Source organism: Adiantum capillus-veneris, chromosome 1 (genome assembly GCF_014529385.1).
Source record: "Adiantum capillus-veneris isolate H3 chromosome 1, ASM1452938v2, whole genome shotgun sequence".
In the NCBI taxonomy this organism is placed as follows: Eukaryota; Viridiplantae; Streptophyta; class Polypodiopsida; order Polypodiales; family Pteridaceae; genus Adiantum; species Adiantum capillus-veneris.
In genome coordinates, this window is record NC_140931.1 from 89526502 (window position 1) to 89670680 (window position 144179).

General features: G+C 44.0%; 1 protein-coding gene across 2 annotated transcripts; it reads right to left on the minus strand.

Moving 5' to 3' along the window:
* Positions 1-16996: 16996 nt before the first annotated feature.
* LOC147465161 (uncharacterized) lies at positions 16997-115478 on the minus strand. 2 transcript variants are annotated; one of them, XM_086518563.1, is made up of 6 exons: positions 115299-115478; positions 41452-41680; positions 19220-19300; positions 17775-17834; positions 17625-17687; positions 16997-17398 (listed from the first exon to the last, which is right to left on the minus strand). In XM_086518563.1, the coding sequence occupies exons 1-6, from the start codon at positions 115364-115366 to the stop codon at positions 17342-17344; spliced, it is 558 nt and encodes a 185-aa protein (XP_086374689.1). In that variant the 5' UTR covers positions 115367-115478; the 3' UTR covers positions 16997-17341. The 2 variants fall into 2 exon arrangements, with proteins under 2 accessions (XP_086374689.1, XP_086374682.1); XM_086518556.1 differs by having other exon boundaries at positions 41452-41684; positions 115299-115477.
* Positions 115479-144179: the final 28701 nt, after the last annotated feature.

Here is a 144179-nt window from a genome sequence, read left to right on the forward strand (position 1 = left end):
AATGACTTCCTTTCCATTCTCTCTTAGCAGCACTTCTTTTAAAGCCAAGCTTTTTGACAAACCTATCTTTTGGCATACATGCCCTTGGTGATTGCTTTAGGTCATATAAAACCTTTTTCAGCTTGCAAACCTTCCCTTTTAAATGAGGCGACTCAAACCCTAGTGGCTGCTATAAACCTCCTCCTTGAGAAGTCCATTTAAAAAGGCGAATACTACATCCATTTGGAAAACAGCCCTAGTGGATGCTCTACATAAACCTCCTCCTTGAGAACTCCATTCAAAAAGAAGGAAAATACATCTATTTGGAAAACAATCCACAAAAAAATAACATCAATAGTACGTACAAGTCATTTGAGCTATGGGAGCAAAGGTTTCACTCACATCGAACCCTTTAATTTGAGAAAAAACTTGTGCTACTAACCTTGCTTTGTACTTTTCCAATGAGCCATTAGCCTTGTGTTTGACTTTGTAAACCCACTTGGTGCAGATGACCTTCTTCTTTGGTGGTCGATCCACTATTTTCCATGTGTTATTCGTTGTTGTAATGTCATACTTTGATAGAATTGCTTCTTTCCACTTTGGATCAGCCCCTTGGCCTCTTTGAAAGAGACTAGATCCTTTATAGAGCCCACAATTTCAGTCTCATTAGAGCTATGTTGACGATGTGTTTGGAGGCTCTTCTTTGGTCCTCTATTCCCTTTGACATTTGCAAACCACCCTTCTTCATGAGATTTCGATCATCAAAGAGCTATTGAGCCCACTTTGGTAGTGGCTTCTCTTGTGATGCTACAATAGGTTAGTTTTGATTGAGTTGTAATCATCGAAAAAATCCTTCTCCTAAATTTTTACATGACTTTGATTTGGAACAAGTTGATTTATTTCTTTGTTTGGTAAGAGAGTGGACAAACCTATTTTCTCCATCAAATGTGGCCCTTCTTCAAATACCACATCGTGACTAGAGAGTATTGTCTTTTCCTTTGGATCATAAAGTCTGTATGCCTTAGAATCTTCACTATATCTTAGAAATACACGCTTCTTGCTTTTGGCTTCTAACTTAGTTCTTTGGGAATCGGAGCATGTGCATAACAAAAACACCCAAAATTTAAGAAATACAAGACCAAAGGTTTCTTACCAGAATGGGCTTCTTGAGGTGTTTTTCCTTTCAAAGCCTTTGTGTAGCTTCGATCAAGGATATAAACTATTGTACTTATTGCTTCAACCCAAAAAAAAAAAAGGAATATCCTTGGCTTTGAGCATACATCATGTCATCTCTACCACAGTCCAATTGCGATGTTCCACCACTCCATTCTGTTGTGGTGTGTAAGCAGTACTTGATGTCATGCTCATTGCATTATTTGTTGAATTCTTTTGAAACGAATTCTCCTCCTCTATCTATGCAAAGTTTCTTGACCTTCTTTCCTATTTCATTTTCTACAAGCTTGTGTCACACTTTAAATTTTCCAAAAGCTTCATACTTCTCATGAATGAAATACACCCACATCTTTCTAATAAAGTCGTCGACTAATAGCAAAAAATAAAAAGGTCCACCCAAAGTAGACGAAGACATTTTACCACAGGGATCTACATGTACCAAATCTAGAGGATATTGAGCTTCATTATTACTCTCTAGTGGAAATGCCTTTCTTCATTGCTTACCCATCACGCCAGCCTCACATAATTCATGCATTAAAAGACTTGAGGCATGTGTGCCACCATCGCAGATCTCTGTATCTCTTTCAGCACACAAATACTTAGGTGACCAAATCTCTCATGCCATAATTGAGTTATACCTTTTTTGTAGTTAATGTAAGTATAGAAAGCTTGTAAAGTGAAAGATCCTAGATTTATGGGTTTCTTTTAAAATTTGGAAAAATGATTTTCTTAAATTTTTGGTTTAGATTGGCCGTTCAACAATTTTTTGAGGTTTTAAAATGAAAACCAAGGTAGTTTTCATGTCCCAATAGGTCAGACAGATTTTTGTTTTAGTTTTGGAAAATTTAGGTTTTTTTAGTTTTTTTTAATCTTTTTTTAGTTTTTCCTTGCTTTTGTGCTTTTTAGTGCTGTTTTGCAAAACATGGGGCCAGATCCTTTATCTACATTTCTTGAAAATGCTATGGCTCAATTTTCTAAAAATCTACTTTCAAGCGCTTTTATGCTATTTTTAGCTTTTCATGCTTTTTAGTGCTTTTTGACGAAAAGTGAGTTTTTTTTTCTAATTCGGGTGGAAAAGGAGAAGCCGTGGTTTAATTTTAGAAAATTTTGCTTTTTTTTATTTTTTACGCTATTGTTAGCTTTTTTGGACGTTTTTGAAAAGCAATGTGCCTTTTAAAATGACCTAAACATTTTAAAAAAATACTTTTGTCACCGTTTGGGAATAAAACGATCGTAAAAGATGAAGAAACAAAATTAAACAAAAATTATTTTTATAGAAAGCAGCACCATAAATACACTCAGATAGTACATGGAAGTCATAATGAAGCCAGAGTATCACGTGCAGCATAGTTCAGTTACTGTCACATTAGTTGTTGGATACCGTTTCAATTGATCAATTTGCATCAAAAATTTAAGGGAAAGGGGTGAGTGTTGACTCCCAAAAGCAAAGCCTTGTTTTAGCAAAGTTCCCAAAAGCATGGGGCTATGGGTGTGCAAGATTCCAAAGATAGTGGTTCTCTTCTTATTGATACCTTTTGAACCACGGTCCTGTTGTCATAGATGACGGGGGTGTGCAAGATTCCAAAGAGAGTGGTTCTCTTCTTATTGATGCCTTTGACTTAGAGCTCGCTCTTAGATAAGGATGGCTTCCCTAGCTAACATCACACTCCATAAGATAGAAAATTATGTTGAGCATGGCTTTCATTGTAACTTCTTTGTTTTTGTAATATATATACACTCACTATTGTGAGTTTGGGGGAAAAAAAAAGATAGCAAATTATATTGAGCTCTCATGCCTAAAAGCACATTGTATACATAGGAGCTATTTAACTCAATTGGGTACCATAGAGGTGGGTCAGAGTCTACCAAATTATTATTTGTTTGAACTTGAAATTCATGTGTAACTCCAGGATTAGCCTCTCATTGGCACCTAATACGTTGTTGACGCTCTCACGCCTTAGTTTGGGCTTGTATCTTTTTCAATTCTGCTTGTGCCTTGGCTGCCTTCTTTCAATGGATGTCATGTAGTTCCTCTTGGCTTAAACCCTTTTGCAAAAAGTGGTGCATCCTTAAATAAGGTGGGCCACCAATAGCCTGATTGTAACACCTTTCTAATAGTTAGTTCTCCTGAAGAAGATCCTCTAGCTATGGCCATATGAGCTTCTTGCAATATGTACAAATACTCATCCTCACGAGCACATCATCTAAGAATCTTGTCTTTCCCTAGCTTGTAGAGAGTTTTAACAATTAGACAATAAGGTTCGCATTCCTTAAGTAGCTTTTGAGCTACATCTTTACAAAGTTCCTTGGGTGGAAAACCATAAGCTAAAAAGTTTACAATCTTCTCACTCCACTCGGGCATGGTCTAGATTATGAACATGAAAGTATTGGGCAATTCATCATCAACTCCAGTAGGGGCTTCACCATTGGGTATGCAAGACAAATGATCATCCATGACATGTCTTTTGCTAGGTCTCACCACAATGATGAAATCAAACTCGAGAAGAATTAATAAATATCGTGTGATTCTTCCAGTGGAGCATGGTTTGTTTACTAGGTACAATAACGCTTGATGATCTACATAAAGACAAACTTGTTAGCAAGAAGATAATGGCAAAATTTCTTTTTTGCATGAATCATGGCTAAACCTTTTCGCTCTATAGTGGTGTAGTTCCTTTGAGCATCATTTAATTTGCGACTGGCAAAGCTAATAGGATAGTCCAATTTATATTCTCCTAAATGAGTTAGAACACACCCCCTTAAATTCAATGAGAGGCTTGTTGAAGGGACGAGCTATCTCAAAAAAAATTAGAATAAACCATCGATAATAATTGGCATGACCCATGAATCTTTGAACTCCCTTATAGTTGGTGGGTGGTGGTTATTCTAGAACTACTTTAATTTTTTCTTCATCTATCGAGATACCATTCTTGTACTCTAAATGTCCTAAAATAACTCCAAGCTTGAACTCACAAAACTCCCTTAAATACTCTTAGAAAGCATTTTTTATTAATTTTTGCAATGTATCAAGGACCTTGGTTAGGCCAAAAGCCATCACGTGAAATGTGGACACTCCAAATTCTGTTATAAAGGTAGTTTTAGCTTGGTCCTCTAGTGCAATCGTGATTCGATTATAACCCGAGTACCCATCTAGAAGTCTATAAGCCTCCTTGATTTCTAATCTTTCAAGAAAATGTTTTGAATATGGTAATGGTTGATGGTCTCTCCTAGTGTCTCATTAACCGTTTTGAGGTCCATGCACACTCTGAGTTTTGCATTCTTTTTTGGCACGATGATTATTGGAGACACCCATTTAGAGTGCTTAATAGTGTACATAAATCCACATTTGATAGTTTTTTGAGCTCTTCTTGAATAATCTTCGCGTACTTAGGATTCATCAGGTAGGGTTTTTATTGTACGGGCTTTGCAATGCTAATCATAGAAATCGTATTTTGGACCACCAAAGGTGAAACACCCTTCATATCGTGGTATTTCCAGGCAAATATATCTTTAAATTCCTTGTGAAGTTCCTTAATTACAAATTTCATGCTCTCTGTGAGAACTTCGGCAATGAAAACAGGTTTGAACTCCTCACCTAGGTTTGCTAACTCTATTTTCTCAACTATCACCTGGCCATCATAGACTCCATTACTTCCATCGGTAGGAGTTCTTTGGCCTTTTGTGTACATAACCTTACGATCCCCTATGGTATAATATTTGAAATACTCAAGTGCATAGTGTAAGTTTGTGGGATCTTGTTGTGTTGGACTATGCTTTTTCTTTCGCTCCCTTTTGTTGTTTAGCTAGCTCTTGGTTTTGGCGTCTCCTTGCAGTACGACTCAATTTTTGCTTCTCTATGATCTCTAATTGTGCAGTGTTGTGGATTGCACACCACATGACACTCTGATATATTCACCCATATTCTCTAACAACTTTCTATGACCATCACATGCCCCCACATAACGAAGCCATTCCGTGGTGGATTTCTTTTCATTCATTCAAGCATGCGCATTTTATCAATATCTCTACCTCTTAAATCTTTTACTCCTCTTATCTATTTTTTATTACGTGTTGTATCCAGTGCATAATTATTGGATAAATTGCTACTTGTGTCCTCTTCCCTCCAAGACAGATTGTCATATAGAGTACTACTAGGCTCTGAATGGTTCGTTTCCATATCTGAGCCAATATTTGGTCCAGATCCTTCATCAAGCTTGGAGTTAATTTCAATTGATGATTCAAAATCCAAATCACATGGGCTAAAGTCTTTTGAGACACTACTAGTATCTACACATAGTCATCCAAGTTTGAGACCTTAGTTTAGAAACACTTACCACTACCCTCTTGTACAAACAAAAAAAACATGAAAACCTATACATTGTACAAAGATAATAAAGAGGCATGCTACAAGTGCTCAATGCCACAAGAATAAGGCTGAAAACATCCAGGTTTGAGTTGTGCAAAGGGTAGATTTATAGTGTAAAGTATAAGAACTATGTCCCAACAAGGTAGGACCAAAAGCAAATGGACAATTACACGGTAACACCACTTTGACTCTAGGAATCATTTTTTAAATCAAGCTCTATGTTCCTCCAAATCGAGCTCTACGTTCCTTCAAAGATGATGCCAAAAAAAAAATCCAAATATGGTCAAAATTTAGAATTACCTGAGGCCTTTATTTTTCCTTTAAAGCCCTAGGTATAAAAGTGAGTTTTAACTCATTTTGAGGAGTCATTATTTGAGTTGAGTAATATAAGGTGTGCTTTGGTTAAAGTATTCTAATTAATATTTATTGGATCCAATGTGTTTTGTTGCAATTTTGAAGTCAAAGTGATAATCTCCTACTATCGCTCTAGGGTTTTACATTTATTGCACGATATAGGTTGTGTTAGATGGGGTGTCTACACATGTAAATCTCTTGTTTGAGTATTTTAAAGTGTGTTTATCTACTCAATTTTTATTGAAAGAGGTTAGGGAGGTACTCCTAAGCTAAAGCATGCCCTCTGTGTCAATTTTTAGGACCTCATAGAGACAAGGGTTGTGATTCTTGAGAGCCTTAGAATCATGTTTTTTGGACCCAACATGTTGTTTTAAAGTACCATACTACTCTCCTTTACTTTCATAACAATTTAAGCTCCTTTTCTCATCAAGATGGCCAATCCACTTAGTAATTGGTGTAATTCAGAAGTCTGCCTATTGCCAACAAATAATGTCAATGTATCCCTTTTTTAGCTATTGTGCATTTTGTATATCCCACAAGATAGTAACAACAACATGTAATTGAAAGTGGGGAGTGTTTCTAAATTCTCCTTTCTATTCTCCCAATTCTTGTTAAAAATTATCAATGTCAATATTAAGTTGAAAACACACAAATGATGTACGAAGTTAAATTATGCATTGGTGATGATCTTCAAATGCTATGATCTTCTCAAATCTGCAAGTCAATTTCTCATCAAACTAATTTCAAGGAGCTAATAGGTTTTTTTCTCAAAATTCCCCATGGATTCTCAAGCCAAAAGTACCCCCAAAAGAAGAAGATGACCAACGATGAATCTAGTGCCTTGATCACTACATAAAAACCCACTTAAAAGAGGATTTATGTCCTAGGTAGCTTTTATGGCAATGCTATAGTACATAAAGACTATAAAAGAGGTAACAAGAATACAACATAACTTGGAGAGATCTTTGGCATGCACATAGACCTAGCCCTCAGGGAATCCTCGTCGTAGAATGAGCATGAGAGGTGACATAACCTAGCTGCTCCAAAAGGTTGCAACATTGTCCTTTCTTGAAAATAGTGATTCTTTTTAAGATATTTTTACCACTTTTCCTATAAATAAGGGTTCACTACTACTATTTAGACTCTTTAGCTGATGTAATTATTTTTTCACTCTTAAGGTGATATTTGTATACCTATCTATGATTCTATTTAACATATATGGCAAGGGATATTCAATGTCAATGAAACATTTGTTGAACCTAGACCTGATTTATGTTCATGCCTGAGGTGATCTTCGTATACCTATCTATGATTCTATTTAACATATATAGCAAGGGCTATTTAATGTCAATGAAACATTTGTTGAACCTAGGCATGATATATGTTCATTTGAGTTTTGGTTCAATGTCTATAGCAAGGCTCTTTTCTGCAATAGCTATTAAGTCTTCATATTAGCATTATTTTCAATAAGTAAATCAAGATTAATAAGGTCACCTTTGGGTAGTTTTTGCCTATTATTTCTTTTCAGTATTAGCTATTTAAACACTTCTCCTCTTATATTTTAGTTCTGCTATGAGCATTAAAAGCTCAATTTGGTTTATAAGTAATTGAAGGCTACAATGCTTAACAAATTAGTTTGTAGTCTAAGTACCTCTCCTCACCCATAGAAGGATGGTCTTTTTGGCGTGCTCAAAGGGAAACAGCTATAGACTTTGTTTTCTTTTTTCTAATGAAAATAGGTGTCCCTTTTTTTCCTTGGCTGAAAATTGTCTATGGTTGCAACCCTTTTTTGATCGGTTGATTCCATAATGGGCACTAATTACACAAAAAAAGTGTATGCATAATCATCACAACCCATGAGCTTGTCTTGAACCATGATCTATAGCTTATAATGAAATTTTAAGGTGGTGGATGAAAGATCCGCATCATTTACATCTAGTGTAATTTTTTTCCTTCTATACAAATAGTTGTGAGTACGTTGGGTACTAAAGCAGTCCGCAACGCATGTAGAGTGTGGGGAGGAGAATCAAGAGATACACGTTGTAGGTGGAGCTACTCACCACAATGATAGAGAGCCCTTTATTCTTCTATCTAGTAAAGAATACGATGTGTATACAAATGATGGATGGTCGGACCCCCTTTGGCGAATCAGGCCGGGGTAAGAGGCACACCACCTTTACACCAACAATATTCCACTTCAAGACAAGTGTGTCGATAAGAAATACTACTATAGGGCATAGTAGTATGTATGTGAGGTAGAGGGAGGAATCTTGTCTCAATCTATATCCACTAGCTCTTTGAAAGTTAACGCATGCCGCCATATAGGCTCTAGCTATGTGCAAAAGCTTATATCCCTGCTCAAATCAGCACACGCAATCTGCAGGTATCCTCTAATGACCTGCACTGCTCCATGATGCATCATGATAGTGTCAGCCATTGCACGACTAACAAGCCCAACTGCAAATGGTCCCACTATAGCTCTTGTATCGGGTCTCGGCACTGAGAGGTTGTACTTGAGAGTTCCAAAGGCTGATGACAAGCATAATCTCTACCAGCATATCAATGGAAATCACATCAATGCTATGTACATTGACCTATGTCAATCTATTCGCATCAAGTATATTAATGCTCATTGCATCACCACTAGAACGACTCATGTATACGCATCAATCATGACTCTAAGGTAGTTGTCACTCCCTCATCATCCATAGGAATGGTATCCACATGTTATGGCATCACTATATCAGCCTGTAGCATGAGAGGTCAAAAAACTCCATATCGTCCATCTTCGTGGTAGGAGGCATCTTTGTTCAAAGAGGATCAAGTTGCTATGGCTCGCTAGAGCATTGCCGCTCTAGCTTTGTAGCAACAGACATGTCATGCACAACAATCTGGAGATCCGCAAAAGAGACTCATCCCATCTCTCTTTGAAATGTCTTCAACACAATCGAGACTCTGTCGTGTCATACCTTAAATGCATGCATAGGGTAGGCCAAGCCAATCCTGGCTCCTCTCACAATGACTAGAAAACCGCAATACATATAGAACAAGTGCTCTCTAAGAAGTACTTAACATCCATTGTCTCTCAACCTTCTAACTGATATCAAACTCTATCTCAGTTAAGAAATGTATCTCACAAGATGAAGTGTGTACGATGTGCCACTTGGCAATTCCAAACATACGTCTTCTATGTCAGATGTTGAACCATCAGTGGTCGCACACAACTGCGAATCCCACTAGAAAAACTACTAAACCACTCACGACATGGGGTGATGTGGAAAGCAGTGTTGCGATCTTAGTAACCATTGTGGAGAAAATGTGCTATCCATAGACATATCTACAAGAGATATACTCGAGGTAAGTGTGATATCATCGTGACTGGCATATACCGCCACTACCACTGTCTCTCTTATATGTATCAAAACCAAATCTGCATCTCGCATACATCTCCTCTGATGTCTCATGCATCTGAAGCAACATCATCTAATATGCCTTGAGTGACCACAATGCCAACATCTCAAGTGTCGACACAAATGAGACAGTTGTCTGACATGAGGAGTCCTCTTGACTCAAAATTGTCACACCCATAAGTGAATGTCAAAGTGAGAGGCCATCTCGACAAAAAATTACTATACCTTAAGTGTTCCCCTTAATGAGGATGAAACTTTCATACTGATGTCTCATGCATCTGAAGCAACATCATCTAATATGCCTTGTGTGACCACAATGCCAACATCTCAAGTGTCGACACAAATGAGACTATTGTCTGACATGAGGAGTCCTCTTGACTCAAAATTGTCACACCCATAAGTGAATGTCAAAGTGAGAGGCCAACTCGACAAAAAATTACTATACCTTTAAGTGTTCCCCTTAATGAGAATGAAACTTTCATACGTTTTTACATTCCCTCTCTTTCTGCAAAATGGTTTTAGGCATGATACCTCATTTGGCAAGAGAAAAAATAGCTTGACAAGAAACAGGGTGATGAAATAACTTGTCAAGCTATGGATACAATCCACACTCAAAAAAGGCAACCTGTGAGCAAAATGCATGGAATCTTGCAGACTATCTTGTCGTTGAAAAGCACGTCGATTGAAAATCAAACACATAGAACAACCAACCACCTATAGCCACAAAAGGCATACATCCTTCTGAGCTTTGTACCCAAAAAAAAGTACAATCTAGTGCACAAATCCCTGTGATATCCAAAATATAACTATGGTCGTAAATTTCTGGGAGTCAAAGCCGCTCACAAGGAAGATCTCTCCAAAGAATCCATTGGAGAATATTGTGTCATTGATGTGTGTGTCGATAAAGGGAATCAAGTTGATGTCGGGTGTCGTTGAGGAGACTACGGTGAAGCCGAGCCGTTCTGGATGTGTGCTCTCATTTCGTCTCCTAGGATGTCAAAGCTGGGATGTCGAAGAAAAACCGCTATGGATAAGTGTGGGAAGAGAGCCGATGATGAGGCTATAGCAGAGGAAGGAAAACCCATGGCAAAGAAGAGTGTCGTCTGTAAGAATCTTTCTCAATTGGGATGTTCTAGCTCTCCGATGCCAAGGGCTGAGATCAAGAGCTGCACCGGAGGAGAGTCAAATCCACTCTTTTTTGGCTCATAATGTAGGAGGCTACTGCAGGGAGAAGATGCCAAGGGTACAAGCGCGAGGAGCATCGGATGCTACCTCTATGCCACTATAGTGTCGAATCAAAGAAATGCTAGAGGAGAGCTAAAGTTCTCTCTCTTCCTCCCTTGCTATGCCAATGCCGCCTTCCATCATCGAACGGAAGTGCCGAATCTCCAGGACGATATCGAAGAATTGCCGCCGATGGTGCAATCTGAAAGTTGCTTGCCGAGAAAGTCGGATCCTCTCTCTCTCTCTCTCTCTCTCTCTCTCTCTCTCTCTCTCTCTCTCTCTCTCTCTCTCTCTCTCTCTCTCTCTCTCTCTCTCTCTCTCTCTCTCTCTCTCTCTCTGGGGAAGAGAGAGAGAGAGAGAATCCGACTCGAGAGATGCGATCAACGGCGGATTAAACCTCGGTCGTTAATCCCTTGACTTTGCCAGTGTCACATATAGTTTAGGCTCGCGAGCTCCGCCTTTTGCTTCAAGCTTGCCTTGCTTTCCCAAACAGAAACCACTGCTGCCTTGCCTTTTGAATTTGGTAGTTTTCAATCGATGTCAGTCTCAGAGGGTGTATGTGTGTGCGCGTGCAAAAATGCATAATCCTGCTCTTCTTCTTCTTCGTATTATTAGCGCAACAGAAGGCTGTTAGCACTGCCATTGCGTTAATAATTTCAGCCATATTATTGTATTACCACTAGTTTGGTGCCAAAACAGGACACTTTCAGTGTCCTTTTTTAACAAATTTAGATTAAATGCTATGTGCATCACACAATGTATTTAAGAAAACCCTCTTGATATGCGTAAATATGTTAGCTAGAGGTTATTCTAAAAATAAAACCTTGCATTTTAGAAGCTATCATGATCAAGAACTAAACTTATCAAGTGGACCCCCGTAAGACTATGATCAATGATTTGAAAATTGACTTTAACACTAGGTTGGTAATGGGACACTTTTATGTCCTATTAAGTGACCATTTTTCTTGAATTATGTCAAGAGTTTCAAAATGGATTTTGAGGTGTTATCTATCTAGAAAGTTGTCTCATGAGCTGAAAAAAACTCGACATTTTTTTGGAATATCAATTCCATCTTTAACATTGTCCTTGCACAACATTTCACAACCTAAACTGTGTGAAAAAACGGGTCCAGTTTTTTGCTTTTTTTAACTTTTTGCAACTATACCACTCTAGAATTCATGTTTGTGAGGTCTATAATGCTAGAGAACTATCTTTAGTAGTCCTCAACATGTCCTGATGCTTCTAGGGAGAAATAAATATTAAAGTTGTAAGTTATGACCAAATTACAAAAATTGTCAAATCCTGTTTTTTAGCCAATTTTAGCTCTTCTATGATTTTTTTGGTGGATTTCATGATATCCAAATGCATTTTTGATTTTGTATGTCTCATATTGTAACATAAAGCTAACATTCCTTGAGTTTTGGGGCACCTAATACCGTATTTTTCATAGTACACAACGATGGTTGATTTTTTCAATTATAGAAGAAAACGAAACATTCTAGTATATCAAGTATAGCTTTTTCAATATTGTTAGTTTCTTGTGACAACTACATGCATTTTGTAGGTAGTAACCATATCTAATCATAAGGATCAAATTTGGCTAGATATTGAATAGTTTCTATGGGATTCTACAACTCATAATGTTGAACCCAGTTTTTTCATGTTTGCTGTATTTAACACTTCATCTTTGTCCCCAAGATTCCCCTTGGTAAGAGATGTATTATTCTTTTGACATGCTCCTTGGCTCCTTATGAACACAAAGGACAATAGGGAACTAAAAAAACATGCATATATTATTTGTATTGAGCGTGGCTATAGAAACTTTGATGATATGTTTGCAGAATGGTAAGAATTCAACTTTTTTGTACCTATTTATTTTGGCAAAACAAAAAATAGTGAGTGAGAAGCAATCATATGTTCTGATCACCAACCCATTGAAGTTAACTAGGGAATTTATCTCAAGTCTTACAAAAATCCCTAATCTTATTTTTATGCAACAAAACGTAAGAAATGACTGTTTTGATGAAAATGCACCAGTCCATCAACTTTGTAGGCTTGGTGTGACCAAAAGATGAGAAATTTTACAAGTTTCTTATTTTTTCCATGTGTAGTAGGCCTTGAACTATAACCTCATGAAAGGATTTTACAAAATGAGTGGATCTACTATGGTTTTGGAGGTTTTTTTCAAAACCCTGAAAGGACACTTTTATGTCCTGTTAGGTTACCAACCTAGTGTTAAAAGCTCAAGAAAAAATAAAGAGCTGGCTTTGTAGAAAAATTTACATGAATTTTTCATAATTATGCTATAAATAATTGCAAGTTTCATGTGCAAAAATTTTTACTTGAGAGTATATAAAATAATGGAAAGTTCTATGTGTTTGCAATGGCCATTTTAAGCATATCATTGTATACAAACAAAAATATGTTTTTAAGCTTTGGTAAACAACAATTATTGGATCATTTCAAATATTCAAAACTCCGCATGAGAAGATATTGATTATTACATTCTTGAATCATAATCATTGAAAAGATCAAATAACTTCAAAAAATTTACGTAGATCAAACAAATATGTCAAAGTACGTGGTACGAACACCAATGTAAAACCTTGGTTTCAATGTTATTGTGGAAGACTCAAGATTTTCAAGAGTTTTTGCACAATAAAAAATTCAAGATAGAGTTCAAGCAATGAGGTTTAATTGAGTTAGGGAGCCAAAAAAATATGTATGTTCTTGGTTTCAACATATGAAGTCATTTGTAGTTGTCAAACTACACTAGAATAGTCCCAATTCCATGAGTGGGCCTTTGGAAGGACAAAATTATGCTCTTAGTTAGCACGTGCTCAAAGATAAAATTATGTATGTAACTTGTAAGTGTCTTGGGAAACTAGTTCTTGAAGGGCACTCCATTGTTTTCTAAAACTAAGTACCAACACTAGGATTTTACAAACATAAAAAAGGTAATCTCTACAAAAAGATATAGTAATTTTATGATTTTTTTCAAGAAAAACAGCTGAAAATTTTACTAAAATTTACGACTTAGAACTTACCATAATTCTCTCCATAGTGCTTGTATTTTGATAGGGAGAAAAATTCAATGTTTTCTTTCCCTCATAACCAATCTATGGTAGAAGCAAAATTATTTCTAGCTTGACAAATAAATTGCCAAGACTTTCGTAGGAAAACAAGACACTTTAGTGTCTAGACACTTAAGTGTCCAATTATAGGACTAGTGTTAACGCCAAATAGCTTCCTTTGCTCGCTTTTGTGGCTCCAACCCCCCATTCTCTTGCAGCCAGATTCTCGTTCAATGCTCTTTTCCAATGTGTGTGTGTACACAACCACACACAGAATGTTGTTTCTCGTTTTCGATTTGCTATAGAGAATCGAGTCTCCCTTGCTTTCTTGTTGCCAAGATTTGGGACCTTACCTTCCACTCTTGTTGAAACCACATACTTAACAATGTCAACAAAAGTCTTTGGGTGCCAAAGATAGGAACTGGTGCATAATTTTCAATTTTTTGTGAGCATCGCTTGAAATTTCTCATTGAAACATTCAATCAAGCCTCATTCATAGCATGTTGGTGGATGCATGTCTTAAGAGAAAATGGTATTCAAAAGAGCTACGCTTTTTTTTCACCATCAGTGCAAGGAAGGTAGTAGGGAGAATACACATATCATATGAGCTACGCTTTTCGGACAACATTATTTAACACGTGACTTAACTCTCAACACAAGTAGCAAGGAGGAACTTTCTCAAGTGGATTAAACACATAATAGATTGCATTGGAGTTTGAATGGATTAGAGGAAAAAACGAAAGAAAAAAAGCTCATAAGAATAAACTTGAGACAAATGATAATCTACCCCACATGAGATAATTCACATGTTTATTTCCAAAAAATGTTTCATAAAGAAGGTGAATGTCTTTAAATCCACTGAAATGGCTATGTTGAGAGTCTTTGGCTTGGCAAATCCGCCGCTAGCTAAAACAATGATAACATCACAAGGGCTTGCCTCCTATAAGATATAACAAAAGAAAAAAAAAAGTGACTTGTTGGGGTAAAGGCGGTGTGCTTTTTACCCCAACTGGATACGCTAGAGGTGTCCAATCGCCCATCATCTGTACACACACATTGTTCTTTACTAGATAGAAGAAGAAGAGGCTCTTTCACATTGTGGTGAGTAGCTCCACCTACCACGTATGTCTCTTGCTTCTCCTCCCTTGCACTTCGCATGCACAACACACCGCTTTCCCACTTAATATGGAAGAATTACAACATTTATCCTTTCTTTAAGCTTCATTTCGTGCTTACTCCTTGTGAAAGCTCCATTATACAAGAGATGTCTGCTTGGAGGCTACACAAATCCATTACAGGGTATGACACCTTAAGAAGCCTACTTGGGTAACATGCTTGCACTTCAAGACTTTTGAGTGTTACCAATTGCTCAACAATCCTTGTTTCCACAATACAATCACATACACTGTAGAGGACCATGTGAAACAACTATCCTAAGCTTGAGCTAGGTGTGAAAACGGACCGTCTACGCTACTTCAACTATCAATGCAATTGCACCTTGAAGGATGAGATAAATGCTCTCAAGTTTTAAGAATCAATACTCCATATCAGTGAGTTTAGTATTTGTTAGTATTTCCATTGGAGAAAGTGAGGAAAAAGCGCACTTTTGCACCCAAGGTAATCCTATTGGCCTTTATTCAAAGATATGAAAATACCATTTCATTCAACCATCTTGTTTTATAGTGATGGCTCTTTATTTTCATGCATACATACTCATGCCACTTTTAAATATCATTCTTGTGCATTTGAATGATATGTTGCCTACCAAATAAGCATTGGACTTTGAAAATTTTATGTTCAAAGCTAAGGGGAGAGAAAGTTCTATAAAGGTGCTACCACACGTAAGAACATAGCAAAGCTATAAAATAAGCTATAACACTTTTTTTCGTAAATACAAAATTTTGAAATCCTGTTTTTCTCTATGGAAGTGAGATTTGAATCGTCATCATCTTTTACCAAAACATGCAAATAATGAATGAACTTCGGTGGTTTTCAAAAGGGCAAGCTTCTAACTAGGAAAGATGTAAGAATGACTTCGAGGACAATGCTTACAAGCATTCTTTGTAAAAGTAGCCTTGAGTCTTCAAATGATAAGAGGACAACTATCCTCATTGTATTCCTCTTATTTGCATTTTCTATAATCACAACACTGGTAAAAGGCCCCCTTTTTTTTTGCCGACGGTGTCATAACCCAATGCTTAAGGTGGATGTGTGGATGCATAAATACCTAGGTTCCATACCCAACTGTATCTTTCAAATTTCATATGTACCTCAATAAAGGGCATTTTTTTGACCCGAATGCAAGAATGGGCAAGAGCCATGAACAAATTTGTAGGGTGCAAATGTATGTTTCCACATCATTTATATACACTGAATAGCATGTAGATAAAAACCCATTGACATGGATAGGTCATAATAATTTCCTACAATTTAGTGACCTATCAACCCAAAATGCCACTGAACCACTTAATGTCAACTTCCAATTTTCAATAAACAAGATTTAACCACAATCTAGAGTTTGAGATACTGAAGTTTGAAAAAGGCTCACTCTTATTGCCAGTATTGCTTGGCAAAGCCCAAAGTACAATCCAAATTGGTTTTTATACATGCTGATGAAGTAGGCCTGCTAACAAAAAATTACTCACATGCTTGTTTTGATACACGTGTATGTCAAGGATGAGACAAGATAAGCAACAAAGCCGCATGGGCTGGACCCCATTGTATATAGTTTGGAGTCACTAATCATGCAATGGAAGTATCATAGCCTCTCCCCAGCTTCTAAAATCTCCTTTGTGGTCATGGTGGAGGAAATCTTTAACAAGGAGAAGTTTGAGCCAGATACCAACGACATGATTCCCGCAATCATGATTCATGACCACAACGAGGCTCATGTATGATGTCATGAAAGAAGTGGCCAATAGCCCACTGTATGGAGGAGTGAGGTTGTTCGAAGTGAAGACACTCCTGGTGCTCTTGAGCACCCCAAAGTAAATTTTGGGTGAAGTGTCAATAGCGTCACTGAGCTTTTTGAGTGCCTTTTGAATGCCTACTTTAAAATATCCATATTCTTCAAAGAAAAATTTTCCAAATACCACTGTAAACTGTGTACGTTCCCAAAATGCCCCTCAAATTTTCAAAAATTTCCAATATGTCCCTCATATTTGACCAAAAATTCCCAAAATGCCCTTCAATTTCTCCAAAATTCCCCTCAATACTCGCAAACATCTTTAAAGACGATTTTTTTTGCAACTTTTCATAGGAAGATTGGTTCTCCCTCAATGAAGATGATAGAACTAGAATTTTGGATGGTATTGTGGGATCTCGAAGATTAAACCGTTTATCATTTTTAAGCACAGATGCCTCTCCTTGTGAGCTCATCGGTGGATAGTTCTGTCCAAGGCACTTGAAGATAGAAGTCCAGTTTCAAAAAGATTAGACTATGCAAAAATTGGGGCAAAGCCATCCCAGCATGATACAAGGGTTCATTGGGAATTCTTGAAATTTGAGGGTATTTTGGGAATTTGCACAAATTATAGGTAATTTTCCCTTCTTGAAAATGGGATCAACTCTTCTCCCTCGCTGTTAATATACACATTCAAACTTACAGTGAATAAATCTTTCAGTATTTTGTCTGCTCCTAGATGGGCAAACAGTAAAGTGGGCGCAGACCTTGCTCCTTTCAACTCTTGGCATATACCTTGCTTCTTGATCAATTATTGGCATAGACCTTGCTTGACAGTTGCATTTCCAATGGTGCCTCATTATGTGATACTCAATCCAGCCTCAGCAATTACACAATGTTCGAGATTATCCAAGTTCTGCAATAAGATGTAATAAAATGAAAAAAATTGCATAACACAACCTTCGGCTCAGCGCTACTTCTCTGTTCCTTTGTGGTTGGGAAATAACAAGAGAATTCTGTAGCAATTTGCTGACATTAAAAAGAAAACCAGGATATAGTTTCCTTTATGAATGTGCACCATAAACCCTGCATTCCTTGAAGTGCAAACTCCATTATTCATGATAACATCACAAAAGACTTACAGCTATGAGAGTTTGTATCCGGTTTGTCTGGCCCTTTCTGTGTGGCCGAACACTCTCGTCCCCCTTAAACAAACCGAACTATAAATGAAAATCCTGAGGAAATCGAGCAAAAAGTCTACATGCATTATAGGAAATAACGCCACAATATACCGGAATGCCATCAATTTCCAATTGCAAAAGAATAAGCTCCTCCAAAAGCCGCACTTGTTCCTGGAATAAGTCAAGCAAACAATAGATACGTGGCCAAAAACAATTGCTGAGCCGCTGCCCTAAGAAGAACCCAGCAACTAACGTATGTACCAAGACTTGGATTATACATTTTAAGTTAACATATACATGATATTGAAAGGTGAAACACAGGCATCTGCATGGAGTAATTCCAAAAAACCTGACAGGGAAGCAAGAGGCTTAAACTTTGGCGCCAGGCCCTTGAATCTTCAGCCTTTGCCCGTCAAGCATGTAAAAATAGAGGCCTGAAGGACCCAGATTTGCCCAAACAACGGCCAGTCAGTCAACGGTCAAACTGACTGGACGCCTAATGTTCTAGTTTGGGTGTCCGTACGGGACTGGACGGGTGTGAACCTTTCAACTAAACTGAGGTACAGCTAGAAGGAACATGCATAGGCACAAGAACCACACTCAGTGAGAAGCTCCTTCTTACAGCCAGGATTTCACTTTTATACTCCAGTGCCCAATGAAAATAGGGGCAGGAGTAGAACCCATGGTCATGGGCCTTTTGGCATTTTAAGAATGATTGACCCCAGGACACAATGCACTAACTATTAAGAGAGTGATCCTTTTAACATTGTAGCATTCAATGGGGGGGCTTAATTTTGACCTTCGCAAAACAAAGGTCTTGGGTTGATACCTGCTAGAGAGTAGTATGATAGATTTGTTTTCATACGCCAATGTTTGCTGAACCATAGGTTTGCATACATGGGGTATGCTTGAGTTTGCTTTTATGAAGAATACTCCAACCTGGGAATTAAGAGTCAGGCTTTATTTTGCCCCTAAGTGAAAGGAATACTAATACTAGAGTTGGTTTTCCTTTTTCATAGCGCAAGTAATAATGCTCATTTCACGAATTTGAGCCTCAACTAACAAAGTTATACAGTGCCACTGCTGCCCTCCAACAGCTTCTACTTCCTCATCCACTGGCCCGCTACTCTCATGTCCCTTACGAGAGTCTCTTTATGACACCTAAGCTCTAATATAAAGAGCCCAAGGCACCTCGGATCCTCAAAGCACAAATCCGACACAACGGTCCAAAACCTTCACAAACAAGGCAATGTACCTTGATCTCACTATACAGCAGCAAATATACTGCTCCTCTGACTCTACCTCCTGATGACACATCTGGCATACGCAATCTTCTTGTGATATACCCCCATATCTCAACTGTTAACACCTCCTTAGACAACCGGCAGACTAAGAGACTGCATTTGCACCAATACTTACAATATTTAATGTCGTAAGACTTTCAAAATAAATTTAAAGCAGTTGAGGGACTTTACTATGAAAGCATGGACATGCGTGGCTTGCCTTCACAATACTCAATGCTGACAACTGTGTGATTAAGATAGTTGGAAAAATACCTTGTCTTCAGAAGGGCTCATAACCTTGGCTATTGAAACTTGTCCGAGAAGTGACTCTGCCTCCTCCTCTAGCTTGTCGACCTACAAAAGCATTTCATAGTAACCAAAAGCAGATAGATAACAAAAGTATATAAACCAGAACATATAGCAGTTAGATTGAAAGCCTTCGCCAAACATCAGAATAACAACATAAATAACCTACATTACATGACAAGCCTGAGGAAATATGTGTGTATGTGTTGTGAAACCAGATAACTCTACTTGTCGAGTTGATCTTGAAAAGCCTAAACACACCCCTGAAACTCCCAAGTTGGATTGCCATTCTCAATGACTTCCTTCATCGACTGCACCATATCGAAACGATGAAACCAATAGATATGAGGTGTAAGAGACTCTCTAAAAGTCCGGTCCATGTGAGAGATGCAGCATTTTCTGAGTGCCTCCTCCCCTCGCTGCAAAATGGTGGAAATCCTGATTTTTTTACGTACAAGAAAGGTTATATTAGGTGTCTCCAAACCCTTAATCTAGCATGTATCGAATAAATATTAAATCTTACTCTTCCGACGACAGAGAAGTCCTTGCAAGCTCCATTATTTTCTTAATGGTGAATTTGTTGGCTTTGTCATGCCATTTGTTGTAGCGCACCCATAGGTTGAGCCATGACATGCCATAATCATATGCCCTTCTCGTGAAAACATTTTCCACATCGAAAGAATCTTCTTTTTCCGACGATTGTACTCATCCCGCTTCTCAACGTACTCACGACTCTCTTCATGTGTGATGTCTTTCGTTCTTGCATGGTAGGCTTTCATAAACTCATCCTCTAAACTAGAAATTCAAACAGAATCGATAGGGAGCACTCTCACATTTGTTCTTTTCATGGCACGTGGTTTAAGGGATAGCATATTTTCCATACTAGCTGTGCAACAAATCCGCACCAAATTCGATCCATTAGTAACTTGGCTATTGTTCTTCATATGCTTTTGGGCACATTCACCTAATTCGGGCTCTAAACGTGACAAGATGGAGATGGGATCCACAAGTCCTAAGTGTTGCATAATAAATATATCGTGGGAGGGTGTGCTAGGGATGCTAACCTCAATAGCCGTTAAGTACAAGCAAGTATGACAATGCTAAGGAGAACGGCTAAATTGTCACAAGTTCACAACCAACTTGTTTACTCCTCGTAGAACCACCAACAGATCGGCCTCCTCCTAAGGATCAAACTTTATGACTCGACAATGAACATATAGAATTTCCTCCTTGGTATATACGTTGTTGAGCGAGTCCATCCAAGTTTTCACTCGATGGTTGCTGTCCCATACTACAAAGTAATTGTCTACCATGTGTGCCAGCTTTTAGTAGGTGTGAAGCATCTCGTCATACTTGATGCCAACTTCTTTTAGAGCCAACATTAAATGAGAATACCTTTGCTCGAAGGGTGAGTGGCTCGGTATGCACTCCGAGACTATAAACTCTCCCAAGCTTGGTTGATAACCAGAGCTTGTGTCGATTACTCCCATTGAGAAGAGAGAGCTTTGCAAGAAGAGAGGTTGATTCAATCATTGAGTCCAACTTTCTACCTAATTGGTTGGAAGATCGCTGCATCGACAAAGATGTAGGACTCCGCCCTTTGCCAATATGCAGGTTAAGAGTAACTATGATCAAATTTGATTGAATCCAACTTTCTACCTGATTGGTTGGAAGATCACTACATCGACAAAGATGTAAGACTCCAACCTTTGCCAATATGCAGGTTAAAGGTAAATCCCATATTCCACACTCATGATGATCAAATTGATCTTCTCCGATAAAGCTTTATCCATAGCTATGGTAGCTTGGGAGAGTTTAGTCTCGGAGTGCATACTAGGCCAACCACTCTGCATGCAAAGCTACTCCCAATATATGCCGGCTCTAAGAGAAGTCGGCATCAAATATGAGAAAATGCTCAGCAGTCACCAAAAAGTGGGCAAACATGGCGGATATTTTACTTTGTAGTAAAGAACAGCAACCATCGAATGAAGGCTTAAATTGCATTGCTCAACGACGCATACACCGAGGAGGAGGAGATCCCTTACGTGGCGTTTTCAAGTCATAAAGTTTGACCCTTCAGTGATGCCTGATCTGTTGGTGATCCTACGAGCAATAATAAGTAAATTGTTTTTAACTAGCCGTACAGTTTTAGAATTACAATGATTAGTTAAACATTCTCCTTAATGTTGTCTATCACAAGTGTGATGATGTGGCACACGACCCCTGTGGACCTCTATGGCCCACTAAAGGGGCCAGACAATGTACCAATTAAGGAAGGCATCAAAATTGCATAGCTAATGCTGAGATGGCAGGCAATGTAAACTCCACCGCGAATCACGCTACACATAGGGCAGCCCCACTCCGGTTGCTTCTCCCTTCAGATCAGCCTTCCTGCCAGTAGGAGATCACGCCAGAGCCTCGGTTCCACAAGAGGCTAGGGCAGCCCATGACGAGACCGTGACAGTGGTCTAGTGTGCGGGAGCAGTTGGCAGTGTCAATAGCAGTCGCAGTTGTGTGTCCTTGGGTCTATCCATTGGGCATGTCAGTTCTATGTCGGACAACCCTTGGTCACTTGTATGAGTAGATTGTTATCAGCATAGAAAGCCTTTCCCAAATCTCTCTCTTTCTCATTTTCAAATGCCCTGTCTCTCCTTACCTCGATGATCTCTCTTCTCCACAGGTGTGCCTTGCTCATGTGTTTGGCATTGCAAGTGTTCTAGATCAGAGTCGAGGTTACCACAGGATCACAAGCCAATTTTTGTCTTCATTGCATCTTCCGCTCCCACCTTTGACATGGTATCGGATCCCTATGATGATATGACCACCTGAGTGCTCGGATGTGGCTGATCTGGTACGGTTTTGGACATGATTGAGAGAGAAGAAGCTTGCTGTCTGGTTTTCTCCAAGTTTGCGGTAGATTTGGGTATGTGGAGGCCTTGGATCCTCGTCTATGACTTCCCCGCATTTACCCTTGATTACCCAGACCTCTCTTCACCACGGGGGAACCCGATGGAGGTTTCAGGATGTGTAGCAGTGTTGGATTGCTTTGATTTCCCAGATGGAATCATGTTACAGTACCTTCCCACAAGGGGAGCAAGCATGCGGTTGTTGGATCCAGAGAGAGGAGCTATTCTTTTCCAGCCTCTTCTTCAGAGAGAAGTGTTTGGACAGCAACAGAATCTTCTTCCTCACTTCTGGAGGAGTTTTTTATCGTTGTATTTTCTTCGAGGAGATGGATTGGCCCTCAAGCTGCCAACAGAGGAGAATCCGTGAGACCCTACCTATCCGATGGGTAGCAGGTTGATGATTCAGTTACACTTTTGTACCAAATTGTGGATTGAGGATGACAGAGGGGGATCTCTTCCCTTCTTGAAGCAGAGGATGTTCCTTGATTTTTCATTTTCCATCTAAGGATGGAAGTTCCAATTCCGGCTTTAGTAGACTCTTGTTTATCTAGTATGCAGCAGGTTAGGTGCATGTTCCAGTGCATGTGTTGGAGTTGGCTTCAACAGGCAAAGGGGGATACTTTTATCTCCAGAACCACTTCTTGTTTGATCATCCGACTTCCCTGGATGAGGTTTTAGAGGTGGAGCATGTGGTGCCAGACCCTTAGCTAACAATGACAACAATTCGAGGAGGTTTTGTTGGAGTGTGGACTTCTACTATCTCCATGTTCTCTCCTTCCCCAGTGGTAGTGTGGCCCTACAGACTTGGTCACTTCATTGCCCTCTTGCAAGCTTGTCAATACCAATTATGGGACACTTTACGACTTCTTGTGAGCTTGTCATTACCAGTTGTGGGACAGCTTATGACTTCTTGTGAGCTTGTCAGCACCAATTTCGGGATAGGTTTGCAACCTTCTATGGGCAGTTTCTCTTGATGATCGACAACAGAATTGTGGAGATCCTTTGGATGACAGGTTTGCATGTAGTGTCGACAATTGGTGGGGACATTTAGTTCCTACTCCCGCAATCAGCAACATTTGGATGCCTCTTCCAATAGATCTCTTTGGAGAGCTCCAACCTTGGGGGCAGCCCTTTTTCTTCAGGTGTGCTGGCTACGATTGGCTAGTATAGCAGGTTCTTCCCTCGCAGTCTTTTGCCCGAGATTTTAAGGAAGCAAGTTACAACAGTGGGAGTATATGTGCTCTTCCGAGTCTGTATGCAGTTTGGCATTTTGTATTGGGTTGTACCTACAAGGTTGATCTTGGCAGATGCAAAGATTTGGCAAACATTTGGTTTGATCTCAGGGAGTTTGCTTGAGTAGCTAGATCTTCTTGGACCCCGACGGCTTCTTTGGCAAACATGATCCTCATGTGACGACCTTTCAGGTCTTCCTATTCTAAGGAGTCCGAGTTTACCGATGGTGTGATCCTCTTTGAGTCTCGAGTTCCATGAGATTCAGGATTTGCTATCCACTTACAGAGAAAGCAGTTTTACTCCAGGTTGTCTCAGATTTCTTTCTGGTGGTACTTATTCTCTTTTCTTAGGATTGAGCGGGAGGGGGACTTCCTATCTTTGGAGTTTTCAACTTTAGCTCTTGAACTTTCAATGATAATGTTTGCTCTGTTCCGACGTGGGTTGAGTCAATTGTTACATCAGAGCGTACTTTTGATGATACTTCTCTGTCAGAGGGGCTTCCAGGTTATTATCTTTGGTCGATTTCCGATGCTCCATTCAGCTGAGTACCACGCATGGTGTCCTCCAGTCCTTGGTTTCCCTTACCCATTTTTTGCGGTTTTGGATGGTGTGCTTTAGCCCACAGTGCAATTACTATCTAGGCGGATGTTTTCCTTAGTCATTTCGGTGGTTGCCTTGTCTTTCGGATTAATGGTGTGACGATTGCTCCTCCCAGTGCATCTGAGCAATAGTTCCTATGCCTCATCTTCCAAATTGATCCCTGGAGACTGTACAATTCAACACAAAAAGAAAACATCTTTGTCGCAGACGAATTTGTGCGCGATATTGATATCGCCTATCAACAAGTAAAACAAGCAATTCTTCGCACTCGAGAGCAGCGGAAGAAAGCAGAGAGTCTATCTTCCGCTAATTGGTCACCTCAATCTTGAAAAAGGACAGTATGTCCTACTTAAGTTTGAGAAAGCTAGATTGAAAAAGCGGGTCGGAAAAGGAAAAGTTGTTAAAATTTCTTATAGATTTTACGGCCCTTTCAAAATTACAGATAAAGTCAATGAAGTGACTTTTAGATTGGATTTGCCTTCTCATTGGCGCATCCATAATGGTTTTCATGTAAGTCTCATCCGACCATATGTTGCTTCTCCTCCCAAAGGAGATCTTTCAACCAAAACAAATAATACACCACTCCGAGTGACAACTAAAGTCCGGGAGACTACATCGATAGTATTTAGTCAAGCTTAAAAATTACACCCCTTTAGACGCAAAGTGGATGACTAAGTCAGATTTCAAAGATTACCCAGATATCTTACACAGTTATGTTACCGCTCTACAATTGAAATCAACAGTTTAGAACCAAGAGGGATGTACCTATGTCATTTTTTGTAAACAATTAATTTATTTACTAACAAATAAGTATTTAAATAGTTGTGTGCACACCAGAATAGAACTAGTAATTCTAGGGCCTTAGGTGCATCCTAACGTGGGCAACAGCACCTCAGGGAGACCTTAGCAGAAAAATACCCTGAAGCCCTAGTAATTGGGAGATCGAGTCTTCAAAAGGGGTAGACAGTAGCCTTAGATTTTAGACTCAAAAAATTACGCGCGTCCATGCGAGGACAAGAATGAGATGGGGTTCTTAGAACAGAGATCCTAAGGTCGGGATTATTTTTTTAATAAGGAATTAGGATAAGCTAATTAAACTAAGTTTAATTATTCGTGCCCGCACCAAATGGTCGGACAAGTGCGAACAGGTGATGTAGGAGTAATGCCGGTATAACCTTATGCCAAGAAGCATCTGATGTTTTCATAAGTAGCTATCATGTGATCAATTGTGAGTTAATTGCACATTTAATAATGGCCTAGTGAACTTTTAAAGCTAAAAGTTAAATGGTTTTTAAGTTATAAAGTGTGTCACTTGCCATACTTACCCATGCAAACTCTCTCTCTCTCTCTCTCTCTCTCTCTCTCTCTCTCTCTCTCTCTCATCTCCTAGCGCCCCCTCTTCTGGCTCAAGTCTATTTAAGAACAACCCCTCTCTCACTGCGAGGTTGGTAGTGCACCCACCCCCCAATTGAGAGCGTGCTCTACGCCATTGAAGCTTGAGGATCAACCCTTGTGGTGTATGTGGAGACTTTGAGCTCCCATCACCTAGAACAAGGTTTCTCTTTATCATAGGCAGCTGTGGGAGAAGTTTGGTCGCGAGAAGTGGAAGGAGACTCTCCTTCTCTCGCGATTAGCTGCTGTAAATTCTCTATTTTCAATCCCTACACACCTCTATTAGCGTGAATTTTAGCAGAGCATTCATAGAATCCCATCCTTCTCTACCTAACCTACGCATCACCAAGTTTGGTTCAATTCCATCATGAAAAAGGCCTCCATTTCGGCATTGGAACATGCACAGGTAACAATTTCAAATTATGTGCAGAAAATTACAGCAAGCATATGTGTGCGTTTTGCATGTTTCTCCCCTGTGTTTATTGCAAGAATGACTAAGTATGAAGGTGACCAATTAGCAGAAGACAGACTCTCTTCTTTGAGAGCTTCTGAAGAGGTTTGTGGAAGATAGAGCCTCGCCTACGAGAGCTTCCAAAATCTCACAAAAGAGGGGAAAAATCCTCTTAGCAGTTAGAGAGTAGTTCTCTCACTCTCTCATTCAGAAGCAGAAAAAGGACAAGAAAGAATGGAGGACGGACGTTTGCCCCGTTCCTATGCTTGTAAAGATTCTCCCTTAGTAATAAAGATATTCTCGTTATGGGGGGGGGGGGGACCAGCCCATCTTCTGGTCCCCAATGATGTGTCAATCTTTCTCTCTCTTTCCCCAATTCTCTCGAGTATATGAATTGCATTTATAAGTTAGTTTATGCTTCCGCCTTTTGTGACACTGATCCCATATCAACTTCGCATCGTTCATCAATCGTATATGGCTAATGACCAATGGTGTACTGTTGAGGATAATGAAGGACTGAATCCGAGCATTGACACGCTCCCATAACTTCGCTCCCTTTGGGTCCTTTGACTTTTGAAGGTTTCTCAAGACAAAGCCTCCAAGCTCGTAAGAGTCAAAGACCGCCATCATGGTGGCTTTCCAAATGGCATAGTTGTCTCCATTCAATTGTTGATCGGAGGGAAAGGTAGAGAGTGTAGGTATCACCTACGCTACAGTAGAACTGAGACAAATCTCCCCATTCTTCGTTGACGGTGGTCTCACCACCGCCAATCCCATCCTCATGGTTTACTTCATCACCATGAGCTGAATTGGTTTCAGAATCATCACTCCTCTCCATGGTGTTGGAAATCTAGGCATGTGATAAGGCTAGTTCGAGGTAGAAGGTAAAATCTGAAAATCTATCCACTCGAGCCGAAATCAGCCCAGAAAGAGTGAAAAACCCAGAAAAAACAGCAAACCGTCTCTTTTCGTCGCGAAACATCAACACCACAAACTCACACAAATCACCAATCTGATTCGAGAGCACACCGTGGCTATGGTACCATGTCAAAGGTGCAGAGTAAAAAAGTGAATCGGGTGATGAACATGTCTGCAACTGCGAGCAAACCCCCTCTCCGTGACGGGTAGCTAATAGATCTCGTATCTATCGCGATGGATCTCCTCGTCGTCAAGCTCCTAGCGCGTACCGCCCACCGAATGGGCACCGGAACTCGTCGCACACGATGCAACACCGAGAGGGTGTGTACACCGCAAGAGAGAGGGAGCGCTAGGCTCAGGGAGAGAGATCGCAAGTGGAAAAACGCCAGAGAGGGGAGATCGATGTGGTGAGAGAAAACGCTAGAGAGAGGTGAAACGCATTCACATAGAAAACGCTAGCAAGCATAAAATGCTAGAGAGAGATAACTGCCTATTAGGTGCAACGGAATGAATGTTGTATTTTCTCAAGATTAGTGATCTTTATTGCTCAAGGGTCCTTTTAGTTCTTAGGGAAGGAGAGAGCCTTCCGTCTTATGGCGAGTGCTATGATCACGAACAAAGTGAGTGGATTGTGCGTGCAAGTGAATGAGACTGAGAGAAGGAGAGCGAAGAGATATGACACCCGAAAGGTTGTAAAACCCTCCTCCGAAGGCCCCACTCTCGTCGGCGAGAGTGGTCTACTTTGATTGCACAAAGGTGTACAATGCGAATGCAATGGACTGATGCAACTTGGACTATGCCGATGACGACAACGGTGGTGACGACGGCGACTTCGTGGCTGAAAACTGTGATCTTCTATGGGCTGAATTCGATGGCTGTTTCGAGGCTGAAAATGACTGTTTTCTTGCTGTGGTTATGGCTGAAAATGCGGAAGCATCTGCAACCAACTTGGGGGCTGATCTGCTTCTGTGTCTAGGCTGAAAACTGATGAACTTGGCTGCGTTTTTCTTGAGGCTGAAACTGTTGACAAAACGCTAAAGCTGCAGGTCTATGGCTGGTGGTTTTGCAATGAAAAACGCTGCTGAAGATGTAGCATTTTTGCCATGAAAACACTGGGCTGAATGGTGCTATGGTGATCATGCAAGGAGTTGAATGCTAGGGATCTGATGTTGCCCGCGGTTACTGCAAGAGGACATGCCGGCTGAGGTCTTTATCCAAAACGCTAGGCTCTGATGGTGTAGCTGATGATGCAAAGCCAAAACGCCAGAGGTTCTGGGGGGTACTGCTGAGAAGTTGCCTGTTGAGCGGGAAGCTCCTGCTGCCTCTTCTGCCAAAAAGTGCTAACTTGGGTTTGCTTATATATTAACTTAGCAAAATTGCCCTACCTACTTTTGTTGGAAAGTCACTTAAAAATAATAAGTGAAAAAACCAAAAATAGGGTAAATAGGCTAAATGCACTGGAAAATCCCCTAACTGATGCTAATGGATTCTGATGGGAATTCCGATGATCATGCTGTGTGCAACCGGAGGATATGCATCTATGCCAAGTGACTGGGCTTGCACGGTCTACGAATAGACTCACAAAAGTGTCAGATCACTGCTAATCTAAACTTGAAAGAACTGACTGAACCCTGTTGTGGTGTAGCTTGTCCACGGACACATAGGGTTGGGATGTGTCACGTGACATCCCCTCCTTTTCAAAGTGAGGTACTAGTACCGAACTGTATGGCGTCCAGGGAGATCGCCAACAGTATCCGGAATCCTGGAAGGGGCTCTTCGCCGGCCCACTCCGCTGTGTGGATCGTGCGGTACTTGCACTTCATAAAGGTCTGTAAAGCTTGCTTCTTTGGGCCGTGCCGAAAGCGACACATAGTCTTCTGTGGCTCCTTTGATGCTTCAACTTCGTCTAAAGTCCTGCTTCTTTCGTCTTCAAGAATCTCCATGGCTGAAAATTCCTAAAACCATCTCCAACACAAAACCATGAACATATCCATTCCATGTAAAGTGAAGGAAAAAAATCTTGTCTTCTCTAAAGACTGTGTATGCAATGTAGATGAACAAATAGACGGAGTGACAACCCGTTCATCAAACACATGTAAACAATGAGGTCGAATCTTTTCTGTTTGATCAAAATCAATCAACTGTGGCAAATCACAATGGAAATGCCCATGCTTGGTGCTCATACTATCATGTGCTCATTCAGAAACTGTGTCATGCAAAGGAAGAGACATGGAATGTGACTTCCTGACATACAAACTTTCCAGCTTTTCACTGAAAAATCCGCATACATTCGTGCTCATCCATGAGAGAAACGTGCTCAACATACAATATGTCATGCCTAGTAAAAGGGATCACATAAGGATGTTGACTAAAATACAGGAAACCTTCACGAATGAAACACTCGAACAATACGTGCGCATCAATCATGCGAACACATAATACTTCCTGTGATGGTTCTTTGGACCAAGGCTCGAGAGCCAAGATTGGTTCATCCTGAATGATCGAATCGTCCTGTGGGGGTTCTTTGGACCTAGACTCGAAAGCCAAGATCAGATCTTCGTGATTGATCGTATCTACAACGAGGTTAGCTTCGCTAGAAAAAGCATCCACTAACACATCATCCTTGTGAACAATCACATCATCTTCATGCAATTCATCACATCTTGATCATGCAAATCATCATGCTTGTCATTGTCATCCAAATCATCATGCTTATCTTTGTCATCCAAATCATCATGCTTGTCATTCAAATCATTGCGCTTATCATTGTCAATCAAAACATCATGCAAGTCATTGTCAATCAAATCATCATCATGCTTCACACAATCATGCAAATCCTGTGAGTCATGCTTTGGAGAAGAAGAGACTGAGAGAGTCTCCGTCTCCTGAATCTCTTGCATCTGTGTCGGCACCAGATACAAGAGTCGCAAGAACTCTTGCATGTGTCGGTCGCACCGTTCTTGTCTTGCCTTTCTTTCGGCTTCTCTTTTTGCTTTTTCTTCTGCGTGTAAGTGTCGTAGATAGGGAAGGGTCGGAAAAACCTCCTGGTTGGGAAAATTCTTCTTCGCCTCTCTCATGCTCATCACCTCCAAGCGAAGTATCCATTCCGCTTCGAGTGATGATCATTCTGAAGTCGTGGGTTCTTGTGGGTTCTTGGGGGTCTTGGGTTCTTAAGTTCGCGAGGAACTTGGGTTCTTGAGGGTTTCAGTCTTGAGGGTCTTGGGTTCTTTGGGTTCTTGAGTTTTTCTTTCGCTTGCAAACCGCGTTGCGAAGGATCTTCTCTTCACCCGAGTTCTACTCCTTTCTGCGGGCGCACCCCTTAGCGGCCTTGCGCTCACACCAAGGTTGCTTTTTCCCACCTCACGTCGATTGGTCGGCCACTAAGTGCACGGTCCGCTCTCAATGAGTGAAAAGAGACACAAGGGGAGGCTAGACAAGCCCTTCTTTCCTGGGATTCCTGTCACTCTTCAACAAAACACGATTAGGAATCGCCACGCCCAAGCGAACTTGGGGGCTGATCTGCTTCTGTGTCTAGGCTGAAAACTGATTAACTTGGCTGCGTTTTTCTTGAGGCTGAAACTGTTGACAAAACGCTGATGCTGCAGGTCTATGGCTGGCGTTTTTGCAATGAAAAAAGTTGCTGAAGATGTAGCGTTTTTTCCATGAAAACGTTGGGCTGAATGGTGCTATGGCGATCATGCAAGGAGTTGAATGCTAGGGATCTGATGTTTCCCGCGGTAACTGCAAGAGGACACGCCGGCTGAGGTCTTTATCCAAAACGCTAGGCTCTGATGGTGTAGGTGATGATGCAAAGCCAAAACGCCAGAGGTTCTGCAGGGTACTGTTGAGAAGTTGCCTATTGAGCGGGAAGCTCCTGCTGCCTCTTCTGCCAAAAAGTGCTAACTTGGATTTGCTTATATATTAACTTAGCAAAATTGCCCTACGTACTTTTGTTGGAAAGTCACTTAAAAATAATAAGTGAAAATAACCAAAAATAGGAAAATAGGCTAAATGCACTGGAAAATTCCCCTAACTAATGCTAATGGATTCTGAGGGGAATTCCGATGATCATGCTGTGTGCAACCGGAGGATATGCATCCATGCTAAGTGACTGGGCATGCACGGTCTACGAATAGACTCACAAAAGTGCCAGATCACTGCTAATCTAAACTTGATTGAACTGACTGAACCCTGCTGTGGTGTAGCTTGTCCACGGACACATAGGGTTGGGATGTGTCACGTGACACTGCCCCGAACGCTGGATCTCTTCACTGAATAACATGCCAAAAGTACTTGGGGGGGGAGGGGGGGGGAGGCTGCCTATGTAGGGAAACTGGAAGTTTTCCCTACCTCAGCCAAAAACCCCACAATCCCAATAAATGGCTAAATATGCTAATAAATATGTAAACTCGTTGAGAGTGTTTCAACACCTGGGACACATATTTAGTAGCAGAACTGCAAAAGACTCGAGACTCTCACCTCCGGATACGAACGGGGGTCCCACCTTATGTCAGCCTACCGGGTGAGCAACACGGTGAAGTGCACCGCCATGAACAAGTGCGGTCGGGCATAGCCACAAAACAGCCCCCACTCCCTAATCCGCTCCTAGGAGATACTGGAGCTACCACCGAATAGGAATCTAAACTCTAATAGGCCCGTCGAGAGGAACTCCTATTGCAAGTGGTCTTCGCTCCTAGGAGATATTGGAGCTACCATCAGAAAGGAATCTAAACTCTAATAGACCCGTCGAGAGGAACTCCTCTTGCAAGTGGTCTTGGCTTCTTTATGGCTCATGCCCCATAACACAAAGTGATGAAGACGAGAGCGCTCGATGCGCGATAGACAAAGGGCGGGAGCGGCTAATAAGTCTGGGGCAGGGACACGAAGATTCCCTACAAAGCTTCTTTGATATAAGTCTAGGGCAAGGACACGAAGATTTCTTTGATAAAAAAAATTATGTAAAATCTCAAAGGTCGTCTTGCTCTGTCTGCTCTTGGAGGACCGGTATGCTTTCAGAAAAGCACATGCCTGAAGCTTTGAACATTGTAATGGGAGTGCCAACAGAAAAAGAACAAACAAGAAAAACTTTTAGCACTTCAAATAACCGAACTGAGAGAGAGAGAGAGTGAACAAAACACAAGACGGGGAGTGGCAGAGTTCCCCACCCCAAGAGAGCACTGGCCCCAACCCTGGCGCCCCTTTCGGTAGTTCTTTATATTGCTTGAACTCACTACAATGCCGGTACTCATGCTCTGCACCTTCACTCGGAAGAGTGCCAAAGTATCAGCCTTGAACATATTTAAAGGCCCTTGGCCCTCTAAAAGCAGTTTACATGAAATGCATTAACCCCAAAAGCTTCTGGTCCAAAAGCATCTGACCCAAAGGCTGCAACGTAAAAGTCGGAAATCCGTACAACTGCAACGCCAACAGTCAGCACAGAACACGGGCGTCCATACAGCTTGTCAACGTAATTTTCGGGACTACCGTACAATCATGTCACGTCATCAATTCTCCATGCAATTTGGTTTATGAGGTTGCTAGTCCTGCTTTATTTAATTAATGCCTCTAGGCACTTGGGCCTCCATCCGATGGGGTCCCATAAGTTGGTGAGAACTTCTTTAAAAATTAAGCCACTCAGCAAGACTTTGGCTTGACACGCCAGCAGTTGTGCAGACTTTTCGGTCTGATCTTCCTGAAGTTTAAGTGGATCAGCTGCCTGGCCACTTTGGGTTGCGGTTTCTTATTCTTTTCTTCAGACAAGTGACCATCGATCTTTGGCAAGACTAGACATTTGCAGGCCTATTGGCACTCCTTCGCAACTGCTGGATCTATCGCACGAGTAGTTCCTACACTCAGTTCAGGACCTATCTCTTAGAGAACTACCTTTCCTTTGCAGAGATGGAAAACAACAATTTTCTACACTCCTTCTGACGGTGAACTATGGAGATTTCTTGGTGGTTAGTATTCTCGAGACTACTGCTACCCTTGTGGAGTATAGTCCTTCAGCGGACATAGCTACAGACATCTTCATTGTCGGTATGTAACGACCCACCGGTTGGATAATTCAATCTTGCACTTAAACTGAATAGAACAATCAACACTTTGCACTCATAGATGATCAGGAAGAGGCGGAGTTCCCAACTCAACAAACAAGAACTGAACTAAAGAATAACAATTTGCACTTGAAGATGAAACAGAAGAGGTGGAGTTTCTCTTTTGAGAGAGTTGGCCTCAAGTTGAGCGCCCTTGGTGGTATTTCTTTATAAATTGATCAGAAAAGTTTACAACTGAGTGCACCAATGCATTGAATCTCAGTTACAACTAAGGCAACGCCTGGTTGTTATAGGTATTAGGCACTTGGCCAAAAACACTTTAAAAACAATGCTCCCAAAAACATCTGCTTGTAGTTTCTGTTCCAAAATTTTATAAGGCAACTGCTATTTATAACTAGCACCCCAAAAGCTACTCCATTGTAATAATTTACCACGTCAGCAATCTATCCGGAATTCGGTGAGTTGCTGCGGAAATTCCGATAGGTCTCTCGACTGCAGCTGCTTTGGACAGCTGCTTCTGTACCAATGTACTCTTATCATTGTGTCACACGTGTGCGCGGGTCCAACAGACCACTACCACATCGAAACATTGTCACACGGCCTCACATCTATGGCTTCTGGTGGTTTGTTTAACTTCCAAAGCTGGCAGTGATTGTGAACTAGGTGCTTCTTGCTGACGGCTTGGTATACTACATGCTGCTGGACACTGCATCCAGGGGTGTTATCTCGATTGAGAAGCCTGGTCCGCAATTTCTTGTGGGATGGATCCAACGATGTAGGGACACTTGCCTCACGTTGCATGACATACGGTTTTTATGCCCAGAGATTATGGAGACTTGGGTATCAGTGGCCTAGAGTTGCAGAGCAGCGCATTGCTTTTCAAGCTCATTGTATGGGGCCTCTTTCCTAAAGACAAGCCTTGGAGGCAATTCTCATATTTTGCCTTGTCAAACTCTGAGATTTGCCACAGAGGATATATCAATGCCAAACTGAGATCCCAAGCTGTGACATCCTAGCATGAACCTAGCAAAGTCAACCCGTCTGACACACCTTAGTGGCACTACAGTCCCCTTGTCACAGACAGCCAAAGCAACTGTTCATCTATTACGTTTCATCCCGCTAGGTCCCCCCCACAAGATTGGCATCCCAGCATCCCTAGACCTATGCCAAAATGTACCATGTTACTATGCTCAAGATACCCTTCAAATGGGATCGTTTTTTGGTTAAGTGGTAGCCGCAATTGGACCAAAGATGAGGGACATCTCAAAGGCTTTGGCAATCTACAATCCTTGCACAAGGTGATAACCTTTTGTATGCTAAGCATAGACACAGCATCACTTTGATTACAGATAGTGTAGGTAGAAGCCTCCATTGATAGCAAGATGAGCTTCCAATTATTGTTTCTATTCTGTTTAAGTGTTTTCCATGCTGATCATCATGGTGTCATGGTTATTCTTGTCATTCTCTTTCTTTGTTGTTCATCCATGTCTCTATGTTGAGCAGTGCAAGAGTTGTAGTTGCTCTACCACCAATTTAGAAGCATTAGATTTTCAGGAGCAGAATAATTATATAATAAAGATGCCAAATTATGAACCTTATGCAATTTACAAATGCCATCAACATGGTAATTCTTTGAATGAGAGTAGGTTGACCTCAGAGTGTATCTAATATGCCCAGGAGTCAGCATCAAGGTGCAAAACGACACTGTCGATAAAAGCTCTTGGGAGTCATTAGCCTGTTATGTTTTTCTCTTTTTCTTCTTTTTTTTTTTCCGAGGAAAAGATCCTTCTATTAGTTAATGAAAACTGCCCATAGGGCTACAACCACCTCTGCACGAGAAGGCTACAACAAGCATGATGGGGAGACTCTCCCAATGAAAAAACAGCATATATACAATGAGGCTAAATCAAGAGATGGGAGGAGGGAAGAGCCACACAGGTGGACGGTAGTGCCACCTGAGCACACCCTGGACAATGGTGTAGAAAGGCCCAGGGCGCCAGAGTCAGAGGAAAGCCTTGCGGCGCTCCCGCATGCGGTCGGAGCTGCCCTGTAGTCCCTCAAGCTGTCCTCTAAGAGTATGGATCAGCTCTAGCCAAAAGTCACGAACAGTCTCTGCTGGTGGCACAGGGCGAGCCTCAAAGATGCGGAAACAGCGGGCCAGCCAGATGAACCACAATGTCAAGCCACTGATGAGCTCCCAACACTCCTTTCTCTCACTGCACCACTCCTGTGGAGTAAGCTCCGTAGCAGGCTGGAGTGTAGGTCGCCCCCCCTGTATCACTATCATCCTGCTGGTGGAAGATAGCTCAAACTGAAGTGCCGGGCCCGTGAGAGTGGACCAAGCCGCTGCCCCCCGAGTGTACTGTCGAGCCGTGGAGAGAGTAGGCATCAACCGGAAGAACTCGTAGCCACACCTGCTGAGCCGAGGGACAGTCCCAAAGACAGTGACGCTGACTCTCCACCAACTGGTCACAGGCTGTACATGCGGCCGAGAGACCACTATGCACTAGCCAGCTCCCTACTGCTGTAGCTCTGTGTGCGACCAGCCACTGGAACAAGGTGACGCGCCTCGGCTGTCTGGAGTCCCACAGCCTCTCCCAAAAGGCTGCTAAGAACTCGACTGTGAGACCCTCCTCTTGCCAATGACGTGTTGCAGGCGGGCGGGCCTCTCTCTGAGCTGCAAGTATATGACGTCCAAGCCGAACAGTGTACTGAAAGAAAGGGACTCCTGGGTGGTCTGCAAAAGAGAAGGAGTCCCTCCATAGCCACTCACCAGGATCCCACTGTACTCGTAGCCCATAGCCTCCAGTGTCCAGTCTCAAGAGCTGCTAGGTCAGGGTCTATGAGGCAAGTCCTCCCACAGATGCCCACTACTCGGATCCTCTGGAAACAGCACTCTGCTACCTGCGGGGCCTCCACTGTAACTCGCTACAATCGTCCCCCACCCTGAAGCTCGAAGAACAGGGCTGGGACAGTCTCTGAGCAGGCCCTGACAGAGATGAGAACCTCCAGTCGTGTGTAGGCTCCCATCCACCGGGGTGCTACTGGCTCGAGAGCCGTGAGCCACTCAGCTGGAACCGACTCTGAGATGTCCTGACACATGCTCTACACACCTCTCATGCCCTGTAGCTGGAAACCCTGCACCTCCTCTGACAAACCTGTGAACTCTAGCCAGTCACCTAGAGAGCGCGCTGGACCTGCTGCCATGGGACCCCAGGAAACATGAGGCCGACTACCAACCAAGTGGCCTCTCTGAGTGCTAACCATGGGGTTCCAGACGAGGGGTTGCCGTAAACGCTCCTCCGTGCACGTCGGCTGTCTCTGCTCCAGGCCACGCCATAAGAGCTCCCAAGATCGAAGCAAACTCACAACGAAGCGGTCCTCCAGTCTCCTGCTCAAGCCAACTCTACGCATCTCTGTAAAGATCCATCTGGTCAAAGGTTGCCAAGGGCCTCCTGACCGAGGCACCCTGGCACGAAGCCTCTGCAGCAAGAACTCCTTCCAGGGCTCCTCACCTGGAAGAAGTCCTATGACTATGAACTTCCCAAGAAGGGCTCTGCTCTGCTGTGCTAGATCAATGATCCCAAGCCCTCCCTGAGAACAAGAAAGCGTGATGAGCCACCTTGGCTCGGGCTATCTGAGTGTCACGTTCTGACCAAAGGAAGTTCCTGATCAGCCTCTCTACCTGGCTGATACAAGAACTCGAGAAGATCCAGCAGGAAGTGATGTACCACATAGTCGCCAACAACACCTGGTTGGCAACTACTACTCTGTCAGCCAGAGAAAGTCGTACTAAGCTCCAATGTAACAACTTTCTCTTGATGGACGGGAGAAGGGGAGCAATCTGCTGCTCGGGAGACAACCTGACAACCCAAGTACCAAGCTGCAGTCCCTGGGGGAATCCACCTGAAACCCTCTCCTGGCATCGAATCTGGCACAGGAGCACTACCAATCGAGAAAGCCACTGTCTTTCTCCAGCTGATCAGTGCGCCCGATGCACAACAGAAGGTCTCCAAAGCCTGCTCACGTCTGTGAAGATTGGCCTCTTGGCCATCTAAGTACAAGGCTGAGTCATCGGCAAACTCAACGTCCAGTAGCTCATCTCCCCGAATAGGGAGTGCTAAGCCCCGTAGACCAAGCTGCTGTGACACCAAAAATCTGCTCATCGCCTCCGCATAGAACGGAAAGAGAAAGGGGACAAGGGGACAGCCCTGTCTGACCGAGCGTGTAAGCATGAAGCGATCACCTCTACCTCCTGCCAAAAGCACCTGACTGTGAGCCTGTCTGTACAAGGCTAACACCCCTCTGATCCAAGCATCTGAGAAGCCCATCTTGCGTAGAGTGCCCTCTAGAAAGTCCCAGTCAACTCTGTCGTATGCCTTCTCAAAATCGAGAAGAAGAATCACAAGGTCCTCACCACAGAGTCGTGCCAGGGCAGAAGCCTCCCAGAAAGTAAAGATGTTGTCAAGGATACTACGTTCCTTGACAAAACCTGTCTGAGTCCCATGTATAAGGCTCTCTAAAAGTGGCTGAATCCTCAAACTTAGAGCCTTGGCAAGAATTTTGTAGGCTGAGTTGAGGATGGTGATGGGACACCACTATCGAATATCATCCAAGGAGCCACCCTCCTTGGGAATGAGGTAGATCAGGCCCTCACTCATGCTGTCAGGCATCACTCCTGTGTGCAGAATGTACTGAAAAGCACTACAGAGATCTGGGCCAAGCAGGTCCCAGTACTCCAAGAAAAATCTGAGAGTCAACCCATCCTCACCTGGACAGCTACCACGGGGGAGGGCCCTAAGAGCCGTGTGCAGCTCCTCAAGCTGAAGTGGCATCTCTAGCCTCTGACACATCTCCTCAGTCACAAGACATGGCATCTGTGCCCAAACCTGCTCCCTGCATGCATCCTGCCGCTCTGACTAGGGCTCAGCAGACAGTAACTCACGTTAGAAGTCGGTAGCAACTGCACGCATATCCTCGGGCTCACGAGCAACTGACCCATCGAGCCTCCTCAACTGACTAACCTTGGCATGCGAGTGCCAAGGTCCCACTGTCTCAAAAAAAGCACCAGTCACTCTGTCACCCACCTGAGTCCACTGAGATGCCTGTCGGTGGAAAGCAAACTCATGTCGCCTCTCCTCTGTGCTAGCAAGCTCCTGTCGAGGCTGTTGTAACTGCTCCTCCAACCATGGACTATCTGGATGCTGCTCCTGCATCCTCTGTAATGAAGCAATGCCCCGTCTGAGACGCTACTCCGCCTCTCTCGCTGAAGCCCGGCGAGCCAGAGACTCTTGAAGAAAAAAGTGGCTAATCTGAGCTAGGCTTGAGGCCACTTTGTCTGCAGGAGAATCCTGTCTGTCCATGCCCTCTGTCCAGAGAGCCTCTACCCTCTCTCTGAGTGCTGAGTCCAACAAGACTCTCTCTCGGATGCGGAGCATCGTGCTCCCACTCCTCTGCCTGTCTGCCACTGTGAGGATCACTGGTGCATGGTCCGAGAAGGAGGTCCGTGCCAAGATGCCCACTGATCCTCCCAAATCACTGAAGTGGTCACTCGTGTAGAAGCGATCTATCTGCGATAGATTCACTCCTCCCACTCTGCGGTCCGATCTAGAGAAGGCAAGACTGTTTGGGGTCCTCACAAAACCAGAGTGCTGCCATATATCCGAGAACCCTCAAAGTCATACACAACCTCTCCCAAGCTGCCAACTCGACTCCATGCACAGTAGCATGGCTGCCACCAATCCTGTCAGAAGGGTCCTCCAACATGTTGAAGTCCCCACCTATGCACCAATGATCTGCCTGCGGCAAAGACTCAACAATCAATGACCAAAACACTGCACGAGCACTCGCCACATTGGGCGCATAGATGTTTAGGAAACCCACAAGGCCACCCTGAACCTGCATAGTAATCCACTGAGCCCTGCCTGGCACAATAATCCCTCTGCACACAATGGCTTGCTGCAATGAGTCCGCAATAGTCATACATACCCCACCCTGGATGCCTCCAGGTCCAAAAGCAACTGACCAAAAGGTATCATAACGTCCACGCAAAATCTGACCACATCGCCGAATGCGGCTCTCACACAGATGGTGCTCCTGAAGCATAAGGAGATCAATCTCTCCTCCCACAAGGCAACGCTGAAGATCCTGACGCAATCGGCCCCGCTGACGCTGAAACTGGGGCCCACCTAGTCCCTGCACGTTCCATGAGACGATCCTCATGGGGAGCGAGAGAGAACAGATGCTGCCGCAACAGCTAGACGGGCTATCTTCGAGGCTGGCTTGGATGGGGAGTAATACGCATCCGAGCGTCCTCTAGATAGGCGTGACTGCAGTGAGTGCCTAGCCCAAGCCCAAGCAGAGCGAGCCGTGCATAAAGCAACCTCCTCTGTCCAGGAGTCCTCATGAATGTATACATAGCAAGGCAAACACTGCGTATCAGCAAAGAAGTACACCACAATGTGCCTACATCCTGCTGAGTCTGGGGGTGTCACCGCAAACTTGGCCAATGGCCACAAAGTCTACAGCATATCTGTAACTCCAAGTTCTCCCATGTGGTGAGAGAACTCTAGGATCTGTGTATGCAACCATCCCAACACTGAGTCGAGGGTCCACTCTGTCTCGGCCCAAAGGGGGAAGGAGAAACCAACTGCTGAATCCAAGGCCTCTGTCCCCCTAGCGGCAAGGAACAAAGCATGGACCCTGAAGCAGGCTGCCTCATGGTCTGCTGCGGAATTGCCGAGAAAACAAGTGAAGCCGTAGTCGAAGAAGTCCCAGCGACGCCGGATGTCAATGCTCGTTAGACCACGAGGGATAGCTGAAAGGGAAGATGTCTGAATCTGCAGAGGGGGCCGTAAGAAAGGCTTACCCTCTCTCGCTGGGCGACTCGTGGCAAAGGCGCTGCCAAGAGATCTCCTAGCCGCCGGAGAAGGCCCTGCCCCCTGGGTCGACTGTGGAACTGGAGTAGGAGGGGGGTGAGAAGGAGCTGGGGGGAGCGGTAGAGAAGAGGGGCGGGATGGGGCAACAGAGGTAGAGGGGCGAGGTGGAGAGGCGACGGGAGCAAAAGGCGGGGGGGAGGATGAGGAAGAGGGGGGAAACTCTGGGGGGGGGGGAGAGGCTGTCGAGGGTGAAGCGGAGGTGGGGGCTGGCGGAGGGATCTCCTCCTGCTCAAGAGGACCAAAGCGGTTCCCCGTGGGAACCCACTGCTGCTGAGTAGGCGCCTGAGGGCCACTCTGAGTGTCAGGCTGACGCTATGGCCCCTGTCGTCGTCGACCACGGGCCTGCTGCCATCCCTCCTCCGCTGGAACCCCAGGCTCGGAGGGTGGCTCGGCATGTGTGCGCTGTGTCGCTGACAATGGCTACGGGCTAGCCCTGGCAGGCTGGGGCTAGGGCTGTGGCTGTGGTGCAAGTCGCGGCCTCCTCTGTGGACAGGCCTTCGCTAGATGGCCCATCTGTCGACAAATGAAGCACTGGTTCGGGAGGCCCGAGTACTCCACACTCTGTCTAAACCAACCCCCACTCACCCGAGGCAAAAGGATAACCTTCGGGAGCGTGTAGGTATCTCTGACCAAAACTCGAACTGAGGGAAGGCCAGCCGCCTTGGCAGCTACTGATGCTGCCGTACGAGGTGTCTCCAAGACAGTCCCAATGGCGGAGCCGATCCTGGAGAGAAGTGGTAAGTACTCCCTCTGTAAACCCGGGAAGCAGATCGAGATGGGGATGTCTGCCTCCTCTACTAGAACATCCGAAGCCGGGTCAAAACCATGTCGCTACTGTCGAAAGTGGGCACGTGATGGTCGGATGGCCAGTGGACTCATAGCTATGACCTTGGACGCCATCTCGAAGGTCTCAAACTCGATCTAATAGTAAACCCGTCCGAGAATCTGGACATCCAAGATCTTGCCCACCTCTGCGAGAAGGCGGGCCTGGAGAAGGTCTCGCAGCTCTCCTCTGCTAGGTCGGGTGCCGAGAATCTTGCAGATCACCGAAGTCCCTGCAATCGCTCTACCTCTGCGGCAAGGCTCGCTTGCTCTGTCGGCGAGAGAGCAAGTCGAATGGTGGGCTCGGCGGGGTCGGGTGAGAGGGCTTCTGGTGAGTCCCTCTGTGGCGAAGCTGGAGCCTCCATCTGTGTCTACAGCTGTGGCGTAAGAAGAGGGCGACGGAAGGACGCTGCAATTAGGTGCGCAAAGCACTGTCCCAAGGATTGACTCAGTGCTGAAGGGGCCAATTGCAGGGAGCTAACGGGGTGAAGAAATAACAACACACGCGGGCGGGCGGAGGGGGGGGGGGAGGGGGTCAGCGGGCTGGGGTGGCTAAAGCGGGAGGGGATGGCGGGGGCGGCAGGGGCAGTGGTGGGCAGGCAGGCAGGCAGGGGCGGCAGGGCGGGCAAGCAGTGCGGGCGGGCAGGCAGTGGCGGCAGGGTGGGCAGGCAGTGGCGGGCAACGGGCAGGCAGGGCAGCGGGAGGGGAGGTAGCGGGCAGCGCTTGGGGGGGGGGGGGGGGGGGGGGGGGCGCGATGGCGCAGCCAATAATGGATGCTTCTCTTTTTCTTCTTCTTATCTTATTCTACAAAAACCTATCAATGTGCTATCCATGCAATACAAAAATAGCATCAGAAAAGATGTTAAGTAAAATCATGGTAAAATACCCTCGCTGCAAGTTTTAAAATTCTTCCAAGTGGAGTAAGATTTGCAGCTGAAGCCTCATTCCTCGGCGAGTGCAATCTTGCTTCAGCAGCCTTCAATCGTCGTAAACGTAACTCAGCCAAAGACATCGGTTGGGTGCTCGTTGACCTTGTCCCACTATCAAGCCCACTTTCTTCATTCTCCACGTTATCAGCTGCCCTTGAATATCTTTTCTTATCACCTCCTATACACCTGCCTACATCCAGATCAGTGTAGCTTACACAACAATTGATATAGATGATAAGCAAACAGCTTCTCTTGACAGCCCATTACTTTGGCAGTCAAATTGGTCAATGTATGAACTTAGTAAAAATTAGCATGCAAAGGCTATACACACCCACATGAATCAAATTTTGTAATGAAGCAAGATTCAAAACTCCTCCAAATGCTCAAATAAGTGCTCTCTCTTGAAAAGGTTAAAAAGGTCTCCATTTCACAAACTTTATGTAAGGGCTAAAACACTTGCACAAAACAAATAATTGAGAGACACAAACACACAAATAAGAAAGAAGAGATTCGTTCAAGTCAAGACTAATCAAAATTTGTCTTCATTTAAGAGTAAACATGAAGGTCAAGGCAAAGATCTGCTGTTTTCGTTAGTGATGCTAAGTTTACATCTGATTTGGGCTTGCACTCTACTTCGAGATTTTGATCTCTCGGATTCTACCATAAATGAGCAAGTTTCTACTCATCGCATGTGACTCGTACTTCATTGCAAGTGAAATATGGTTTGATATCACAGATGGATGAACTGTGTGGTTGAGCCAGATTCTGTAGAGGTTGAAAGAAGTGACACCAAAAAGTGGGACATATATGGCTGAACATGCAAAAACTGTCATCTCCGATGGACAGCAACAACCTTCAGTTCTAAAACCTCCAAGGGTAGCCCGTACACGGTGAACAACCTCAACCACACTGGAACAGTGGTCACCTAGGGCAACAGAAAGTATGGCAAGTGATAACCTACAAAAACGCAAGAGACAAAGAGATCTGGCTCGCGATAGAAAAATTGCTAGAGAGATTAAAACACTGGAGAGAGAGAGAGAGAGAGAGAGAGAGAGAGAGAGAGAGAGAGAGAGAGACCCAAAATGATAGCCAACACTCAAATGAGCAATAAAATGATACAAGTGGGGCACCTACTCCCACTATATACAGGAACAACTGGGCTGCCTAACCTCCCAAAATACCCCATGACCTAGAATATGGGGGCAAAAATGTGAAAATATATCGGATCAGCCTGTAGCTGGGAAACTAGTGGCACATGGTACATTGCACCAATACCCTAGACATGAGGCCACCAAAAGACAACCTCTATGGCACTGCAAACAATGCAAAATGGACAAAACAATGGCGAGAACTAAATGAGAAACAAACTCACATAGGCCCGGCACAACCACAAAACAGTCCCCCACTCCCTGTGATCAAACCCTAGGAGATACAAGGGCACTAGCAACTCCGCCAGGACCATCTAGAGAGGTGACAAACACTAACACTCAGCTCCAAGTCGGAGAACATACCTATGGAGAGTCACTGTTAGATATTGGCATGTGTGTCCAGTCAGCATACGGAACTCCTTTCCACTTCAACCCCTCCACCCCAAACATGGCGAGACCCCTCTGTCCTTGACTTGATTTCACCCCCATGAGCCTTGCCCTTTACCTTGGACCCTCAGTAGCCCTCCCTCTCAATGGTATGGAAAGCATATGGGTCCCCCATTCAGTCCCCTCTGCTTGCAAAATCCAATACTAACTTCAAGTCTTCAATGATACCAAAATTTAAAGTACGTCTCCAAAGTAAAACTCAAGGCTTTGATTTGAAGTGATCTGCACTTCCTCCAAAACAAACTCAAGGCATTGATTTGAAGTCGCTTAGACTTTTTAGTGATCGGAACAACACAGTAAACAGCACACGTGCGTATGATTGGTGGGATTGAGGAAGCTTCAATGAAGCAGCCAATCGTTGTGTGGCTGAGACAAAAGCCTTTTTCTTTCCAAGGGAAGAAGGTCACCTGTGAGGAGGGCCCGACAGAAGCAGAAGCTCTCTCTCTGCAAATCCAAGGCTACCAAATCAACAGACAAATACTTCCTAGCTTTTGCCTACACCTCGTCTGAACTCAGCCTAAGTGATGAAACAAACCCACACCCACATTTATGCAAAAAGGCCAGTGGGCACTCTCAATTCCTCCACTTAGTGTTGACTCTTGACACCCCAAAAATTGGGCACTCAAAAATCCTCCTCCCAAAATTTTAAGCAGCATTTAATGAGAAGAAAAGCGTACACACACAACCACAAACACAAACACACACACACACACACACACACACACTCTGAAGGGCTTCTCCATGCCTTGATCAATGTATAATGAGAGTGCTAATTAGCTAGTCGCTAGCATGGATCTTCAAATTCCTAGCCCCGGCATCTTTAATGCATCTTCTCTTCAATGGTTTGCACATACGTAACGACTAATTTCAATTCAAGATTGTTTGCAAGGCTTGATTCCACGATTGCCTATGAGTGACTTTGTTGTTAAGGAATCCAAATCCAAAAATTATTCAATGACCTTCAAAGCGTACGCACGCCATAGATGTACGCGTTCGCAACTCAAGCTTATTACTTTCAATAACTTGCATAGAGAGAAAAAAGTAAGTTTTTTTATGATTTTTCTCATCTTTGATTTCAATTTTGGTGCGATTTTTTATTCTCTAATAAAAATTTACTATTCTAAATTGTAGGTATTGGTGTATATATGACTTAAAATACTCATTAGAAGCAACACTACACCATCCAAATGAGCTTGAATGGGAAGACCGCATTGGATATTTGTCAAGCTCCACGCGCATGAGTACAAGGAAGAGGCGTGTCCCGTTCACAAAAGGTTTACTCTTGAAAAAGAAAGAGGCGTCTCCTGGTCACTAAAGACTTACGCTTGAAAGGCTGCCAGTGCAATTTTGCTTTTCAGCGATTAACCAAGGAGCCAGATGTGGGTGCGATATCTTATTTCCATCCCTATCACACCAATAAGGTATCTCATGGTTGTTCTCACCCTGATGCACCTTCAAAATTCTCCCCTTGGATTTTATTGCACAAAAAAAATATAGCTTTCAAGCCTGCTTTAGCATGGCTTTCCTCCCCAACAAGTCATGGAAAAGTTTTGTTTTGTTTTGTTTTAGGAGTCCGGGATGGGTATCCTTTGTCGTCTCCTCAAAACAAAGCCAAAAAATATACATACAAATTAAATACGAAAGGGAAAGAGACGACATAGGCTTCAAATTGCACCCATACTCCTAGGGCAGACGCTTTTGTCACTAGCTTCCCCTTGACTACTTGAGGACTCGTTTCCCCAAGAGGCCATGCTTATCTACTCTCTTAGAGCAAAGCCCATGAGAGACCCACATCGCTAAAAAGTAATGGATGTGACAATGACCAAGTACCTCAAATCACACGCCCAAGCACTGCGGGACTTGCTTCGACCTTCCCTTTGGAGTTTTCTCCGCCAAGTAGACTATTGCTCACCACGCTAAATTGCCCTTAAAACCTGAAAGTTTTCCCAAAGGAAATACCATACCCATCTGGAAGGGCGTTCGCTCACAGGTGGCGTCCGATGGGATTGGTGGTGCCTCCCTTCCACCTCCTAATCCCGTTTTGGCGAGGCTAGCCCCTTCGCGGGGTCAAGGTACATGAATGGCTCTGATCACTTGTCTGTCATCGCTTTGGGAGAATGACGTCATTTCCCTCAAGAGGGATTGGAATATAAATTTAAGCATAGGAAGGAAGAATTTATTTCTCCATCTGCCTATGCAAAGCACTCAAGTACTAGGGTAAAGCGTCACCAAAAAACTTCGTTACAAGGACGTGCGCTACAGTTCCATTCCTCCTCGAGTGCAGATCACGGCGTACCCATGATGGTATCTACTTCCCACGAACCTCCCCACCAAGGAGAATGACGATCATCTCGTCTTGGTCCAACGGCGAGTCGATATTGTTAAAGGTGGCGTTGAATTGGTTTAGCCATTGCCCCCTAGGACCATCAAGCACCAAGTAATTTGTGAGAGTGAGCGTGCGCGGAAGCATGAGAGAGAGAGAGAGAGAGAGAGAGAGAGAGAGAGAGAGAGAGAGAGAGAGTAGAACACAAACGATGCAGATGGGGAAGAGGGGGCGATCAGCCCCCCATGACTACCATGAGCAGAAGAGCCAATACACAATAACCAAATATGATGGAAGTGAGCACCCCCCCTGCCCCATAAATAGGTGCCCAAGGGGAGGTAGGGCAATGCCATATAAAATCCCCAACGACCCAACAAGAAAAGAAATATATATGAGGATGCCCAGACAAGGTGGGCGATGGGCGGGTGGCCAGCCCGGAGACATACTAAGTGAGTGTAAGAAACTCTAAAGGTAGCAATCCAAATGATCAGGAGTGAAGAAGAGCACATCCAAGCCAAGCTCCGGGTGACTCCGGATGTAGTTGCGTGATGATGCCTCATCTCCAAAAGAGTCCAAAGCATTGAAGTCCCACTCCAATCTGTAGATCCAAGCAATGAACCTGTCCAGGAAGAGATCCAAGATCCTCTCCCCCTAAGTCCATGTAGATGCTCCTCTGTAAGTAAGTGATCTGATGTGTCGAGGTCAAGTGGTAAGTGTCTGTCCACCCAAGATGGTGGTGTCTTCTCTGGGAATGTCGGAATCCCATATGCCATGAGCATGGCCATATCTCGTGTGAACTCCTCTAATGAGTGCATAGGTGTGTCCATAGCAAACCACAAGTCACCACCCCCTCTAGAGTGCACAACCGCCGAACGATGGCTGGAATGAATGGATCTCCCAAGGATCGTATGCCCGCAGCTGATCAAGCCGATGTCGAAGATACCGTGTACTGCATCAGTCACTGAGAGACCGCACGGACCACCATCGGATGGTGTCTTGGCAAGAGGTAACTTTATCCTCTGTGAAAAACACAAACTATGTATCTGGATTCTGCTGTCCACCCAAAAACACAACTGCGAGGTGATGAAAACGCTGCTGTCCAGCGATTTTCAGCGTGCTCGTACGCTCCCGGCAGGGTCCAGAGCGGTGTAGAGGGTGTAGGGAGGGCGAGGAATGAATGTCACAACCCCAGGTGGGCTGAAAAAAGAGAAGAACAGCAGTGGGTATGTGGCTGAAATCTGATGTTCTGAAGAGGAAGAGGACCAGCAAGGCACCGGATGCCGAGCCGGTGTGGAAAGGCAAGATCGGAATGGGCATAGCGCTCTCCTCTCCTCTGCTGCAAAAACGCTGCAGCCTGACAAAAAACGCCAGATCTGGTTGAAAAACGCAAATAGAGGAGAGGGGTTTTCCACGACTAAAAGGCCCAAATAGGCCAGCGCTAGCAGCCAGAATGCAAAACGCCAGGTATGAATGCAAAAACACAGGTTGAAGTGAGGTCCTTCATGGCAGAAAACCTGTTTCTTCGATTGCCTGGCTGATCTTCACAAAACGCTGGCTGATCTGATCTTGGGAGTACCTGATGCGGCTTGGATCATCGAGAGCCTGAAGCTGCTCATACCATGTGCGGAAGAGAGAGAGAGAGAGAGAGAGAGAGAGAGAGAGAGAGAGAGAGAGTAGAACACAAACGCTGCAGATGGGGAGGAGGGGGCGATCAGCCCCCCATGACTACCATGAGCATAAGAGCCAATACACAATAACCAAGATATGATGGAAGTGGGTACCCCCCTAGCCCCATAAATAGGTGCCCAAGGGGAGGTAAGGCAATGCCAGATAAAATCTCCCATGACCCAACAAGAAAAGAAATATATATGAGGGCACCCAGACAAGGTGGGCAGCCGGCCCAAAACTCGAGCGGCCAAACCAGGTACAACCTAGACTATGGGTGGCCAACCCAGAGACATACTAGTCGTACAAGTATGCCCTAGACCATGTGAAGCAACAGAGTGGTGTAAGTCTAACATAATCATCCTCAAATGGGAAAACGATCGACCCTCTAACTCGTAGCACAATGGACAGACACAGTGTCTACGCCTCCAACTATCTATCAAGTTGAGACCACCTATCCTCGCGAGAATCAACACTCTCATCACGCCTATCTACTACACAGATCCTATTGAGCTGAAGCAAGTATCCACCAGTCTATTCAAAGTTGGCCATCTTATAGGGTTCCAACCCAAGGCATGCGTGTGTCTTGTCCCACTTGTCCCATGCGTGGTAGCATACTTAGCTAAATTCAGCCGCAGGGATATATTTATTCATCCAATTCTTGGTTCGGGTCATCCAAGTCCATTTCTTGAACTACACGCACTACATACCCAAGAGGAAAAAGACCCTAATCACATCTTGTTGAGAGATATCTTCTTGTGCATACGGGATGTCATGAATATAGGGAGAAAACTATCGTCCAAGTCATGAAAAAGCATATGTAAGCACTACATACCCAAAAGGAACAAGACCCTAATTACATCTTGGTAAGAGATGTCTTCTTGTGCATACAGGATGTCATTCATTTTCATATAGGGAGCAAACTCTTTATTAAGCAATATCAAATGCATGATAGTGATGCCAAAAGTGTGCGGCATTGATGCCATGCAAATAAGCTAAACATATTCACATATCACTCTCAAGATGCAATACATGACCTAAAGTTCATGTTAGGAATTCAAACTCCATGGCAAAGAGACATTTAATACAAGTACAAGAATGGAAACCTTCTTGCAATGGATACAACCTTCGGCACAGATAAGTACAAGGTGAGTGTTTTTGGCCTTTTCATATTGTGTTTTATTGACTCTACAATGTAGTAGGCCATATTCTCAAGGCCAGTACTCTAATGTTGTAGTTTTGCCCCTACACTATATTGGTCTTTAATAGTCACCGCTGTCGGGGGATAATTATGCGAAAGGTGAGCCGGGAAGGCACCGGGCCCCTGGCTGTGAGAGGTGTGGGAAAAGAGATGCAGCAGGCACAATTAACAAGACAGAGCTCGAAACAAACGGTACTCTTAATTTCAGTTAAGCCACCGTAATCAACATTAAATAATCATTAATGGAGGCTTAATGCTCCTTACAAGTTGAAACCTGGCTTAATCCAGGTGCTAATCAAAGACCTGATGTGTCCCGCCGTCTGCTTCTTTTCGTTAAGGCACAAGAGTTTTCCTTCTAATAGCCGTCCGCCTTGGGTTCTGCTTCCCGATTCAAATGGTTAATGGTGGCTTAAAAGCTTTGGCCTGGATTAGGAAATTGGTTTAGAAACGGGATTAGAGATCAAGCTTAGCTTATGAGAGCAAGGGCTTTGGCTTCAAGAGATTAGGCTTGATTTCGAGAGCTTGACTCATGTCTTAGGATTAGAGGCTCAAGAGTTAGAGAGCTTATGAACGGCTAATGAGAGATTAGAGAAATCAAGAGGATCTGAATACCTTTGATTAGGCTTGGATGGCATATCTCCTTAAGAGTCGGTTAGTGGGAGCTTAAGGGATTAAGAGCTTGTGAGCTTAAGGCATAGAGATCCTGAGGAGGAGGAGAAGAACTTTCAAAGAGTAGGTCCCCCTTACGAGGAGGAGGTCTAGCTTATGAAGAGGAGAGAGCTCCGAGATTTTGAACCACACGTTTTCCCTACTTTTTGCATGGCCCTCCTCTTGCTTAAAAAAAACCGAGGCACCCATTAGCGATGTCGCTAATGGGTCCTCCCCCTATGACGTGGCAAGGCCGAAGTCGAGCAGCACCAAATGCGGCGCGGCCGGTGCCAAAAAGAAGCGCCTCTGCTAGCTAGGAATTTTCCCCTTCTTCGGCATCATCGTCCCATGCCCGAGCTGCTCAGCGCGAGCATCGCGAGCTCCTTCCCCGTCGATGGGCGCTGCTGCAGCTCACGCCATTCCCTCTTTTTCCCATGGCTTCACACTTTGTTTAAAAAAAAAAAAAAACCCTTCCTTTGCTTAAAACGGGCTGCCATCCACAATGGCCCTTGGTGGCCGGCCTTAATGGGCTTGCTAGGGCACCGAATTTGGTACACATGCCGGTCAAGCAACGCCTGCAAGTAGAAGGCATCACATTTGGCATTCAATCCGGCCAAGGCATTGCCAAGTAAGCATATTATCTGCACTCAATACACTCCACGAGACTTCACTTCGAACAATAATCTCACCAAGATCTTTTGTGCTTTCGTAACGGCACCACATTTTGTACACATATCGGGCAAAGCATTTCCAGGCACCGCATTGCCAAGCACAATAACTGGTTTTTAATGACAATATCATCATGAATTATATTGCTCATTTTAGTGTTGCAGACCTTGCTGCAAGCCATTAAGATGCAAAAAAAAACTCTCGACTTCGTATCTACTTAGGCCATAGCTGTGTTGGAAATTTCCTCCAGTAAATAATTCTTGTTAGGCTCAACATACCAACCAAACTATTGCTGTATGACGTCCCGAAACTTGGTCAATGTCAAAAATTCCCAGATAGCACTTTAACCGAGCCAACCAGGGCGGTTCGAGCCCGGCCCCCAGTGATACTTATGTTGGCCATATCTTGCCAGCTGAAACCCCGATTGACGAACTGAAAAGACCGACATGCTCCTGAAAGTGAGCACTTCGGACTCATGCATTCCTATCACTTTTTACCTTTTATCAGCAGGTGCTCAATCCGGTACAGATCTATTACTGACTCAACTTAAAACTGTCATAACTTCTTACCCGTAGCTCCGATTGACGAGCCGTAAAGACAGGCATGTAGAGCTTTTTGAGTACTTCAACTTGGATTAATAAAATCCCAGCTATGCTCACTTCAAGAATACTCAATGTTTAGCATTACCAAGACATCTTCTGACCCTTAGAGCCACATCTGGCACACTTTCAGCTTAAAAAACTGGCTTGTTAGCAAGCCCTTATAACTGCTGATTAATCCTGTAAGCTTCAAATCAACCTGATTGGCTTTCCTTTGCTCATTTTCTTGTCATAGGAGCGGAGCGGCACGACACCGCAATGGTGTTCCCATTGCAAGGATCTTGACTTCATCGGCCACGTTTGAAAACAATTATTCATGGCTCACAGGCTTTAGAAATTATAAGTTGGATCACTTTTAAGTCTTGGGAGCTTGGAGATTCATGGTTGACGACGCCAAAACTGAGGTAGAGGCTTTAGAATATCGCCAATCTACGATGTATTATGTAGATGTAGGCGGCCACAATGACAAAAGATTCTCACATGCGTAATCTTTTTGAAGGACTGTATATCGCATACCTATTTTTCTATGTCTATGACATCTCAGGAGGCGCTAGCTAAAGCATCTAATCAAGAAAGTGAAGGATTGGCTAATAAAGGCAGACATGTTCCGTGCGTTAGGAATGATCATGAATATGCATGGTTAATCTATTTCATCACAAGATGCCACAAAAGACGCTATGAAGCTTATGTTGGAGTCCTTCTACTCAAAGTACGATGACGCGAAGGAGTTCATTCTATACTTCAAAATGTATTGGGAGTCAAAGATGGGTAAACAAAAAACTTTCCCTTATTGGTTATTCTCGTAGTTTGGTTGCATCTCTCTAATAGAGTTTATGAATTTGTGCATAGGCATGTGATTACCTGCAACTCGCAATTTTTCACATGTAGGGCAAGACACGAATGGTGCAATTGAGACATATCATGGACATCTCAAGTACAAGTTTTTGGAATCATCAAAAGAGGCTAATGGCTCACAGAGTTGATTGGCTTCTACACAAGCTAACTACATCACTAACGCCAAAATATTACTTCATGTAGCAAGTGAAAGACAATGGCTTGCAGCACAACAATGAAATAGAGAATGTCATTGAGAACTCTTACCAACGAGCATTAGGCATTCATGATGGTAATACCAAGAATATAGATTTCTTCTTCACGCATTGCATTAGTGCAAAGTATTTCCACGCAAGGACACTTCCATACGGTGTTCAATGTAGATTGTGATTTGGCATGTTGCACTTGTAGGAGGCCTTAATAGGAAAATGTATGCAAGCATCAAATTAAGGTAATACTTATGAAAGGAGATTCCCATGCGTCACTAACAGCACAATGTTTGCTCATGTATAGCACTTCGGACATTGCCTCAAGGCATAGAGCAAACGGGCCATACTAACAAGGACAGATAGTGGTCAGATGCATTGAGTCCTGCCATGGACTCTGATGTCTTGGAAGCGGAGCTTGGCATGTTGGAATCATCCACATGCATGACAAGCATTCAACCACTTCTAAGGCGTTGATCATCCTCGTGGGAGAAAACAAGGTGCTCATAAAGGAGGGATGCGAAAGACAAAGTAGACATTAGGTCATGTGAACTTACTCAAGGCACGTGAAGAGAGAGACCGGGAAGCAAGTGCTCTCTTCATCCAAAAGGAGGATGGTTTCAAAACACACTCTGGCACGCTGGGCCTTTCATTGAGACGAAGTGTAGAAAAAAGCACCAAGAGTCCACTATTCAACCCTTCATAAAGCCCGAAAAGCAACGCAAGGACTCATAAAGTCAAAGCTAGATAGAAAAGCCAAGAAACACACCACAAATGTAGAGTCAACTTGAGGTGCCTTACAGATATACTTATTCAAGCAGCCAACTTACTTCATGAAAACATTTTCTGTTATCTTTTGTATATTTAAAGTCAATTTGCTAACCAATCCGTACATCGTTTAGTGTGTGCAAGAAAGGGCCGGGGGGGGGGGGGGGGGGGGGGGGAAGAGAGAGAGAGAGAGATGATATTATCATCAACAACGACAACATTGAAATGTAGAACTGTTTTGAGAACCATACATACACATTAAAGAGCTACAATGCCGTTGTTTTTTTAAGAACATAAAATAAACAATGATGATAGCAAAGACGAACAATGACGAGACACTTTAAGCTACATTGCATTGATTCGTTTGAGTCTACTAAATCTCTTGCAAGCCATTGTGCTGTTGGTTTTTTGAACTATATAGTGTCACCCCTTGGAGGCTTGGAGTTGTAACGCCCCGTGCATTCACCGCTTCTTGATGGGTTGGAGAATCTACACCTGCCACTTAGTCGAAGTCCTCCTTGGTAGTAACTTGCTCTGGTAACATACCACCCTCACCCACCGTGTTCATGGGAAGAGGCTTGCCTATGTCGCCCTCAGCACACACACCTTTTGTTAGACTTACACCACTCTGCTCCTTCACAGGTCTAGGGCATGCATGTACGGCTAGTGTGCCTGCGGGCTGGCCACCCTTTGCATATTTTCTCTGCATTGTCCGGCCACCCGCTCCGGGCAAGCCGCCCACCTTTGTCCGGGCGCCCTCTCATATTTCATTTATTTCTTATTGGGTCGTGGGAAATTTTCCAGGAATTGTCCTACCTTCCCTTGGGCACCTATTTATGGGGCCAAGGGGGTACCCATTGCCATCATCTGGCATTGTACGGGTCTTTTGTTCGTAGTCATGGGGGGCTGATCGCCTTGAAACCGGCTTATTCAATCCAAAAAGGGCGGTAGCCTTTAAACTTAAACCTTATTTGCTTTCACCCATTTGTCGTCCACTTTACCTGTACTTTCAAGACACAACAAAGGGGAGAGGGATACAGGCTGCTAGATTACACCTGTATGAGTAGACCGACACCAGATTGGCCCCTAACTTAGGCGCCCCTTTCGGTATTTCTTTATTGTTCAAAAGAGGGAATAAACGTTGTGGTTCCCTACAAGCTGCCCCGCACAAACTTGGCTGAATTTCAACTGTTCCGGCCCGATTTCGGCAGCATAACTATACTAGGACCCTTCACAGTCAGTATTCCCAAGCATTGACCGACTTTCCCGACGCATACGGGCACTTTGCAAAACCTGGCAAGAATCTGCAGCACGCTGAATTCTCTGTTTTCAGCCCCGAAAATGTGCCAGATCACCTGTACAGCGGTCCCCTCGCGTCCCCAAACCTCCTGGGGGTATTAGGGACCGTTTAGGGCCAAAACCCTAAACCTGCAAAAATACACAGCAGGCTGTAATTTACTGTTTCGGGCTCCTTTTCGCGTGCCGGTCGCATCCGTAGCAAGTCCTCGAGCTCCCGCACCTGTAGGGCTACTTGCCCTTTGAATCGGACGAGATTTCTGGCGTGAAACCTCTCCGAATTCACCTGTACCTACGGGGGATTAGCCGCTAGCTAATCCAGTACCTGTGCAAGAGGCTCTTGCCTCGGCAATCGCGCATGAACCCACACAACTGTACATTGGTCAATTGAAAAGCCCACTAGAGGGACATAACATACTGCCATAGGGGAGAGAGAGGGCAGTGCATAGCGTGCAGGGCATCACTCTTGGCACTGCACTGTACATAGGAGGGAAAGCAAGCACTCCATAGCTCTTAACCTGTGACAAAACTGAAAAATGAGCCTTCTTCCTCCTAAATTCAGTGCCACTTCTTGTTGCATGAGGAAAGTGCACCAGAAGGTGCCACTTGGCACACTTACAAGCATTTTCCCGTTTCGGGGTTGCCGCCTAAAAATCTCCCAACCAGTTGCCCAGTTGACTTCACAGCAGAGTAAGAAAATGTTCCCCTTGTCATTCCGGAGGTAATGACGCAAACACATTTTCAGGTCCCAAAATAGCAATTCCCTAAATTTTAGGAGATACTGCCATTGTATCTTTCTAGGTTATCCGACCCCCTTTGTACACTGCAGCCACACCCAAAACTGAAATGTAGTCTCTGTAGCAAAGGATTCCACTTTGGCTAGTCAATGACCCCACTTTGGCTAACCATAGTCTTTGTCCAACCTTAGTGCTCTCTTGCCCTCAGGCCTGGACTCCCTCTAGACAGTTCCACACTAGCTATGCAACGCAGGGTAGTTAGATTTTCCGAGGGGTGTTTCCAAAAAGTGAAAGTAATAGATAATAAGAAAGAAATCAACAAAAAAGATAGATAGTAGTCACACGTTGGTGACATACCCCCCCTCTTGAAATCTCAAACGTCCTCGTTTGCATCTATGTCGTACATGCTCAGAGTCAACACTGATGTATTCAACACCTGTCGACACATGTACGACACATACATGCTCATTGTCAACCCTGGTGTATTCAACACCTCGTCGACACATGTATTGCCTGCGTGTGAACCATGTCCCAATGACATAGTGGTAGCTTCGCACTCTGCCATTGCTTTGAATCACTAACTTTCCAATGACAAAATGGTAGCTACACATTTTGCCACTGTCTTATAGTACACGTTGGATCCCATAACACTTTTGAGCATACGCAAACCGACAGTTTAAGAATGCAGTTACACATGTACCCTTTAATAGAAGCAATTACTGTATCCTTGACAAACTGACAAGAAATACTCACTTCTATAGCACTAATCAAACTTTTGGACATTCCATAAGAGCAATTGCCAAACTGACAATCTATACAGCTCTATCATTCATGTAACAGGTATTTCATTTGAGCTCAATTTAAATACCGTGTACATCATTTGTTTCAGAAGCCATTGTCACACTGACATTCCATGTAGCTTTGAAACTCAAGGGGTCAAGGTAGGTTGCAAATCAAAGGCTTCAAGATAAAGTGATAACACAGTTGGTGACTCTGCAAGTTCACCTTGTTCCATCCACTTAGCATCCATTGGTGGATAGTTTCTGAACTTTACCAAGTAACGCCTAGCAACCTTGCCTTTCACTTTCCTTTCTTTGTGTGCCAAAATCTGTTCGGGGACCAAGATCTCGTCAAGTTCCTCAACTTCCGGCTGAGCTTCAACTGGCATATCTTCTGGCACATCACCCACATAGGGTCTGAGAAGACTCACATGAAACGCATTGTGAATCTTCCAACTGTCAGGCAATTTCAGCCTAAATGCAACATCACTGATTATGTCGCACACTTGAAAAGGCCCATAGTAACGCATGCTGAGCTTTGGAAACAGTCTTTCCTTGCCCTTCATCTTCTTTAACCTTGCCTTTTCAAAGCGTAAAAGCACCCAATCACCAAGTGAATATACCACTTCACGACGGTGACGATCAGTTGCTTTCTTTTGCTTTGCCTGAGTCTTTTCTAAGGCCACTTTGACCTTCTTGTACATTTCATCCATGTCCTGAACATACTTATCCGCTTCAAATATCTTGTCCTTTGTATGCAGTATGGGAGGAACTTTCTTGCCACCTTCAACTATCTCAAAAGGTGCCTTGCCAGTTGATGAATGCACTGTATTATTGTATGCATACTCCACCAATGGCAAATACTGCTCCCACTTTCCTTTATGCTCTGACACATAGCACTTAAGCAGATCTAGGACAGTAGAATTTGCCTCTTCTGATTGCCCATCTGTTTGAGGATGAAATGACGATGAGAATTTGAGCGTTGTGCCCATATTCTCAAACAACCCTCTCTAGAACAAACTTGTCATGCGTGGATCACGGTCGCTAACAATCGATTGTGGCATGCCATGATACTTGAAAGTATTGCTCATAAACAAGCGTGCCATCTGATCTGGTTTTATCTTCTTCCTGATAGGAATAAAATGAGCCTGTTTGCTGAATCTGCAAATAATGGTCCAAATACCATCGTTTCCTGTCTGCGTTCTCGGAAGATCAAAGATAAAATCCATAGCAATACTTTCCCATGGTTTATCTGGAATAGGTAGTGGTTGCAATAACCCTGGTGCCTTTTGCCTGTCAAACTTGACCTTTTGGCAAATTAGGCATTCTCGCACAAAGGCATCCACATCTCTTCTCAATGTAGGCCAATAGAAGAATGTCTTGACCGCTTTAACTGTAGCATCGATACCAGATGCCCTGCATACGGTGGAACATGACTCTCTTCTATAACTTTGTGTCGCAATGGCTTTGTGACACACAATCTGCCATGCATCATCATGAACCCGTCTTTAAGAAGATAGTGTTCATGACGTTGTCCATCCATTAGTTGCTCGAAGACCCTTGCAAAATCTTCATCATTTGCATACTGTTCTCTCATATCATCAAGTTCGTGATGATAAGGAATTGACACAGCTGAAATTTGTGGCTTCCTTGACAAGGCATCAGCCACAACGTTCTTCTTGCCTTCCACATGCACAATCTGAAAATGGAACATGGACAAGATATTTGCCCATCGCATATGCTTCTCAGATAACTTTGTCTGTGTCAAGAAGTATCGCAAGGTCTGATGGTCCGTTTGGACAACGAAATCTGCACCTAGCAGGTAGTGTTTCCAACTTACGAGCGCATGAATCACAGCCAGTAACTCTTTCTCATAGACCTGCATGGTCATCTCTGGCCCTTGCAAAATTCTGCTCTCATAGGCTACTACCCTGCCATCTTGCATTAGCACTGCACCAATGCTACTACCGCAGGCGTCACACTGGACCACAAATGACTTCCTAAGATCTGGCAACACAATGACTGGATCTGAAGTCATCTTTTCCTTTAAGAGATTAAAAGCTGAAATCTCTTTCTGTGTCCATCTAAAGGTGACTACCTTCTTTTGAAGAGCATGTAAAGGTGAAGCAATCTCAGCAAAATTTCGGATAAACCTTTTGTAATAGGAGCATAGTCCCAAGAAACTTCGGACATCGTGCACCGTCTTCAAATCTGGCCATGACTTGATCGTTTCAACTTTTGCACGATCCATTCTGACACCATCCTTTGAGACAACGTGTCCCAGAAAGTGGATTTCTTCCAGAAAAAATTCACTTTTCTTTGCATTGATGAGCAACCTATGACTGCGTAGCTCTTCGAACACAATGGCCAAGTGATGCCTATGCTCCTCTTCATTCTTTGAGTAGACTATCATGTCATCAAAGAATGTACCAACAAACTGCTGGTGTGGACGGAAAATTCTGTCCATCATCCTATTGAACGTAGCAGGAGCATTTATGAGAGAAAAGGGCATCACTAAAAATTCGTAAAGGCCAAACGTTGTTCTAAAAGCAGTCTTGTGCACATCCTCTGATCAAATGCGGATCTGATGGTACCCACTCTTTAGATCTATCCTGCTAAACATAGCTGCTCCTTCTAATTTGTCCATAATATCATCAATTCTAGGTATAGGGAACCTATTCTTGATGGCATTCTTGTTCAGTGCACGGTAGTCTATGCACATACGCCATGAGCCATCCTTTTTCTGCACCAACAACACTGGAGAACACAATGGAGATGAACTGGGTTGAATCAGCCCCTTTTCTAACAGCTCCTGTACTTGGCCCATTATCTCTTTCTGCTGAGCCACACTAACCCTGTACGGAGGCTTATTTGGTGGGCTACTGCCTGGCACCAAATCTATCGCATGGTCCTTGGGTCTCTCTGGCGGTAATTGAGACGGTAATGAATCGGAAAAACAGTCACTATACTGTTGTAAAAACATTGACCTTTCTTTATCTAGCACAGATAAATTTGATTCATCACAATCCGACACTTCACGTGCAAAAACCAAGTTCGCAGAAAGATGCTTTTTCATTACAGAAGTAATAGCAAAAGCTGATACATTGGGAATAGACTCCCCTTTAAGCTTTACATCCAGAATGTGAGTCTTTCCCTTGCTCTGTACAGTGATCTTTTTGTTGTAGGCATCCATGATTCCCTGTACACGAAATAACCAAGGAATACCTAACAACACATCACATCCATCCAGTGGCATGATGTAAAATTCTTCAGCATCTACATAGGACTGGATATGTAGACGCAACTTTCCAATGATGGGTGTCACAGCCTCTGTATGGCCAGGACATGCCAAACCTGCCTCTGCTGTATACCCCATCTCTTCAGGTCTGATTCCTAACTTTGAAGCCAATTCTGGGGAAATGAAGTTGGCTTTGGCACATGGATCAAAGAAGATAAGCACTGTTTGATCCCTGACCTTTCCCCATGCTCTGCAAAGCTCACTTGCATCTGAATTTGGCTTGTCGCCCACCATATCTGGCACTAGACCAGCCATGGGCTTCTTTCCTTTCTTGTCCTCCTTGTCTTCAGAATCAGCTGGCCTTTTCTTTGTAGGACAATTGTAAGCAATGTGGCCACGCTTCTCACAGATGAAGCATTTGTTCTCTGACCTCAGGACCTCCTTTTGCTCTTCCGACTTGCGAGGAAAACGTCTTTTCCATTTCTTCGCTGGTCCCTTTTCTGATTCAGCCGTAGCTTTGTCTTTCCCTGCGTTGGCGAGCTCCTGAGTCAGTTTAGGAACCTCCTTGGGAACATACTTCTTCGCTGAATTTTTCTTGGCTGATCCTTCCTTGATGCAAGTATTGAATTCACAATCTTCTCCCTTGAGCAAACATTTGTCAGTGTTTGCTACCTCGATGAGCTGCGTCAAAGTAGTGACTTTGGTCTTCGTGCAATATTTTCTCAATCCTTTGGGCAGGCCACAACAGTATTTTTCAATCTGTTCTGTCAATGGCACAGACCTATAGGAAGTTACTGGAAGTAGAGCTTTCCAAAACTTCCGATTGTAATCATCCAGATTCTTGCAAGTGGCAGCATTAAGCTGGTGCCATTCTGTCATGACATCTGCTTCGAAATCATGAGATAACCATGCTGCTGCAAAAATATGCTTGAAATAAATCCATGTGGACGGAGCTTGCCCTTGGAGCAATAAAGTTGTCCACCATTGTCCCGCATTCCCTGTCAAGAAAGTAGCTGCCTTGCGGACCTTTGAAGCCTCTGTAAAGTTTCCCCCTCCATAGGCCTTGTCAAATTGCTAGAGGAATGAGAGAGCCTTCTTCCTGTCATCAAATCCTGTAAAGGTCGTGAAAGTCACACCTTTGCCACCTTCTTTGTACGGAGTTGGCCTCTCCAGCGGCGTTAAATTGTCATATGGAAGTGACTGAAACATGGGAACACTGTTAGGGTTCATTTGTGTTCCCTGACCGCAATTAAGTTGACCTAGGAATGCCATATTTGGCTGCTGATTGGTAATTCCAGCCATACCAAAATTTGCCTGTGGCATCCCAAATTGGCCCTGAGTGCTTTGAAACCCTGGTAGCATGCCCGTGACACCATACATGGGGTTAGGCATCATCGTTTGAGCACCCCCGAACACTGTTCCTGGCGTGTAAAACTGATTTCCAGTTGCATGACCAGCCATGCTCTGGAATACCGATCCACCTCCAAAATAGCCAGGGTGTACTGAACGTGGTGGGAAGACTTGTTGCATAGCCTGTAGGTTGCTTCCCTGCCCATTAGAACCAGCTATAGGCTGCTGAAAGGTGGCTGGCTGAACTGGTACAGCTTGAAAGACTGGCATCTCGGCCGCCTGTTCTTGCACCTTAGGCATAGGTTGTGGAGACTGCATGTTCTCCGTCAAGTGTACAGGTGATTCCATTGACTGTGCAGTATGAATCACCTGTGCTCGAGCCTTAACAGACTTTTGAATATGATCCAGTGACCCAACTTGCTGAGGCGGAACAGGAGGTTGCAGAAAGGCTAAAACCCTCGGGTTCTGCATTACTTGTGTGAACATAGCCACAGCAGTAGCCAACTGGGTCCTGAATATATCATCATCCCTATGTGGTGGTCTTGAAGACTCACCCACTTCATGTGTCTATTGACCCTATGAAAAAGAAACCTCTTCAGTCACATCATCTGGTTTGTCAGCCATAATTGCAATTTCCTGTGTCTGGTCTATGATCCCCTGTGTCTTCAAGCCCAAACAAACCAAGGCTCACTTTTATGGAAAAAAGTGATTAAATCCCGTCTATGGAACCATGAAACCGGCTTGTTCAATCCAAAAAGGGCGGTAGACTTTAAACTTAAACCTTATTTGCTTTCACCCATTTAATTTGTCGTCCACTTTACCTGTACTTTCAAGACACAACAAAGGGGAGAGGGATACAGGCTGCTAGATTGCACCTGTATGAGTAGACCGACACTAGATTGGCCCCTAACTTAGGCGCCCCTTTCGGTATTTCTTTATTCTTCAAAAGAGGGAATACACGTAATTAGCGGTTGCCACGTCCTCGTGACAAACTCGTCTCTCCTTTCGGCTTTTCTCCTAACTTGAGAGGAGTGTCAATGGCCTCATGCCATCTCGATAAAACTCATCGATTAGATAATTCTTCAGGTGTTTCGCCAGTCTCGGGTCCCTGGAGTACTTAATCAATCTGTTTACACATATGCCAATCTACAGTCGACGTTTGTACTCCGTTCTGGCAAACGTTTGCCCAAATCTTCGTTCTTTTCTTCAATTCCCGCGCTGGATTTCCATTTTTTCTCTGCCTTCCCACTGAGAGGTGTTATCTCTGTCAGATTCTCCACGAGAACCAATGAGTAATCTGGAATTCTTTATGGCTTATGCCTTGTAAGACAGAGCGATGAAGACGGGAGCGCACCTGATGCGTGATAAAGTAAGGGTGGGAGTGACTAATAGATGCGGGGTTTGGAAACGAAGATTCTTTCACAAAAACCTGAGTGTGCTGCAAAAAGGATCGGATCCTCCGTAGAAGAAGAATCTTTATGTGCTTTGATATCACTGTAACCAACTTGGACACTCCAAGTGAGAAACCAATAGCAACACACGAATAGAAACTTCAAAATCACTGAACTTTAATAGAGAGAGAGAGAGAGAGAGAGAGTAGACACGGCCCGGCGGAGTTCCGTGCCCAGAGGTATTCGCCCCAAAGTCTGGTGTCCCTTTCGGTATTTGTTTTTCATTAACCATTGCAAAGTACAACTTCCGAGGGACCTCTGCTCTCAGATTGTGCGTCCTAATGCTTTGCTTGAGTGAGGCCCCAAGGGCTCTTATAAATTTTTAGAAGGCATGCCAAAAGCCGAGCTCCAAAAGCTTCAAAGTCAAAAGCAATAATCCCCAAAAGCAATTCGCTCAAAATCTACTAGTAAAATCAGCCAGCGCAAAAAGCGGAAGTCCATACAGGTTGCCACGTCCGTATTTTCAGCGCAAAGCTCGGGAATCTGTATTGTTTTGCCATGTCAGTAGTCAGCACAAAATCAAGAGAGTCCGTATGCTACCTTTACTTTAGACTTTAGGACACAAAGAAACTTTGCAAATAAAAACCTGTAACGGGAATTGACACTTCAAACACACGCGGCTTGCAAGCTAGAGCGCAACCAAGCAGACGTCGACACCCTGTATGCCCCAAAGATTGGTGCCCCTTTCGGTATTTCTTTATTGTATTCAAAGAGAGCGCAAGACCTGTGATCTCCTACGAGTTGTCCCGCATAATCCGTGCTGAAAATGACCTGTTCTGGCCCGATTTCGGCAGCATAATTGTACTAGGACACTTCACAGACAATATCCCCACTCAACAAGTGACTTTTCCGAGGCATAGGGGCACTTTGCAAAAACTGGTGAGAATCTGCAGCACGCTGAATTCTCTGTTTTCTGCCCTGAAAATGCGCCATATCACCCGCAAAGCAGTCCCCTTGCGTCCCCGGACCTCCTCGGGGTATCAGGGACCGTTTAGGGCCGAAACCCTAAACCTGCAAAAATACACAGCAGGCTGTATTTCCTTGTTTTGGGCTCCGTTTCGCGAGCCGGTCGCATCCGTAGCAAGTCCCGAGCTCTTGCACTTGTAGGACTATTTGCCCTTTGAATAGGACGAGATTTCTCGTGTGAAATCTCTCCGAATTCACCTGTTCCTGCGGAGGATTAGCAACTAGCTAATCCAGTACTTGTGCAAGAGACTCTTGCGTCGGCAATTGCACATGAACCCACACAACTGTACATACAGATTAAAAGCCCTCGAGTGGGGGATCAAATTTTTGTATTCAAAAGGGAAAAGAGGTGCACGAGAGAAAAATTATCGCGCTACATAGTGCAAGGGAGAAGGCAAGCTTTCCATTAAAGCTTCAACACGTGCACCAACTACTCACACACACACACACACTGTAAGAAACAGTGAGAGAGAAAGGCAGCCCTCCTGTGGGATTTGCGCAAATTCCAAGCTGAGGTGGCAGTATTTGACTTTCTGCAGGCTTTGGTGCTACCAAATGTCCAGGTTGCCTCTATAGAGTTAATTCCTAGTACTCACTGACTTATAAGTGTAGCGAGGGGGCCTAAATGACTTTGAACTGAGCCTAGACACCCTTTTACTGCTCGGATTCCATTGCTGATTGGCGTGACCATCTCGTGGCAACCTGCCCTTCCCAACTGCAGGTGAAACTCTCGGCCATCGATCATTTCACACTGGCCACGCAATGTCCGGCCATTTGTGACATCAGAAAGAGGGTCCCAAAAATTAAATAGAAATCATTGGAAAGAAACTAAGTAAGGTTAGCAGTTGCCACGTCCTTGTGATAGTGATTAGCGGTTGCCACGTCCTCGTGACAAACTCTCTGGCTTTTCTTCTGGTGGTCTTCTGGTTCATCTTCTTTTCAAGAGTTCTGTCCAGCTCTTTCTGCGATTACAGGTTCCGCTAGTCTGCACTCGTCTCTCCTTTCAACTTTTCTCCTAACTTCAGAGGAGTGTCAATGGCCTCATGCCATCTCGGTAAAACTCATCGATTAGATAATTCTTCAGGTGTTTCGCCAGTCTCGGGTCCTTGGAGTACTTAATCAATCTGTTTACAGATATGCCAATCTACAGTCGACGTTTGTACTCTGTTCTGCAAACGTTTGCCCAAATCTTCGTTCTTTTCTTCAGTCATAGTTACATGGGACGGCAGGTCGGGGTCGGGAACGAGGTAGGGACGGCAAAAGTCAGGAAACAGGGACAGGGGTCGGAATGGCAAAAAAAAAAAAAGAGTTTTTTTTGGCATTTTTTGACCTACACACATGCCACACACATAGAGCATCACTTTGACCATAAATTTACACTAAATAGACCAAAGAACACGAGTCATACAGGCTGAAATGTGCTAATAAAACATCGATGATCGATGGATACAAAATGAGAAGTGCATGCCACAAGGGCTCAAGAGTCAAAAAGCCTAAAGGATTTAGGACAAGCCTGAGGCCTCAAGGATAACAAAAAGTACAAAGGGCTATGTAGTAGGTAGAGTCGTAGACTCAAGAGTCTAGACTCGAGAGTCGAGTGATCAATGATCATCAAACTCAAGAAGTGCTCGCCTGCTGAATCTCCACATCGTCGTCGTAGTCGAGGTCGTCAGCGACGTATGAGGGCTCGGGAGGCTCGCATTGAGGCTCGAGATCCTCCTCTGGCTCCTCCAAAAGAGTATCGGCCATAGATGGATTCTCTTGTGCCATCTCCCACTCAGTGAAAGGATCTGCCTTGTGTGTGACCCTCTTGGCAAGCATGCGCAAGTTAGCGCTCACAAACACCAAATCATTGGCCCTCTGAACCCCAAGGCGATTCCTCTTCTTAGAGGCAATGTGGCTGTACACACTCCATAGTTGCTCCAAGCAACTAGTGGTACATGCTTGGCTAAGGACACGAACAGCCAAGCGCTACAAATGTGGGCCATCTCCTCCATAGTCCTCCCACCACAAAACCGAGCCAATCTTGTTGCGATCAAGTTGTGCATCTACACATCCATAGGAGCCCTTCTTTTGCCTGTAGTTGAGTAGCTCGTCTCTAATCTTGCGCCTAATGTCACTGCTAGGCTCAAGGCGCTCCAATGCAAGCCGCCATCCTTTGCTCACCTCCTTGTCGGTCTCTTGACGCCTTCCTTGAAACTCAAGGTCAAGCACATAAGCTGCCGCATGAAGTGGAGAGTAGTATCCATTCCACCTCCACTCACATAAGCCGTGAATCTCCACATACTGAACAGGGTCAGGCACAAGCTTCTCAAGTGCCTCTATCATCCGATCCATGGCTTCGTAGACTTTGCCAATGCATGGCTGCAAGCCATCCACCACTCGAAGTAGGTGTAGAATAGGCTTGACCATGGCGTCAAGAGTCTTCACCTCCTCCCACCAAGCGGCGTCGGCGGCCCATTCTCGGCATTTCAATCCCACTACTAATGTAGACTCCGGCATGGCCTGGAACTCATCACTGAGAAAGACACCCCTTAAGGCTCCGCCACATATAGACAAGCGGCCTAGCATAAGCCAATTAAATGCAAATCTTGTCTCTGAATATTTGAGCAAGGACAAGTGGCTCCTCTTTGAGAATTCATGGCCCACTTTTTGATGGTTGAGCACAAAGGAGACAATTCGAGAGGCGTCACCAATGGTGGGTGAAATCCATGACAAGTTCCCTATGTCCTTGAGGAGGTTATTGAGGCAATGTGCGATACAAAATGTGACATGGATGCTGGGATACATGCCCTCAATGATAGCTCCGGCTGCCCTATTTGACGCCTCTCCATCTGCAACCATACAAAGGACATTCTCCGGGCCGGTGATCTCTATGGTGCTTGTCCACTCCGCAGCAAGCACCTCGGCGGCCTTGCCACTATCGGATGCATCATGTGACTCCACAAAGTACATCTCCCCCCGAGAGTAGGCCACCACCCCGTGGATGGACCGCTTGCGGGTGTCGCTCCATCCATCTACAAGAAGAGAGACGCCATTGGTCTCCCACATATCCTTTGTGGATTCGGCTGCTTGCTCCACGGCAAGCTTCTCTTTGTCAAGGAGGGTGGTGTGAAGCCTCTCCGATGAAGGTGGCACATAAGAGGAGCCATATTCCCCTATTTTCGTAACCATGGTTCGAAAGAACGGAGACCTAGCGACACAAAATAGAGCATGTTGTGTTAGTATGGCGAGTCGAGAGTCGAGAAATTATAACCCATTATGAATACAAAATGGAAGATTGCAATGTGCATATGCCAAGGGAAACTCACCGCGAAGCATGGAAGGCAATCTGGTCGTGGAAGAAGAATCGGGCAACCGACTTATCCACCTCTTCCTTCAATTTAGGATTCCAATTTTCGTTGAGAGTGGTTTGGCGATGCGGAACGGAAGAGGACGGTGTAGATCCATGGCTCTTGAAGGTTCGAGAGATGTCGTCAAGGTTGGCTTCCCTTTGCTCTCGCGGTGTCGCCGTGGCGGAGGGATCAACGGCAACAAAACGGCCCCTCTTGGCCGCTTCCGCAACCTCATATACCGTGAGCTTCTCAAGAAGATCCAACCTCTTCTCGGGAGCTACATGAGGGCAAAAATTCACCTCTTGACCGGGTTCATGAAGAAGATGGGCTCGCACTTTGTTTGAACCACCCAATCTCTTGTATGGACATAGCTTGCACGTCCATGGTCTTGCACTGCCACCTTTGCCACGCGAGCTAAAGTCGACTTCATCCCACCACGACCACGTTTGCACGGCGGGCCTCCTTCGAGAAGAAGCGGCTTGAGAAGTGGAGTTGGCTTGAGATGACATGATGGTGGAGAGACTCGAGAGAGTAGAGCTTAGAAGTTAGAAGAGTTAGAGGAGAGCTTGTGTGGAGAGAGAGTAAAGGAGAGCTTCAAAGTGGGTAGAAGAGGGAGAGGAGAGCTTCAAAGTTCAAACTTCAAAGTGGGTAGAAGAGGGAGAGACTTGAGAGTGGAGACTAGAGTGTAGAGTAGTCAATGGTCATGCTTCAAGCTTGAGCAATGAGCATTGAGTAGAGAGGAAAGCATTGATGATTGAGACTTGAGTAGCTTGAGCCTTGAGCTTGAGGGAAATGGAATGAGCATTGAGATTAGGAGTATTAAGAGGCCCAAGGGAGCCTTTTATAGCCTCCCAAGGGCCAAGGCTCCAAAAATATGGCAATTGGGGCTGCAGAGATCCGTTAAAAACGGTCAAAAACGGGCAAAGTTTTGAATGGACCCCGGCCGACCCCGTCCGACCCCGGCCGTTCCGTCCGACCCTGGTCCGTCCCCGGTCCGTCCCCCCTGGGACCCGCCCGTCTGGCCCGATTTTCATCCGTCCCTCGATGTTCCCTTCCGTTCCCGGCCCGGTTACGGCTGTCCCCCGGTCCTAGGGCCCGTCCCCCCTTCCCCTGTAACTATGTCTTCAGATCCCGCGCTGGATTTTCAATTTTTCTTTGCCTTCCCACTGAAAGGTGTTATCTCTGTCAGATTCTCCACGAGAACCCATGAGTAATCTGGAAATCTTTATGGCTTATGCCTTGTCAGACAGAGCGATGAAGACGAGAGCGCGCCTGATGCGTGATGAAGTAAGGCTGGGAGTGACTAATAGATCCGGGGTCTGGAAACGAAGATTCTTTCACAAAAACCTGAGTGTGCTGCAAAAAGGATCGGAACCTCCGTAGAAGAAGAATCTTTATGTGCTTTGATATCGTAATAACCAGCTTCAACATCAAAAGCAATAATCCCTAAAAGCAACTGGCTCAAAATCTACTAGTAAAATCAGCCAGCGCAAAAAGCGGAATTCCATACAGGTTGCCACGTCAGCATTTTCAGCGCAAAGCTCGGGAATCTGTTCTGTTCTGCCATGTCAGTAGTCAGCGCAAAATCAAGAGAGTCCGTACTGCTACCTTTACTTTAGACTTTAGGACACAGAAACTTTGCAAATAAAAACCTGTAACGGGAATTGACACTTCAAACACACACGGCTTGGAAGCTAGAGCGCAACCAAGCAGACGTCGACACCCTGTATGCCCCAAAGATTGGTGCCCGTTTCGGTATTTCTTTATTGTATTCAAAGAGGGTGCAAGACCTGTGATCTCCTACATATAATCCGTGCTGAAAATGACCTGTTCTAGCTCGATTTCGGCAACATAATTGTACTAGGACACTTCACGGACAATATCCCCACTCAACAAGTGACTTTTCCGACGCATAGGAGCACTTTGCAAAAACTGGTGAGAATCTGCAACACGCCTTTCTGCCCTGAAAATGCGCCATATCACCCGCAGAGCAGTCCCCTTGCGTCCCCGGACCTCCTGGGGGTATCAGGGACCGTTTAGGGCCGAAACCCTAAACCTGCAAAAATACACAGCAGGCTGTATTTCCTTGTTTTGGGCTCCGTTTCGCGAGCCGGTCCCATCCGTAGCAAGTCCTAGAGCTCTTGCACTCGTAGGACTACTTGCCCTTTGAATAGGACGAGATTTCTCGTGTGAAATCTCTCCGAATTCACCTGTACCTGCGGAGGATTAGCAACTAGCTAATCCAGTACTTGTGCAAAAGCTCTTGCCTCGGCAATTGCACATGAACCCACACAACTGTACATACAGATTAAAAGCCCTCGAGTGGGGCATCAAATTTTTGTATTCAAAAGGGAAAAGAGGTGCGCGAGAGCAAAATTATCGCGCTACATAGTGCAAGGGAGAAGGCAAGCTTTCCATTAAAGCTTCAACACGTGCACCAACTACTCACACACGCACACTGTAAGTCACAATGAGAGAGAAAGGCAGCCCTCCTGTGGGATTTGCGCAAATTCCAAGCTGAGGTGGCAGTATTTGACTTTCTGCAGGCTTTGGTGCTACCAAATGTCCAGGTTGCCTCTATAGAGTTAATTCCTAGTACTCACTGACTTATAAGTGTAGCGAGGGGGCCTAAATGACTCTGAAATGAGCCTAGACACCCTTTTACTGCTCGGATTCCATTGTTGATTGGCGTGACCATCTCGTGGCAACCTGCCCTTCCCAACTGCAGGTGAAACTCTCGGCCATCGATCATTTCACACTGGCCACGCAATGTCCGGCCATTTGTGACTTCAGAAAGAGGGTCCCAAAAATTAAATAGAAATCATCGGAAAGAAACTAAGTAAGGTTAGCAGTTGCCACGTCCTTGTGATAGTGATTAGCGGTTGCCATGTCCTCGTGACAAACTCTCTGGCTTTTCTTCTGGTGGTCTTCTGGTTCATCTTCTTTTCAAGAGTTCTGTCCAGCTCTTTCTGCGATTACAAGTTCCGCTAGTCTGCACTCGTCTCTCCTTTCAGCTTTTCTCCTAACTTGAGAGGAGTGTCAATGGCCTCATGCCATCTCGGTAAAACTCATCGATTAGATAATTCTTCAGGTGTTTCCCCAGTCTCGGATCCCTGGAGTACTTAATCAATCTGTTTACACATATGCCAATCTACAGTCGACGTTTGTACTCCGTTCTGGCAAACGTTTGCCCAAATCTTCGTTCTTTTCTTCAGTTCCCGCGCTGGATTTTCAATTTTTCTTTGCCTTCCCACTGAGAGGTGTTATCTCTGTCAGATTCTCCACGAAAACCAATGAGTAATCTAGAATTCTTTATGGCTTATGCCTTGTCAGACAGAGCGATGAAGACGGGAGCGTGCCTGATGCGTGATGAAGTAACGGTGGGAGTGACTAATAGATGCGGGGTCTGGAAACGAAGATTCTTTCACAAAAACCTGAGTGTGCTGCAAAAAGGATCGGATCCTCCGTAGAAGAAGAATCTTCATGTGCTTTGATATCATTGTAACCAACTTGGACACTCCAAGCGAGAAACCAATAGCAACACACGAATAGAAACTTCATAATCACTGAACTTCAATAGAGAGAGAGAGAGAGAGTCGACACGGCCCGGGGGAGTTCCGTGCCCAGAGGTATTGGCCCCAAAGTCTGGTGTCCCTTTCGGTATTTGTTTTTCATTAACCATTGCAAAGTTCAACTTCCGAGGGACCTCTGCTCTCAGACTGTGCGTCCTAATGTTTTGCTTAAGCGAGGCCTGAAGGGCTCTTATAAATTTTTACAAGGCATGCCAAAAGACGAGCTCCAAAACCTTCAAAGTCAAAAGCAATAATCCCCAAAAGCAACTGGCTCAAAATCTACGAGTACAATCAGCCAGCGCAAAAAGCGGAATTCCATAAGGGTTGCCACGTCCGCATTTTCAGCACAAAGCTCGGGAATCTATACTGTTCTGCCATGTCAGTAGTCAGCGCAAAATCAAGAGAGTCCGTACTGCTACCTTTACTTTAGACTTTAGGACACAAAGAAACTTTGCAAATAAAAACCTGTAACGGGAATTGACACTTCAAACACACACGGCTTGGAAGCTAGAGCGCAACCAAGCAGATGTCGACACCCTTCATGCCCAAACATTTGTGCCCCTTTCGGTATTTCTTTATTGTATTCAAAGAGGGAGCAAGACCTGTGATCTCCTACGAGTTGTCCTGCATAATCTGTGCTAAAAATGACCTGTTCTGGCCCGATTTCGGCTGCATAATTGTACTAGGACACTTCACGGACACCATATCACCCGCAGAGCAGTCCCCTTGCGTCCCCGGACCTCCTGGGGGTATCAGGGACCGTTTAGGGCCGAAACCCTAAACCTGCAAAAATACACAGCAGGCTGTATTTCCTTGTTTTGGGCTCCGTTTCGCCAGCCAGTCGCATCTGTAGCAAGTCCTCGAGCTCTTGCACTCGTAGGACTACTTGCCCTTTGAATAGGATGAGATTTCTCGTGTGAAATCTCTCCGAATTCACCTGTACCTGCGGAGGATTAGCAACTAGCTAATCCAGTACTTGTGCAAGAGGCTCTTGCCTCGGCAATTGCACATGAACCCACACAACTATACATACAGATTAAAAGCCCTCGAGTGGGGCATCAAATTTTTGTATTCAAAAGGGAAAAGAGGTGCGCGAGAGCAAAATTATCGCGCTACATAGTGCAAGGGAGAAGGCAAGCTTTCCATTAAAGCTTCAACACGTGCACCAACTACTCACACACGCACACACACTGTAAGTCACAGTGAGAGAGAAAGGCAGCCCTCCTGTGGGATTTGCGCAAATTCCAAGCTGAGGTGGCAATATTTGACTTTCTGCAGGCTTTGGTGCTACCAAATGTCCAGGTTGCCTCTAAAGAGTTAATTCCTAGTACTCACTGACTTATAAGTGTAGCGAGGGGGCCTAAATGACTTTGAACTGAGCCTAGACACCCTTTTACTGCTCGGATTCCATTGCTAATTGGCGTGACCATCTCGTGGCAACCTGCCCTTCCCAACTGCAGGTGAAACTCTCGGCCATCGATCATTTCACACTGGCCACGCAATGTCCGGCCATTTGTGACTTCAGAAAGAGGGTCCCAAAAATTAAATAGAAATCATCGGAAAGAAACTAAGTAAGGTTAGCAGTTGCCACGTCCTTGTGATAGTGATTAGCGGTTGCCACGTCCTCGTGACAAACTCTCTGGCTTTTCTTCTGGTGGTCTTCTGGTTCATCTTCTTTTCAAGAGTTCTGTCCAGCTCTTTCTGCGATTACAAGTTCCGCTAGTCTGCACTCGTCTCTCCTTTCAGCTTTTCTCCTAACTTGAGAGGAGTGTCAATGGCCTCATGCCATCTCGGTAAAACTCATCGATTAGATAATTCATCAGGTGTTTCGCCAGTCTCGGGTCCCTGGAGTACTTAATCAATCTGTTTACACATATGCCAATCTACAGTCGACGTTTGTACTCCGTTCTGGCAAACGTTTGCCCAAATCTTCGTTCTTTTCTTCAATTCCCACGCTGGATTTTCAATTTTTCTTTGCCTTCGCACTAAGAGGTGTTATCTCTGTCAGATTCTCCACGAGAACCCATGAGTAATCTAGAATTCTTTATGGCTTATGCCTTGTGAGACAGAGCGATGAAGACGGGAGCGCGCCTGATGCGTGATGAAGTAAGGGTGGGAGTGACTAATAGATCCGGGGTCTAGAAACGAAGATTCTTTCACAAAAAACTGAGTGTGCTGCAAAAAGGATCGGATCCTCCGTAGAAGAAGAATCTTTATGTGCTTTGATATCACTGTAACCAACTTGGACACTCCAAGTGAGAAACCAATAGCAACACACGAATAGAAACTTCATAATCACTGAAGTTTAAGAGAGAGAGAGAGAGTCGACACGGCCCGGCGGAGTTCCGTGCCCAGAGGTATTGGCCCCAAAGTCTGGTGTCCCTTTCGGTATTTGTTTTTCATTAACCATTGCAAAGTACAGCTTCCGAGGGACCTCTGCTCTCAGATTGTGCGTCCTAATGCTTTGCTTGAGTGAGGCCCCAAGGGCTCTTATAAATTTTTACAAGGCATGCCAAAAGCCGAGCTCCAAAAGCTTCAAAGTCAAAAGCAATAATCCCCAAAAGCAACTGGCTCAAAATCTACTAGTAAAATCAGCCAGCGCAAAAAGCGGAATTCCATACAAGTTGCCACGTCAGCTTAACGCAAAGCTCGGGAATCTGTACTGTTCTGCCATGTCAGTAGTCAGCGCAGAATCAAGAGAGTCCGTACTGCTACCACGTCAGTGTCCATACCGTTTTTGCCACGTCAGCACTATCCGGGGAGTCATGCCACGTCATCACTTTGTGACAGTGTCTTCTCTGGGAATGTTGGAATCCTGCCATGAGCATGGCCATACCTCGCGTGAACTCTTTTGATTAGTGCATAGGTGTGTCCATAGAAAACCACAAGTCACCACCCCCTCTGAAGTGTGAATGATGGCTGGAATGAATGGATCTCCCAAGGATCGTACGCCCGTAGATGATCAAGCCAATGTCAAAACTACCGTGTATTGCAACAGTCGCTGAGAGACTGCACGGACCGCCGCTGGATGGTGTCCTGGCAAGAGGTAACTTCATCCTCTATGAAAAACACAAGCCAAGAGGCTGCTGTTACCCAAAAACACAACCGCGAAGTGATGAAACGCTGCTGTCCAGCGATTTTCAGATTGCTCCAGGGTCCGGAGCGGTGCAGAGGGTGTAGGAAGGGTCTATCTCTGTGTGCACAGCCATTGGAGGGCTGAAAACAGAGAAAAAACATTAGGGGTATATGGCGGAAATTTGTAGGAAATGAAGAGGATACAGGCCGGCAAGGCACCGGATGCCAAGCTGGGTTGAGTAGGCAAGATCCAGGGTTGAAAATGTCACGTGACACATCCCAACCCTGTGTGTCCGTGGACAAGCTATACCACAGCAGGGTTCAGTCAGTCCAATCAGTTTAGATTAGCAGTTATCTGGCACTTTTGTGAGTCTATTCGTAGACCGTGCATGCCCAGTCACTTAGCATAGATGCATATCCTCCGGTTGCACACAGCATGATCATCGGAATTCCCATCAGAATCCATTAGCATCAGTTAGGGGAATTTTCCAATGCATTTAGCCTATTTTCCCTATTTTTGGTTATTTTCACTTGTTATTTTTAAGTGACTTTCCAACAAAAGTAGGTAGAGCAATTTTGCTAAGTTAACATATAAGCAAACCCAAGTTAGCAGTAATTGGCAGAAGAGGCAGCAGGAGCTTCCCGCTCAACAGGCAACTTCTCAGCAATACCCGCCGAGCACCCCCAGCGTTTTTGGATCCCATCCTCGCCGGGCAAGTTCCCATCCTCAGTGTTTTCTCAACATCAGCCAGCGTTTTTCATTGCAGTTCCCGCCGGTAACAGCAGATCCCTTGCATGATCGCCCCCCCCCCCCCCCCCCCCCCCCCCCCCCCCCAGCACCATTCAACCCTAGCGTTTTTCCCCAGATCAGCAGTAGCGTTTTTGCAAGCATCAGAGCACATCAGCGTTTTTGGTTTTTTGATCCAGAACAGCCTGGCGTTTTTGGCTAGCAGCAAAGGACATCAGCGTTTTTGATTCTCAGCCCTTACCGCAGCAGATACAGAGTTTTCAGCCTATGACACAGTAGTAGCAGATCAGCCCCAAGTTGGTTGCAGACGTTACCCCATTTTCAGCCATAAAAACGCAGCCAAAACAGTCATTTTCAGCCACCGAAACAGTCCCAAATTTCAGCGATTAGAAGATCTTAGATTTCAGTCATCAAGTCGTCGTCGTCACCACCGTCGTCGTCATCGGCATAGTCCAAGTTGCATCAGTCCATTGCATTCGCATTGTACACCTTTGTGCAATCATAAGTAGACCACTCTCGCCGACGAGAGTGGGGCCTTTGGAGGAGGGTTTTACAACCTCTCGGGTGTCGTATCTCTTCTCTCTCCTTCTCTCAGTCTCATTCACTTGCACGCACAATATCCACCCACTTTGTTCGTGATCATAGCACTCTCCATAAGACGGAATGCTCTCTCCTTCCCTAAGAACTAAAAGGAACCTTGAGCAATAAAGATCACTAATCTTGAGAAAATACAACATTCATTCCGCTGCACCTTACATTGGTATCAGAGCTTTGAAAGTGTTCTGCATTACTCAAGGGAAGAACCACAAGAACCACAAGAACTTTTTTTGCCTGTTGCGGTCGCACGAACCCAAGTTTACTTGGCCTGGCGATTCCTAATCGTGTTTTGTTGAAGAGTGACAGGAATCCCAAGAAAGAAGGGCTTGTCCAGCGTCCCCTTGTGTCTCTTTTCACTCATTGAGAGCGGACCGTGCACTTAGCGGCCGGCCAATTGACGTGAGGTGGGGAAAAGCAACCTTGGTGTGAGCGCAAGGCCGCAAAGGGGTGCACCCGCAGAAAAGGGTAGAACTCGGGTGAAGAGAAGATCCTTCTCCAACGCGATTTGCAAGCAAAAGAACACCTCAAGAACCCCAAGAACCCAAGACCCTCAAGACTCAAGAACCTCAAGAACCCAAGATTCTCACGAATCAAGGACCTCAAGAACCTCAAGACCCTCAAGAACCCAAGTTCTTCGCGAGCTTAAGACCCCAAGATCATAGTGCATGGTCGTCACCCGAAGCGGAATGGATACTTCGCATACAGGTGATGAGCATGAGAGAGGCGACGAAGACTCGTCCCCACCCGAAGATGATTTCTTCAACCCTCCCCCTTCGCCATCTACGCCACCAAGTGCACCAGACCCTATGGAGGCAATGGTCAAGCAGATGATGGCCATGATGGATAGACAGGAAGACAAGCGCCTTGCTTTAGAACGGGAGCGCGACGCAAGAAAAGAAAGAAAAGAACTAAGGAAGGAGGAAGCGGCAGCAAGAAACACGGCATTGGAGGCCGATGGTGCCGCTCATAGATTGGCTTTGGAGGCCGAGCGTGAAACTCGACGAGAGCTACGCACTCAAGAATTGCTTGCCCAAGTCCTAGCCGGGAAGACCGAACCACCCAAAGATCGTGGGAGTTCGTCAAGTGGCGCAAGCCACGATGCGGATTCCAACCATCCAGTCAAAGAAAAGTTGACTTTCAGTAAGTATGACTGCTACTGTTATTCATTCTTGGTTGCATCAATTTAATGCTTATTTTGCGACAACTAAGAAAACAGGCAATAGCAAAGTTTTAACGGCAGCTATGTACCTTGCCGGTGATGCCATTAACTAGTACCAGGCATGGCAAGAGGCAGAGCTAGCCGCGCACCTAGAGGCAGCCGACGATTTCACGCCCCTCTCTTTTAGTTGGGCTGATTTCCAAGAGAAGCTAGAGGCGCGGTTTATGCCACCTCAGTACCTTGCACGATTGAAGGACGATTGGCGAGCTCTCAAGCAAAACGATATGCCGGTTATGTCTTTCTCTAATCGTGTTTTGCAGCTCGGCACTCAATTACGCAAATCGGATGCGAAGCGCAAGGAGGCATTTCTTTACAGATTGGACGAGTATATCAAGTATGATGTCGAGGTACTCGATCCAATTGATCTCAACAAAGCGGTAGCAATTGCTCTCGCCCACGAGATGAAGCACAACAAAGGAAAGCCTAAGGAAAAAAAAAATTCTCAAGGAACCCCGCAGAATTCTCAGAACACATAGAATGGTAAGAACGGAAAGAATGGTAAGAATGATAACTCTTCTAACCAATCTACCAACAGTATCTCATCAAAGAATTCTTCCAATGAATCTAAGGGTAAGGCTAACACAATTGCTAAACCTAAGCTTACTCGATATGAAAAGGTAGCACAAGGAATTGTAGGAGGTTACATCCCTTCGGAAGAACAAAGCACTTATTCTAAAGAAGGTCGTTGTTTTCATTGTCACATTAAAGGTCACATAAAAAGAACATGTCCTAAGCTTAAATCGAATGAATCTAAAGAACCCACAACACCCACTACATCTGTCAATGCAATGAATGATAACACGAGTGTGCCCCAAGTTTCTCAGGACCCTCCCATTGATGATTCTCTCATTAAATGTTATGGTCGAACGTCGGGGCACTGTTTTATCATATTGTTTGACCCAGGTAGTATGCATGATGTGATCAGTTCCTCTCTTGTTGAGAGAGCCCGCCTCGAGGTTAGTCCGAGATCTCCTATCGAGGTCTCTAGCTTTCGTCCCGGTATGGACGCTCTCATCACAGAGGAATGCCTTGATGTGTTGTTTGCAATTCAACAGACTGCCTTCACTAGAAGATTTGTTGTTTCTTCTCTCTCAGGATGTGATATGATTTTGGGCATTCAATGGTTTCGTGAGACTAACGCTCTCATTGATTTTGAGGCTAACACTTTAACTCTCAATGCCAAAAGTGATTCTCCTACTGTCTTTCATGGAGTGGACATTGCTTCTTCTCCATCTCTCATTGCTAATATGCGGGACAAGGTTGAAAGGATTCGGGATAAGGAGATTTTCTCAATCTCTTTTTCTCCACAGTATGACACACAGGATTTGCATGATTATGAGAAGCATGATGATTTGAAGGATAATGATTTGCATGATGATTTGGATGACAATGACAAGCATAATGAGTTGCATGAAGAAGATGTGATTGTTCACAAGGATGATGTGTTAGTTGATGCTTTTTCTAGCAAAGCAAACCTCGTTGTAGATTCGATCAATCACCAAGAATCGATCTTGGCTTTCGAGTCAAGGTCCACAGATCCCCCACAAGAAGATTCGATAGATCCCGAAGAAGCGATCTTGGCTCTCGAGCCTTGGTCCAAAGAGCCCTTACAGGAAGTATTATGTGTTCGCATGATTGATACGCACGCATTGTTCAAGTGTTTCATTCGTGAAGGTTTCCTGTATTTTAGTCAGCATCGTTATGTGATCCCTTTTCCTAGGCATGACAAATTGCATATTGAGCACGTTTCTCTCATGGATGAGCACGAATGTATACGGATTGTTCATGAAAAGCTGAAACGTTTGTATGTCAGGAAGTCACATTCCATGTCTCTTCCTTAGCATGACACAGTTTCCGAAAGAGCACATGATTGTATGAGCACCAAGCATGGGCATTTTTATTGTGATTTGCCACAGTTGATTGATTTCGATCATATAGAAAAGATTCGAGCGCATTGTTTGCATGTGTTTGATGAACGGGTTGTCACTCCGTCTCTATGTTCATCTACATTGCATACACAGTCTTTAGAGAAGACAAGATTTTTTTCCTTCACTTTACATGGAATGGGTATCTTCATGGTTTTGTGTTGGAGATGGTTTCAGGAATTTTCAGCCATGGAGATTCTTGAAGACGAAAGAAGCACGACTCTAGACGAAGTTGAAGCATCGAAGGAGCCACAGAAGACTTTGTGTCGCTTTCGGCGCGGCCCAAAGAAGCAAGCGTTGCAGACCTTTATGAAGTTCAAGTACCGCACGACCCACACATCAGAGTGGGCCGGCGAAGAGTCCCTTCGAGGATTTCGGATGCTATTGGCGATCTCCCTCGACGCCATACAGTGATGAGCGTGCGGCGGTGTATGCAAGTAAAAGAGCACGCGAGAATGTGCAGGGAGTGCACCTTGGAGAGGGGCGAGTGTAGAAGGCAAGGAGGGCGCTAGCAGATCGAAAGAGAGAGAGGGAGAGCACGTAAGTTTGTAAGGGGATAAGTGAGTGAGTTTGTAAAAACTCACTATCCATTTATTATTGTATAAGGACCAATTTAATAAGTTAGTGGCCAAGTTCAATGTGAACTTGGGCAAAGGTTAGTACCTTTAAAATATACATTAAAAGGGGGCCATTTGGTCCTTTAACCCAACAACCTCCCACTTAAAGGCATAAATGGCGCCTTTAAGCTACGTGACTCCCACCATCTCTATGCATAGATGATGTTGTGCTTTGGGTAAGCACTTAGTGAGAGCATCGGCTCGATTTTGTGATGTATGGACCTTAACCAATGTAATAAGGCCATCCTCAAGCACTTCTCGAATGAAGTGATACCGCACATCAATGTGCTTTGTGCGTGCATGAAACATGGCGTTCTTTGCCAGACATATGGCACTCTGGCTATCACAACCAAGCAAAGGTGCCTTGGCAGGCAAACCAAACTCATTGCATATGTAACAGACTTGGACACTCCAAGTCAAGAATCAACCACGACAGCACCAAAGAACCACTTCAAAACAAGTCACAGATCACAATAGATGTACACTGGCCCGGCGGAGTTTCGTGCCTAGAGATATTGGCCCCAAAGACTGGCCCTCCTTTCAGTATTTCTTTTTATATTAATCAAATCAAAGTACAAGAGAGTGGGTAGGGTTTCACTCTCAGACTCTGCGTCCAGATGCTCTGAGAAGTGAGACCCTCACCACTAATTTAAAGGTTACAATGGATGCCCAAAAGCAGAGCCCCAAAAAGCTTCAAATCAAAAGCAATTGTTCTCTCTCTCTCTCACAGAGAGTAAAACTTAAAAGCAAAAGCATTCTCTCTCTCTTTCTCTTTGCGTCGCTCATCATTTTCAAATGTTTTTTTCTTTTTTTTTAAATAGCCTTTGCGATTTTCGGAAATTAGGGTTTCTGCTGTTCGTAGCCACGTCATCACTTTGTGACATACCCCCCTCTTGAAAGCATTGTAATCGACCGCAATTACGTCTGCAAAACCGACAAAAGCCATAAACCGTCTTAGCAGACAGTGACTGTTAGTACCTACGTACTAGAAACACACATCTAGCACATGTACAAAATCGACAGTCACATCACAGGACATCACATGACATTCAACATTCACTCGGATCTTAGACCATGATTTATCGGCAATGTAGTTAGCAATCACATCTAGGTCCAGTCGGGACCTCAACTATGTCCGATTGACTAACCCCTATTGCAACCATGTCTATTCGAGATCAATCAGACCAAAATGCTGCAGTCATTTCGTCTATCAGTTCCTGCACTCACAAGAAGTCAAGAACAAATCAGTATCATTATCAGGAATTCCATTTCATAAAGTCATCCAACAGAATACTGTCAGCTTTCAGTATCCCTGAAGCTCAAAGAGACATCAATGACTTTAGTATCAAAATCGAGGCATCTGTTGACAAGGGAGCGGAGTGACTATAACCGGCCTATACAACGTAGAGGGCGGTACTATTTCAATTACCTGTTAACTTTACACAGAGCACTGAGAAGGGAAGAGAACACAATTGCGTCCAGCGACTAGAATGTCACTGTGCACACGAGACCAACACCCTGTAGGCCCCAAAGACTGGCGCCCCTTTCGGTATTTCTTTATTCAAATTAAGGTAGACGATCCGACCACTTAGCACAAGCTTTCACAAAGCTGTCCAAACCTGGCGAGGGCTGAAAACGCAGGTTTTCGATCGGATTCCGACAGCACAACGGCGCAAAAACCCCTGTAGGTCAAAAACACCTGTCTAGGACGGATTCCCTCGATATCTGGAAGCTTTCTGGTGAGCTGTCACAGAAATTCAGCGGGCTGTAATTCTCTGTTTTTCACTGCCGGGAGCCCAAAAGCCTGTACACGCATCCCAAGGCTCTCATGAGGCTCCCCCGATGTTCCCTTGCAGTTTAGGTGCGAAACCCTAAACATGCAGAAAAACACAACAGGCTGTAATTCCCTGTTTCGGATCGTTTTTAGCAAAGCGAACACGCCTACGCGTGTCCCAAGGGCTCCCGCACGCAATGGGACAGTTCCCTTGTGAATTGGACGAGTTTTCACGCGAGAAAACTCTCCAAACTCACAATCTTTCGTGATGGAACTGTGCGTACCTGTGGGGGATTAGCAATTAGCTAATCTGGTTCCTGTTCAGAAGGCTCTTGCCTTGGCAAACACGCATAAACCCCCAGAACTGTACATAGGTCAAATGAGAAGCCCACTAGTGGGGCATAACATATTGTACGTAGGGGAGAAAGAGAGCAGTATGTAGCGTGCGGGGCATCACTCCCGTCACCATACTGTGCATGGAGGGCAAGGTAAGCATTCCATAGCTTCTGTACCTGCTACAATCCACCTGAGGCTGAAAATGGCGCCCCCTTTGTTGATATGCAGCTCGTTTTTGCCTCCTAGAGTGGCAGAATCGCTCACAGGCTGACACATCGCCCAATTTCCGAGTTTGGGCTTTCCCTGCTAAAAATATCTCAACTGGTGCGTCAATTGACTTGGCAGCAGAGCAATAAAATGTTCCCCTTGTCATTCCAGAGCTAATGACGTGAACACATTTTCCGGTCAAAAATAGCAGTTCCCTAAATTTTAGGAGATGCTTCCATGGCGTCCCTATCAGTCTCCTGACCATCATTGAAGACTACCATTTGACCAACATCTACAATGTGGGTTAATTTACTGGCCCCTTTCAACTTATAAAGTTGCAGTGACTTGACGAGTGGCCCAAATTCCAGTTTGGCACACACGAGCTTCCATACTCATCAGAATTCAGTGCTAACTGGCCCGGGCAGTCGCTGTCTGACCGACCTAGATCCCCGATGTGAGAAACCCATTTGGCTGCAGCCGTTTCACACTGGCCATGCAATGTCCACTTGCACCTTTTCAAGGGTTTTGGGACAAACAAGTAAAAATAAAATAAATATATCTAATACTTATTTACGGAAGGCAACAGGAAAAATACACCTCCTGGTGACACACCCCACCCTTGAAATACTGCAAGCGACCTCGCTTGCATGCCAATAATACATGCAGATATCTCTTGATATCACATATATTCTATGATGCGAATCCAAGATATACATGCTTCCGGAAATGTAGCGTTGGACGATTAAACAATCCCACCTACCTGGCTACGACACATATATCAAGCATAGAAGTCTTCTGGTGTACTCTTGAGCACAAACTTCTCTAGCTAAATTCTGTATGGAAAGAGTAGATACAATTGCTTAACTACTCTCTTGAGCATCATGAACCATGCTCTTGCCTTGCTCCAAAAAGGTTGCATCAAGTCACTGTGGGTTCCATTTGAAAGGCTTCAAGATACAATTGCAATAGCTGAGGTGAATCAAGCAATTCAGACTCTTCCATCCATTTGGCATCTAATGATGGATAGTTCTTGAACTTCACCAAATAGCGTCTTCCAACCTTTCCTCTGACCTTTCTTTCTTTATGTGCCAATATCTGTTCAGGAACAAGGATTTCATCCAATTCTTCCACTTCGGGTTGTTCCTCATCAAGCATATTCTCTGGCACATCACCAACAAAGGGCCTTAGAAGGCTGACATGAAAAGCATTATGTATTTTCCAGCCTTCTGGTAGCTTTAACCTGTAGGCTACATCGCGGATCTTTTCTGAAATCTGAAAAGGACCGTAATATCGCATACTGAGCTTAGGAAACAAGCGTTCCTTGCCTTTCCTTTTCCTTAACCTGGCCTTTTCAAAGCGCAAAAGCACCCAATCACCAAGTGAAAATACAAGTTCACGACGGTGACGATCAGCAGCTTTCTTTTGCTTAGCCTGAGTCTTCTCAAGAGCAATCTTTATCTTCCTGTATGTTTCATCCATATCTTGCACATACTTGTCTGTCTCAAATATCTTGTCCTTAGTCTGCAAAATAGGTGGGACTTTCTTTCCTCCTTCCACTATCTCAAATGGTGCCTTACCTGTTGATGTATGCACAGTGTTATTGTAAGCATATTCAACCAATGGGAGATGGTGTTCCCAAGTTGCCTTGTGCTCTGAGACATAACATTTGAGCAGGTCCAAGACAGTAGAATTTGCCTCTTCTGACTGTCCATCAGTTTGCAGATGAAACAAAGAAGAGAACTTGAGCGTAGTGCCCATGTTCTCAAACAATGCCTTCCAGAAAAGACTCGTCATACGTGGATCCCTGTCACTGACAATTGACTGAGGCATCCCATGATATTTAAAGATATTGCTCATGAATATCTTGACCATGTGTTCTGGCTTGATCTTCTTCCTAACAGGAATGAAATGGGCCTGCTTACTGAACCTACAAATGATAGTCCAAATCCCATCATTTCCTGTTTGCGTCCTTGGAAGATCAAAGATAAAGTCCATTGCTATACTTTCCCATGGCCTATCAGGGATCGGCAATGGTTGCAACAATCCCGGTTGCTTTTGTCTGTCAAATTTGACTTTTTGGCATACTAAGCATGATCTTACAAATGTGTCAACATCTTGACGCAAAGCTGGCCAATAGAAGAATGCCTCAACCCCTTTCACTGTCGCATCAATTCCACAATGCCCAGCATAAGGTGGAGCATGACTTTCCATCAAAATCTTTGGCCGTAATTGTTTAGTAACGCATAACTTTCCATGCATCATGAGAAAGTCATTCTTAAGCATATAGTGCTCATGATGTTGCCCATCAACAAGCTCGTCATAGATCCTTGCAAAATCTGAATCTTCAGCATATTGTGTCTTCATTTCGTGTAGTTCACAATGGTACGGAATTGACACTGCTGAAATTTGGGGCTTTCGTGACAACGCATCAGCCACCACGTTCTTTTTCCCTTGCACATGCACAATCTAAAAATGGAACATTGACAAGATGTTTGCCCATCGCATGTGCTTCTCGGACAACTTCGTCTGTGTAATAATATATCGCAAGGTTTGATGATCCGTTTGGATAACAAAATCAGCCCCTAGCAAATAGTGTTTCCAACTAGTGAGAGCATGAATTACTGCCAGCAATTCTTTCTCATAGACTTGCAAGTTCCTTTTAGTCTTCAAAAGAATTCTGCTCTCATATGCGACTACTCGGCCATTCTGCATTAAAACTGCACCAAGACTATGGCCACACGCATCACATTGAACCACAAAAGGTTTAGAAAGATCTGGCAAAATAATTACCGGATCTGAAGTCAGCTTCTCTTTCAAGTGTTTGAACACTAAAATTTCCTTGGCTGTCCACTTGAAAGTAACTCCTTTTCCTTGCAGTGCATGGAGTGGAGAAGCAATCTTAGCAAAATTTCGGATGAACCTCCTGTAATAGGAACATAAGCCTAGAAAGCTTCGAATGTCATGTACGGACTTCAAGTCTGGCCATGACCTAATTGCTTCCACTTTAGCGGGATCCATGCGTACCCCATCCTTTGAAACAATGTGCCCAAGGAAGTGAATTTCTTGCAAAAAGAACTCACTTTTCTTCGCATTGATGAGTAGCCTATTCTTGCGTAGCTCATTGAAAACTGCGGTCAAGTGATCCCTATGCTCGTCTTCAGACTTTGAGTAGACAATCATGTCATCAAAGAAGGTACCCACGAAGTTTCTATGTGGTCTAAAAATTCTGTCCATCAATCTATTAAATGTGGCAGGATCATTTGTGAGACCAAATGGCATGACAAGAAACTCATAGAGACCAAATGTTGTCCTGAACGTAGTCTTATGGACATCTTCTGGTCTGATGCGTATCTGATGATACCCGCTCTTTAGGTCTATTCTTGTAAACAATGACGCTCCCTCAAGCCGATCAAGAATGTCATCTATCCTCGGTATGGGGAACCTGTTCTTGATGGTATTCTTATTCGAGGCGCGATAGTCAATGCACATGCGCCATGAACCATCCTTCTTCTGCACTAAGAGTACAGGCGAACAAAAAGGGGATGAACTGGGCTGAATCAGCCCCTTCTCTAAAAGCTCGTTGACCTGACCCATAATCTCTTTCTGTTGGGCTGCACTAACCCTGTATGGTGGTCTATTCGGTGGACTAGAACCTGGCACAAGATCTATAGTATGATCCTCAGGTCTCTCAGGAGGTAACTCCCCTGGCAAAGAGTCCGAAAAACAATCACTGAAACCACTCAAAAAAGTTGACCTGTCTTTATCTAAGGTAGACAAATTAGATACAACTTGAGGTACTTCTTTTGCAAAGATCAAGTACGCAGAAAGATGATTCTTTATTACAGATGAAATAGCAGAAGCAGAAACAACTGGAACAGACTCGCCTTTAAGCTTTACATCAAGGACATGAGTCTTTCCTCTATGTACAAGGGTAATCTTTTTGTTGTAAGTATCCACCATAGCATGCAACCTGTAACACCATGGGATACCCAATAACACATCACAGCCCTCAAGTGGCATAATATGAAATTCTTCCACATCCACATAGCTCTGAATGTGCAGACGAAGCTTTCCCAGAATGGGAGTAACAGGCTCTGAATGTCCTGGGCATGCCAAACCTGCTTCGCCTGTCATGCCCATCTCCTCTGCACGAATGCCCAACTTTGATGCCAATTCTGGTGATATGAAATTTGCACGGGCTCCTAGATCAAAGAAAACCAGCACTGTCTGGTCTCTAACTTTGCCCCAATCTCTGCACAGCTCCGTGGCATCTGTGTTTGGCTGATCTCCAACCAAATCTGGAACAAGTCCTGCACTCGGCTTTGGCTTCTTCCCTTTATGGTCTGACTTGTCATCCTTATCCTGTGACTTCTTCTGTGGGCACTCATTTGCAAAGTGCCCTTCCTGTTCACAAATGTAGCATTTCTTGGCCTCCCTAAGAGCTTTCCTTTCTTGAAAAGTTTTGCCAGAAAAATGCCTTTTTTGTCCTTGTCCTCGTTCCGAAGAAGATTTAGACTGCTTCTTGGACGTATCAGCTTCTTGAGTGGAGGGCTTCTTTGTAGGAGATTCAGAAGGCTTTGCTGCAACATTGCCCTTGGCTGAAAACTGTTTGCCCTGGGACCCTTTCTTGTGGCTATTAAATCCATCGGAATCTCCCTTCGACAGATTGCTGGCCACTCTTGCATTCTCTATCAACTGAAACATATTCATGACAGTAGTCTTTGTGCAGTAGTCCCTGATTTTCTTGGGCAATCCGCAACAGTACTTCTCAATCTGTTCTGACAATGGCACAAACCTGTAAGAGGTGACTGGCAACAGTGCGGCCCAAAACTTTTTATTGTACTCTTCCAAATTCGCACACTGTTTAGCATTCAACTCGTGTCATTCTGTCATCACATCCACTTCAAAAGTGTTTGTCAACCATGCAGGCGCAAAAAGCTGTTTGAATTGGACCCACGTTGTTGGGGCTTGACCTTGGTTCAACAATGCGGTCCACCATTGAAGCGCATTCCCTTTCAAGAAAGTGGCAACCTTGCGTATCTTTGAAGATTCCGTGAAGTTGCCTCCAGCATAAGCTGCATCGAACTGCTGTATAAAGGTCAAAGCCTTTAATTGGTCCTCAGTTCCTCTGAAAGTTTCAAACTTCACTCCCTGCCCACCTTCCTTGTAATCCTTAGGCTGACTCAAAGGAGCCACATTATCATAAACAGGTGCCTGTAACAGTGGTGCTCCATGAGTGTTCATTCCATCACTCGCATCAACTGTTTTCCCTGTCATATCTGCATTTTGTACGTATGGCTGTGAAAAACCAGCCATACCAAATTGTGTTCCAGGCACTTGAAACTGGCCATAGGCACCCTGAAAACCTAGTTGGACACCCATGTTCGCGTACATAGGGTTACCCATGCCTATTTGCATTGTCCCGAACACATTCCCTCGCATATAACCTGTGGAAGGTTCAGCCATAGCTTGAAACACTGAACCACCTCCAAAATAACCAGGATAAGTATTAGGTAATGGAAGGGTCTGACGCATAGCTTGTTCATTGCTCCCTTGACCATTCACAAACGGTTCCTGTCCAGCTAAAGCAAGTTGCTTTGGATCATTGGACACCGCTAGTTGCTCAACCACATGGGCTTTCCCTTGAGCATCATGAGTCCTCTGCGCATTGGAAATCTCCTTTTCCTGCAACGGCTCAGTCATGCCCCGTGTAGGAGGCTGAAAACCCTGTGTCGGAGCCTGTAAGAATTCCTGCATGATTGGGTTGTTAGCCAACTGCTGAAACATGTCCATGCAACAACGCAGTTGAGTTCTAAACAACCTGTCCTCTTCTTGAAGAGTTGAAGGAATTTTCTCTGTGCCATGTGAGGAAGATCCCTCTTCAGGAACTTGGTCTCTCTTCTCTGCCATATCGACAAGCTCTGTGTTGCTTTCACCCACAACAATCCACGCTGCACTTTTTGAAGAAAAAGTGACTATCCCGTCGATGGAACCATATAACCGGCCTATACAACGTAGAGGGCGGTACTATTTCAATTACCTGTTAACTTTACACAGAGCACTGAGAAGGGAAGAGAACACAATTGCGTCCGGCGACTAGAATGTCACTGCGCACACGAGACCGACACCCTGTATGCCCCAAAGACTGGCGCCCCTTTCGGTATTTCTTTATTCAAATTAAGGTAGACGATCCGACCACTTAGCACAAGCTTTCACAAAGCTGTCCAAACCTGGCGAGGGCTGAAAACGCAGGTTTTCGACCGGATTTCAACAGCACAACGGCGCAAAAACCCCTGTAGGTCAAAAACACCTGTTTAGGACGGATTCCCTCGATATCTGGAAGCTTTCTAGTGAGCTGTCACAGAAATTCAGCGGGCTGTAATTCTCTGTTTTTCACTGCCGGGAGCCCAAAAGCCTGTACACGCATCCCAAGGCTCTCATGAGGCTCCCCCGATGTTCCCTTGCAGTTTAGGTGCGAAACCCTAAACCTGCAGAAAAACACAGCAGGCTGTAATTCCCTGTTTCGGATCGTTTTTAGCAAAGCGAACACGCCTACGCGTGTCCCAAGGGCTCCCGCACGCAATGGGACAGTTCCCTTGTGAATTGGACGAGTTTTCACGCGAGAAAACTCTCCAAACTCGCAATCTTTCGTGATGGAACTGTGCGTACCTGTGGGGGATTAGCAATTAGCTAATCTGGTTCCTGTTCAGAAGGCTCTTGCCTTGGCAAACACGCATAAACCCCCAGAACTGTACATAGGTCAAATGAGAAGCCCACTAGTGGGGCATAACATACTGTACGTAGGGGAGAAAGAGAGCAGTATGTAGCATGCGGGGCATCACTCCCGTCACCATACTGTGCATAGAGGGCAAGGTAAGCATTCCATAGCTTCTGTACCTGCTACAATCCACCTGAGGCTGAAAATGGCGTCCCCTTTGTTGATATGCAGCTCGTTTTTGCCTCCCAGAGTGGCAGAATCGCTCACAGGCTGACACGTCGCCCAGTTTCCGAGTTTGGGCTTTCCCTGCTAAAAATATCTCAACTGGTGCGTCAATTGACTTGGCAGCAGAGCAATAAAATGTTCCCCTTGTCATTCCAGAGCTAATGATGCGAACACATTTTCCGGTCAAAAATAGCAATTCCCTAAATTTTAGGAGATGCTTCCATGGCGTCCCTATCGGTCTCCTGACCATCATTGAAGACTACCATTTGACCAACATCTACAATGTGGGTTAATTTACTGGCCCCTTTCAACTTATAAAGTTGCAGTGACTTGACGAGTGGCCCAAATTCCAGTTTGGCGCACACGAGCTTCCATACTCATCAGAATTCAGTGCTAACTGGCCCGGGTAGTCCCTGTCTGACCGACCTAGATCCCCGATGTGAGAAACCCATTTGGCTGCAGCCGTTTCACACTGGCCATGCAATGTCCACTTGCACCTTTTCAAGGGTTTTGGGACAAACAAGTAAAAATAAAATAAATATATCTAATACTTATTTACGGAAGGCAACAGGAAAAATACACCTCCTAGTGACAGTGACTCCCCTATTGTGCATCCCACTGCACCAGATCTCCGGCCAAGCTGAATTCTGGGTTCCGTTTGGAGTAGACTATGCTAAACCAAAACATCGAGGTAAAGTTTCACAATCCGAGGAGTATCTGCTAGGTCCTCCTCCTCCATCCACTTCGCATCAAATGCAAGAAAGTTCTTGAACTTAACCAAGAACCGCCTTTGACTTTACCTTTCTTCGTATCGTTATGTGCCAAAATCTGTTCATGAACAAGGATCTCCTCGTTTTCTTCCACTTCGGGTTTGCTCATCAGGCTCCCCATCATTAGACACATCACCCTTAACAGGTTTCAAGAGACTCACATGCAATGCATTGTGAATCCTCCAAGTATATGGCAGTTTCAATCGGAAGGAGACATCATTTATCTTGTCAGTGACCTGGAAAGGTCCGTAGTATCACATACTAAGCTTTGGAAAAAGCCTCTCCTTTCTCTTTTTCTTTCGTAGGCGTGCCTTCTCAAAACGTAAGAGCACCCAATCATCCTTCTTCAATTTCAAGTCGCGACGATGGCGATCCGCTGCCTTTTTCTGTCGTTCTTGAGACTCCTGCAAAGTCTCACGAACCTTGGCAAAAGTCGTATCCAAATCTCGTGAATATTCATCCGCTTCAAATATCTAATCTTCGTGCTCATGATGGATGGAACCTTCGCAGCACTTTCAACAATCTCACATGGCGTCTTCCCCGTCAAAGAGTGTATCGTGTTATTGTAGGAAAATTCCACCAAAGGTAAGTTCTTTTTCCATTGAGTCTTCTGATCCGAGATACAAGACTTCAATAAATCTAAAATCACTGAATTGGCAATCTCAAATTGCCCGTCAGTCTGCAAGTGGAACGATGACGAGAACTGCAACTGTGTGCCAATGTTCTCCCAAATTGCCTTCCAAAACAAACTCATAAATCTAGGGTCTCTGTCAGAGACAATCGTCTCAGACGCGCCATGTAATCGGAAAATCATCGTGATCATTCTGTGTTCTCGGGAGATCAAAAATAAAATCCATTTCAATACTTTTCCAGGGGCGGGTGGGTATGGGTAAAGGCTTTAACAATCCCTGTGCCTTATGCCTGTCAAAATTACCACCTTCTGGCATACTGCGCACAACTCTTCCACGTCCTTTTTGAGTCATGGCCAAAAGAAGTATCTCTCTACCCCTTTCATGGTGGTAGCAATGCCGCGGTGACCCGTAAAAGGTGGACAGTGGCATTTAGTCATAACCTTATCCCTCAACGGCTGTGTAACGCACAACATAGTCTTTCTCATCAAGTAGCCTTCCCGAAGGGAGTATCCCGCTATTGTCTCCCCATCCCATATCCGTGTGAAAATATCTGCAAAATCTGTATCTGTGGCACACTGATCGACCATATCCTCGAAGCTCCTATGATGTATTACGGAAATAGCCAAAACCAACAGTTTCGGAGACAAAGCATCTGCCACCACATTCTTCTGTCCCTGCACATGGACAATATGGAAGTGGAACTGTGACAAGATGTTCGCCCACCGCATCTACTTTTCCGAAAGCTGCTTCTGTGACGCAAACTCTGATGGTCTATAAAGACAGTAAAATCCGCTCCGAGTAGGTAATGCCGCCACGGAGTAAGAGCATGAATAACAGCCAAAAGCTCTTTCTCATAGATATGTGCTGTCATCTCCGGCCTAGAGAACAAATGGCTCTCGTAAGCTATGACATGGCCTTCTTGCATCAAGACCGCACCCAGACTACGACCACAAGCATCGCAATACACTTCAAATGACTTCTGCAAGTCCGGCAAAGTCAAAATAGGTCCCGTAGTCAATTTCTCTTTCAATGTCCGAAAGGCAGTCACCTCTGTGGGTCCCCACGAAAAAGGTACTCCTTTCTGTGTCAAGGTATGCAAAGGGGAAGCAACCTCTGGAATGAAGCGAGCTCTCTCCTCAGGAGTAAGCTTGGGTCGTGCATCTTTTTCTCTGGGTTGCTCTTTTTCTTTCTACTTTCATTCCCAGAAGTCTGTTCGGCTCGTTGTGTCATGGCCTCATCTGTGGGGTAGGTCGGACTGCCAGAGTGAATGGCAAAGCCCCGCTTCGCATGACTCATCAACTCCTGAATAGAAGCTGACTTCTGTTCCAAGCAGTGATCTCGGATCTTTGTAGGTAGACCCAAGGCGGTTCAGACTCTGACAACGGAAACTTTTATGCGAACAAGAAGAATTTTTACAAAGCCAACCAATATGACTTTCTCGAAGATAAAAGCAAGAAAGTCCGAGAGTTTAAGGAAGGTGGCCACTCGATCAAGTTTGATACTTTTTCAGGATACTCAGATGCTTCGAAGGCTTTGTCTTTTATACAACAATTTGACATCGCTTTCGCGGGAGGACGCTATTCAGAGCACTCCAAGATTCGGAGAGCTGCCTCTTACTCTAAGGGGAATGCTCGTACTTGATGGTCCACGCTTCTTTTAAGCAAGACTGTGCCAGTTACATGGCTAAAATTCAAGAGGCTTTTTATTTCTTCTTGGTTGACTCAAGAGTTTGAGCGAGATATACGAGCTGCTTGGAACCATCTCCGGATGACCAAGAGCGATACAGTGAATTCTTACCGTGAAAGATTCTGGAGCTCTTTTCTACCCGCCTCTTCATTCAAGAAGATTTCGTTCAAAGAACAGATTGAGCGGTTTAAGTCCTCTGTAGAAGTGTCACTCACTGGGCGAGACTTAGACTTCTTTGCCTTTTTCTTGCCCTTTCCTAAGCGTTGTTTCTTGCTTCGCTTTTTGCTTTTCCTGTCTTCTTCACTCGAGTCTGAAGAGCTAGAAGAACTGTCAGAAGAAGAAGAAGAAGAAGAAGAACTGGGTAAGCCTTCAAACTTGACACGCTTCTTCAGTTTCTTTGCCTTGTCGAATGTCGACCGACGATCCAAATATCTCGGGAAGTCAATGCCTTTCTTCTACTTTTTGCCATGCTTTTTGCCTTTCTTTAGCACGTCGAAAAGCTGAGCAATCCGTGCATCAACCACGTTCTCCAGTTCCTTCTCCGTATATTTCTTGGAGGCAGAAGGTTTCTTGAGAGCGGGTTTCGGGAGTGGTGTTGTGGTTCTCTGCCACTCCGTCTCTACCTCTTCCAAAGAGGTCTGGTTCATATATTTTTCCATCTTCGGGTCCTCGGCAAAATTGAGCATCATCTTTGCTGCATCATCAATCAATTGACGACGCTCCATCTCTCGCTGCTCCGCCTGAGTAGGCCTAGGCGGGCCAAACTCCGTGCCGGAATCTTCGTTGTGATCCCAGCCCGCATCTCCAAATACAGAGGGAGTCGTCTGATCCTTGCATGAAGCCATAGGTGCCGCGGAAAAAAAATTGGGGATCGGATTTCCCGTAGAAGAGAAATCGGCCGTGCTCTGATACCACTGTTAACAGACTTGGACACTCCAAGTCAACAATCAACCGCGACAGCACCAAATAACCACTTCAAAACAAGTCACAGATCACAATAGATGTACACTGGCCCGGCGGAGTTCCGTGCCTAGAGATATTGGCCCCAAAGACTGGCGCCCCTTTCGGTATTTCTTTTTATATTAATCAAATCAAAGTACATGAGAGTGGGTAGGGTTTTACTATCAGACTCTGCGTCCAGATGCTCTGAAAAGTGAGGCCCTCACCACTAATTTAAAGGTTACAAGGGATGCCCAAAAGCAGAGCCCCAAAAGCTTCAAATCAAAAGCAATTGCTCTCTCTCTCTCTCTCACAAAGAGTCAAAACTTGAAAGCAAAAGCATTCTCTCTCTCTTTCTCATTAGGTAAAGAAAAAGCAAAATTTGCGTCGCTCATCATTTTCAAATTTTTATTTTTTTTATTTAAATTTTAATAACCTCTGCGATTTCCGGAAATTAGGGTTTTTGTTGTTCGTAGCCACGTCATCACTTTGTGACAGCATAGGCGTGCTAACCAAATAGCTTCTTTGGAAGCCTCAGTGGCTGAAATATATTCAGCCTCTGTCGTAGACAATGCAACAATCTTTTGCAATCTAGAACACCATGAAACAGCACCTTCCGCAAGAGTAAATACATAGCCACTTGTGGATATCCGTGTATCCACATCACCAGCCATGTCAGAGTCACAAAATCCCTTCAACTCCATTGGTCCTTTACCATAGCAGAGGCATTTGTTTTTAGTCCCTTACAAGTACCTCATAATGGACTTCACTGCATCCCAATGCAACCTGCCTGGATTAGCCATAAACCGGCTCACAACTCCCACTGCATGGGCTATGTCAGGCCTAGTAGCAACCATAGCATACATAAGTGAACCACAAGCTGAAGCATAAGAGAAACTTTGCATGTCATTGGCTTCTTCCTTTGACTTGGGACAATCATCCTTGGAGATTTTGACATATGGCTGTAATGGCACACCAAGAGGCTTTGCTTTCAGCCATGTTAAATCTGTCTAGCACCTTTTCAATGTACTTTTCTTGCGACAAATACAATAGGCGCTTGTCTCTTTGCCGTGTAACACGCACTCCAAGTATATGTTCAGCTGCCCCAAGATCTTTCATTGAAAACACAGATTTCAACTACCCTTTAAGAGCATCAACAATGCTTCTTTTCTTTGCAGCTATCAAAATATCGTCTACATAGAGCACAAGAATGATAGAGCTGCCATCCTTATCACGTTTGGTATACAAACAATGGTCTACATAGCTTCTTTTGTAACCATGTTTAAGCATGAAGCGATCAAACTTCTTGTACCACTGTCTACATGATTGTTTCAGCCCATACAAGCTTCTATTGAGCATACATACCAAATGTTCCTTGCCAGGGATAACAAAACCCTCGGGTTGCTTCATGTAAAGCTCTTCTTCCACATCACCATGCAAGAAAGCAATATGTACATCCATTTGGTCCATTTCCAAATCAAGAGCAGCCACAATGGCAAACAATACACGCAAAGTGGTCATCTTCACAACAGGAGAGAACACTTCCTGAAAGTCTATGCCCTTGGTTTGAACATATCCCTTTGCAACAAGCCTTGCCTTATACTTGGGTTTTGCATCAACAGTCTTGATTTTATACACCCATTTGTTAGGAATAGCCTTCCTTCCTTTGGGCAATTCAACCAAATCCCAAGTATGATTAGCATGCAAAGCTTTAATCTCTTCCTGCATAGCAAGCTCTCACTTGTCTCTGTGCTCACATGTCTTTACCTCTTTATACGTAAGAGGCTCTCCCTCATCTGTCAACATAATGTAATGCAAAGAGGGGTCATATCGACTCACAGGCTGTCTTTGACGAGTAGACCGCCTCACCCAATGATCCACATTATCCGGCAATGGGTTTACATCAGGTGGCACGACAAAATCATCAACAATGGGCTGCTGTACATCATTTTCAGCACCATTTTCAGCATTGTTTCTTGGCTGCAAATGCCCTTCAGGAGCCTCAATTTGCTGTCCAATATCATCTGGCTTAAACACCAATGGATCGTCTACATTTTCAGCCATTTGTGGTGCATCTTGAGGGTCAAAAATAGGCCTAACAGGTGGCTGGTCATGCTGAAATTTCACCCTTTTATGGTCATGCTTTGAGACACAATTGTTTTGAAGCAGCCTTGCCTCATTAAAAACAACATCCCGGCTGCGTACAACCCTTTTGAGCTGAGGTAACCAAATCCTGTAACCCATTTCGCCTTCTTCCCCATATCCCATGAAGAGGCCTTTAATGGACTTCGCATCTAGTTTACTCCGCAACTCAGGTCTAACATGCACAAAAGCTTCACAACCAAAAATGCGTAAGTGATCATATGAAGCAGGCTTGCTAGACCAAACCTCTTCAGGGATGTCACCTTTCAAAGACATGTGGGGGGATTGATTGCATATATGCACTGCAATTTTCAAAGCTTCTCCCCAAAATCCATGAGAGAGATTAGCTGTGGACAACATGCATCTCACCCTCTCACAAAGTGTCCTATTGAATCTTTCAGCCACACCATTAGAAGAGGGGCTGTATGGCACAGTAAGCTCCCTCTTAATGCCCAAATTTTCACAAAACTTGTTAAATTCAGCATTTGTGTACTCCCCCCCATTGTCTGTACGCAAGCATTTTAGCTTTCTACTTGTTTGGGTGGTCACAAATGCATGAAATCTCTTAAACGCAGCAGAGGCTTCATCCTTAGACTTAAGCAAATAAACCCAAATTTTCCTAGAATGATCATCAATAAAGGAGACAAAATAACATGCACCTCCCATAGACTTAGCAGGCATGCTACATACATCAAAATGTACAAGGTCAAGCACACAAGATTTACGAGAGACACCAGAGTAATAAGAACGCTTTACGTGCTTGCCATATTGACATTCATTACAAAAGTCAAGCTTTGTGCCTTTAGCATCAAACTTGTTCAAAGTACAAAGCTTAGAGAGACCCTTTTGGCTCATATGGCCAAGCCTCTTTTGCCACAACTCCATGTGAGAGTTAATTTCAGCCAATGCAATAAACTTGCCCAACACGGCCTTTCCATGCATACAGTAAAGTGTCCCTTTCTTTGTGCCCTTTACAATCAGCCTTGAGCCTTTGGTCATTTTCCATGATCCTCTCTCAAACAAGATGTTGTAACCATGCATATCCATCTGACCAACAGAAAGCAGACTCTTCTTGATTCCCGGCACCTATCTAACATCATGCAAGACAAGCTCATTCGTGCCATCTATGGAGAGATGCACAGTGCCAATACCCTCAATGGAACATGCATGATTGTTTCCAAGGTATACATGTCCACGCTTGCCGGCATCAAAAGTAGAGAAACACTCCTTGATAGGAGTCACATGAAATGAAGCACCGGAATCAACAATCCAAGTCTGAGACAATGCATCATTGACAGTCAACAAAGCATCAATAAGATCACTCTTGGTGATCTGCATGTCCTGTGAATGAATATTTAGAGAGGCATCAAAGTCATAAGCATCATCATTTGACAAAGTGGCACACAAGAAGTCCTCTACATCTGACAGCTCCTCAATCACGACAGTAGAAGCCACATTGGACTTCTCTTTGTCCTTTCAGCTATCCTGTGCATCTGCCTTGACTTCCTTCTTCTCTTTCTTTTTGTCTCCGCCATTCTTTTTCCTTCCTAACTCAGCTTTCTAGTCATAATTACAGGGGACGGGGGGGACGGGCCCTAGGGCCGGGGGACGGCCGTAACCGGGCCGGGAACGGAAGGGAACGCCGAGGGACGAACGGAAATCGGACGGGTCACAGGGGGGACGGACCGGGGTCGGACGGGGTCGACCGGGGTCCATTCAAAAATTTGCCCGTTTTCTACCGTTTTTAACAGATCTGTGCAGCCCCAACTGCCATATGTTTGGAGCCTTGGCCCTTGGGAGGCTATAAAAGGCTCCCTTGGGCCTCTTAATACTCATAATCTCAATGCTCATTCCATTTCCCTCAAGCTCAAGGCTCAAGCTACTCAAGTCTCAATCATCAATGCTTTCCTCTCTACTCAATGCTCATTGCTCAAGCTTGAAGCATGACCATTGACTACTCTACACTCTAGTCTCAACTCTCAAGTCTCTCCCTCTTCTACCCACTTTGAAGTTTGAACTTTGAAGCTCTCCTCTCCCTCTTCTACCCACTTTGAAGCTCTCCTTTACTCTCTCTCCACACAAGCTCTCCTCTAACTCTTCTAACTTCTAAGCTCTACTCTCTCGAGTCTCTCCACCATCATGTCATCTCAAGCCAACTCCACTTCTCAAGCCGCTTCTTCTCGAAGGAGGCCCGCCGTGCAAACGTGGTCGTGGTGGGATGAAGTCGACTTTAGCTCGCGTGGCAAAGGTGGCGGTGCAAGACCATGGACGTGCAAGCTATGTCCATACAAGAGATCGGGTGGTTCAAACAAAGTGCGAGCCCATCTTCTTTATGAACCCGGTCACGAGGTGAAGTTTTGCCCTCATGTAGCTCCCGAGAAGAGGTTGGATCTTCTTGAGAAGCTCACGCTGTATGAGGTTGCGGAAGCAGCCAAGAGGGGCCGTTTTGTTGCCGTTGATCCCTCCGCCACGGCGACACCGCGAGAGCAAAGGGAAGCCAACCTTGACGACATCTCTCGAACCTTCAAGAGCCATGGATCTACACCGTCCTCTTCCGTTCCGCATCGCCAAACCACTCTCAACGAAAATTGGAATCCTAAATTGAAGGAAGAGGTGGATAGGTCGGTTGCCCGATTCTTCTTCCACGACCACATTGCCTTCCATGCTTCGCGGTGAGTTTCCCTTGGCATATGCACATTGCAATCTTCCATTTTGTATTCATAATGGGTTATAATTTCTCGACTCTCGACTCTCCATACTAACACAACATGCTCTATTTTGTGTGGATAGGTCTCCATACTTTCGAACCATGGTTACGAAAATAGGGGAATATGGCTCCTCTTATGTGCCACCTTCAACGAAGAGGCTTCACACCACCCTCCTTGACAAAGAGAAGCTTGCCGTGGAGCAAGCAGCCGAATCCACAAAGGATATGTGGGAGACCAATGGCGTCTCTCTTCTTGTAGATGGATGGAGCGACACCCGCAAGCGGTCCATCCACGGGGTGGTGGCCTACTCTCGGGGGGAGATGTACTTTGTGGAGTCACACGATGCATCCGATAGTGGCAAGGCCGCCGAGGTGCTTGCTGCGGAGTGGACAAGCACCATAGAGATCACCGGCCCGGAGAATGTCCTTTGTATGATTGCAGATGGAGAGGCGTCAAATAGGGCAGCCGGAGCTATCATTGAGGGCATGTATCCCAGCATCCATGTCACATTTTGCATCGCGCATTGCCTCAATAACCTCCTCAAGGACATAGGGAACTTGTCATGGATTTCACCCACCATTGGTGACGCCTCTCGAATTGTCTCCTTTGTGCTCAACCATCAAAAAGTCCGCCATGAATTCTCAAAGAGGAGCCACTTGTCCTTGCTCAAATATTCAGAGACAAGATTTGCATTTAATTGGCTTATGCTAGGCCGCTTGTCTACATGTGGCGGAGCCTTAAGGGGCGTCTTTCTCAGTGATGAGTTCCAGGCCATGCCGGAGTCTACATCAGCAGTAGGATTGAAATGCCGAGAATGGGCCGACGACGCCGCTTGGTGGAAGGAGGTGAAGACTCTTGACGCCATGGTCAAGCCTATTCTACACCTACTTCGAGTGGTGGATGGCTTGCAGCCATGCATTGACAAAGTCTACGAAGCCATGGATCGGATGATAGAGGCACTTGAGAAGCTTGTGCCTGACCCTATTCAGTATGCCGGGGTTCATGGCTTATGTGAGTCGAGGTGGAATAGATACTACTCTCCACTTCATGCGGCAGCTTATGTGCTTGACCCTGAGTTTCAAGGAAGGCGTCAAGAGACCGACAAGGAGGTGAGCAAAGGATGGCGGCTTGCATTGGAGCGCCTTGAGCCTAGCAGTGACATTAGGCGCAAGATTAGAGACGAGCTACTCAACTACAGGCAAAAGAAGGGCTCCTATGGATGTGTAGATGCACAGCTTGATCGCAACAAGATTGGCTCGGTTTTGTGGTGGGAGGACTATGGAGGAGATGGCCCACATTTGCAGCGCTTGGCTGTTCGTGTCCTTAGCCAAGCATGTACCACTAGTTGCTTGGAGCAACTATGGAGTGTCTACAGCCACACTGCCTCTAAGAAGAGGAATCGCCTTGGGGTTCAGAGGGCCAATGATTTGGTGTTTGTGAGCGCTAACTTGCGCATGCTTGCCAAGAGCGTCACACACAAGGCAGATCCTTTCACTGAGTGGGAGATGGCACAAGAGAATCCATCTATGGCCGATACTCTTTTGGAGGAGCTAGAGGAGGATTTCGAGCCTCAATGCGAGCCTCCCGAGCCCTCATACGTCGCTGACGACCTCGACTACGACGACAATGTGGAGATTCAGCACGCGAGCACTTCTTGAGTTTGATGATCATTGATCACTCGACTCTCGAGTCTAGACTCTTGAGTCTACGACTCTACCTACTACATAGCCCTTTGTACTTTTTGTTATCCTTGAGGCCTCAGGCTTGTCCTAAGTCCTTTAGGCTTTTTGACTCTTGAGCCCTTGTGGCATGCATTTCTCATTTTGTATCCATCGATCATCGATGTTTTATTAGCACATTTCAGCCTATATGACTCGTGTTCTTTGGTCTATTTAGTGTAAATTTATGGTCAAAGTGATGCTCTATGTGTGTGGCATGTGTGTAGGTCAAAAAATGCCAAAAAAAGCTGTCTTTATTTTTTGCAGTTCTGACCCCCGTCCCCGTTTCCTGACTTTTGCCGTCCCGAACTGTTCCCGACCGCGTTCCCGACCCCGACCCGCCGTCCCATGTAACTATGTTTATAGTACCTGCAATCAGGTTTCTTGTGACCTTTCCTGCCACATTGATAGCAAGTCACATCACCCTTGCCTTTGCTTGCATTTCCCCTTTCTTTACTCTTACTCTTACTCCTTTGTGCATAAGCATTCTTCTTTTCTGTCTTGCCTCTAACCATGTTGGCAGAGCTGCCTCCCTCTCCACTTGCTTTCCTCCTGATTTCTTCATTCAAGATAGAACCCCTAACGCCATCAAAGGTCAAATTGGGGTTATTGGACAACGAAACCACCATAGTTTCCCATGACTCAGGTAAGGTCATAAGCAAGAAGATAGCTTTCAGCTTATCATCAAAAGGGGGCAAGCCTGAATCCTGTAACTACGACAAAGTACCTGCGAATAATGACAAGTGCTCTGCCGCGCTCTTGGACTCATCTAGTTGCATGCCAACAAGTTTTCGCATCAAGTGCACCTGGTTGACAGGCGTTGTATTTTCATACATTCCCTTTAACTTCTCCCACACATCAAAAGCAGTCGTGAGACCTTTCACATCAATGACGGTCTCATCGGTCATGGCCATTTTAATGTATGTAACGGCCTTCTTGTTCATGCTAACCCATGCTTCATCCGTCATATTCTGTGCTTCACCTGTTCAAGTGCCCCTTCGCAATCCTTAAGAAATAGGATTCCCTAAATCCTGTCTTTCCAAAGATCAAAACCTGTTCCATCAAACCTCCTAATCTCGAAGAGGTTCTTCACATCCGAAGAAAATGAGGCCATAGTTGCACGAAATAAGAGGGATAATACACTCAATTTTTGGGCAAAATGCGCAAAAATCGGAGTATAGCCTCACAAAGATGTGCACTACGGCTCCAAATGGTCACAGGAGCAATTTGGGGCAAAATAGGTCGATTTGGACACAAAATTCAATTTCTGAAATTTATGCACAGGAAATTTCAGCAAACGAATTTGTACTCGAAAACAACAAATTTAGTTGTTTTTAGCCTCAGAAGACATACATAAGGCTAATACACAGCCTTTAGAAGCATGTAAGCGCAAAAACCCCAATTTGTAGCATCAAAATTGCATGAAATTGAGCCACAAATGGTCATACATTGTCAAAATTTGTCAAATGTACGTGGATTGCATCTATTTGCACTTTCCCCAATATAATCGCACCATAAAAACACTTGCAAAAACCTGCGCAAATCTGAAATTTGCTTAAAAGACCTGTTTTAGGGCTTGTTTTTCGGCAATTTCAGTGTTTTCGGGTAGCGGGGACATAGCAAAAGTATTCCCACACCTTAATACATCATTTGCAAAGCCTGTATTTTGCTGTCATAACCTGTAATTTCCTGTTTTTGACCTAATTTCAGCCTGTTTTGGGTCAATTTGGGTTGCCGGGAGCTCTCTAGTGTCCGGGGACAAGTCCTTTGGCGACCAAATTGAAAAATCTCGCGTGAAAGTTGACCTGCTTGGCTGAAATTCAGCGTTTGCAGGTTTGGGGCAAACCCTAATCGGGCTCTGATACCAGTTGATGAGCGTGCGGCGGTGTGTGCAAGTGAGCGCGCGAGAATGTGCAGGGAGTGCACCTTGGAGAGGAGCGAGTGCAGAAGGCAAGGAGGGCACTAGCAAATCGAAAGAGGGAGAGGGAGAGCACGTAAGTTTGTAAGGGGATAAGTGAGTGAGTTTGTGAAAACTCACTATCCCTTTATATTGTATAAGGACCAATTTAATAAGTTAGTGGCCAAGTTCAATGTGAACTTGGCCAAAGGTTAGTACCTTTAAAATATACATTAAAAGGGGGCCATTTGGGCCTTTAACCCAACATACAGTTCGGTACCAGTACCTCACTTTGAAGAGGAGGGGATGTCACATGACACATCCCAACCCTAAGTGTCCGTGGACAAGCTATACCACAGCAAGGTTCAGTCAGTCCAGTCAGCTTAGATTAGCAGTGATCTGGAACTTTTGTGAGTCTATTCGTAGACCGTGCATGCCCAGTCACTTAGCATAGATGCATATCCTCCGATTGCACACAGCATGATCATCCGAATTCCCATCAGAATCCATTAGCATCAGTTGGGGGAATTTTCCAGTGCATTTAGCCTATTTTCCCTATTTTTGGTTATTTTCACTTACTATTTTTAAGTGACTTTCCAACAAAAGTAGGTAGGGCAATTTTGCTAAGTTAATATATAAGCAAACCCAAGTTAGCAGTAATTGGCAGAAGAGGCAGCAGAAGCTTCCCGCTCAACAGTACCCCCCCAGCACCCCCAGCGTTTTTGGATCCCATCCTCGTCCGGGCAAGTTCCCATCCTCGGCATTTTCTCAGCATCAGCAAGCGTTTTCCATTGCAGTTCCTGTCGGTAACAGCAGATCCCTTGCATGATCGTGCCCCCCCCCCCCCCCCCAGCACCATTCAGCCCTAGCGTTTTTCCGCAGATCAGCAGTAGGGTTTTGCAAGCATCAGAGCACATCAGCGTTTTGGTTTTTTGATCCAGAACAGCCTGGCGTTTTTGGCTAGCAGCAAAGGACATCAGCGTTTTTGATTCTCAGCCCTTACCACAGAAGATACACACAGTTTTCAGCCTATGACACAGTAGCAGATCAGCCCCAAGTTGATTGCAGATGTTTCCTCATTTTCAGCCATAAAAACGCAGCCAAAACAGTCATTTTCAGCCACCGAAACATTCCCGAATTTCAGCAATTAGAAGATCTTAGATTTCAGCCATCAAGTCGTCGTCGTCACCACCGTCGTCGTCATCGGCATAGTCCAAGTTGCATCAGTCCATTGCATTCGCATTATACACCTTTGTGCAATCATAAGTAGACCACTCTCGCCGACGAGAGTGGGGCCTTCGGAGGAGGGTTTTACAACCTCTCGGGTGTCGTATCTCTTCTCTCTCCTTCTCTAAGACTCATTCACTTGCACGCACAATATCCACTCACTTTGTTCGTGATCATAGCACTCTCCATAAGACGGAATGCTCTCTCCTTCCCTAAGAACTAAAAGGAACCTTGAGTAATAAAGATCACTAATCTTTAGAAAATAGAACATTCATTCCGCTGCACCTAACAGAAAAGCTGATCGCTGCCCTCCTACTGCAAAAACGCTGCAGCTGTCCAAAAACGCTAGATCTGGCCAAAAACACAAGTAGAGGGAGGGATGTTCCGGCGACCAAAGTGCCCCAGAAGTGTAGCGCTGGCAGCAAAAAGCAAAAACGCTGGCCTGATCTGCAAAAACGCAAGTGTAGAGGGGTCCTCGACGATGAAAAACTCCAAATTTTGTTGCTTGCCCAGCTTTTTGCAAAAACGCTGGCAGATTTTTGAAAAACGCTGATTTTGCTTATCCCTTGGGAGGCAAGCGCATGGAGAGCCTAAAGCTGCTGAAACCATGTGAGATTGCGCGTGCGAGAGAGAGAGAGAGAGAGAGAGAGAGAGAGAGAGAGTAATCACAAACGCTAGGTGTAGGGAAGAGGGGGCTGTCACCAACGTGTGACTACTATCTATCCTTTTTGTTGATTTCTTTCTTATTATCTATTTACTCTCACTTTTTGGAAACACCCGTCGGGAAATCTAACTGCCCTGCATTGCATAGCTAGTGTGGAATTGTCCAGAGGGAGACCAGGCCTGAAGGCAAGAGAGCACTAAGGTTGGACAAAGACTATGGTTAGCCAAAGTGGGGTCATTGACTAGCCAAAGTGGAATCCTTTGCTACAGAGGCTACATTTCAGTTTTGGGTGTGGCTGCAGTGTACAAAGGGGGTCGGATAACATAGAAAGATACAATGGCAGCATCTCCTAAAATTTAGGGAACTGCTATTTTGGGACCTGAAAATGTGTTTGCGTCACTACCTCCGGAATGACAAGGGGAACATTTTCTTACTCTGGTGTGAAGTCAGCTGGGCAACCGGTTGGGAGATTTTTAGGCGGCAACCCCGAAACGGGAAAATGCTTGTAAATGTGCCAAGTGGCACCTTCTGGTGCACTTTCCTCATGCAACAAGAAGTGGCACTGAATTTAGGAGGAAGAAGGCTCATTTTTCAGTTTTGTCACAGGTTAAGAGCTATGGAGTGCTTGCTTTCCCTCCTATGTACAGTGCAGTGCCAAGAGTGATGCCCTGCACGTTACGCGCTGCCCTCTCTCTCCCCTATGGCAGTATGTTATGTCCCTCTAGTGGGCTTTTCAATTGACCAATGTACAGTTGTGTGGGTTCATGCGCGATTGCCGAGGCAAAAGCCTCTTGCACAGGTACTAGATTAGCTAGAGGCTAATCCCCCGCAGGTACAGGTGAATTCGGAGAGGTTTCACGTCAAAAATCTCGTCCGATTCAAAGGGCAAGTAGCCCTACAGGTGCGGGAGCTCGAGGACTTGCTACAGATGCGACCGGCACGCGAAAAGGAGCCCGAAACAGTAAATTACAGCCTCCTGTGTATTTTTGCAGGTTTAGGGTTTTGGCCCTAAACGGTCCCTAATACCCCCAGGAGGTTCGGGGACGCGAGGGGACCACTGTAAAGGTGATCTGACGCATTTTCGGGACTGAAAACAGAGAATTCAGCGTGCTGCAGATTCTCGCCAGGTTTTGCAAAGTGCCCGTATGTGTCGGGAAAATCAGTCAATCCGTGGGAATACTGAGTGTGAAAGGTCCTAGTACATTTATGCTGCCTAAATCGGGCCGGAACAGTTGAAATTAAGCCAAGTTTGTGCGGGGCAGCTAGTAGGGAACCACTGCGCTGAAAATGCTGACGTGGCAACCTGTATGGAATTCCGCTTTTTGCGCTAACTGATTTTACTAGTAGATTTTGAGCCAATTGCTTTTGGGGATTATTGCTTTTGACTTTGAAGCTTTTGGAGCTCGGTTTTTGGCATGCCTTGTAAAAATTTATAAGAGCCCTTGGGGCCTCACTCAAGCAAAGCATTAGGACGCACAATTTGAGAGCAGAGGTCCCTCGGAAGTTGTACTTTGCAATGGTTAATGAAAAACAAATACCAAAAGGGACACCAGACTTTGGGGCCAATACCTCTGGGCACGGAACTCCGCCGGGCCGTGTCGACTCTCTCTCTCTCTCTCTCTCTCTCTCTCTCTCTCTCTCTCTCTCTCTCTCTCTCTCTCTCTCTCTTAAACTTCAGTGATTATGAAGTTTCTATTCGTGTGTTGCTATTGGTTTCTCGCTTGGAGTGTCCAAGCTGGTTACAGTGATATCAAAGCACATAAAGATTCTTCTTCTACGGAGGATCCGATCCTTTTTGCAGCACACTCAAGTTTTTGTGAAAGAATCTTCGTTTCCAGACCCCGGATCTATTAGTCACTCCCACCCTTACTTCATCACGCATCAGGCACGCTCCCGTCTTCATCGCTCTGTCTGACAAGGCATAAGCCATAAAGAATTCCAGATTACTCATGGGTTCTCGTGGAGAATCTGACAAAGATAACACCTCTCAACTGGAAGGCAAAGAAAAATTGAAAATCCAGCGCAGGAACTGAAGAAAAGAACGAAGATTTGGGCAAACGTTTGCCAGAACGGAGTACAAACGTCGACTGTAGATTGGCATATCTGTAAACAGATTGATTAAGTACTCCAAGGACCCGAGACTGGCGAAACACCCGAAGAATTATCTAATCGATGAGTTTTACCGAGATGGCATGAGGCCATTGACACTCCTCTGAAGTTAGGAGAAAAGTTGAAAGGAGAGACGAGTGCAGACTAGCGGAACCTGTAATCGCAGAAAGAGCTGGACAGAACTCTTGAAAAGAAGATGAACCAGAAGACCACCAGAAGAAAAGCCAGAGAGTTTGTCACGAGGACGTGGCAACCGCTAATCACTATCACAAGGACGTGGCAACTGCTAACCTTACTTAGTTTCTTTCCGATGATTTCTATTTAATTTTTGGGACCCTCTTTCTGAAGTCACAAATGGCCGGACATTGCGTGGCCAGTGTCAAATGATCGATGGCCAAGAGTTTCACCTGCAGTTGGGAAGGGCAGGTTGCCACGAGATGGTCACGCCAATCAACAATGGAATCCGAGCAGTAAAAGGGTGTCTAGGCTCAGTTCAAAGTCATTTAGGCCCCCTCGCTACACTTATAAGTCAGTGAGTACTAGGAATTAACTCTATAGAGGCAACCTGGACATTTGGTAGCACCAAAGCCTGCAGAAAGTCAAATACTGCCACCTCAGCTTGGAATTTGCGCAAATCCCACAGGAGGGCTGCCTTTCTCTCTCACTGTGACTTACAGTGTGCGTGTGTGAGTAGTTGGTGCACGTGTTGAAGCTTTAATGGAAAGCTTGCCTTCTCCCTTGCACTATGTAGCGCGATAATTTTGCTCTCGCGCACCTCTTTTCCCTTTTGAATACAAAAATTTGATGCCCCACTCGAGGGCTTTTAATCTGTATGTACAGTTGTGTGGGTTCATGTGCAATTGCCGAGGCAAGAGCCTCTTGCACAAGTACTGGATTAGCTAGTTGCTAATCCTCCGTAGGTACAGGTGAATTCGAAGAGATTTCACACGAGAAATCTCGTCCTATTCAAAGGGCAAGTAGTCCTACAAATGCAAGAGCTCGAGGACTTGCTACGGATGCGACCGGCTCGCGAAACGGAGCCCAAAACAAGGAAATACAGCCTGCTGTGTATTTTTGCAGGTTTAGGGTTTCGGCCCTAAACGGTCCCTGATACCCCGAGGAGGTCCGGGGACGCAAGGGGACTGCTCTGCGGGTGATATGGCGCATTTTCAGGGCAGAAAACAGAGAATTCAACGTGCTGCAGATTCTCACCAGTTTTTGCAAAGTGCCCCTATGCGTCGGAAAAGACACTTGTTGAGTGGGGATATTGTCCGTGAAGTGTCCTAGTACAATTATGCTGCCCAAATCGGGCCAGAACAGGTCATTTTCAGCACGGATTATGCGGGACAACTCGTAGGAGATCACGGGTCTTGCTCCCTCTTTGAATACAATAAAGAAATACCGAAAGGGGCACCAATCTTTGGGACATACAGGGTGTCGACGTCTGCTTGGTTGCGCTCTAGCTTCCAAGCCGTGTGTTTTTGAAGTGTCAATTCCCGTTACAGGTTTTTATTTGCAAAGTTTCTTTGTGTCCTAACGTCTAAAGTAAAGGTTTGGGTGAAAGCCAAAGCCTACCACCCTACGGGCTGATTGCAGAGTTATAGAGCAGTAGCCGAGTGCGGAAGAAAAGGAAACACGAAAGCAAGACTGGTACCAGACTTTGTGCGGACCGCCAACCTTGATCAAATGAATGGACATATCGAACTTTGCACAGCATGGGGCAAAGTGTGAGACCAGGAAGCCCTCATTTTCTTTGATGGAGGAACCAAGGCCAACTTCAGTGACGGCTGGACTTGGAATTACGCCCGACAGGTTGAGGCCACAGGCGGAGCCAATTCTAGCGGCACCCGGATGGGATGTTGCCATTACACCGATCATTGGCAAACTTTGTCTGCAATGTCAAGGATGTTTGGGTGTTAGGTGCAGCGGAATGAATGTTTGCGCTTTGCTAAAGATGAGTACTCCGAACTGTGCTCAAGGTTCCTTTTAGTTCTTATGGAAGGGAGACCCTTCCGTTCTTAATGGAAAGTGCTATGATCACGAACAAAGTGAATGGACAATGTGCGTGCAAGTGTATGAGACTGAGAGATAGAGAGAGAAGAGAGATACGACACCAGAGACGTTGTAAAACCCTCCTCCGAAGGCCCCACTCTCATCGGCGAGAGTGGTCTACTTATGATTGCACAAAGTGGTACAATGCGTATGCAATGGACTGATGCAACCTGGGACTATGCCGATGACGACGACGGTGATGACGACGACGACTTTAGGCTAAAATCTGGGGTCTTCTATCTGCTGAATTTCGGGGCTGTTTCGGTGGCTGAAAATGACTGTTTTGGCTGCGTTTTTGTGGGCTGAAAACGACTATCTTCTGCAACAAATTAGGGCTGAATCTGCTGCGTTTTCACAACTGCTGTAGTTGCGTTTTTCTACTGCTGCAATCTGCGTTTTGGTATGGCTGAAACGCTGCCCAATTGCTGGTCTTGATGGCGATGGGGCTGCTGGTGGAGACGCCAAGTGAGAAGAGGGGATGGCTCCTGAAAACGTTGGGCTGAAAGGGGAGTGCTCGCCAAGTGATGCTTGGAGAGGGTACTGCGGGGTTCCTGTTGAGAAGACGCCTGTTGAGCGGAGAGCTCCTGCTGCCTCTTCTGCTAGAAAGTGCTAACTTGGGTTTGCTTATATATTAACTTAGCAAAATTGCCCTACCTACTTTTGTTGGAAAGTCACTTAAATTAATAAGTGAAAAATACCAAAAATAGGGAAAATAGGCTAAAATAAATTCCCCTAAGTGATTCTAATGGATTCTGAGGGGAATACTGATGATCATGATGTGTGCAGCCAGAGGATATGCATCTACACTAAGTGACTTGGCATGCATGGTCTACGAATAGACTCACAAAAGTGCCAGATCACTGTTAATCTAGACTTGACTGGACTGACTGAACCCTGATCATGCTGTAGCTTGTCCACGGACACATAGGGTTGGATGTGTCACGTGACATCCCCTCCTTTTCAAAGTGAGGTACTGGTACCGAACTGTGTGGCGTCGAGGGAGATAGCCAATAGCATCCGGAATCTTGGAAGGGACTCTTCGCCGGCCCACTCTGATGTGTGGGTCGTGCGGTACTTGAACTTCATAAAGGTCTGCAATGCTTGCTTCTTTGGGCCGCGCCGAAAGCGACACTTTTCTGTGGCTCCTTCCTTGCTTCAACTTCGTCGAGAGTCATGCTTCCTTCTTCCTCAAGAATCTCCATGGCTAAAAATTTCTGAAACCTTTTCCAACACAAAAACATGAACATACCCATTCCATGTAAAGTGAAGGGAAAAAATCCTGTCTTCGCTAAAGACGGTGCATGCAATGTGGATGAACAAAGAGACGGAGTGCCAAACGGTTCACCACACACACACAAACAATGAGATCGAATCTTTCTCTTTTGATCTGAAGCAATCAACTATGGCAATTCACAACAGAAATGCCCATGCTTGGTGCTCACACTTTCATGTGCTCGTTCGGAAACTGTGTCATGCCAAGGAAGAGACATGGAATGTGACTTTCTTACATACATACCTTTCAGCTTTTCATGAAAAATCCACATACATTCATGCTCATCCATGAGAGAAACGTGCTCAACATACAATATGTCATGCCTAGGAAAAGGGATCACATAACGATGTTGACTAAAATATAGGAAACCGTCACGAATGAAACACTCGCACCATGCGTGTGTATCAATCATGCGAACACATAATACTTCCTGTGAAGGTTCTTTGGACCTAGGCTCGAGAGCCAAGATCGATCCTTCGTGATTGATCGAATCTGCAACGAGGTTAGCTTCGCTAGTAAAAGCATCCACTAACACATCATTCCTTGTGAACAATCACATCATCTTCATGCAACTCATCATGCTTGTGAGAAATCACATCTTGATCATGCAAATCATCATGCTTGTCATTGTCATCCAAATCATCATGCAAATCATCATGCTTCTCATAATCATGCAAATCCTATGTGTCATGCTTTGGAGAAGAAGAGACTGAGACAATCTCCTTTCCCCAAATCTCTTGCATCTGTGCCTGAACTTGAGAATAGAGTCGCCATAACTCTTTGTTTTGTCGGTCGCTCTGTTCTCGTATTGCTTTGGTTTCCAAGTCGTACTTACGCTCTATGGCTGCCATTCCTTCTTTGTAGTCACGATTTATGGTTGTCCTTTGTTCTTCGTAGGCCTTTCTTTCGGCTTCTCTTTCTTTGCGTTCTAACTTCCTTTCCATCATCCTCTTGTCAAAAGACTCCATAGGAGTTAGTGCAATCCTTGTCGTAGATGGAAAAGGGGGATGGTATGAAAAACCTCCTGGTGGGGAAAATTCTTCTTCGCCTCTCTCATGCTCATCACCTCCAAGCGAAGTATCCATTCCACTTCGAGTGATGACCATTCTACAATCGTGGGTTCTTGTGGGTCTTGAGTTCTTAAGTTCACGAGGAACTTGGGTTCTTGGGGGTCTTGGTTCTTGAGGATTTCTTTCGCTTGCAAACCGCGTTTGAGAAGGATCTTCTCTTCACCCGAGTTCTACTCCTTTCTGCGGGCGCACCCCTTGGCGGCCTTGCACTCACACCAAGGTTGCTTTTTCCCACCTCACGTCGATTGGCCGGCCGCTAAGTGCACGGTCCGCTCTCAATGATGAAAAGAGACACAAGGGGAGGCTGGACAAGACCTTTCTTGGGATTCCTGTCACTCTTCAACAAAACACAATTAGGAATCGACACGCCCAAGCGAACTTGGGTTCGTGCGACCTCAACAAGCAAAAAAATTCTTGTGGTTCTTTCCTTGAGTGATACAGAACACTGTCAAAGCTCTGATACCAATGTTAGGTGCAACGGAATGATTGTTTGCGCTTTGCTCAAGATGAGTGCTCCGAACTGTGCTCAAGGTTCCTTTTAGTTCTTATGGAAGGGAGAGCCTTCCGTTCTTAATGGAAAGTGCTATGATCACGAACAAAGTGAATGGACAATGTGCGTGCAAGTGTATGAGACTGAGAGATAGAGAGAGAAGAGAGATACAACACCAGAGACGTTGTAAAACCCTCCTCCGAAGGCCCCACTCTCGTCGGCGAGAGTGGTCTACTTATGATTGCACAAAGTGGTACAATGCGTATGCAATGGACTGATGCAACCTGGGACTATGCCGATGACGACGACGACTTTAGGCTAAAATCTGGGGTCTTCTATCTGCTGAATTTCGGGGCTGTTTCGGTGGCTGAAAATGATTGTTGTGGCTGCGTTTTTGTGGGCTGAAAACGACTATCTTCTGCAACAAATTAGGGCTAAATCTGCTGCGTTTTCACAACTACTGTACTTGCGTTTTTCTACTGCTGCAATCTGCGTTTTGGTATGGCTGAAACGCTGCCCAATTGCTGGTCTTGATGGCGATGGGGCTGCTACTGGAGACGCCAAGTGAGAAGAGGGGATGGCTCCGGAAAACGCTGGGCTGAAAGGGGAGTGCTCGCCAAGTGATGCTTGGAGAGGGTACTGCGGGGTTCCTGTTGAGAAGACGCCTGTTGAGCGGGGAGCTCCTGCTGCCTCTTCTGCCAGAAAGTGCTAACTTGGGTTTGCTTATATATTAACTTAGCAAAATTGCCCTACCTACTTTTGTTGGGAAGTCACTTAAATTAATAAGTGAAAAATACCAAAAATAGAGAAAATAGGCTAAAATCACTGGAAAATTCCCCTAACTGATTCTAATGAATTTTGATGGGAATACTAATGATCATGTTGTGTGCAACCAGAGGATATGCATCTACACTAAGTGACTGGGCATGCACGGTCTACGAATAGACTCACAAAAGTGCCAGATCATTGCTAATCTAGACTTGACTGGACTGACTGAACCCTGATCATGCTGTAGCTTGTCCACGGATACACAGGGTTGGATGTGTTACGTGACATTGGGGCACGACGACTTTTATATCATGCCTTTGAAAGGGTGTGATGTCCTCCGAGGAATCCCTTGGTATCATGTCACACCTCAATAGAAAAGAACTTGTATTCTTTTTCTATTAATCTTAAATGTTACAAGTGTGTTTTCCTTTTGTAAAATAAGATAGCTAGAACAGTGCACCGTAGTATGATCACCGATGAGTAGTCACAGGTTAAGGTGGACCCCCACAGTGGGTTAGAACATAGATAGTGCACACTCCCACCTAGATAACCCAATAGGACGCCTGTGACTTGTAACTCATGCATATCGGGATCATACTTGCACATAGAAAGAGTTAATGCCTTGGAGTCTAGGCTAGATCCGCCTAAAAAAACAGTTACAATCAACAAGATTGCATGATCATGAAGATTGCTCATTATGCATATGTAGGCTGAATGCATCGAATGCTTTATCTCCTCATAGAGATGCTAAATCCATTGTTCTCAGAAAGAGCTTTCAATTGATACCCATATTAATGTGTGTTTCTAGCAGTTTCAAGATGGAAGCTTTCCAAAAGAAGGACATGTGGCGGGACACTTGTCACAAACTTTCCAAAAGATGAGACACTTGTCAAAAAGCTTTCAAAGGAAAAGACAAGTGTGTCGATATTTGTCAAAAATCTTTTAAAGGAAGAGACAAGTGTGTAGACACTTGTCATGCCAACTTTATCTTTTACTAAACACTTGTCACAATCCTCTTCAACTTTTCCCTTTTTCTCTTGAAGCAACTTCTCTATAAATAAAGCCTTTTTCCCTCTCATTTCCCCATCTCGTAGTTGCTTAATTTTCCTCTACCATCAGCCCAAGAAACCCCCTTCATTACCATCACCATCTCTCTCTGCGCTTACTATTCCTTCATCCTCAAGAAGCCATATCTCTCTCTCTCTAGCTTGCTGTTTTTCAAGGCAACACGTCTATAAATCTGAAAATTTTGATGTTTCCCTTCAGTTTTGCCCTCTTCTATTCATCCTACAAGCAACCAAGACACTAGATCTCTTCTCTAGCATACGCAGCAGCTAAATTATATCTTTGTGCATATGTTTGAGAAGTCTACTTATGTTTACTTTTATGCATGTGCACATGGCATCTTGCATGATTTACGAGTGTGAGTCTACTTAAACTCGCTCTCGGGTTGATTGTAACTGAGCTCAATCCTAAAGTACTTGGGTTGACTAGAAATCTATTTCCTTCGGGGGGGTTTGTCCATCTTCAACCCTCATTCTGCCTCTTGTCTCTTTGAAGTGTTGTGATTAATATTTTGTCAAGTTCTTTAAGCATTAAGCACTCTTAGTTGTACGGGGCTCTTACATACCACAAGAACAACGCCGTGGTATGTACGGGGCTCTTACATACCACAAGAACAACGCCGTGGTTGACTATCGGGGTAAGAAAGCGGCTTTGAACAATGACAAGGGCAAAGAGATTGTACTTGACGGAAAAAAAACTGAAACGCGAATCTGTCCCACTTACTGAAATCCAATTTCTCTTTACTCAATGACGATTGAAGATTGAATATGTTTGACCTCGAAAAGGGACAACAAGATTTTTTGCAAGCATAGGCTGACTGTTTCTCTGAGGGCCACGCAAGTTGCCTCCTTCACGTCCCGAAGATCACATAATTGATTTTCGGGTCGTATACCACCAATCCGGCCACCTTACAGAGTTAGCGGAGGCCAAAATAAAGAAACAATGAACCAGAACAGATTCCCACATTACGAGGATCGATGATATACTCGACATACTTCAGGGTTCTACTTGCCGAATTGATCTAAAGAGTGATTACCATCAAGTCTGAATTGCTCTTCGAGACATCTACAAGACAGCTTTCAGGACGACTTTTTGGATTTTCATAGAGTACCAATCGTTTGTGGGTAATTCCTTTGACAACATTATCGTTTTCTCCAAGAATGAAGCAAAACACAAACGCCACCTGTTTTCCAGGCACTGCGGAAGCATAAATTGCTTATAAATGTGAAAAAGAGCGAGTTTTTCTTGCCTGAGATACATTTCTTGAGACACATCGTCTCAGCAGAAGGCGTAAAGATGGACAGGGCCAAAATTGAGACTATTGGCCTGATTTGAAGAATGTTCATGAGGTTTGACGCTTATCTGGGCTTGTGCTCATAATTATCAATGGTTCATTCAAAAATTTGCGGAGATAGTTTCTCGTTTGCATATGCTAACTCAGAAAGGAGTTCCTTTTACTTGGAATCGACAGAGAATTGCAGCCTTTGAGACTCTCAATGAAAAGCTGATTACTCGACTCGTGTTGGCCTTACCAGACTTGCAAAAGACATTCGAAGTTTCTTATGATGCTTACGGTCGCAGCTTGGGAGCGGTCTTGATGCAAGAAGACCGTGTAATTGCTTATGAGAGCAGGATGTTTTTACATCCTGAAATGGTTTCACAGATTTATGAAACAGAGCTATTGGCAGTGATCCATGTTCTTACTCAGTGGTGACACTATTTACTCGGAGCTGATTTTATAGTCTTTACGAATCATCAAAGTTTATGCTACTTCCTGTCACAAAAGCAGCTTTCGGAAAAGGAGTTCATTTCCAGATTGTCCATGTTTAGGGACACAAAAATTTGGTGGCGGATGCATTGTCTCGGAAGCCCCTTGTATCGGCTATTTTTGCAATTCATCACAAAAAGCTTCGAGGATATAGTTGATCAGTACACCACGGAACCTGACTTTGTTGATCTTTTTACCAACATACAAAATGGGGAGACAGTTTCAGGCTATTCCATGCGGGATGGCTATTTAATGTGGAAAAAGATGTTGTGTGTTACACAGCATTTGAGGGAAAAGGTTTTGAGATAGCGACATTGTCCACCTCTTATAGACCACCGCAGCATAGATACCACCTTGAAAGATGTGGAGCATTACTTCTATCGGCCGAGGCTTAAAAAAAGATGTGGATGCAGTTGTATGCCAAAAGGTCAAGTTTTGACAGGCATAAGACACAAGGACTACTACAGCCATTACCCATTCCCACCCGCCCCTGGGAAAGCATTGCGATAGATATCATCTTTGATCTCCCCAAGACTCAAAGTGGGCATGATGGCATTTGGACAGTCGTCAACAGATTCAGTAAGCAAGCTCACTGCTCTGCGGTAAAGAAGACAGTTAAGCCTAATCATTTGGCAAAACCATTTGTTTCTTTGATTTTCCGAATATATGGCATGCCTTAGTTCATTGCTTGGACAGGGATCACCAATTGACTAGTTTGTTTTGGAGGGCAATCTGGGACAACATTAGCACGCGGTTGCAGTTCTCGTCCTCGTTCCACCCGAAGACAAATGGGCAATTTGAGATAGCCAATTCAATAATTTCGAATTTGTTGAAGTCTTGTTTTTCGGATCAGAAAACTTAATAGGAAAACTTTTGCGCTTGGAATTTGCCTACAACAACAACCATTTGAAGTATTCGCTAAGAAGGTTCTTCACTTTCTAAGCACCTAAGACAAGATTCTTTGATTTTTGAAACAAAGTCTAGAAGGCATGGAAGGCCATCTAGCCGTACAAAGGAGGAGAGCTCGTCCTCTTTTAACTATGACCAAATAAACAAGAAAACCAAGGAGTTCAAAGAAGGAAGTCAGGCCGTCAGGTTTCAGACGTTTTTCGGGCTACCAGGACACCCATCAAGCCCTTGAGTTTGTACAACAGTTTGACCTCGCCTTCTTTGGAGAGCGGTTCTCAAAACGTTCCAAGGAGCGAAAGGCAGCATCTTACTTGAAGGAATGGTGTAGCATAGAGATCTACTCTGTTGTTACATAGAGAAACACATGCGATGTGGTTAAAATTCTTTTTCACGTCAACTTGGATATTAGATGAATATGCAAGAGACGTCATCACGACTTGGCATCACTTGAATATGACTGAGAAAGATACATTGGATGACTACTGCCAAAGGTTTTGGGATACTTGTTTGCCAATGTCTTCGTTTTGGAAGATTACTTTGAAAGACCAGATTGAGCGGTTTTTAATGTGGTTTGCTAAAGAAATTTAAGACTATGCTTTAAGCAGAAGTTTGACTCCATTTAGAGACTTATGGGACATGACTAAGCAACGATTGCGAATACATGCCGGCTCATTGACTTAAGCGACGGACAGGATAGTACCCACCTCAAAAAAGTAAGAGCCTGCCAGTGAAGAGAATGAATCAAGGGAACCGGATGACAACTCATCACCAGATTTTGGAGAATCAAAGGGTTCCAACAAACTAAGGGAACCATATGCAAGTTCATCAAACGATTCCAAAGAAAGAGGAATCAGATGATAGTGCGTCTTAGGGTTCCGATGATTGACATTAACGTGCCAATGGACAAGGGAAGCGAAAGACGCTACTCGTAGGTCCCAGGGCACAAGGAAAGCAAGGAAAAAAGGAATCAACTAGTAGATCAGAACATTCCCCAAACCTAGGATAAGATTTTTGAAGCAGATCAGTATGATCTAGATCTGAATACTGCATTTGCCAAGGTGCACGAGGCTCTTGAGAAGTCTCAAGGACGGCTTTATAAGGCAGCCCACACGATTCGACGCGATTTGTGACTGCAAGAACATGGGTGCTCTTCCATCTATGAGTGATTGCTTATCCTAGTCTTTGATAGTGGACTCATGTGCCTCTTTTCATGTGACTCCATCTCCGAAGTGTTTTGCCACATTTGACGTAGGGAATTATGGCAAAGTTTATCTTGAAATAATGATGCTTGCACGATTGATGGAATAGGAACTATTCATTTGACCCTTGATAATGGGCAAGTCCACCTTACTATTGCTTGCAATCCCAATCAGCCCAAAAACGCTACCTGAAATCTCATTGCTGTATTTTATTAACACTAGTTTGGTACCAAAACAGGACACTTTAAGGTGTCCTTTTTTAACAAATTTAAACTAAATGCTACTTGCATTAGACGGTTTATTTAAGAAAACCCTCTTGATATGTTTAAATATGTTAGCTAGAGGGTCTTTTAAAAATATAGCTTTGCATTTTAGAATCTACCATGATCAAGAACTATACTCATCAAGTTGACCTTCGTAAGACTGCGATTGACACTTTGAAGAAATCGCCTTTATAAGCTCAAGAAAAAATAAAGCGACCTTGTAGAAAATTTTAAGTGATTCTTCCACAATTTTGCTATAGATAATTGAAAGTTTCATGTGCAAAAAAAAAGACTTTGGAGTATATAAAATAATGAAAAGTTCAATGTGTTTGATATGGTCATTTCAAGTATATCGTTGTATACAAAGAAAAATATGTTTATGATGTATTTGTGCATTTTAGAAAGTGATACATTGCTTGCCCTTTCCATTGAGCACTCAAGGTGGCAAGTAGAAGGGCTTTGGTATGCAACAAGTATTGGATCATTATAAATATTCAAAACTGCAGAAAAGAAAACTTTCATATTTTCATTCTTGAGACATAACCATTCAAAACCTCAAATAATATCAAACTTTCCGTGTAGATCAACTAATCAAAGTACGTGGTACATACTCAATTGGGGTGCCTAAAACCTTGGTTCCAATGTTATTATGGAGAACTCAAGATTTTTAAGAGTTTTTGCACGATAAAAATTTTAAGATAGAGTTCAAACAACGAGATTTACTTGAGTTAAGGAAACCAAAAAATACATAGTTTCTTGGTTTAAACATATAAAGTCATTTATAGTTGTCAGATTACACTAGAATAGTACCAATTTCATGAAGGGACCTTTGAAAAACCAAAATTATGGTCTTATTCAGCACGTGCTCAAGTATGAAATTATGTCGATAGCTTACCTGTGACTTGAAAACTTATCTTTGAAGTGCATTCCATTGTTTTGTAACACTAAATGCTAACACTTAACTTTTATAAACATAAAAAATGCCATCTCTACAAAAAGATATAATAATTTTATGAATTTTTTGGCAAAACAGCTTGAAATTTTATTAAAATTTATGTTTTAAAACTTACGAGAATTCTCTCCATACAGATTGTATTTTGATATGGAGAAAAATCCAATGTTTTCTTTCCCTCATAACCAATCTATGGTAGAAGCAAGGTGTAAAAAACTTCATTCTAGCTTGACAAATAAATTGTCAAAAAATGGTAGAAAAACAGGGCACCTTAGTGTCTCAAGACACTTAAGTGTCCAATTACAGAACTAGTGTTAATCACTAAATTAGGCTCTGATATGAGAAGCATACACAATGGCAACAAACCGCAAGGAAGACACAAAAGAGAGAGGCGGCATAAAGGTTGACAATGATTAGCAAAAAAATTCTTGTAAAATGATAGATAAAAATGTGCCTAAGAATGACACGAGAGGGTACTTAATCTGAATGCGCAATTCAAAAAGAAGCATCAAAAGACTTTACAACCCAAGTGGCATAACTGACTCAAAATGGGCTAAAATAGCTAAATTGCAAATGTGGAGCTAAAGTGGCCATGCAAGCAAGCAATGCACCCTTGAGTGTCACTGTCTGGTGATGATGTTCACTCTCCAAGGGCCCTGTTGTTAGGCTAAATTCTTGGATCGACTCTCTTGAAAGTGTGCAAGTTTGTGATATGGCTCATGTCATTTGAAAGGATCGTAGGAGGAAACTAACACACTCTGCTTAGACTATAATCTCTCTCTCTCTCTCTCTCTCTCTCTCTCTCTCTCTCTCAAAGAAGGGCAGTTAACCTTGAGCGCGGGAGCTGAACCAGTGTCCGACAGCAACAACAGCTCCCGCTGCGAGAGCGCTGATGCATAAATGAAGGAGCCAATCTCGCCTTTGCTGCTGTCGCGGAGCTCCTTTCCCAGCTTTTCCCATTTTGCGCCGAACTGTGACGTGAGGTGTTTTATCCCAGTTGAGAACTAAGGCCCAGGACGCATTGGATGTCTACCCACTGGCCGTACTTCTATTTTATTCAATTCTTGAGGAGATTCCTCTCAAGATTCTTTACGTCAAGCCTTTTGAACTCACTTGTTTTCTCGAAATGTCAGAGTCGAACTTGCGTAGGTTGAGGTTGGCACGCTTATAAACGGCTCTTGTAACCAACCCACCACTAAGGTGATGGTGTTGCAGAGGATAACCCCAACATTGAAAAAAAGTCTTGAACACCATGCCCCTTGCAATAAACTCCACGCCCTTCCGCTGCAGCTTGCCATGGTTCCCAATAGATGACGCCATGCACAGGAAGCACCTGAAGCACTTCTCTCTCTCTCTCTCTCTCTCTCTCTCTCTCTCTCTCTCTCTCTCTCTCTCTCTCTCTCTCTCTCTCTCTCTCTACGCGCTGCAACTGATGGCGGCCTCAAAATTCGCATGAGACGAATCTACACAGATTCTTCTCTTCTTTTCATTTATCTGAAAATCGTAGTGCCTACTTAGGCGAAACGAAATAATGAGAGGGCAATGTACCGGTCTATCACAGACGATGTGAGCTCAAGAACACTAAGGACCTTTCGCTCTATGCAAATATTGAATGTCCGCTCTGTGATTGTTATGGGCGCCCAATGATCAAGCATTTTTTGCCTCGTCATTTGTTGGATAGTCATGTGTGACACGGGCCTAATGGGAGTATCTTTATAGATCCTTGATTCTCTTATGTAGGTGCACTCCCTGCAAAAATAAATTAATCACATAATGGAGAACCTTGTATTGGCAAGTTCTTTAAAAAAATAATCTATTACAAGGGAATATCCTCTCCAACGACCTTGCCACCCGCCTTTCACATGTACATTGCATAACACTGCCACTCAGCACCTCACCTTTGCAACGCACTCTCTCTCTCTCTCTCTCTCTCTCTCTCTCTCTCTCTCTCTCTCCCCGCTTCTTGGCCCTATGGCTTTTGCCTCCCTTAGTTGCCCATCTTTACCCTACATACTTCTTCGGCCCTCGCTTAACACGCACACACTACTACTACTACTACTACTACTACTACTACTACTACTACTACAGAAAGGCAGCGATGAGGGAGATGGTGCAGAGGCTACCCACAGAGAAAGAGAGAGAGAGAGAGAGAGAGAGAGAGAGAGAGAGAGAGAGAGAGAGAACCTCCATTCGACATGCGGGCTGATAGTTTTCTCCCTTATCAATGAAATAACAAAGAAAGAATTAAAGTAGATTCTCCTGTCTTTTTTTTTTTCAAAATAGCACTTCCTACTCATTACAAAAATAAATCAAACGCATAAATGAAACAAGGTGAAGCCTCACATAGACTTCTATAACAAACATAATGTCACGTGCTCCCATTATAGAAAGAGACCCTTTCACAAACTAAAAGCACATAAAGGAACAATTGAAATAACAATAAAAAAGATTGAAACAACAATCAAAAAGATTGCAGAGCACCACACTAGAGAGCAACCATCCCTAGCAATCATTCTGATTGGGTATTATTTTCCTTTCACCTCTTTATCAAGCTCTCTATTCAACATAGATAATAATTTACAATAAGACGAAGTTTACAAATATACAAATAAGAAAAATTCGAGTAATAGAGGGAGAGAGTAAAAGCGGAAAAGAACTGATATATACATATAATATGGAAGGGGCCAAAAGTGTATCTTTTGCAGTGTCGCTCTAACGGAGGCCTTGATTGCTTTGTTGGCTTCAAAAAGGAGATAAAATAGCAAGTCACATATTGAGGATGCTCTCAAAGCACTCTTCTTCCTCATCAAATGCAACGAATGCAATTCTTGCTCAAAAAGTGCAATTTTGGGAGTTTGCACTATTTTTATAGACTTGCAAAGTGTGAGAATCATGGTTTGCTTCCCAAAACCTTTAAAATAATAAAAACGTTAAAACTCTCTTGACAATACTTTTTTAAAATTCTTTTCAATAATAATTACATGAAAAACGTGTCCAAAAATAATGGCATTGATAATAGTGAGAGAGAGAGAGAGAGAGAGAGAGAGACATTGATTTTGTCATCACATGTACAAGAGGTTCACACCACCTTGTGTCATGAGGAAAAAGAGATACATATTGTTTGTGGATAGTAGCTTATTTTGCAATGCATCTCGAAATATTATGCAATAGTTTGGTCCATTTGCAGGTTGCTAAAGAGGCATATCCAAAATGAATGTAAAGTCTTATACCTCTATAATGACTTTAACGAAATCAATGGCATTTTGTTGACTATGTTATCTTTTAAAGTGAGAAAGAGTCCCTCAGCCATGTAGGGTATATATCATTTAGAAAGTTATAAGCGCTACATTTGTGAAAATAATGCCCCGCACTCTTTTTGTGTGTGTGTGTGTGTGTGTGTGTGTGTGTGTGAGAGAGAGAGAGTAAGAGAGAGAGAGAGAGAGAGAGAGGTTTGTGGATTGTGTCTCTACATGTCTCCGCCCTCATTTTTGTGGGATAACTTCTAGTCGATATTTATGGCTTTTTGGAGTGCTTCCGTTGAAGCTTCAACCGTATGCATACTTTTCAACTGGGTCAGATTCTGGATGCTTTGGACAGTTTGGAGAGTGCACAATTTTCTCATGTTTCAGCAGGTTCAAGTGGATTATATATGCTTCTGCAAAATCTCTCTTCGGCGGTCAAATGTGCCCATGATTTGGATGAGCTCTCCTCCATTCAGTACGAGCTCTACTTTGATTGTTTCTGATTTACTTCATATAATGTTTTCTATGGTTTTTCCTCATTTTGAGGTTTCCCATTAGTAAATCAAAAACTAGTATTACTATTAAAAAATGTGTGTGTGTGTGTGTTGTTGTATTAAACTTAATACATATACACAAAAGAACATAATCTTCAAAAGACAACTGGCTTTAGAGAGCTGGACAATGATTTGTACAAAACATGACTCGGTCTTAGATTCACTTTTGTACATTATAATAAGAATGAAGCATCATTCCAATTATCCTATACAAAAGTAATAGAGCTGTGGAGGTCATCCAGGTTGAATCAGTTGTCGGTGTGAACTTTATCCTAGAGTCACTAGAGTATGGGTCAAGGAGAGGAAAGGTGGAACTATCCCACATGTATTGGTGCAAGGTTGTAGAGCTACTTAACGCTCATTTCATGAATAAACAAATCCATTTCATGTTTGTTGATGAGCTTGTGATGGGTTAGCAACTACTCAAGATCGTATTTATGAGTCCAAGTTAAATGATCTTGAAATCCAATTCGCTTGAGCGATAATCTAGCCTACACACACTCACTTGTGTACACGATATTTATCTTTCATCCACCCTAGCTAACATGATCTCATTCCCATCAAGTGGTATCAGAGATCCAAGTTATGCTAGCTAGGTTTGTTGTTACGCTTTTATGTGTTAGATTCCCTAATCCCTATTTCCATTAGCTTAATAATCCCAATCCATGGGCACGAGCATGCTCCACTACCCTTTGGTGATTAGGTGAGAGGAACTTGCATTTAGCATTGATCGTGTGTGTAATTCTTCAATCAGTGCGCATCCTTTGTGTTCACTTTCAACCCATGTTGCATTAGCATTACTCTCGTCGTATTATTCAATTGCTTGTGCAATTCATGTGTGTGCAAAGCGTTCATCGAAGCCGTTCCGTAGAGCTCTCGCATGCTTCAAGCGCACCTCGTTTGGCCATCTTATTAAGCTATCAGAAACCCTCCATTTTTCATCCCTTGATTGATTGCTTGATCACTTAATTTTGGAGGACATTAGCCCCTAATTATCCCCCCCTATAAAAGGTGTGTGTGGAGTGGTGTGTGCATGAATGCTCTCTGCCGGAGTAAGCTTATTTTTCTATTTTTGGAGCCCTTCACGAGCAAAGCCATAAGGCCTCTTGGCTAGCTCACCAAATATAGATCTTTGGCCTCGAGGGTCGTGTGGTCAAGTACCCATTGTGGGCTCAAAGGGCGGATCTCAAGTGGCCGCTAAATTGCACCTTTTGGAAGTGGTTGGATTCGCAAGCAGGGATTCACACATGATTGCCTAAGCCAATTCGGACCTTGCCTTGCCTCTCCAAAAGGCTCTATAGCCTTTTTGGCTCTGCAAAGCAGCCCTTTCCACGGCTCACACTGAGCTGCAGCTCCGCCACCAGAGCCCTTTTTAAGGGGCGCCTTCCCACAGGATAATTTCCCAAGGCCTCAAGAGCCCCTGTTAAGCAGCCAGTCCCACAAGCAGGCTCAAAGGCTTAAAGCATCTGAGACCCTTTAAGGGTCAGGTCCCATTGATCTGTAGCATAGCACTTTAAAAGAGCTCCAAAGCCATTCAAAACCGAACCCACAGGCAAATCATCAAGCTTCTAAAAGACCTACTCTATCTCCCTTCAAGAGGGATTCAAAAGGATTTTCAACAAGCATTCAAAGGCGACCAAAGAACTTCAAAAGGCTTATTTTGGCTACTTCAAAGCAAAAGGCACTACCTCTTTGTGAAGAGGAGCTTCACAAAAGGAATTCTCTCTCTCTCTCTCTCTCTCTCTCTCTCTCTCTCTCTCACACACACACACACACACACACACACACACACACACACACACACAAAATTAACCCTAAAATTTTGCACCCAAGCACAACAACTTTTGCAATGTCTATCATAATCTACATAGTGATGATCTCATAGTTGTGCTTGTGTAAAGAGGTCGACACTGGCTAGGACAGTCTCCTAAGCTAAGACCCATCTATTAGCGCAATGGAAGAGAAAGGGGTCATGAAATTTAAAAGGGGGGCATTGATGGAGCATACATACAGACACGAGCTATGAGCATACAAAATCAAGCCAAGGAAGAGCAGGCATTAGGAATCATAATCACTGCACTACATAACAATTATGTACACTTTACTGATGATTGTGAAACCTCATCAGCTGCATGGGTAGCACTAGAAAAAAAAACTTTGGAGCTAGGAAAAAGAAGAGCAAAGTGAGCTTAAAGAAGGATTTATACAAATTAAACATGTAACATAACAAAGATATTGCAAGCTTGGTCAATCGCCTTAAAAGCATGACCACACAACTAGCTTATGTAAACAGTGTAGTACCAGAGGAGGACAAAATTGCAGTTCTTCTAGCAGCCTTACCACCTAGCTTTGACTAGACAACACCAGATTCCCAAGATGTAATCAACTCTTTAATGTCGGAGGAGAAGAAGCAAGGGAGGAATGTTACTTCATCAGGAAGAGATTTTGTCGCATCCTCATCATCAAGTGTAAAGAAGTGCTATGATTGTGGGAGAATGGGACATGTAGCAAAGGATTGCTACACCAACAAGTCTTGCAACAAATGTGGTAAGAAGGGGCATTCTCCTTCTTGATGCTACTCAAGTGGAGGCAACAAAAGTGGAGAAAGTAGCAGTGGCATCAGCAACAACATGAACTACAAAGGCAAGAAACCTGTCAGAGGATCATCTCATGTAGTGGATGTTGGACAAATATGCCACAACGAACGTCAGCACAACGAGAACTCACCTAACAGATTTGTCAGCTAAGGACGAAGCTCGACCCGCAAGCGCGTGGAAGCAAGCATAGGGTGTCAACCTACACTCGACCGACTCCTAGACCGACTCCTAACTAATTCCTACCGAGGTCTCTACCCAATGTCTAAGTCACAGCCTTCAAGAGTGCATAAGAGGGAACTTCTTACAACGCTTTCTAGAGCCGAACACCCATCAAACAATCTCGAAACGCCACAGAACTTGAAGGAGACCCTACTAACACTAATAGGTCGCTCTCCCTAAGGTCTATGAACCAAAACTCCAACCCAAAACACCTGGTGCAGAATCACGTAGGATGTCTGGCCGAAATTTGCAGGTCATCGTTTTCGAAATCTAAAGTGCCTAATGTGTAGCTCTACTCAATGCGAACGCGTGGATATGCTGCAATGCAAAATCAAACAATGTATGCTCATCTAATCACCAGATGAAGCTCGTAGATGGAGCTCGCAAAACCGGACCGTACGTGCGCAATGTAGGTATTGGCGCATAGCTCTCATCGTGGGCAACACACTGCACTTCTCCGCACTTGATTTCGACCATCAGTGCGCGCGTAGCGTCAAGATGAAGCTTTCACTCTCTCTCGTACACAGTACGCTCACTCACAGATTTCAAAACTTTTTTAAAATGACAAAAGGTCCTTCATTAAGGTCAAAAAGTGGTATAAATACCTTACAATTCTCAAACCCTAATGTTCCAATTTAACCATCTACTCAATCTAAATGTCAAAACTGGGATACAATCTGGAAACTTCTGTAAGCCCCAATATTTACAAGGTAAAATGTTTGGTTTCCTCAATAAATGAATAATTACAAAAAATAATAATCTGCCGAGAAATCAATTTTCGTAGGGTGTGTCCAGCTTCTAACACTCCCCCCCTCCTTACTCATGTCGCCCCTGACATGGCTGTTGAGCTGCTTCTTCATCTTAGGGTTTCTCTCATCTTGAGCAGCGATTCGTATCTTGCATGTAAAGCAAGTAGTGTTGGGCCGAATATGTCAGAGCTGATTGTGAAGAAGCCGGTGTAGAAAGCTTCTTCAAAGGCCTGGAGGTGATAGGATGGCAAAAACATGATGCTTTGATACAATGTATGTATCACCTCCTTGGAAGGCTGACCAGACAGGTCGTATGCACATCTGTAAGTATCTTGAAAGAAGAAGATATTGTCTGTCGCCTAGCCCAGTTTGAACGTCTCGAAGACTGCCAAAAGGGTTTTGCAGATCTTTCTCATCATAATGCAAGAGAGGTCAGGCGAGCCAATGAACAATTTGATGGTGCCCTTTAGGGTTTTCACCATATATTGAACACTTATTCTCTCGCCTGCCTTCAAGCCTAGCAGCTTCAGATAGTTTAGCCAAGTAGGTTGGCTTCTTTGCAGTAGTTCCTGGGCCTTCCACGTCCGTATCCTTGGTAGAGGGCAGAAGCTTAGATTATCTCTGATGACTTTGGGTGTCTCTACCAAATGGATTAGGTACTGCGGATATTTTGTTAGCCATGCCTTTCTCCACCTGGGCTGGGAGTCAACTATCAATTTTACCCCTTTAGGCTTGGAGATATCTGTTGTGTACAGTGGCACTGTTGGCTTTTCTCTAATTCTTTTGTTGATCGTGGCGGCTTCGTACTTTAGCAAAGGATATGGAGAGAGGGCTGTAGCCATTCACGCCGAAGGTTGCTGGCGTCTATCTTCTGAATGGTCATTGATTTACAAAACCCTATGCTCCCATTCCAAAGCTTCTTTGGCAATTTCTCTGATTTCTGCTTCTATGGCCTTTCGCAACTTCTCTTCTTCTTCTTGTGTCAGATCTTGTGGCTCTTGAGAGGGTCCTACAAGGATTTCCTCTTGCATGGGTGTGTCCACCACAGGATCTGCCACATTTTCTAGATCTATTTCTTCCATGGCTGTTGGCCCTGTGCTTGCCTTCTCTTCTGCCTGTTGGCCTCTCAGTTCTTCTATCTGCTTTTGGAATGTCTGTTTCTCTACTTCAGCTTGTTCTCCCGTGTTCACGAGGAGGTCGTTCAAATTGGCATTTATTTTCTCCGCATCCTTGAGCTTTCTCTTGATATTTTCTAGCTCATCTTGCATTGCCTTCTGCTCTTCTTCCATGCGGGTTTGCATGACCACTGACCCTTCTGCCATCATCAGCCTTTGCTTCTTCTCTAAGGTCAACTCCTTCAAGAGCTCTTTCATTTGTTCTTCATAAATCAGACTTTCTGAAGTGGTGTGAGTCGAGCTAATAGCTCTGACTCTGGCAGGAGATGTCCGTAGCCACTGGATGGTTTGATCTTTAACTTTAAGCTAGTCCTTGATCTCAATGACCTCATCCTGGCTAGCCTCCTGCTCTATTTCTGCCTTCTCTTTGGCATTCCGCATGGCTTCCACTTCCTTGGATTCTTCAGCAAGCTGTAGGGTTAGGTTATCCCTTTCCCTCTCTGCATCTGTCAATGTCTTGCTGATTTTTCTATATTCTTCTTCGGCTCCTTGCAGTCTTTGAGCTGCTGCCTGATTCTCTCTTTCCATCTCTTGGCATCTTTGCAATGCCTTTGCCAGACTGGCTTGCAGCTCTGCTTCTCTCTCTATCTGCCTTTGGCTTTGTTTTTGTAAAGTGTCGACTTCAAGCTTGATCTACACTTCAGTGGCTTTGAGATTAGCCATTTCATTCTCTGTGGCCAATGATTGTGCCCTTAGCCTGGTTAGTTTGGTCATCACCACATCCCAATCATTGGTGGGTGGGTGCAGGTCCACTGTATCAATGGCCATCTCCTTTAGCTCCACTAACCGCAGGCTCTGCATTTGCTCTTTGGGCCCCGTGTTTGCCAAGTCAAATGCGTCTGTGGCAGCCTCTTCTTTTGAATATCCGGCAGCTAGTAGATCTAGAAATGTTATACCTTGCTTCATTTGGCTCTGGCTACTCACTTTTAATCTTAGCTCCTTCTTTTTGTTCTTGCTCTTGGCTCTGTTCTTGCTTTGAATCTTCTTGATCTTCAAGTTTGTCTTGCTCCTCTTTCTGTTGAGTTTGTGGAGGGCTACGAGGAGGTGGTGAGGGCGGTGGGCTGGACTCAGGGCTGGACGGTGGAGTTGTCGGCTTTTTCTTGAAATCCCTGTCCGCCTTTGTCTTCCTCTCTCTCTCTTGGCCTTCTTGCTCCTCTAGCAGTTGGCGTCGGACTTCCTCCACTTCTGCTTCTATAAATGGTACATGTGGGATATTTTTCTCCGTGGCATCCAGAATCTCAAAATTCTTAATATAGTCGTCAAAGCTGTCTCTGTGCACCCTTCAGGATGATCCTGACATTGCTTCTAGAGACGGCTTCCATAGCTCATTCAAATCTCCTTTGAGGGCTCTTTTGGATTTGAAACTTTCCATTAGCCGCTCTAGCTGTGCCGCTCTCTGCGATTTTGTCTCTTTGACCGGCACTTGGACGCTCTCTTTCTTCCCTTTCTCCAACTCTAGCTGCTCTTCTTGCACGGTCTCTAGCCGGCGTTTCAACCTAGTGGCAATCCTTGGTGCTTTGGGTTGTTCCTCTTCCTTATCTTCCTTGAGCCTCAGCCAGTCGTTCTGTGATGGAGGGTCAGGCCATCTTCCCTTGGCGTGTAAGGCTCCATAAATCACTTTAGTGATTAGCTCACCCAACACAATGTATGTTGGGTTCTTGTTGCCCATCTTCACCAGATTATCATGTATATAAGCTGCATAGTTGATTACCTTCGGCTTGCTTTTCTGCATTGCCCAGGTGAATGTTGTGGCAATTGCTCCAGGCGGCATTTTGTACTTTTGTGGCCGCTTTGTACACATATGGAAATACTGGTTGTACAGCTGACTCATGATTGCCACTTTAGGGTTGGCAATGTCTTCAAAGGTGTAGTTGCCTTTCTTTTCTGTGTACACCTTTACTTCGTCTCTTCTTTTGGTTACACTATCCCCTTTGTTGGAGAGGTCTAGTGCAACTGCCACTACTCTCTCTGTGATTACAATCTCCGTGTCTGGCTTGCCCTGTAGATCCGTAAATCGGGCCACTCCATCTTCTTTGATTGTCGTCACAAATTCCCATACTCTTTTTATGTCGATTCCTGCCGGCACAGCTTCAAAATAATTGTGGAGATCTATCTTCTCCAGGTACTCTGCCATCTTGCTTCTGACGAACTCATTGAGCTCCCGCGGTAGCATGGGTAGCTCTATTACATTTCCTTCTGTGTCTTTGAACATGCCTTGGTAGATCTTTAGATCATTTGACTCTAGCAGGTCCTCTTGGATCCATGTGCTGGTTGGCTTTAGAGTTCCTTCTGGTATGATGAAGGGCTCTACTTCTTCCAAATAAGCCTTTATGGTCATCCTCTTCTTCTTTGCCGGTGACTTTGTGGCTTCCATAGATCCTCTTGCACTCAGTAGTCCGCATAGCAGCTGAGAAACTGAGTTTTAACTATCCAAATGACTTGAAAATTGAAAATAAAACTTAAAAGGAACTTGGGAAACTGTGCATGTGCTTACAGTTCAATTCTGGCCCGAAAAATTTTCATTTAGACATCCTACGCGTAGGATGTCTTTTTCATCAGACTTTGGTGATACTTGACATGCTGGTGGTCCTTGGCCTGTGCAACATGGCTATGTGATTGGATTTGGGTTTGGGCATCAAAAAGTGCATTTTTGGGCAGATTCAGGCTTTAGGCTCACAAATTGGGTATAATGCCCACAACATGTAGCAAATGATATCCAAATGGGTTGAAAATTGATACTTGACATGCTGGTGGTCCTTGGCCTCTGCAACATGGCTATGTGATTGGATTTGGGTTTGGGCATCAAAAAGTGCATTTTTGGGCAGATTCAGGCTTTAGACTCACAAATTGGATATAATGCCCACAACATGTAGCAAATGATATCCAAATGGGTTGAAAATTGATATATGGGCTCCTTGCACCATGGTAATGGCTCCCGTGATGTCATTCTTTGCACAGAAGGTCAAAAACATGCTGGAGACATCTTACGCGTAGGATGTCTATTTCATCAAAATAGCTTGAAAGTTGTTCTGTGGGTAGTCCTTGGCATGTGGAACATGGCCATGCTCTTGGATTTTGATTTTGACAAGATTTGGTGTTGGTAAGACCATGTGTAGTGTTTTTGGGCTCAAAAAGTGGATTTTTGGAGGTGTTGGGGGTAAAAAATGATTAGAATTGCTTCAAACTTGATATATGAGCTCTTGAAGGTGATATAAAAAGATCTAGAATGGAAAAACATCCTTTGTAGGGCAAAAATGTCAAATAGACATCCTACACGTAGGATGTCTACTTCATCAATTTTTGTAAGTGACCACACAGATTGTTGGCAATGTGCTCATGAATGTATCGTGCAAGTTTCATGTGATTTGGACAAGTTTTGGTAGGTCTATGGCCCATTATTGCCTCTATGCCCTGACTTTGCGTTTTTTCATGCATATATGAGGTCAATTTTGGCCCAAATGTGATGAAACTTGGTGGATAGCATGTAAAGGCTATTCAAAAAATGTGTGTGATGAGAGTTGTTGGGTTCTGGGCCCAGAAATGCCTTGAGACATACTACGCGTAGGATGTCTCCTGATGATTTTTTTATGGAAACTGTTACTCGTGCCTGCCCTTAGTCCCCCTGAGTGCCTTTTAAGCCAAATTTCAACAAAAAAGTCAAATGGATAGAAAGTAACTCCCTGTGTGGATTTCAGAGCCTCCGAGCCGTTTTCTGACTTTTGGAGTGCTTTTCAGCGATGAAATTTCTTGATGTTGGTCTCCATAGCTTCCCGGTCCCTTGGGGATCCTTGCCATATGGTTTTTGTCGACTTTGGCTTCATCGGAGCTCCATTTGGCAATTTGTCGCTCTAGAAGCACCCATGGTTGCGTTTACATGTCTTCGATGACTTGTGGTGGTCTACCACCATAGGACTTGGTTTTTGATGGTTTAGGAAAGCCGCTCGTCAAGTTTGGTGGCAAACGGACATGCGGTTTGGTTGCGAGAGCTATTTGATGCTTTGTGTGTCTGATGCCGTTTCTGAAGTTTAGTGCCGCTCGGGTTACCTTTTGGTCATGTGGGCTACATAGACTTGTCAAGCATGTCAAGATGCTCCTACCCATGAATTTTGGTAGCATTTGGGCGCCTCTCCGCCGATTTCCCATTTGGTGGCCTCTTGCGGGGTTCTAGGAATTAGGGTTTTTCCTGATGGTTTTCTACTGCCTTTGGACATCCAAGAGTGGTCTCCTATGTTAGGGTAAGCTGCCGATGAAGTCTCGTTGCTTTTGGGTTAGCCGTTAGGTGGCCACTTCTACTTGTAGGTCTCTACTGCCCGCTTTCTGTGTGAACTCTACGCTAGTTTTCGCGACAAACGACAAACATGCGCAAAAAGCTCAAGGTGGTGAGCCTACCTCTCATGTCTGAAGCCCGTCGGATAGTTGTGCGCATCGTAGAAGCTGTTGGAAGTTCCTTTCACTCTAGGTGGCAGAAGCTCTCTCTCAAAGGTCAATAGTGGAAATGAGCTAAAAATGAAGTGAAAATTTCTTATAATGGAGGTCCCCGAACCACTTTTCATGAAATTTGACATGTGCTCCCAACTTCTTGCGAGATGCGGTTTAGGCTTAAAATTTCTTGATTTGGACTCCATTTGCCCATTTTACAAGAAATTTGGTATTTCGATCAAAATCTAGCCAAAACACGCTTTTCGCTCCAGTCTCATAATTGCACCCCCACTATACCATAGGTTGTCCTATAGTCACTGATCATCCCCATTTTTTTTGTTTTTCATTACGATTGTTTTTCACCCGCTTTTTGTATTTTTGAAGTTTTTCTGCCGAAAATTAGCAAAATTAAAAGGAAAATAGAAAATCAAACCCAAAAAATCCCCAAAAATCATAATAAATCAAAAGCATCACCGCAAAACATTATGTACACTCACATGTAATTTTTATGGCTGGATTTCTCCGTTTTACCAATACTTTGCGCGAAAATGGCTATTTTTACTTATATACACACACCTAGGCGGGCTTGATTTGGCGTTTGGCCCCATATACCTGTAGATTCATGCTGTATAAGGGCATATATACTTGGGTTAGTCCAAAAAAATTTGCAATCAAACAACAACCCTTAAAAATAGTCGAAAAACATGCCCTTTTTTGCTCTTTCTGCCATTGGGTCCGCATTTGAGAATGCCTCCCCCCCTCCTAGCCGGAGTCCTCCGGACGACAAGGTATCGCCTCAGAGTATGTGTCGTGCATGGGTTGACAAAATTGTGCTAATGCTTGACCTTTTAATGTGGCCCTATATTGTGCATACTCGGTCAATGCATGGAAAAATTGATGTTGTGCAAGAGAAGGGTATAAGCAAGATGCTTATTGGCATTCGCCGTCGAGGTTTCCTGTTTTCTTTGCAAGTAAAAGCTGTAACTCTACTGCTCTTTGTTTGATTGTCTTTCTTGCAAAAGTCGCTTGCTTGTCGCTACTGTTGATATTGCCGTAGTCGTCTCCTTGGAGAGAATTTTCATTACCGAATTGGCCGTAGACCTTATCTCTTTTGCTTGCCATTTGTAGCTTTGTGTGTCCGGTCTTTGTAGGTTTATTGCTACTGTCGTGGTTGCTATTGTTTTGTTGCTGATGGGCATCCACATAAAGCGGTTTATTGGTGTCATATGCAGTTGTCTGCCTTCTGATGTTGCTTGTACTGAAGGGAGTTTCTTTTGCTTCGGTTTTGGGATCCAGATGCGAGTCGTATTTGAGTTGTTGTTGAGCATTTTCTTTGGGATCCATTTTTTTTTTGTTCCCTTGGTTTTTGGTTGCACTATCTGCTTTGGTTGAATTCTTTCGTTGTATTGTGTTTTGTCTGCCATGTCATTTCTATCCTTCCGCACCCATACTTGTTTTTCGTGTGTTGGTAACCTTGATGTTTTCACTGCGGTGGTGACTTCTTATGCCTATAGTGAACTTTGTTGGCAATCCCCTGTTTGTTATTGAATGGCACCCTTCCTTTTGGATTTTTATCTAGTGATTGCATTGCTGGCAGCTGCTTATTCCGAGGTTGTTGAGCAAAGGCTACCACTTGTTGTTCTTGTGCATGCTGAATTTTGACTGCATTCGCATTCCAATCTATCTGCACATTGTACTCTTTGTCCCAGGGTTGTCCCAACAACATGGGGAGTTGTGTACTTTCATCCTTGACCACATAAAATTTGTGTGGGTAAATATATTGATGTACTTGTACATGCAATATAGTCCAGCCCAATGTTTTTAGTGAATGTGATGTGCTACTTTCCAACACTTGTGGAGTAGGATGAAGTTGACCTGTGGGTTTGAGCCGTTTATATAATCTGTCAGAGATCAAATTTGGTTGAGCTCCATAATCAAGCAATGTCGTCGATTCAATTTGATTGCTACCCACTTTGACTGCAATTATTGGCTCCACTGTGTCTTCGTCAAAATTCGTTAGTCGAATGGCATTGATTCGCAATGGTGATCCACACTGTTGTTGTTGTCGCAGAAGTCTTCTTTTTGCAATGCGTTCTTGTGCTTCTGCTTGAGATTCTTCTCGTACCCTCTGTTTCTCCTTCATTCGTTGTTTTCCTTGATGGATTTTTTGAAGCATATCCTGTGTTAGTGGTAAATGATATTTGTTCAATCAACACCCACTAATCCAATTTGGCATTTCTTGACCTGCTAATGTAGCAAGTTTGATAGCGCCGTTTTGTGATAGGTCACTAATCACAAAGGGTCCCATCCCTCGCTTTTTAAGTTTCTTGGCATGTTGCTTCAAGGTATAAACAAGTACATAATCACCAGTTTTGAACTCTTTCGTGCGCACATGCTTGTCAAAAAACTCCTTTTGTCTTCTTTTTTTAGCATAGATCGAAGCTACAGCTCCCAAGCGAAGTTCATCTAGCTTTTCAAGATCATCTATTCTTGAAGAGAGCTCATGCTCTATCCATTCTAAGCGTTTTGCTACTCGTAGAGTTGGAATTAAAAACTATATGGGTAATATAGCATTTAGTCCAAACACCATGTTGTACGGTGTCGTTCCTATCAATGTTTTATAAGATACCCTGTATGCCCATAGTTTGGAGTGTAGCTATTGATCCCAATCTGTTCTCGACTCTGATACAATTTTAGTGAGAACCGTGCATAGTGTTTTATTTGTAGCCTTTGCTTGTCCATTTGCCTGTGGATGATATGGAGCAGATTTTCTATGTATGACCATGAATTCCTCTAGCAGATATTCAATGACTTCATTAAGAAAATGTGTTCCTCGGTCACTGACAATTTCTATTGGTAACCCGTATCGTACAAAGACGTTCTCATACAAAAATTGTGCAGTGGTTCGTGCATCTGCTTTTTGTGTTGCCTTGGCTTCTGCCCATTTCGTGAGATAGTCCGTAGCCACAATGATATATTGGGTATGGGTGCCATATGCAGGGGGTGAAATAGGCCCCACAAAATCATGCCCCATTTTGCAAATGCCCTTGCTCCCATCATTGGCCGTAGTGGCATCTCATATTTCTTTATCGGCACCTTGATGCGTTGACAAGCATCACAACGCTTTACAAACTCGTCAGCATCCATATGCAATGTAGGCCACCATATTCCTACCGGTTAAGACGATTTTTGTTGTCTTATCACCTGAGTAATGGCCTCCACTTATTCCACCATGTGCGTGTTCTAAAATCAGCAGGTATTCACTTTCACTTGCACAGATTCTAAGTTGATTGTCCTTTCCTTGCTTATAGAGTTGGTTCCCAATTAACTGAAAGTCACGAGCCTCCAGCTCTATATCCCTTTTCCGTGCTTTTGTTATGTTTTCAAAAAACGTCCTTGTGGTTAAGAAATCAATGATATATTGACTCCATGCAGGTGCAATGTTTATCTGAAACAATGTCGCGTGATCCATTGGTCGTTTGGCACTACAAATAGTATAATTGGTAACATAAGCATGTGTGTCTGCGTATATAGTTGGCCAATAAACCCCTAACTGTTTTAGTCTCTAGTGTGTTTTCACTGTTGAACAATGAAATGCACAATCCTGAACATGCGCTTCTTCTAGGTAACACTCGAATTCCTCCGGATTTATACATAGTCGTAGAATTTGGTCCGATCCTAGAAGATACAGCCGTCCTGCAATCAACTGGAAGTTTTTGGTTTGTCGAATTGTTTGTTGTTTGGATCTGTCTTCTGTGTTATCGAACCTGCCTCCAAAGGAAAGAATGCTAACAATTTCCCGAGACCATTTGGGTATCATTTCAATATTAAAAAGATAAGCGTCTGGTATGTCATCATCTACTCCTTCAGGAGCTTCCCCGTTGTGTATCCTTGAAAGATGATCAGCCCGTAGATGAGTTTTACCTTTTTTTACTACCACTGTGAAATCAAACTCTAGCAATATAATAAACCATCGTACAATTCTCCCGGTATTGCATGGCTTTTTCACCAGATACAAAAGAGCTTGATGATCTGTAAAGAGCACAAATTTGTTTGCGAGCAAATAATGCCGAAATTTCTTTACAGCATAATCATTCCTAGCCCCTCTCTAGTTCTTTTCCACACTGTTTAACTGTCGGCTTGCATAACAAAATGAAAAATCCATTGTTCCGTCTCCAGGTTGAGCCAAAATACTCCCAATTGCATATGCAGATGCATCAATGTGAACATGAAATATCTTTTCCCAATCCGGTGCTTTAAGTACAGGTGCTAATACAAGGTTTTCCTTCAGCTTTTGGAATGAAGTTTCACACTCCTCAGTCAAGTCAAAACTCACTAACAAACGATACAGAGGTTGTGCGATGACTGCATACATATATATGAATCTTCGATAATATCCACAGTGTCCCATGAAGGATTGCACTTATTTTGCATTAGTAGGCCTGGGCAGGTCCACTATGACTTTGATTTTGTCTAGGTCAGTGGTTTTGCCATTTCTTGAGACAATGTGTCCTAGGATGCGGCCTTGCCTAACCATAAAATTACACTTTTCCGGGTTAAGATAGATTCGATATGTTTTGCACTTTTCAAATACCTTTTGCAAATGGTCAATATATTCCTCTCGTAGAAGAGAGTGTACACAAAGATCATCCATGTATATTTCTAAGAATATTCTCAGGTATTCTTTGAACGCATGCGTCATTAACCTTTGAAAGGTGGCTGGGGCATTAGTTAAGCCAAAAGTCATGACTCAATACGCATAAATTCTCCATTCTGTGGCAAATGCTGTTTTGTGTTGATCCTCTATTGATTGCCAGTTGGTTGTATCATGAAAACCCATCTAGAAAGGAATAAGCCCGTTTCTCGGCCACCCTCTCAAGTACATCTTCTGCGATCAGCAAGGGATAATTATCCCTTATGGTGGCCGCATTTACCTTTTTGAGGTTTACATACACTCTCAGTTTTTCGTTCTTCTTGGGGACTACCACAATGGGTGACACCCAATCTGTATGTTCGATTTCATAGATGAATTCAACATCCATCAGCTTGTCAATCTCCTCTTTGATTCGTTTAGCAAATGTGTCATTATATGTATAAGGACGTTGTTTGCTAGGTTTTGCATCTGGTTTTAAAGGAATTGTATGTTGACATATCGATGGATCAACTCCTTTGAGGTCTTTGTAGGACCATGCAAACACATCTTTATACTTCTTGAGAAGTTGTGTTAACCGTTCTTCTTCTTCAGGCTCTAAATCGGTTGCTATATAGATCGGCTGAGGCTTCTCACCTGGTTTCGCGAGGTCTATTCGTTTAGCATTTTCCGGCTTATCGTAAGATTCCTGGTTTGTTCTGTCCCTGACTGGTGGTGTCATTATGATTTTTCTGTTCTCGATGGTGAATTTCCGATAGTGTGATGGTACATTCATGTTTCCTTTTTCTGACTCCTCTTTTCCATCACTATTTCTCTCAGTAGTCCATTCCTCTCGTAAAGACGGTTTCAGTTCTTGGTATTTCTGTTTACGCTCCAGTTTGGTCCACTCTGAGTCTTTTGTTGTTTTTGTTTTTTATTTTTGAGATTTTTGTGATTTTGTTTTTTATTTAGCTTTCCGTACTTGTCTTATTTCCTCTCATGTTCTTTTCCTTTGAACTTTTGAGAATCTTCCGGATATTTGATCTTTTACACAATCTCCTGCTTTTACAAGCATCAGATAGTGAGTTTTACCTTTTATCCTGGGAATCAGGTTCTCTCTCGCTTTGTTTCCTGCTCGTTTTCTCCTATAGCGTTCCTGGCGTCTAGGGTGCTGATTAACAAAATCATAAAACTTGATATTCTCTGTCTTCTCCCCACGCTCACTTGAGTTGTATGAACACTCATTATCTGCATGGTTATTTACCTCCAGATGTTGAGAGGAGTTATAAAACTCTTCTTGTTCTAGTGGTTCTACCATCTCATCTCCTCCTGGTATAATGCTTACCATGTAATAGGGTAGCACATCATAGCCATTCTTATCACAAAATTTTATTGTTGGACTATCTGTAATGGTACAGACATCCAATGTTGCTAGTATGTGTTCCCATTCTAGAGGTTCCAAGGCATCTTCAAGAAAAGGTTCCGGAATATAATCCTTGTCCTCAATCGCTCTTTCTAAGATGCATTCCTCTGTTTTTAAGCTCCCACAATGTGAATCTCCGCACATCCATAGCTCTTTTTATTTCCCTAACCATGCTGGGAGTTCCTATCCTGCGACTGTAGCTGAATCAAACTCTTCCACAGGTGTCTGGTTCACATCCTTGTAACTATGGTCTTTCAGGTGTATTTTGGTTGTTGTCTCGCCATGTATGAGGTATATGTGGTCGTAACCCCAATCCTGGACCATCTTTAATTGTCTCATGAACGGTCTTCCTAAGATGATCTCATAATTGTTCTTTTTGTCGAAATCGGCTATTGCAAATGTATGCTCATACTTGATTCCGCATGAAGTGACAATCACTTTTTCTAAGAGTCCTAGAGGCTTTTCCATGAACCCATCTGCCAATTGCAATTTAATTCTGGTAGCTCTCAAAGCTGGTTTTCCCCATTTTTCCCAGATTTCCTTGGTGGCAATAGCAACTCCTGCTCCACTGTCAAGAATAGCCTTGGAAACTACTCCTTGGAATTCTACTAGTAGCGTGGTGTTCCCATCTTCTTCCTCGCAATACTCTCCAACCTTGTTTAAAGATATTGGCCTAGTGTTTAGTTGAGTCCTGTCCAATTCTCTGATCCTTTCCTAAAGCTTCGAGGTGGGGTCTTTCACTCCAAATTTTTCTAGGCATTTTCCTACTGTGGTCCACATGTTTGGTCGTAACCTCAGGAGTTCGGCTAATGTGATTGTGCATGCTACAGGAGTGGAAAATAACTCAATCAACCCTTGTGAATCCATCACTTTGTTAGAAGAAAGTCTTTGAGATGGGATTGCTCTCACCTCAGACTTGTCTTCATACTCTCCTAGGTAAGAGGGTAGAGTTTTCAGCGAGTCTGGTTGGCTGATCCCCGAACTAATTGATCCCTGGTCTCCCCCTTATGAATGTATATCAAAGTTCATTTGTGATCTTGCCTCAAATTCTTCAATAGGAGGTAAGATCTCATTTTTCTCTTTTTTCGTGTTGTTCATGTGGTAACTCACCCTGTTAGCTTCGTTGGCCTCACGAATTTGCTTCCACAGATCGTCTAGACCGTTACAATCCTTACCCATTTCTGCCAATGTTTTAGGCTGAAACCCGTCACTTGCCTCATCTTGTATTTGGCACTATGATAGGCTCTCCCCTAGACTCATAGGCATTCGTGAGTCTTTCCTTCATTTCTACTTGTTCCTCTAAATCTGGTTTGATAAGGGTTGGAGCTGGTACTTCATGCCAATTTGCAGGTTTACCAAGCGGGTTTTCTATCAAAGATTGAGTTGTTTCAATCATCTTTCTACACATTTCGAGCCTCTGTTTTTCTATTTCAGCATATGGATAAGTCATCTATCTTTGCTCTTGGGTTTGGTTCTTTTTGAGTCTGGCTTCGTAAGCTTTTAGAAGTGCATCTAACTGCTCATTTACCTTGTCCGCCAGTACTGATCCTGCACTTTTGGGTTCTGCTATTTCTTTGGGTGCTATGGTTGCCGCAGTGTGTGAGCTTAGGCTAGCTAGATCCTCTAACCGTTCTAATCTATCCTTTGTGTGTTTTAACTCCTCGGATAGAGCAGTTTGCTCTCGTTCTTTCTTGGCTTTCATACGCGCCTTTCTAGCCTTCCAAGTGCTTCTCTGATTTTTCGTTTCTCAACTTGGGGCATCGGTTTTTGGCTCTTCAATTATGGGCTCGTTCGTCATTCTTTGAGCTTGGGCTCGTGTCACTGCCTGAATAGGTATGATTGTCTCGTTTTCTGACCCTCCACTGGAAGGCACTGCTTCCAGCATGTTCAAGGTAGTTTTTGCTCCTTTTCTCGGGTTCTTAGGGCAATCAGGAATCAAATGAGTAACTTCACACTCGGTGCAATATGCGTTGACTCTAATGATTTCAGCATGAGGACAGTCTCTTAGCCAATGGTCTCCACCACACTTGTAGCAGGGTCCTTTAGCTTGTTGAGGTGCTCCTTGAGCTCCTCTATGTTGGTATGCATGTCTCTGTCCGCCCATGCCTCCGTTGGCTATGAACAACAATGTTCGTTCATCCAAGCTATATCTTCCTTCTCCTGCTGCCTGCAATGTCGGTGGTCCTGCACCTCCCATCATGCTCCATGGTTCTGGTGTTGAGGGTTATTCCGGTGGATAATAGGCAGGGTTTGCCGCATATCCATTGGGATCTTCATAATATGCATGCATAGGCACCAAAGCCTTCTCTTCTGATTCGGTTACTGTTGGTGTGTATCTTATGCCAACTGGTCGTAATCCTGGTAGGGGTGGTTGTTGCCCCAACACTGGTTGCGGTCTTTCTACACCTACAGGTCCTGGTAGGTTGCTTGCTTGATATCTAGGCATCGGTGGAACTTGAGGAGATGTTACCTGAGCTTGGGGAGCATAAGGTCTCTATCTCACATATCCCTTGTTATAATAACATTCCTACGTCCCATGGTTTGCCCATTTTTGTTCAATAGCACACCACTTGGGCTATTTAGCCTGGGGTTTGGCGTACAAGTTAATCTTTTTCAGCACTTCCTCTACAAGCTGTTGGTTTACAGCTACTTCTCCTTTCGGTGTTGTCTTAGAAGACTTGCTTCCACTTTGTTGTGAGGATGAATCATCGTCAAGATCCTTGAACTCACCCTCTTTGTAGACCGCACAATTGTCTACAAGGTAAAGAGCCTCTTTAGTTAACTCATTCAACGTCGTGCTCCTCTTCATATGTAAGTCCTTCTGGAGATCTACATTCCTTAGTCCTTGGATAAATATAAGCATAAGTCTAAACTGAGTTGGCAGTTCTTCCACAGAGCAGAACTTAACATATCTTTTTAGTCGTAGGGCTGCCTTACACACAGATTCCCCATCTTTCTGTTTGAATTTATGGATTTGTGAGACGCTATTATGAGCTATCCCCCTTTGTGAGAATTCCTCGATAAACTCGTCAAACACCTCCTCCATAGACTCAAAGTCTCTACGCTCCACAAAGTCGAACCAAGTAGCAGCGTCATCCTCTAGGGTTAGTCCAAACCCATCAAATTGGGTAGGGAAGTCTAACACCTCTTCAGCTCTAATTACACGCACAAAGGCTGCTACATGATCTCTTGGATCTCTATTTCCCGTGTATTTCTTGTTTACCCATTTTTGCACTTGAGAATGTCTAATTCTACGATGGTCTACAAATCTCATCATTGGATATCCTTGTCCCAATCTATATACCTCCTCTGGTCTTCTGTAGTAGGCTTGTACCTCTCCCACTGGTGTTCCTAAGCCATAATTTCTAAATTTCTTGCAAGAGATGGTTCATCTCTTCGAATTCGTTCTATGGGTGGTCTTCCAGGCTCTGTTGACCCTTGAGTTTTTGGTTTACTCTCTGCTTGATACCGTGAATAGAGTGGTGGTTCTTGTAAATCCCTTAGCCCTCGTGCGGCTTGATAACCATCTTGATTTCGGTCTTGCTCTAATGTTGCACTCTGTCAAATCCATGCCTGCAATGATGGCTAAGTTGCTTGTTGGTTTTGGTTGTTGAATGTCTACGATCGAGTAGAATGTGAGGTCGCGTCATACTCCTCTGAAAAGGGATTTGTCGACGTGCTAGGGGTGTTGGTGGCTCTTGGCACTTCATCAGGGGCATATGTTGATGCTCCTAGAACTGTTGCCTTTTCTACCTCCTCTGGGAGAATACATTGGTATTCTCGCCCGTACCTATCAACAAAAACTATATCCTTCCCCATAGCAATTTCATAAGAGAATAAGTAAAGAACTTTGTCTTTGCTTAACTCGTTTGGGTATGGTTCTCTGCAGCGAAAGTAAGAGACTATTCCCTCGCTCTCATGCTTGTAAATTCCCACATTCTCATTATAAGTTGAAACCCTGGTTGTTTTCTTATCATACATAAAAATCGCTCCAGGTCGATCAATGTTTGGAGGCGGTTCTTGAGTTTCTGAAACCATTTTCCCCTTCGCCATGTTATCTCATATCTGTTGTAATCTTCAGGATTACTAACTATCAGATAGTGGTTCCCCTTTTCGTCTCGGAATCTATCTCCATCATCATAAACTCGAATTATCTCCAGTCTCTGAGCTGGTCTTTCTTCAATACAAATACACTTATGTCCTCGATAGTCAGAATAAACTAGGGCTCCCCTCGAGTTTGTTCCTTCTGAGAAGATCACAGTGAACTTGGAATCATTCAAAGGATTAAGGGAGGTGCTTCCTCCTAGCATTTGTCCGTCATGGGTGAAACCTCCTGGCTATTGACTACCCATCATGAAGAAGGATTTGTCTGATGAAGTGTCAGTATCACTACCCTCCTCAATAATCGGTGCTAGTGGATCTAGCCTTGCCTGCGTTACACTCTCCTCGGTGGACACTAAACTGCCTTGGTCACCTGCCACCTTTTGGTCTCCAAAAATGTATCTTCCTGATCTTAAATTCATCAAACTTAGCAATGCAATTTATCACAATTCCAACCACTTACCTGGCAAAGGATCAGTCTCCGCACAACTTCTTGCTTTGCTGCTGAATATACCGGTACACAAGCATTTAAATTCGGCAATCGAATCACAGCATCTAACCACTAGAGGTTATCTTAGTATTGATTGGTATAACTGGAGAGTCAACCTCAACCACTACTATATTTTATACACTGCTGATGTTCTGGATTAGGTCTGCTAATCTAGAACCGTACTTCCCTCGGATGTTGGTCAATTTACGTGAAAAGTCTGAATTCAGTCTTTGCTCCATCAAAAGGTCCAACAAGGTCCAAATTCACTTCTGAAATAAGTTCTGGAACCCTTAAGCCAAATGGAACCTCACTGTATGAGCTCAGTCAATTTTTTTTTCTTCACTAAGCCCCAGTAGACATCCTATGCGTAGGATGTCTCCTGCTCTGTTTTGCCTAGATTCTTGCACTATGGATTCCCCTTGATGTGCTGAGTCCACAATTGTTTTTACTTTTTGATTTGGACACCTATAAGTTGGTCAATGGATCAAAAATCTGTTCTGACAGCCTGCTGTTGGTCTTAATCAGTCTAATCAACTCCAATTTGGACCAAAATTGACTAGGAGGCTTGCCTCAGGCTATACAACACCTTGCTATGCTCACAATCAGTATCTGGCTTCAATTTCTTGCTTTAGACATCCTACGCGTAACATGTCTTTTTGCTCAGATTAGCTTCAAATGCAAAGCATAGACTCTCCTTGAGATGCTGATCACTTTGGTATGCTCAAAATTAGGTTTGGAGTGCAAAATCACACAGATAACATCCTACGCGTACGATGTCTTTTTGGTCTGTTTGACCCCAGACTTGACCCACAGCTTCCCCTTGATGTCAGCAACCCAGTGGTATGCTTAGATTTTGGTTTGGATTTCAAAAGTCCCCAATTTTAGCTGTTCTAGCCTTTTTTCAGTCAAAAGTGCTAAAATCTGCTTAGAACCCAATTTTCTCACCCAAATGAGATGAAACCTCTCTCAGTCACTCAATATATCATGCAGATCATGCTCATGCAGTCATCCCATGGTTTTGGTCTTAAAATGATGCCTTGGCACTATTTGGATAGGATGTCTGGCAATTTCAGTGTATCCGGTTTTATCCTGTCAAGATATGGTTAAATTTCCACTCTCCATGTGAAAATAGGGTAAAACCTACCTTCTGAACACACTGGTCAACTCAAAATTCCAAAATTCCCACCAGATTGGCCTGTAGACATCCTACGCGTAATATGTCTCCTGGCTTAAAATTAAATTTTTTTTTGACAGAAATGCTCCTGATGCTCTGCAGCTCCATCAGAAACACTCACAGTAACTTTTGGACTTCACTTCAGCTTTCAAACACACTTTTGCGTTTTTAACAACCTTGTGATGACTCTAACAAGTAAGTATACATGCATGAAATGCTTTAGATCCTGAATCATGATGTCCTACTTACTCTACTCTTACTCCTCATGTGAAATGGTGATAATGGTGTTTTGGTTGCTTCCTGGCCTCTCCGGACTCTCAAGCTCTCCTCTCACCGCTTCTACCACTCCAACTCAACTAATACCTAAGTCTACCTAAAACTACCTAAGTCGAAGGATCTAGGCCAGACACACGCTCCCTAGACTCCCTCTAAGACCTAGAGAGTCCTCCACCCTCTGATCCTATCTAAATGTAAAATGAAACTCTTGGCAAGCCAAAGAATCCCTATCCTCAAGGACTAGTCTCGGTCACCTACCTAAGGTCTTTGTCCCCGGCAACGGCCCAATGTTGGACGAATACGCCGCGACAGACGTCAGCACAACGAGAACTCACCTAACAAGATTTGTTAGCTAAGGACGAAGCTCGACTCGCAGGCGCGTGGAAGCAAGCATAGGGTGTCAACCTACACTCGATCGACTCCTAACTAATTCCTACCGAGGTCTCTACCCAATGTCTAAGTCACAGCTTTCAAGAGTGCATAAGAGGGAACTTCCTACAATGCTTTCTAGAGCCGAACACCCATCAAACAATCTCGAAACGCCACAGAACTTGAAGGAAACCCTACTAACACCAACAGGTCGCTCTCCCTAAGGTCTATGAACCAAAACTCCAACCCAAAACACCTGGTGCAGAATCACGTAGGATGTCTGGCTGAAATTTGCAGGTCATCGTTTCCAAAATCTAAAGTGCCTAATGTGTAGCTCTACTCAATGCGAATGCGTGGATATGCTGCAATGCAAAATCGGACAATGTATGCTCATCGAATCACCAGATGAAGCTCGTAGATGGAGCTCCCAAAACCGGACCGTACGTGCGCAATGTAGCTATTGGCGCGTAGCTCTCGTCATGGGCAACACACTGCACTTCTCCGCACTTGATTTCGACCATCAGTGCGCACGTAGCGTCAAGATGAAGCTCTCACTCTCTCTCGTACACAGTACGCTCACTCACAGACTTCAAAACTTTTTTAAAATGACAAAAGGTCCTTCATTAAGGTCAAAAAGTGGTATAAATACCTTACAATTCTCAAACCTCAATGTTCCAATTTAACCATCTACTCAGTTTAAATGTCAAAACTAGGATACAATGTGGAAACTTCTGTAAGCCCCAATATTTACAAGGTAAAATGTCTGGTTTCCTCAATAAATGAATAATTACAAAAAATAATAATCTTCCGAGCAATCAATTTCCGTAGGGTGTGTCCAGCTTCTAACAGTGGAGGACGAAGAAGAAGATGAAGACCAAGGCAAGAACAACCCGGTCTACTGCGACGACATACTTAGAAGATTATAGATTCTAAGTATGTGTCATCCTTTGTGGATCTGTCATCCTTGGTGGATATGTATTGACATCCTGTGTGGGTATTGTGTCATTTTTAGTGCAGATAAGAATCTTCAATGTATTATCCTAGTCCAAACCTCAAGGGGAGGATTGTCAGGTGTGAGCTTTGTCCTAGAACCACTAGAGTATGAATCAAGGAGAGGAAAGGTGGAATTATCCCACACGTATTAGTGCAAGAATGTAGAGCTACTTAAAGCTCATTTCATGAATAAACAAATCCATTCCATATTTACATTATATCTCTTTTGTTTATGATGAGCTTGTAGCAACTACTCAAGATCGTGTTAATGAGTCCACGTTAATTGATCTTAAAACCTAATTCGCTTAAGTGATAATCTAGCCTACACACACTCAGTTCTGTGCACGATGTTTATCTTTCATCCACCCTAGCTAAAACGATCCCATTCCCATCATCAGCAGGGATATTCAGAGTTGGGACTGCAACAATGCTAAACCTTTTTAAGCAAAGATAGATTCTCACTTACATCTTTATCGACAAAACAACATATTCTGCTCTTACTTAGTGTTAAAGAACCTATAAGTTGTTATACATGTCATACTTAAAAATTATTAGCTGAACTACAATCCTCTATGTACAAAAATACTTAAAGTAAAAAAGTGATCACATTTTTAAGCTTACAAAACCATCCTTTCCTTTGAAGTGTATTGCACATACCAAAAATGTTTACAGGATAATTGATGTTCTCCCAAGAAGCAAGTAATTCTTTTATGTAACTTTAATTCATTATAAAATCCAAGCTAATCACAAGCAATAATCCAACCTACCTAGACATATGTTTCTTAGCTTTGTTAATCCATTAGTAGGTTATCATAATCTAATCCTTTTAGATGCAACTTACTAAAGGCGAGGAAAGCACCATGTTAGGTAGTGCAGAAAACAGGTTTGAATACAACTAACTAGGCTCGATTCATTGCCAAAAAGTCATCCCAAATGGGTCAAGATCCAGAACTTTTAAAGGAACTGCAATAATCCATCCCAAAATTTCAAGTAAAGAGTTATTCCTCTGTAAAGCCATGCATAAAAAACAGCTTGTAGCCTGCAAACCAGCACCCAAGAAGGTCAAAAACCCTCAGTATAGTAAATAGAGTTCCAAGCCACGGACAAAGCCCCAACATAATCCAAGTCCCCCATTATGTAATGAGTATTTGTAATGTTCAAAGTTTTAATAAGCGCAAGACCAAAAGTTGAAACAAAGCAACCCTTATTCAATTGAAAAAAAACAAGTTTTCCACATTCTTGAACTAGAAATAAAGCCATTATTGTTTGTTGATACAGGTGCAAGCCCAAAAGCCATAGTATGAGTTGAAGCATCAGCCCCAAAGCAAAAAGGAGGAAAAAAGTCTTCAAGCATCAACCAAAATCCGAAAAGTCCTCAAGCATCAACCCAAAGTAGAAAGGGTATAAAGACTAGCGATGAGTTTTTACGGATGAAGTTACCAAAAAAAAATCATGTATACCAAAATCAGCTAGGCACAAAATCACAGGAGCAATTCATTAGCAATCCATATTAGGACTCAAAACATAGTTGGTGAGGTTTAGGTAAAGCAACTAGGTAGTAATTAGTTCACAGTCAATTGGGGTGTGCGTGTGTTTTTGTGTGATCAGTCTCAGCCAATATCAGGCAACCAAGATTCAGAACCAAGATCACTCTGACAAGGAGCAGCAACCAAAGTCTATCTAGTGCAATTTTCAAAGCATTCCCTTCATTGTAAAGACAAAGCTAAAAGGATCATATTATCCACATAAGCATCTGTTCATTATCATTTTTTACTGTCTTCCATTCCATAAGGGCACAAGTATAATATTTATGTCAAATTTTCACAGCTTAGTGTTTCCAGAGAGTAAATAGAATAGTGAGCTAGAGGCTATCCATTGCAGTTTCCATTTAAGCAAAGTATTCCCTACATTGGCGCAAGCTAAAGTTAACAGGATCCATTTATCTGTTGGGTGAAGAAGGGAGTGAGGGAAGCTATAGACGCGCATGCACACACCCGTAGATACACACACACACAGCAAGAAGCTTGATAGCTTGAAGCTCCCTCACTTTGTTATGAGAAGTTCAAGTGTAAGTATGAGAGAAAGATACGAGTCTTACTAAGTACAACGTACCACCACACATGCGTATAGTGTGTATATGTGGGTACACGGGGAAAAAACCTCTAGCCAGCACTAGAGTAAAAAGTGCCCGTGTATAGGGAAACGGTTCACATCAAAACTACCCGAGGGACACGTGAGTGTAACAAACCCCCCTGGAGTGAATGATGTGAACATGTACAAGGAGGTGACAGATCAGCCCCCACATGGTAACAAGCCTAAAGATTTGCGAAAAGCTTCAAACTTTTCCATTGGAAGAGCTTTAGTGAACAAATCTGCCACATTGTCTTGTGTAGGTACATACGCCAAATCAATATCTCTTGCATGTAGCCGCTCTCTGACGTAGTGATAATGCACCTCAATGTGTTTTGTGTGAGCATGAAACACTGGATTCCTCGCAACTGCCAATGCACTCTGACTGTCAGTGAAAATGGTCGTAGATTCATGTGGCTTCATGCATAGATCCATCAAGAGACGTCTGAGCCATACATACTCCACCATAGCCTGAATGCTGCCCTATATTCAGCCTCACCACTGGATGTGGCCACAGTTGGCTGCTTCTTACTCAACCATGATATGCATGATCCACCAAGAAGAAAGCAATTGCCACTAGTGGACACTCGTGTATCATAACAACAAGCAATTGCCACTAGTGGACACTCGTGTATCATAACACATGTTGCAATGAGAGCTACATCCACAAAATCACTCGATACATGGCGAGTAGATTATCTTCTTCTACCACACAAAGGAGCACTTAGCTTACTATCTTGTAAAGTTTGCTTCAGCCATCTTGGCATTGCTTGTGCATCCCTGATAGAATTGCGTTTATGTAATTCATGATCAACTTGTACATCATCAATGGGCTGAACTTCATGCTGATTTTTAGCCATGTTTGGATGCAAATTTTCAGCTCTTTGAACCTCATTTGGCTGCTCTACATGGTCATTGTCCAATGTACCACTTTGAAACAAAGGCATAAGTGTATCAAACATATCTTGTGACCCAATAGTTGGCTGAATTTTCAGCAAAACCACATCACGACTTACAACAATCTTGTTCGTTAATGGATGATACAAACGATAACCTTTACTTTCAGCACTATAGCCCACAAAGATACTTTTAATAGCCTTGTCTTGCATTTTGTGACTTTGTTGTGAAGGCACAAGAGCATATGCCAAATAACCAAACACATGCATATGG

Excerpts from the sequence above, each read along its gene's own strand:
- LOC147465161 (XM_086518556.1), bottom strand. The coding sequence starts at position 115,428 with ATGGGAAAAGCTGGGAAAGGAGCTCCGCGACAGCAGCAAAGGCGAGAT. Across the intron at positions 41,685-115,298 it reads GTTCAGCTCCCGCGCTCAAG|GCAGGTGTATAGGAGGTGAT; the intron begins GTTAACTGCCCT and ends ATCTGGATGTAG. Across the intron at positions 17,835-19,219 it reads TGAGCCCTTCTGAAGACAAG|GAACAAGTGCGGCTTTTGGA; the intron begins GTATTTTTCCAA and ends GACTTATTCCAG.